The following is a 144,179-nucleotide window of genomic DNA, read 5'->3' as shown; positions in this document are numbered from 1 at the left end:
CATATTAAATAAGTGTTTACAACAATATTATGCTCTGATTGGTACATATCAAAAGCAATAATGGGAGTGTGACTTAGTCTGTATCACATTTCAGATATAAAGTATAATTAAAAGAACATACATTGGATCATGCACATGTTTGATCAATGTAGCTAACCACAGGGCAATGACTTAGAATTACAATAATAATTCAGAAACCTCACCTCTTGCTCAATCAGAAAGGCTCCAGCCCTCAGAGACCCTTTAAGAATAAATATGAATGGTTGACGATGTTAAAACAATAAATTTATGTGAATGTAACACTTGTGCCAAAGATTTCAATTTTTTTTTTATCCAAGGAGTAAAAGCCATTAATTTAAAAAAAGTGTCTGCAAGTTTTTTTCTTTAAGGGGTTAAAACTTTCATACTCATTATCTCAAAGCACGCTGAACCCAGCCGGAACCTTGTAATTGCAGAGCTATGGCATGTAGTTTTCTCTCCTCTTTTCCTCCCTCACTTCCTGCCATCGTTCCCTTTATTCACTAATATCTGGTGAGCCAGCACAGCACAAACAACAGGCAAGTAATTTCAACCCACATGAATGAGTGCATCAGCCCTGAAAGGGTTTGGAGGGAAAGTGAATGATTCAGCGATACGGTGGGACGTAGACACATAACGAGACACCCTTACATCACCATCCGGGACACGTTGTATCTGATATAGACTTATTAAAAGTCTGTCTTTCTGTTGTCTAAGGGGCTGAGCATGGGCCCAAAGCTGCTCAGAGCACTCATGCTTAACCATGGATCCACAATATGAAACCAGCATTACATTTGCATGTCCTTCTTTCTTGATTAATAACTAACAACCTGTAATATGAGTTAATATGTCAAGTATTTCTTAACTGTTGATGGCTACAAATTGCTTTTATTTAAATATATTAGAACAGACAGTTGTCACATCTTACCAACCCACCAAATTTCTTTCAGACTCCATAAATCATATCCCAAGCCACTGCTACACCTTCTTACCGCTGCCTTGTGGGTCTCGTCCCTGGGGCCGAGAAACCTGCTGTGGATTATCCCTCTGTCTTCGAGTCTTTCTGCTTCTCTGAGCAAAAGACATTTATCAGTGTCATGATCTTCTCTCCGGGGCAACATTTTAAAAGTTTTTCGACTTGCAAGGGACTTTCTCTTTCTCCTCTATCACCACCAAGAATTCATTTGTCCATGTAAGTTTCAGGTGGATTCACCAACTCACTTCTCAGGCACTCAAAGAACTACTTCCGGCAGACAAAATGCAGTCCTAAAATAAGTCACACTGTGTGGTAGGCTATATTTAAGGGAAAAGGCTTATATTTCCTGTTAATTCTATGATTTACCTGCACACTGCTGAGGGAGTTCTGGACATATTTCGATACATTACACAAATTAACACTATCCATAACTACTACCCAACCAAACCTAGCGCCAGAAAAGGGTTTCACTGTTAAAGTATCTCAAAACATGAACTCAAACACAACTGTTTGGCAAACTTAAGTGATGGTCTGGATGAAAATGTGGTGGGTCTAGATTTACATGAGAATGGGCTTTGTGAAACATACTGTATACCCTGACCTCAAATGACATTTTCTGCTATGTCATGGTTGCTTGTCAGTACCCGATCTATTCACAAATGGGAATAAAAACAAATCCTTTCAGTTTTTTTGCTTGTTTTTCAAGGGATATTATGAATAGGCACTGACAACATGTTTCTGAAAGCATTACAATGGACCTACTGCTGATCAGAGCAATAAATCAGTGCACTTGTTTCGGGTTTGTGTGTTTATGCACTTGAAGCATATTTGCTGTTAATGCATTTTTGTGGCTTTTTGAAGCACCTTTTTTCATGTGCACCACATATGTTTTAGATAATCATGAGTTTAGAAATCATTTGGCCCTTTGCTGTGCATTTGCCCTAAACAGCCAGTATTAAGGCCAGTGGGTCTACTTCAGATGTTAATAGCATTAGCATTGGCTAATGTTTACAAAGTATACTGAAGGTACTGCTCTACAATTATAGTGCATAATTGGATGAGTATAGACAGTCTAACTATCGTTGTAATAAATACTGCCGCGAGTTAGAGAAAAAGTCCATGCAAACTATTTTCAAAAGCAGAAAAAAAATAAAAAAAGGCAACTTGAACTCTACATACTGATAAAAGTAGTGTTTTTCATCATGGTTAAAAAAAACATCCAAAATAATGTCTGAAAGAGTTGTCAGTTTCAAAAAACTAATTCACCATCACAACCCACATAATCAGCCAATGAGGGCCAACTGTGGCCCAGTGTTTTCACACTCATCTGTGATTCAGCAGTAGAGGCCCTTCACATTTGTTATCAGTCCCACTCAGAGTGTTAAAAAAAAAGTGTGGACAAGCGCTTTTGTGCAGATCATACACAGATTGTATAGTTTCTGGTTTATGTTTTTTTCCCACGTGATTTATGAGATTGTTGGGGCCAGTGCATGGCTTTGGGGAACCTTTAACCTGAGGACTCGAGGGGATATTTCAACTTAAGGTGAGCCTCCAAGGCTAAGAATAAATCCTGCTCTGTTGAAGCCTTTAAAATCAAAACTTTAGCTTCTGACCCTGATCTAAGCTGTCTTCATCCTTGAGCCTTTGATCAAAAGAGTTTCGCTGAGGGGGTGGTAGACATCCCTGGAAGAATGCTCCGGGAGAAGATCAGTTTAGTCCAGCACCTTAGAGGCTTATTTTAAGGACAAAAAGAGGGGGAAAAGGAACAACATGGTACCTATTTAGCTGAGTAAAGAGTAAATTTAAACAGGACTTAATGACTTCAGACCCGTCGCCCTGACCTCTGTGGTGATGAAGTCTTTTGAGCGCCCTGTGCTCTCCCACCTCAAAGACATCACAGACCCTCTCCTGGACTCCCTGCAGTTCGCCTACAGAGCCAACAGGTCTGTGGATGATGCTGTCAACCTGGCCCTCCACCTCATCCTCAAGCATCTGGACTCAGCAGGAACCTACGCCAGGATCCTATTTGTGGATTTCAGCTCTGCTTTCAATACAATAATCCCGAAGAATGTCTCGAACAGCAGGGCCCTTTCCGAATACCCACAGTTCAGTATGCAGTGCGTACTTTTCAGTAGGGAGTTTCAGTATACTGAACTTTTGTGGTCATTCAGTATGCATTTTTTGGGTCCACCTCAGTATACTGAACATTTCAGTATGGATACTAACTTCCGGGTTTCATGCAGTATGGATTGGATGCGTGCTTTCAGGAAATTCGTTGTATTTTACCACCCACAATGATGTGCAAAATTAAACGTAAATCATCACTTCACATCCGCCTCCAAATCAAAACAAACGAGCGTGGATTAATTGAATACATTTTTAATCTAGAGTTAAAGTCCCGACTGAAATAACTTATTTTAATTAACAACAGAAAATATAACAAATATCTGCATTATAAAAGCTTTCCCCCTCTATTTAAATAATGTTTTAACTATTTAAATGTGTCTTTATTGGTTTATTTTACTTTATATTACAGTCTTTCATTTGTACTTTTCTTTATGTAGGCTACTGTATGTTATTTAGTTATTTAATCTGTCTTTTACTTGATTTACATTGTGATATTGTTTTTTGTTTACCTGAATGTATATGCGCATTACTCCTCTTGAATAAAGCTAAACAAAAAAAAACAGGTGGATGCGGCTGGTTCGGGTAACGTAAATGACGCCAATTCCTTACTGAATGAATCAGACGAAGTAGGAACAAATATCTGCCTACTGTGCGCGCATACTGAATAGTAGGTACTAAACAGTATACAGCAGGGATAGTAGGTACTGTCTACTGCCTACTGACAGATTGAGTAGGTACTTGGCAATTCGGATACAGCCCAGGACTATCAGCACTGGCTCCCCTCAAGGCTGCGTTCTTTCTCCTCTGCTCTTCTCCCTGTACACCAACAGCTGTACCTCCAGTCATCAGTCTGTCAAGCTCCTCAAGTTCGCAGACAACGCCACCCTCATTGGACTCATCTCTGGTGGGGATGAGTCTGCCTACAGGTGGGAGGCTGACCATCTGGTGACCTGGTGCGACGAAAACAATCTAGAGTTTAACGCTCTGAATACAGTGGAGATGGTTGTGGACTTCAGGAAAAATGAAGCCGCCCCCAGCCCCATCACCATTGATGAATCCACGGTGTCTACTGTGGAGTCTTTCCGCTTCCTGGGGACCATCATCACCCAGAACCTCAAGTGGGAGCTGAACATCACCTCCCTCATGAAGAAAGGACAGCAGAGGATGTACTTCCTGTTCAACCTGCCATCTCTCCACGACCTGTACACTTCCAGGACCCTGAGGCGTTCAGGTAAGATTGTGGCCGAACCCTCTCACCCCGCACATGGACTGTTTGAGACCCTCCCCTCTGTTAAGAGGCTGCGGTCCATCAAGACCAAAACCTCTCGCCACAAGAACAGTTTCTTCTCCTCTGTCAGGCTCATGAACAATGGCCCTGCCCTCCCCCCTCCTCCCACATAACCGAGACTCTCATCAGCCCCACAGTCAGTAAAACATCAAAGTAATGTGAATGCTGAACTGTTCTTCATGCGTTACAGTAACGCCTACTGGACTTTAAAAATGTATCTTCCTTACATGCACTCTGTGAATAGTTGCACACACTAAGATTTTTTTTTTCTCATAGTCCACTACACAGCTCCTACATTGCACCTTTTGTACATTTTGTGTTTTTATATTTTACGTTTTTAAATTCTATTTTAGATATTGTAATAGCTTCTTATACTGTACTATTTAAGTTGTTGCTGGTTCTGCTTTATTTCCCTGTTAATTGTTTAGCACCAATACACCAAGTCTAATTCCTTGTATGTGTAAATGTACTTGGCAATAAACCCCGATTCTGATTCTGAGTAAAGAGTTTAAAAAGGCCGGTCATATCTAGGGAGGACAACTACAGATAGGTCACTTACATGAGAAAGTGATTTAATGAAGGAGTTTTTATAGGCCTTTTACAAACTCATTTAAGGAAATGTAGACATTTCATGCAGACATCTGCTTGCCAGGAGGTGGCCTGGGGTAGCCACCTGAAATCTGATTGACCATTCCAACTTAATTTCACCGATAATTGGATATCTACCTAATGGGAGGCAGGGCTAACGTCAAACCAACCTTTCTGGGCTTTGAAGAAAAGCTAGCAGCTTTTGTGGCATCTCAAATAATGTATATTTATGATTGCTCACATACTTCATTGAACCTCAGTGCCCAAGTGTGGCCCCCAGAAAAAAAAAGTGGACACACCCCTGCTGATTGGCCTTTTGTAACCTAAGCCGGTAACTCACAGCATCTGAACTGATGCTTGAGTTAACAGCTTCTCCCTTGTTTATTGCTTCTTGGAAGATTGTGTATGGAGAATAAGTTCTCTAATTCATTTGGTATAACCCCTTGTAATGTTTTACCGTGACACTGTAAAACATTATAAGGGGTATAATTCATTCCTGGCTCTACAGTGAAACCTAACAGAACCTGTGAAATGAACAGAATTGGAGGTTTATGTGGATCACAGCAGCCAGATGGATCTTCTCCTTAACATTAAGACCCAAGGGGAAGTTTGAGTATGTGTGGGTTGAATGGAAATTAAGTTTGACTTGTCATCCCAATGGGGCTATCCCACTTTTATTCTTCAGTCTCCCATTTGAATTACAGCACAACCAGGACCTCAAATGTGCAATTGATATTACAAAGCATAGTCTGACTTGTGCTGGCCAGAAGGGTGGTAAGGCACTGTAGACGGTTTCATGCTGATGCAGAGATAAAGCTCTTGTGAAAGGTCTACAGTGGAAAAGAAATGTGATTTGACTTGAGTTTTAGTCCCCATGGATGTTTGCTCCCTCAGTGCCTCCTTCCGGGGAAGATAAGAGGGGAAAACGAGGGCAAAGACAGAGAGAGCAAAAAAGAAAACTAGCTGAAGAGATCCGACTTGACTCCAGTTTATTGAATTCACGCTCCGAGTCGTTCGCCAGGCAAGAGCGGAGCTGACGTTTGACCGCTAGGCCTCATATCTCAGACAAGAGAGAGTAGAAGAAAGCTGTTGAGCTCACTCGCCCTCCGCTATTGATTTCTGTTGAAAATAAATGAGCGCTGCAGCAGGGAGTTTCTTCCAACAGGCGGGAAGACTTATGGAGCCATTTTGGTGGCTTGTTGGCCGGAATATGGATGAAGGATCTCGACCTTGTGAACATTAGCTTCCTTCTGGCACTTGTGTTAAAACCTTTTTCAATGATGTAACACAGCTGAAAAGACATAAAATATGTTTGGAAAGGTGATTGTAGAGGGTGAAATGTGTACTAGAGATATATGATACTGTTAAACCGTTTGAAGCTGTGGAAACAGATTTTTCCTTGTCCTGTAAATGCACCTGTCAGAAAGCTCAGCAATTGCCCAACAGTGGTTTAGATCTCTTTCCACATGAACTTCCTGCACTTTCTGTATATTGCAGGTAATATGGATGTCTTAATATAACTTTAGGCCCCTGGGCTACAGACATTTTGGAGGCCCCCCACTTCCAACAAAATAAAAACTGGATAACTCATGCATGCATGACGCTTCAGATGAAAAAAAACCTATATCAAACCCCTTACTTACTTAGAAATGCATTACTTATTTTCTTTCATAGGCATTATCTTGGTTTTTGTTTTGCTTTTCACACAATAAGAATTAAGCTTTGCCACTTAAATAATGAGGCTCTTTCTCTCAGGTGTATTTTGACTAGCTTGCAACAACCTCCAAGTGCACTCCTCTCTTCACAACATGCCATGAGAACATGCATCTGTTTAAACAAACCTGAAAAGTTTTGGATAAAAGAAATCTGTGCAATATCTTCACTGTAGGATTTAAGAGAAGCAACATACTCTGTGCTATGAGAAGGTTAAATTCTTTTCAAATGTAATTCTTATATGTAAGCTTTTAAAAGGTCTGGCCCTGCATTCATTAAGTCAATTTGTTAACCTTCACTCAGAGGAGTCCATAAAATCCACAAGAATGTCTTGGACAAGAGATTGTTCTACCCTTCCAGACAAATGTTTGTAGTTTTCTTCTCCTCGTGAGTTTCTACGGTCCAAAAAGTCCTTAATCATGTTATCTCATCTTCCGTCAACTTGAAAGACAAGCCAACTACCCAGAAATCCAAGCACAATTGCTACAACTTAAGTCTGTAACACAGGCATGTAAAATATGAAGCCTTTTCAACATATTCAACCTAAAAGGACGATCCACTGGGGTCTCTAGGGGTCTGAAGAGACATACTGTTAGAAACAACCATCACTGCACAGTTTACTTTGATAAGTAATAAGTCAATGTTTTTGGAAGGTCATTAAGGTGAACTTGCCAAAAAATACATCGGTTTAACAAAGGGTAAATTCACTTGGGCAGTATGTATAAAATCATTTACAGAGGCTCATACAATTTACACAGGCAGTATTTAGTCTTTTTTGTCTTGTGTTCTCCAGGAACCATTAAAAAAAAAGGGGGATCATTAAAAAGTGAACCGAAAACAGCAATGCCATCTTAGGAAGTAGGATAACTGCCAAAGTCATGAAAAGGGTTTGAATGATTATCAAGATAGTGGTCAGTTTTGACTAAAAAGTGTACGGCTGGGTTGTCCAGGTACCAGGGTATGTAGAATCTGAGATAAGATTACATTAAACCCAATAGAATATGAAATAGTTAAATCACACACTTCTCTCTGCTCTTTTTTTTTTTGTCGTCTGTCAGACTGTGACTGCTGATGACACTTTTAAATATTTCCTATAATGTCCATAATACCTGTGAGGGTCAGTGAAATAAATTCATAAATGCACACTTAAAGTATTTCTTCTTGGTTAAATATCAAAATACTTCTCTCTCTAAAGGATGAACATCCCAAACTATACACTTCAATTTCAGCCTGTAAGTAAAAAGCACTTCCTTTATTTAGACAAGTAGTCTAAAAAAAATAAAAAAATAAAAATGCACTCAACGACCTGGAAATATCTTCAGTACTAAGCCAGCGTGTGCATCAAAACTTTGGCAGTTTGGCTTTTGTTTGCTAAGGAACAAAGGCAAATGATTAATTTGTACTAACATGATTAATTAGAAAGTCCATCCAGTAATCAATGAGATGCATACAGATGGAAAGCTTACCTTCATCGCCTCACAAACACGGACCACCTTTGCATTTTGCACGGGTGCTATCATTCTTTTATCATTAAACTTTATGACAACATTTCCGATATTTATTTTACTTTATAATTATTATTTGTATATTTATTATTTTATTTACATTTATTGACGTGTGTGTGTGGGTGTGATTGTATACTTGTGTCTGTAGCTGAGACTGCAGCTCCTAATACATTCATGCGGTTCACACGTGTTGATTAATGAGTCGATGGTTAGTTTAGAGATCTGAGGATTGGATAAACCGATTGTGAGCTTTGGAAAGGACTCATCCTTAAAGCGTGGGTTAGAGAGCAACACATTACATCTTGCAGGATCAGATGCAGCAGACTACAAAGAGGAAACGCAGTAATTACTCTGAGAAGGGAAATTGCCCCGGCATTTAAAATTGTTTTTATCTCGAGCCTATATCATTTCAATCAAAAGGTTAAATGCAGCTCTCTCATCATGAATTTGTTTGTGTCTTTTTATAGTTTAGAAATTTGGGCCCTCAATCACAGCCGCAAAGAACTACAAACATATAAGCTACAGTTTTTTTTTTTATAGTTGATTATTCATGATGTATATGTCTTTAAGTGAATAAATAGATGGGGGAGAGCTTGGTCTTCCCTCTGGATGTAGTAAAGGGATGATTTCCAAAAGGAGCCCTCCTTGTAAAAGCTGCACATGAACGCTGATCCCCTAAAAATGATACTTTTTTCCTGCATCTATTTCACAATAATACATTTTAATGTTTAATTTAAGGTGTGAGCTCAATTTGGCTTGAAACAGGTCAGCAGAGTCAATTGCTTTGTCTGATTAATTTGGTCTTTTATTTACTACAAACAACAGCCAACAGAAGCTCAGACACACTCTCATTTATTTTTCCCACTACAGACAACCAAATTAAATAAAACTGGATGGACTTCATTATTCTGCTGTTTTCTCCTAATAGGTTCTGGCATGATTTCAGGTGAATAAAGCAAAGTCGCTGAAAGTCAGGCTCAGCAGGAAAAACAAACAGAACACAATGCACATTGTTAAATTAAAGGACATTAGGTGACATGTTGTGTTATACCCTCATGATCATAAAAGGCTTGACTCACAGTTGATCTCTTCTAAAACATGTTGTTCTCTTCCCAATCCAGTCACAAGGTCCAGTTAAAGAACCTATTGTTCCGAGACATGCTGCGTCATTGATGAATGTAATCCATCACTGTAAGTGGGCTTTTAAACTTACCATACAGTACATGTTAGTAACTTTATAAAGTCACCGCAGCTGTATGGAAAGTAGTTACAATGGGCAATTTTTGCCTTCAAGGAGTGATGGATGACCACAGTGGAGAAACGGGGCACTGTGTTGAATTTAAACATTAAAACTGTGTCTTTAATGTGTCTATAATGCATTAATCCATGGCCTATGGCCTTAAATAGAACAATAGGAGCCTGTGATTCTTGCATTCCACACAGGATTAGTAAGAGCAAAATGTATAGCTTAAGTGTATAATTATGGGAAAATAATATTTAGATGTAATAAAGAAGTGGTTCTCAACTGGTAGGTCGGGACCCATAACGGGGTCATGTCGTTATTTTCGGTGGGTCTCGAATGTGCGTGGAAAAAAAGAAGTCAAAGTATTTGAAGCGCTTTCTAAACATGTTTGTTTTGTTCTGTTTCCTTGTTCTGTCCCATGTTTTGTACAGTCTGAGGTCCAAACTGTGACATTTTTGTTGAGATAATTCACATTGGTTAAAAAATATCTGAAACTTTGGTTGCGATTTCTCATAAAGGAATCGTTGTTAGGTCCTGACCCCCAATTCACACATACTCCGTGCGCGCCGCGGTCCGTCAGCGCCACGGTTTTGCTCCGTCAGACGGCTCACGCCCATTCACACTGGATCTGTTTCTGGGATGTCAGCGCACCCATGACACATCACAGGAGAACTTTAAGATCCCGCGGGAATAAAGAGAAAAACATGCAAACAACATGTTGCTTTGTCTTTCTGAGGATGCATTGTTGTTAATTCAGTTCCTGTTTTGACGTAATGTTCATAAAGTGAAGAACAATACGATCCAGAGTCCGTATATTGTGTTTCATTTTGAAATTGCCCGGATGCTCTGTGCATTTCCTTGTGTGACTTCCTGTCCGGGCTGTCATATTCTGTCCAGCTTGACGCGTGCCTGCAGCATACTCCGGCGAAAATAGACTCGCTGCGTATTTGAAACGGAGCAGAGCGCAGTGCCGTTGGTGACACGCGCCGGAGACGGACCGCAGCGCGCGCTGTGTGAACACAATGATTGACTAGAGTGGCAGCTAAGTACAACGTAGTGAGCGGCGCTGACGGACAGCGGCACGCACAGAGTTTGTGTGAATTGGGGGTAAGGCTGGACCAGTTGCGAACCAGTGTACTAAAGTACAGTATGTTCAACAACAAAACTGTACCCATGTGGGGGTTTGTATTTTGATATTTAGACTTTTAGAATTGTTAAACACTCACAGTCTGGTGAGATTCCAGCACATAGGGGGGGACATAGAAGTCATGTGTAAGGAAAAACAGATGCATGCAGAGTAAATTGCCAAACAGCATGCTGTGCTGCTTTGGATCTGGGACTTGTCAAGAGTTTTACATCCGCGAAAGACAATATTTTAAATATCCAAATACTTGAAGGCAGATGTGACATCAGTAGTACCCTCTGACTTCATGTCAATCAGTTGTTTTTCAGAAACACGGAGTGGTTTAATGGACCGTCTCTCAGATCTTATATCTGAAAATGAATGAAATCAGGCTTTTTTTCTTTTCACGATAAATAATTACCAAACCATCCCTAAAAACGTCTTTCTGACTCATACTAATCTATGTTTTCATGTTTTATTTCATATCCTCAGTTTTCACTATTTGGACGAGTTGAAACCGAACGCTGTTACAAACACTAAAACTTTCCCTTAGGAGCCTTTCCCTGACTGAAGTGCTACTTTATTTCACTGATTCATATTTTACTATGATTTAGCTGAAGGGGTTCATCGATTTAAAACCCTCTCTCTGCATTAACAGTCATATGTATGGCCCACTACATACAGAGTCCAAAATGGAATACAGAACATAAAGCTGGATGTATGGGAGCGCCTTACATCTTTTCATTGGAGTCAGCAGACTGGCTAAAATAGACTTCATTAATACAGGCAGCTGCTGCATGTAACATCGCAGCAAGCAGGTATCACATCTTTTAGCAGGCCAGAGGAAATATTGGCCGTTTTTTTTTTTGCCATGTTGGGTTATATCCCCATTTTTAAACAGTGATTGTATCATTGTGATGGTGGCAACAGAAGGCTGTGCAGGAAAGCTGGCAGGAGCCCCAACTATGTCCCTTTAATAAACGTCCCACAGTATCTGAAGTAGTATCTTGACTAAATGCCCTTCAGCCTTGGTTCCAATATTTCATGTGTTTCATGTATTATGATTCTTAGCACTGTTTGGAGACAGTTAGTTAGTTGTTGGCCAAGCTGTTGAAGAAGATGAAGAGGTGGACAAAGACAACAGAGAAGATAGATGAAGTAGACACTTCTTCAATGTGAAAGTGTGGGTTTCTTTCCACACGGTAGCAATTTTTTCAGAAATGTAGTACTTGTACACTGGTATTTATGTATGGAGAAAATTCAGAGTGAGGAACCTGGTCTTGCTCGAGGGCAATCAGGCGATCTGGTACCTCTCTAGGTTCCATGCCACTCTACTGACTTGTCGAAAGTGGACCTATTAGCCCCTCTAGTTTTCAAGCGTATTCCTGCTGACTGAGCAAATATTGCCGCAATAGACAATCTCTTAATAAACTTACCAATTAATAAACCTTGGGGTGCAGTTGGTCTTACTCCAAGCATTACTGATTGGATTCTGAATCTTTAAGAATTTAATTAAGCTCAGAATGTGTGTTCTGTCTGTGGAGTTTGCAGAGCATAAAAGGGAGGTGCTGTGTGTTGGGGTGGATCAATATGATATGGCCTGGAGTGCCCTATGTGCTAATCTAGCCATTTTGCATGCACTCAATTCTTTCAATTTTCTTTATAATGGCTGCTTGAAGAGAAGTGTTGCAGCAGCAAATTGGACCTCCGTTATGTATTATTCCAGAGCATGAAATAATAGAATCACTGCCCATGGTAAGAGAGAGGACAAAGACTCTGTATCCATAGCAGACAGATTCATTGTTTTCTTTTCTTGTCATTTTGGTAGACATTGAATCCACTGAGACCCATGGTGGTTGTAATTGTAGTTCTAGCGTCATCAGTGGCATAATAATGGAATGTCATGATAGCTTTTACCACCAGGGCTCTCAAAACATTTTGATAACAAAAACAATTACATATATTTTCAGCCTTTTAAAGTCTCATTTCAGCTCCTGGAAACTTCTGTATACACTGTGGGTTGGCATGTGAGGCTTTTTTATTCATTCAGAATTTATTTGGACTTGGACACAGGTCGCTAGGGAAAATGAGTTCCCTTTTTGTAATAGACAGGAAATCTACTTTTGCAGTGGATGTCATCATGTAGAATGTACGTGTAAAAATGATATGTTGTCCCACTCTTCCAGAAGCATGAGAGTGACTGTGACATCCCTGCTGAGGAAGCAACCTGCCCAGCAAACACCCCGAGGCCCAGACAAGACAAGTTGCCAGAAGTTTGGACAATGTGACGATGAATCCTGCAGCTCTGTGATTTCAACTCCAACTTTTTTTCCCCAAGAGAAATCAAACGGAGTAGATTTTAACTCAGCCACTGACAACCAGTGGCTGTGTATTAGGTCCACTTTTGTTTACCATTTATGTGAGTAATCTGGGTCAAACTGTGTCAAATGCTACCTAACATTTTTATGCTGATGACACTATTGTATACTGCTGTGCTGCATCTCTTGCACAAGCCGTTGAATATTTGCTAAATGCTTTTGTTGTTGTTCAGGATACACTGCATAAGCTGAAACTTGTTTTAAATGTAGATAAAACAAAGCTTATGTGGTTTCTACTGTTGATGGAAAGGAAATTGATGTTGTAAACTCTTAAAAATACTTGGGTATTTTCATTGATATGTCCCTTCATTTTTAACCACATGTGCTGTGCCTGGTGAAAAAGCCGAGGCTAAAACTGGGTTTTTATTTTAGAAACAATGTGTTTTTTTCTTCTAATGAAAAAAAGCATCTTGTGGCTGCAACTTTTTTACCTGTCTTAGGCCGTGTTCACACTTGACTTCTTTTTTCAACTGCCAGCGCCTTTTTTACATACAAGCCTATGGAAAAAGGAAAAAGGATGACGCCTTTTTAAAAAGCGCTGCACTCGGCGCCATTTTCAGATGAATTTTTTCAACTTTTCAGAAAAGCACTGGGTGACGTCAAGCACCTTTCTGACAGCTGACCAATCAGGACAAGTAGTAACCTACGTCCCTAGTTACCGGTGCCCAAAAAGATGTCATGCACCCAAAAACGGCGAACTTCCACCAGATATGTGTGCATTGCGTGTCCGCTCCGGTCCATTGCGGGTCAGTGCACCCTCATGCGTCAACACCCACCGGCTGCGTTCTCAGTCCACAGCAGGGAGAGCACAGCTGTAATTTAACAGATTCACTCGCGACAGCACGAGATAATACGATGTTCGTCGTATAAAACTCAATGAAAACCTTATAAACACATAAACAAACACACAAACGGTAGTTTTTCTGAACGTCAAAAACAGAGGGTTTTATTCTGAAAATAAATCAGATGTTTGAATGTTGTATCGGTGTCTGACTTCCCGTCCTGTTTATTCTTTTCTGTGCTAAATTGATGCGTCTTTCTCCGGCCGGCTTAAGGTTAAGGTTACAGAACACTTGCACATAAGCGCTCAAAAAGCTCTGAAGGCAGCGCTTTTTTCTGAAAAAAGAAGTCCAGTGTGAACACGGCCTTAGACTATGGTGATCTTTTGTACTTGCACGCCTCTGTTCAGTGTCTCCATGTGTTTGATACAGCACGCCATGCATTCTTGAGGTTCATTACAAACTGTAAAGCTCTGACTCACCATTGTGAGTTGTACTCTCGGGTTGGATGGCCTACTCTGGCGACCCATAGACTCTTGTGTGACAGGGTAAGTTTTAAGAAGGTATCCTGCATGTTTTAATTATAATGGTGCATGTTTTGTATTTTATTGATGGTTTTTAGAGTGTGTGTTTTATTATAACTTTTACTATTTGAGTGTTTTTATCAGTGTGTGTGTGTTTCCGAGATTGCTGTTGTTGTAATGTAAACTGTTTTTTCCTATGGACCCTGAAGCACTCAGCGACAATCCCCAGGCTGCAATGAAGAAGATAAGCTACAGGTGTGGGACGCGGCTGTAAGAGGATTTTTATCCAAGCAGGAGAAACAACGAAGGGGGCTCGACTGGGGATCAACGGTGAACTGACCGTAGAGACGACCGTAGAGACGACCGTAGAGACGATGATGAAGCCTTAAAGACAGTATTCAACTTTGGGGGTAAAACTGACCATTTCTAGAGAGACATTTTAGGACTTTTTTGTTTTTTATTGGTTATTTCATAACAAATATTTTGATTATTGTCTTTTTTTTTATAGCTCTGCCAACCCCTGATTTTAGAGCCTGTGTGACCTTACAAATCTGGAGTCCTAGGGCTCCTTTAACCCTAGGTTTCTTCAGGTTTAAAAATAAATAAACCAAGAGGATAACACCTGAATGAAGCTTGCATCCAAATTCTTCGATGTATTGAGAAGATTAACAAAGCATTGGAATTATGCTTTTTGTGCTTGATTATTAAGTATATAAGTGCAGAGCTGCTCCGTTTTTGCCATTACAACTAAGTTTGTTTTCGGGTAATTTTGCTAAATTGGTATTATGAAGAATTGGCACGGTCCGTTAAAGGTAATGTTTTTGTTTTGTCCTTTAACTTTAGTTTTATTGTCAATTCCCGTTTAATTTTGTACTTACCCTTGTCTCTGTCTTTCAGATCCTGCTTCACCTGTTTACTCGCCTTGTGCTCCCCTGCCTGATTGTGCTCTCCTGTGTTTCTTTGGCCACTGATTGTGTATTTAATCTCTTTGTGTCCTCCCTCATGTTGACAGTTTGTTACCTTCATTTTAGGGTCAATACATCTGTCTAGTTCTGTTAGGAATGAGTCAGTTATCATTACCAGAATGTGATATATAAAACATTTAGCGTTATATTTGAAATAGTTTGGCTTTAAACGTTTCTATGACATGATTGAGCAGAAAAAAAGCACATCTTTTCAGAATTATGGAAGATAACTGGGGTGTTTTTAGCATGATTTGGTCTTGTTTAGGTTTGTAGAGTTCATTGTCGGTTGTCAAATGTCTACCTAAAAGTGTTTGCTTCCTTGCGACTCCTTGTATCCTCTTTTGGATTTTTTATCGAAGTAAGTTTTTGTGTGCATTATGCCTGCAGTAGTGAGGACAGAGAGGCATCCATCTCCAGTGCTCAAAAATAAATCCCCTAGAAGCCATGGCTCAGAAATGTTCACCCTGAGTGGACAAAATACTTTTTTCGTTGCCTCGCTTCCAAGATTTATGCTTCTAAGCCTGGGGTGTCTGCAACAACCATGGCTCCCATCGTCATTTTCTGCCCTCGCTGCCCAGCGTGCCAGTTACTGTGCCCCGGTGCTGCTCTATTCATTGAAGCCTCAGACTCCATGTATCCCTGTTCTGGCAGTGCTCCGTCTGCCCCTAGCCCCGGCAGAGCGCCGTCTTCCCCCAGTGCCTGCTGAGCTCCTCCAGCCCCCTTTTGCAAAGTTTCTGTTTTTCCATAGTCAGTCCAGCCGACTCCTGGTTCTCCTGGTTCTCCCTCGGCGGTCTGGCCAACTCCTGGTTCTCCTGGTTCTCCCTCGGCGGTCTGGCCGACTCCTGGTTCTACTGATTTCCCCCCTGGCGGTCCTGCCCAATCCTGTGTCTCCATGGGAGGCCCTGCCAACTCCTGTGTCATATTCAGATGTCCTACCAACTCTGCCAATTCCTGTGTCCTCGTCGGAGGTCTGGGCTACACCTAACCTGGTTTTGCTAGTGATGGCCAGACTTAAACCCCCTGGCCTCCCACCTGAACAGATCTGCCTGTTTGGTCAACCCTGAACTTTCCTGGCTTTATGGCCTTCCTCTTTGGCGCCCTCGAACGGTTCTGATTGGATGCTTTGCCTCCAGGCAGACTACCTGAATTCTGGCTCTCCATATTTTTTTTTTTTTTTTTTTTTTACAGAGTTTGCTGTACTCAATCTTTTCCTTCAGTTCAGCCTTGTCTTGAATGTGATTCTCATTATAGCATCGTCCCTGCAGGCTTTACAAATCCTGCTCTCTGTGCCCACCCAATTCCCTGCTTCACCATTTTTAAAGCTCTTTCAAGGTTAGCTATGTTGTCCTGTGAATGTAAATTAACGTACAAATCTGCCATTAGGTTGTCACTTTGATCCCAGGAGCCTCCATCAGGTAACATGAATGCATTTTTTAGCATTCAGGCTATGTAAATCCAGCGGGGTTGGGGACTATGTAACTCTGAATGTCTCAGTGCAAAATTCAGAATATGATCCTGCAATTTCCAATCGCATGCGCTGAATGCAAAAAAAAAAAAAAAAAAAACTTCACTTGAAAATGAAGGCTTAAATTACTTGTTCGGTTTGCATTTCTTTGTCTATTGGCTGACCTTAAAAGACTGACAGTATCAGAAAACAGAACAAAAGGGTGAGTTTTTTTCTCCAAAAAGAAAGGCTTGTTGTCATTGTGACACATTCCTGCCGCATTATGTTTCCCAATAATTTTAAGCAGTAAATCCAGCAGCAGAAGCAGACGGAATCCTTCTTGCGTTTGACCTAAGATGTACTTTGTAGCTGTAATCTTCATATTTGATCTCACAGGGATTTGTTGTGTTGCATAAGGACACATTAAAAAGGGGATAATCCGGGTGTCATGAAAATTTCCAAACAGCAGCCTTTTCTACCACTAATTAATGTTTATTCAATTCTACCAGAAATAAAGAACGATTGGTAAAATTAAACTTAGTAATGAATGTTGAGTGCAGCTTTTCCTTCAAGGGCACAGACCAGAAGTGTGGATGATTTATACAAAGACAGCCAGATAAGGATGCACACACAGACACACACTCTGCTGTAAATCCTGAGGCCTCTGGGATTGACAAACTGAAGACCGCAGAAGGAGCTGGAGTGCGCTCAGAGCAGTTTGTTGGATTATACAAGATGAAGCGACTGGAAAATATCAATAGACTAGATTAGTTGTTGTCATCCCTGAGGGGAAGCTGAGCTATGGCAGCAGCAGGTAGTAATGGGATAAATCAAAGCCGATAAATAAGAGAAGGGCAAATAAGGGTTCTGTAAACATACAAAAGACAATTTTTGCACTCAAATAGCCGTCAAAATGTGCATGTGAGAGCAAACATGCGTGGGTAAGTAGTCATATCAGTGGGTGCAGAGCAGAACAGAGAGGGAATGAGAAATATTTGCATCATGAAACAGGGCTGTGCAGGAGGAACAAAGCCTCTAACGTGGTTTAGTTATTTTTGCAGAATGGGCTGTAAGAATGCAGCACCCACATATTACTCGCTTGCAAAAAATGCTGGGTAACAAAGGGAACTATGAACTTACCGCATCTTCTAAAAATAGTTGTAAAATATTATAAATATTTTAACGGTCAGGACTATAAACCAGGGTAATGTGTGAAAATTGCCTATAAACATCTTTTTTATTTCAATCAAAAGTTTTATTTTCTCCTTGAAAAGTGACAACTTTATGTTGTTAGACCGTCATGTTGCTACGATTTGAAAAATAAGTACGTCTTCAGTAGGAAGTACTGCTGTGATCTGCTGACAAAGCCTGGATCAAAAGTATTTGCCATGGTGTGATGGTGCCAAAAAGGAGAATATAATTCTTAAATCTTAATCCTAGTTCTAAATCCAGTGGTTAACTTTTGCATGAAGATAAAGGGGGTGTCCAGAAAATGTGCTTTTTAAATCTAAACATGGTTACATAACATACAGTGTCTGCAACATCCTGTTTGTAATTTAACTTGTGCGCCTGACCCTAACTTAAACCATCATTACTTACTACTATCACTACTTACTTTATCCTTAAATCAACCCCAACAGACATTTGCCGATGGACACTGTGATAAATTGACAAAGTGTTTTTGTAGTTTTCCAATAATTACCTGACACTCAAGGTTTGCAGCTGGAATGGACCTTTAAAAACATCCAATTTGGCATTGCTGTAAATACATCACTTTCACTTTCTACAGTAACTCTGAATTCTTACCAAATTAGAGAACTGGGTTGTGAATAACAATGGGAATAATAATCCAACAGAAAACTTTTTTTTGATGTCTTCCATGTTTAAATCTTTGTGGTTACAGCAGTTACACTTTAACAGTACAGCACATTGGCAGGTTGTCCTACATAATAGAGATATTTAAATGAACAGGCACAAATTCAGAGGAGTGATGATGGCTGCAGATGGAAATACCATGTATTTCTTTTACATGTTTAATGTGCATTATGGAGGACGTTATACAGTATAGACACTCATCATACAGTGTGGTGTCATAAATGGGTTGAGTTAAATAATCATTATCATTTGCAAATACATTTTGAGTCTATTGTTTCTGTCCTTGTCTCACTTTGCTGTGACTTTGGCTGAATGTGTTTGTCATTGCTGCGTCTCTGATTAAATATGCTACTAATGCTTTTTCTTCAATTCTCTATTGGAAAATAAATTTGCAGCTTCGTTGGAGCTAACCTGGATAAATGAAGTTTAAATTAAATGAATAATAAATGCACAACTTTTTGTGATCATGCTTTAGTGTTCAGCATTATGAGTAATTGTCATTGAGCTTCTCTCAAATCTAAGGAGGCACAAAGTCCTGCATAGGTCCTCTGCAAAACTTTATTGTACACTGATGCAGATGCTGAGAGTGTTTGTATTAGTTTTTTGGAATTTTGGGAGGTTTTTTTTATGTTGAAATAAACAAAGCACTTAAGATGATTGGGCTCTTTATTGGCATTAATCCATTCATTCAAAGTAGCACTTTGCTACACTCCACTTCAGAGAGCTTTCAATTACAACTTTGTGAATAAGATGTGACCAAGACATCTGCATAAAGTATAAAACAAAAACATAATTAAAACACTAAGACAAAGATAATGCCACAAAACAGAATATTTGAAATAAAACGTTTTTTCTTGTGTGAGATTCCAAAGCTATTCAAACAAGTTTGGGGTCGTGGGAAATGGCTGTGCACCAATGAGAGTCTGGTTCTGTTTGAGGTTTATTCCTGTTATGGAAGTTTTTTCAGTACAACTGTTAGCCCAGTGTTTTCTAATGCTGGATGAATGATGGGTCTCTGAAAGCAATATTACAAAGAGAAGTCTACCTCCTGGTCAGGATGCCTCCTGGTCACCTTCATCTGGAGGTCTTCTGGGTACATCCAACTTGGAGGAGACCCATGGGTAGACGCAGAGCTCACTGGAGGGATTATATATTCCGTCTAGCCTGGGAACGCCTTGGGATCCCCCTTGGGGGAACTGGGAAACATTACTGGGGAGAGGGAAGTCTGGGGCAACTTGCTTAGCCTGCTGCTAGGGAGAATGATCAATGGATTGATGGATGGATGGATGGATTGATGGATAGTCTACCTGCCCTATATGCAAAGTGTCAGAAGAGTTATTTGTTGTGATTTGGACTTTTAAAAAAATATTGACTGATTGACGCTAAAAAACATTAGAAACAGTGTCTGTACTCCAACAAACTACAGTCAGGAGAGAGCCATAGTCACGTTTGTCAAGCTGTAGGACTCTCTCTGCAGGACAATTTACAGCAGGAAATACAGCCTCTATGATTCAGCCTGATGTGTAGTGTGTAGCAGCATAAGAAACCATAAATCATCACTGGTGGTGCAGCGAACATTGTGGCATGAAGAGGTCAGTTTAAGAAACATGAAACACTATGTAAAAGCTCCTCTTCTCCGATCTGAGTTTGTGCTGTGTGAGCAAATATGTCAGTATCTTAATTTCATATTTACTGAGTTTTCACTTACTCCCCAAACAAATTTAATCATCTTTTCAGGCATTGGACAGGAACCGTTTTCAGGAAGATAGTTCATAAGGGAGCTGTCTAACAAATGTGCATGTTAACATCTTTTAATTTGCATCTCTCTGTCTCATCATGACTCTACTGAGTATTTTATCCTCTTTTATATTTACCACTGCCTTCACAGCCGTCATGATGATGTAGGGCCCACTATCCCCTTCAGTGTGTTACACCGCTGAACAGATGGCTGTGCTCAGCTATAAGCAAGAAATGATATAGATTTATTCCATACGGATGTGACACCTTTGTAGTGGGATACACTCTAAGTGGAAAAAGATGCTTTCTCACCCACTAATGCACTTGAACCTACACGTGACACCTTTAAATATACATGTGGGGCCTTGGCAGTTCTAGGTCAGATACAAGGTGGTAAAAAGTCAAGGTCAGATGGAGTAACAGTGACTGAGAGCAGTGAATTACATTAACATTTCTTTCTCTAAAAGTAGAGTTTTGTGTGTGTGTGTGTGTGTGTGTGTGTGTGTGTGTGTGTGTGTGTGTGTGTGTGTGTGTGTGTGTGTGTGTGTGTGTGTGTGTGTGTGTGTGTGTGTGTGTGTGTGTGTGTGTGTGTGTGTGTGTGTGTGTGTGTGTGTGTGTGTGTGTGTGTGTGTGTGTGTGTGAACCATACTTAGAGTTCAACAGCTGTTTTACTGAAGCTGAAGTCTATGTGATTTGTACATCATCCAGCTTGGCATGAAAACAGTCAACCTCTCTGGGAAATATATAAGAGCGGAAACCATGAAAGAGCTTGACCTGGTGTGTGAGGAAGTCACACCTCAAGATATTTTACACCTCATCAGGTTTTACAACACTTTGCAAAGTGAAGAGTTACAAAAATAAATGTCCATACATAGATGTAAAATTGACCTACTTGGTGACTGATGAAATCTGACCAGACAAGTGTGTTTTACTGGAACAGAAATGAAACACTGTGGTAATTCTTTTGGTGGAGCCTTTCCTGACAGTTATAATTAAAAAGTAAAAGGGACTTTTGTCACCCTTGTATGGTTACATTTTTTGATATCATGATGTTGCTTACCAATGAACAGACAATTTGTTTTATTTATTTAGGTTCTTAGTAGGTCCAACAACAATCCAATAGTTTTAATTTAAGGAGAAGATTGTTTTGTCAGTGATGGCCTAGTGCCTACCATACACTATAGACATTGAAAAAACGTTACAAAAAATAACATATGACACCCTCTCACATCTAAAGACAATGTGTAGGCAACTCCCAGATTTTTTCAGACTAAGATTTTGCAAAAACTGAGAACTGCATGACTACAGCTATTCCTTTTGAGATCCTTTCCCATCATGCATTGTTGTACATGAACACCATTAGGCATAAAATCACTCAGTCATATGAGAAAAACTATTAAAAATATACAGTTTTTATTTCAATCTGATGTTTATAAGATTATTTTTTTAACACTAAAAAAATCAATAATTAGATGCCTTAAAAAGTTTAGATTGGGTTTCAAGGCCACCGTACACCTCACAGTCTCAATCACAGGTGAGCATAACGCTGATTTAATTCCGACTTTGTTAACTTGTCCTTGACTTTGAAATCACTTGAAATGTTGTTTGGTGTAAGGCCAGCCTAATCTTGTAGCAGTAGCAACATTGAATTCTTTTGACACCAAAACATCCCCATTACATAAACTACTTGTTTTATCGTGTGAAGAAACTGCTGTACAGGAACAACAAGAAAGAGTTAAGATCTATATAGTTGATATGACTTAGTGATCAACAGGAAGTATACCTGGCTACTGAAGAGTGAGAACAAAACACACAGAAGAAAAACATTTTAAAATCCCATGAAAAAATTGATCTTTTGCTGGTAATTGTTCCATTTTGACGGAGTGAAATCTTTGGATGACTAACCTTCCTGTCTACCCAGGAACCTGCTGCACACTGTGGCTGTACATCTATTGCAGGAAAAGAGTCTAAGTGGCAAGTTACTAAATACTGGAGGAGAAAAGTAGTTTGACAAAGTGATTAAAACAACGTGCTGTGCTTCTCTACAAAACATCCACTCATGGACTGTTCATTTAGCAGTATTCAAGCAGTTCATGCCAATAGGTGTTCGAGGGAGCTGGCTTTGACATCACTTCAGTTGGAATATTTTTAAAGGTTAAGTAATTTTTGTGTCTCTAAAGGTTCCTATAGCGGCTGAGCATAAACCTAAATCCACTGTTGGGCTACATAGACGGGCTAGTTGCCCTCCCGAGCATCTTGTGAAATTAGACAGTCCAATATCTTCTTCACTTATGGAATATTTATTTAGTCTTTCAATAATGGTCGTCAATATTTTCATTTGCAAGATTCCAACATTGTCCATACATTGTCCAAACAAAGATTCACTGAAAACACACTGCATTACCTCGTATTCCGTAGCGTGGCCTAGTGGCAAAAAATAAAACACCTGACACCACAGTGAAGGTTCCTACCTATAAAATGCATGATCTGAACCTAAAGGTGAACCTACTGGAGAAATTTGTGTCTTACACTTTTGTAACTCCTAAATATGGCTGCTACAGTTCCCATTCTAGTTTTAAGGCTACAAAGACATTACCCTTCCATTAAGATGGATTCAATATTTCTGTCAATCAAAACATTGGATATTTTTAAGCATTTACAACAGGACCAAAAGGCTTCTGTGGACCTATGAGTTGAAGGAGTTTCTGTAAAAACACAAAAGTGAAGAAGATGATTATCAGCAGAAACAAGTCATAAAAGCATCAACAGAAGGCTGATTCTTCTGGTTTTTAAGTGTTTCATCATGTGTCTGGTCACAATCAGTTAAATCCTGTATAAGGTCAAACTGATGACATTTAAGAAATCACTGAGCCTTATTTTACAATTTTGCAAACAACATTAACCCTTTTGTGTGTGTTGTGTGTGCTCAGCATGTGTGTGTTTGTCTGCTCATTTCGTCGGTTCTGTTCTCTGCAGTGATGAATACTTTTTATGGATGTAATGTGATTGGAATGAAGGTCATGAGTAAAAAGACAGTAAGGCTGCCCTGAAGCATTGTGGTCATCAGCAGGTGAAGGTGCTGACATGCCAAACACTCATAGCAAGCAACCCAAGAGTGGCTTTTGGATCAAAACGGGAGCCATAAAAACCGGGACCAACTATAGGGAGCTTGTTTAAGTTTCCTTTTGTACCATTTCTCAGATTCCTTGTCTCTCATCTAGAGAGAAAAAAACATTGTTAAAGCTATGCTGTCATGCTGTTGGTGTTTTCAACAGTACAGACGAGTAAAAAGGTGTTGATGACATGTTTGACGAGAACCAAATACGTGCATGTTTTCCTGCAGCATTTTTGACTCCTGACAGCTCACTGTGGCCACTTCTGCTCGTGCAACCAACTTGTAACTTGCTGAAGTAAATGTAGAAACTTAAAAGGAGAGTCGTTATGAACATAAATCTGAATATGACTGCAGCAAACATAGGCAAGGGAAAGATTTTGGATGTCAGAAGTGTTCTGCTTTCAGTGTGTAGTCCAAGTACAATGCACCAATCAGGTTCCAGCTGGCTTGGGTTATATGGAGGCAAGCAGTTGGTTGAGGGAATAATTGGCAAAAAAAAAAAGCATTGGCCAAAATTCCGCCCTGGGCAAAACCCACAAAATTCTCTGTTAATTGTAACAACACAACAAAGAAAAGCAACAAAAAAATGTAGCCAAGCCAATTCCCAGTTTCTTGTGTTGCAAAATAATAAATGGATATCAGGCCCAGACTCGTCTGTTCTCTCGTCATTCTTTGAGTCTGAAACCACCAGCAGTGTACTACCTTCTGTTTACTCAAACAGTATGTACTGCATACTGTTTACAAAGTGTTACTCGCAGTTCAACTAGCAACTTGAAATGCACTCATGGAGTTGAAAACAAAACAGACTGTCTGTCACCAGATTGTTATGCTATACCTTGTGGTAGCCAGTTTTGTATTTTTGTATTGTTAAATTGTGTTTTTATGGGTGTGCAGATATTTGTAATAAAAAGCTGAAATCTGATGGTTGCGAGACATTAACAACATAAAAGGCTGGAGTAGCAACAAAATCATCCAGCACCCAAAGTTATACTCTGGGATACTGGCAATGGCAACCTAATACACAGAAAGTTATTTGTGGGTGTTTATATACACACACACACACACACACACACACACACACACACACGGAACACCTCTCACTACATCTGAAGGTGAGATAACGAGTCAGCACAAAGCACTGGAGAACACCTGGGCTTAATCAAAGCCAAGCAGTTACACACACACCTGAATGTGCAGTGTGTTGATTCTCTCACCACTCTCACTGAGCACAAAGAATGAGTGCCCTCACAGTTTCGGTGTACAGTGATCTGTAATGCCTAACCAGAGGGGAGGCGTTTGAACAGTTTGTAACTGTGATGCTTCCTGCCCGTACCCTGATCCTAGACTGGTATAACTCAATCAATCATGAGCAGGTATTTCTGACTGGTTGAAAAAATCAAAGTGGGGTTTAAACAAAAAGAATGAATGAGGACTTTGAAGTGAAACTGTTGTTGCTTTGAAGCACACATTAGGTTCACTGCAACTCAACATCATTCAAAGATAACTGGGGCTTACATCGGGGATGAGACTGAAGGTGATCTTGACAACACGGTTTTTTTCCCAAAGTTTCTCGGGGCATTTATCTTTCCAGTTTTTGATGTCACATTATGGTTTCCAGGCTTAAAAAGCCGAAATTGGAACTGACCGTCCATAATCAAGAGTTCCAGGCCTGCAAAGATGAATCTTCTCCATGGTAGCAAACAAAACAGAATCAAGCTCTCTTTAAAGATATAATCAAATAAATCATTTTCTTCAGGATAATCAAGTGTGCCTCTCACTGCCCATTTTTATTCTCTTCTGGAATTGTTTTTGTATCAGCAGCACACACAGATGTAACGCTTTGTGGCAGTCTGATCGTTAGTCCCACCTGTCTGAGCAACCCAGCAGCTCTCGCATGCACATGAAGATCTGCAGAGTTCTCGGATCAGTGCACACCACGGTGAAGTCACCTTGACAGAAATTAATTTGAGCTCTTTGATGGATTGGTTTACTCACTCAGGCAAGTTTCTAGAGTCTGCAGGTTGATTTTGTTGTCCCTACCAAGAATAAAAAACAAGTGATTACATGGGAGGAAGATTAACTTATTCCCATTTGTAAAGTAAATGGATTTAATTATGTTAATTTCCCCCAGCTGTTTATGTCTTTGTTTAGCATCTTTCAAAATAAAAGATTAAACCGTTTGAGTTCTGTTTTGTCTAAGTATAAAGTTACCAAAAATAAGAAAATGGTGGCTTTTATAAAATATGAAATATAACTATAGAGCACTATTATGTTGCACAAAATAACAATACAATACATCAGAATACAATACACTTTATTGACCTATTTGAGGCTTTTGTTTTGGGAATGTGCTGCAGCTAAATGTATAGCTGCTAATGAAAAGGTGGGTATATTTTATTTTGGACTAAAATATTATTACAGAACACTTTTAAGTTGTACTAAATATTAAGATACATTATGAAAAATGACCATATGAAACGATACGATTGAATACGATACAATACAAGACGTCACTGCAATACAAAATAAAACGTTACGATTCAATATGATACAATACATTACGTCACAATAAAATACGATATAAAATGTTATGATTCAATACCTTACGATACCATATGTCACGATAAAACATTATACGTCATGATATGATACAATAGCATACATCACGATACAATACAATACATTGAGGTACAAAACGATATGACACGACATGATCCATTTTTTGCCCATTTTGTTATGGCCCGCCATAAGGCGGCCCTATAAGGGGGCAGTGGTTTTGCCTATTTGCAGCGCGTTTTTGTCTTTGCATTTGTTGTGGTAGTTTGCATTTTTTTAAATGTATGTCTTTTCATCAGTTGCTGAGCGTTTGACCCCTACCGGCCACCGTAAAAAAAAAAAAAAAGCGCATACCACTGAAAAAATACACAAACAACATATTGCATTAATACAAACACATGAGTCCGGGTCACAAGCAGGGCAGCATTCACAAATACAGGATAAAACTGTAAGAGTGTTGTTTATATTCCCATCACTCTATTCAACTGATTTCCTCTATTTCACCTTAACATGGTGTTTGAATAAAGTTACTTTAAAAAACAATTACTAGAGTTCAATTATTTGTATTATTTCTGACTTTGGACATTAGAGGGTGCCTACCATCAAGTTTAAGCAATGAAAAAACACAATGTAGTGTACTCTTAAACAGATTTTTTTCTCATAAGTAGGACTTTAAGTGATTAAACATGGTTCTCACAATCCTGTCCTAGTGGTACATAGCTTAGCTACAGTGTAGGAACGCTGGCCAGTTTTCCAAACAGCGACCGTGCTGACTGTGATTTACTTACATAATACACTTACCCTCAGTTCACATACACTCGTGTGAATTGGGGGGTTAGTATTGATAAGTCGTACAATCCCACAAAAATCCCCCAAATGAACAGTATTTACAGTATTACATGGCTGTGTTAAATACTTGATTCTGATTTGTCTATTATGGCATGGTTCCATGAAGAACAAAGTGTTCTAGGGACACAGCTCTTAACTCACAGTCTCCAGGGCAAATTTTAATCATATCAAACCGCAGGAAGAGGTCGTTGATCTGTTAATGAAAGAATGAAAAGGAGGTAAAATCACAAAAAGCCTCAACAAAAACCAGAACCAAAATATGGATCACTTGTTATGATAGAGGAGACCCCTCAGGGTGAGCAGGGCCCTCACAACCCACTCACTATACATTATCCCTTACTTCTTTGTTCCCGTTTGATCCTTTTCTTTGTTGAATGAACTCAAAATGTGTCAGAAACAAATCACCTCACAGTTCAAGCAACCAAACAGTCGGCACCTTGTTTGTGGTTCTGACACATGAATAAGTTGTAAACATGAAATCCAACTTAAGATCTTGTTCTCAAACCTTTGAAGGAGCATGCTTGTTAGATTAAGAGGTGTCAGGAAATTCAGGCTGACAGATGATGTTAACACTTTAAAGGTATAATATGTTGAATTTGATGACAATGTTTACATTTAAATATCTAAATTAATAAAAAAAAATGACTAAGCTTAAATGTTACATATATTTTGTTGTTGAGTACTTACATTATCTCAAAGATTTCCCACAGTTATCAAAGCCAGAGAAATCCTTAATTTTTATAGTTGTAACGGGATGTGTCTTGTCGAGGCGGCCGCCATGATGAGCCGCCATGACGGACATGAAATGTTTATCGTTGGAAACACCGGATGGATGTTACTTCAAAGACCGCTGCATAAGGAAGTGGGAGCTGCTGAACTGGACTGTTGCTGTAGGGCTGATATGTGATATGTGATTGTATTTTGATATATTAGCTCGTTGGTAAACATATTCTCTTTCTCAGGTCGGATTCGCCCGTTCATCTTGACTACGGTAACACGGAGTTTGTTTTCACCGGGGGGGAGTAGCAGAGAGAACTCCTATGAGCAACCTGGCGGCGGATTTTACATACTGTGCAGACAGACCGGATTAGATCAGCCTTCCAAACATCCGATACATTGTCAGATAAATAAGCAATGAATGTTAATTTGAAATATTTTATTTTTTCACCTCTTCTGATATGCTTAGAGACAATGAAAGGGATATTACATTTATTTCAGTTATTCCTGTACTGAGTTCTTTATTAGATTTTAGGTAATTGAACACCTGAGTCATTACGGAAGTTTCAGGGGTTTTAAATCGTCTTTAATTTTGTCTACCTCATCCTGTTCATATTTTTTTTCATTTATCCAAAGACTCATTTATACCAATACATCACTTCCATTTCTGTAAGCTAGTATAAGCTGAGTGTCCTCTGCCTGTACAGTTACACCTCTAAAGAGTCCAGATACAAGTGACCTTTTTATGATTCCATTCCAACAGGGTGATAACAACAGCCTGACAAAGGTTTCACATCGACCCTGTTCACTTTTAATCCCTGCACCTTTACAGACTATACTGTGCAGTGTTACAACAATCTGCTGACTTTTTTACTGACGTTTTCATGACCTCCAGTGACCGTGTCTGATTTCAGAAGAGCTGCTAAAAGCTGCAGGAACAAGCTTGGAACGCACACTTAAAGTCAAGTGTCGCCCACGCACACACACACACACCTGCCCACTGACGTTGGAGCTCTTGCGGTGAATATTAGATGGAGTGATGGGGAGGCACTTTTGGGGGAAGAGCTCTGACAGACATAGAGAGAGAGAAATGGGTGAAGCCAGGGGGAAAATGGTAGGTGACGGAGGCTCCTATACGTTGTCCTCAAGTGCTACAGTCGATTCGACTCAGCTGAGTTTGACTACCTGAAGTTCAAATCAGGTTCAGACTGACAAACCTTCACATGGACTCAGAGTAGTCCAGAATAAGAAGTTTAACACAAATAGACAGAAGCTCACAGCAGACAGAACGGAGAGTAACAGTTGGTGCCAACTTTTTTTTAAGGCACGTCAGACATGCACATTTTATCAGCACATAAAATATCTGCACTGGGTTGAACTAGCTATTCTCTTGGTTCTAGTTTTTAACACCAGCCAAAATAGTTCCAATATAGGCAGAAAAATAGCTTAAATCTTGCACCAAGCCTTTTGAGTGTAAATTTTTTTTACTAATGTGTGAGGACTTTTTGACTTTATTTGATAGGACAGTGGAAAGAGTAAAGGAAATCAGGAGAGAGTGGGGAATGACATGCGGGAAAAGAAGCCATAGGTTGGACCCAAACATGGGCTGCTCGGCCCAGGGGTCCACAGCCTCCTTACATGGGGTACCACCTAACCACTAGGCCATCTCCACCCCCGCCTTTTAAAATAATTAAAAGGTATTTAGAAATATCAGTTGACGCAATGCATGATGTCTTGAAGGTGGGATTGAATAAAAACTGCACAAACAAATATCATGGTAGCTTAAGACTGTGCAACAAATGTAAAAATTAAGAACAGAAAACTTAATGAACAAGTCATTGTTCATTTTTGACCACTTGATGTCACTGTCTTAGGGGGATATTTTGGTTGGTGTGGAAAAATGATGTCAAACATAAGTCATCTGATAATAAAAGTCTTGTATGAGGTAGTATTTACGCTGGCTGTATATCGGGTTCACATTCTCCCTGTTCAGTTATCTTATAGCAGTGGTTCAAGTTGAAATTTAGATTTAAGGACTAATTATTTCAGTTTATAAATGTTTACAGTACATAGAACACATTATTAAACTGAACGATAACTAATGAGTGCAAACCCAAATCTATCACAATGCACAAACAGTTGGATAAATTAGGGAAACCAGTATGGGGACAACTGCCCTCAAGGCACCCTGGTTGCTTAATCCGGCCCTGCGTGGCAAGGTATTATTAAGATCTTTGTCTTCAGTTTTACACCGTTTTCTTCCTACCTCAGACCAAAAATAAAAGAGCCTGCTGTAATAATATATAAGAGCTTGCAGATGATTCAGGGGAGTAAATGAAGAAGGATCATCTGTGTATTGAAATAGGTAAGTCAGAAAGATATTGCTCATCCTGTAAATTACATGTGATCCCAAAGTGTGAATAGAGTTTAAGATATGATAAGTAAGTCCAGCAGCTCCTGCAAAGGTTTAGGCTTGATGTTTGGGTTTCATTATTTGGGTGTCAGCTTGGATTTGAGCTCCCTCAGTGTGGGAACAGTACAACCTTATACGACCCTGAATCGTGCCTGTGCAGAGTTCAGCTACATATAATCATGTTTGAACTTCTTCAACAGCCTCACTTTTTCAGCCACATCTGTCCGACCAGGATTAGCAAAACATGAAGTTGAGAATTAAGTGGACTTAAAGTTTAGACGGGCAGTTTATAATGATGAGAAGCTATGCTTTCACATTTTGGTATAGGAGCAGCCTGTTTAATGTTGCTGCTCCAAAAGACTTCTACTTGGATAATATGTCAGTGCATTTGCATTAGTGCCTCATTCTGAGTAGGCCTGATACATATACTCCTGAGATCCAGATTTTTTTTTTTTTTTGAGACTTTCAACAATTTAAAAACAAAAATGATCCAGAGGAAGTTACGAGAGTGGCACATCAACCATACAAGAGATCATAAGGATAAAAACTGCAGATGTATACACAGACACCATAAATAAGGTCTGTTTACTGCCAATGTCAACTTACAAGCACATACTGAAAATCAGAAACAGATTGAATGAAAATCAATGGATTTAAAAGCTAACACACATGCAAACCGTTTTATTTACACAATTCACACAATCTGACCCCATCTTTACCGAACACATTGTTTTTACTTCAGTCACTTTGAATGTGGAGCATCTCCTCAAACTGAATACAGATGTAGATCCTAAGATCAGCGTGACAACTAAATTTCCCGGATTTCCCTTTTTGATTGTGACACGCGCACATGTGCATGCACGCACGCACGCACGTACGCACACACACAGCCAGCCATTCATAGCAGCCAAAATCCAGGTCTGGATGGTGGATGAGAAACAACCATCTGGATTCAGCTTTGTCCTACATTCAGCTCTTTCCTCCAAATTTACCATCAGAGAGTTTGAATAATGCAGAACTTTAGAGCTTTGTTAGATGAATGGAAAAACTCCCTGTCAGAAATAAAGTGAAACTTTTTCTGACAAAAGAAGAAACCTATACGAAACAAAAGACAGTTCACTCATTGTAACTGTGAGTGCTTCAAGTTAAACATCTCCTGGTCCCCTTAGTCGGATCTGTTTTTCCAACAAAGTAGTAACACGGTCTTCTGTGTGACTGATAGCACAACCTGTTTTTTTAACAGATAGAAAAGATTCATCGTTTTGCAGACGAGTCCTTGAATGACAGCTGGTACCTCTCCAGCCAAGGAAAATGTTTGAGTCCAACCTCTGAAATTGTTTTTGAAAAATGTCAAAAATAATTGGATTCTAATGGGATTGTCAGGCACTTCTTCACCCATCTCTGCAGCCCATTACAGAGTGCAGAAACAGCTCTACTGGAGGAGGCTGTTCAGTCCCACTCAGGCCGCCCACAGAGACGGTACATTCAAACCAGGCATGCTTTCGCCTGTACTTTGCTTTTTTTTTTTTTTGGCCAAGAGAGTGATATCTTTGAGAAAATATACCAAAGAACAACACAGGGACATGTGAAATGGCATTACCTGTTCCAGTCTATGGGGGATCACTCTATCAGACCACATTTTTAAAGAGTTTTAATAACAAGATGGAAGGCCTAGAAAAATCTAAAAAAAAAACTAAAAAAAAAACTTTGCATCAGGGCAGGATCAAATATCAGGGCCACTTGATATCTGGAGCTGTATCAAGACCTTCCAGATGGTCACTGTGTTAGACTACATGAACACAGCATCTAATTTTCCTGCCATGATAAATGTGTGAGACATCATGTTGAACCCTGACCGACCACAGCTTGAGCTCTGTCATAACCTGCATTTTGTGCTAAAGTGATTTAGCAGCAGAGGCCAGTGACAGACTGCCAGGATCAGGACTGTCACAGAGTGTGTTCAAACATGTCTTTGGACTGTAACCTTGTGAAAGGTCCTAAATATTTAACATAGCTGTGCCTGTGGCTCAAGAAGGTCCTCCACTAATGGCAGGGCTGGGGAATCGGTTCCAGGCTCATTCTGTCCATATGTCAAAGGCATACTTAACAACTAGCTAAAATAAATGCCACAACTCCTGTCTAGAAAAGTGCAAACTGATGTTTGTAATCAAGGAAGCCCCTGACAGCCCTCTTTAATTGGGTCACATCAAGCATGCCAACCTTGGCTTGTGCAGTGCTCCACGAGTGCCTGGTATTTGTTGGCATAAGTGATAATATGCAATGTAGGTCTAGTGACAGGTGCAATTACATTTTTTTTTTTTTTTTTTACTGTCGATGTGATGGGCTGTGAGAACTAGCATACAGGGGGTGGCTCCGGATTAGAGTTCTGTCAAGCCTCCCTGAGGTATCGTGGGCTTACTTGACAAAACTTCTCAACAGGGGTGCCCACTTTATAACCCCGTTGATGTGTTGGCTCTCTCTCTGCTTATCTAGTTTAAAAGTTGGGTTGTAGGGTATTTTTAATGCGCCTGCAGGCAAATGAACACGCACTGTAGTCGTGTGCCGATGTAGAAGGCTTGCCAGCTGAAAAGTAAAGCGCGATTTCAATATAGTGTAGACTCACCCTGATGTTGATTGAGCTGATCGTCATCTCCGGTAGCTAATGTACTTACTGACAAGTACCTCATACAATCCCTCTTAAACAATCTTGAACTATCCCTTTAACAGAGCCTGGGTCTGTTGAAGGCGGCAATACTGTTTGGGTTGCGATGGTCACAGAGGGCCATGTAGCTAACAGAGGTAAAGGAGGTTTGGCTCAGTTATCATTTTTATTTGGGCACACGTCTCTTGTGTTTATTTCAAATCAAAACTGATAGGACATTTAAAGGAATCGAGGCTTTGTACTTTCTACTGCTTTAAATAAAAGAGATTGTAGATGTAAATTAGCTCAGCTAAGTGGCTGTACACTGTCCCTGTCAAAATAAAACCAATACAAATACACCTGAAAGTTGGCTTTTGTCAGTTAACAGAAATGCTTTAAAATCATCATGTTTCCTTATGTGTTTATTATAAATAATGCAGATGGGATGGACTTATTAGTCAGTACTGAATGTTAAAAAAATAAAAAAAATGTATAAACTGGATCTGTGTATAGCAGTTGAAACCCTGAGGCCCCTCCAAAGCTGTTTTCTTAGTCGTCTCTCTCCTAATATTTTGCTTTTGTCTTTCTATCCTGTGACTCACAGGGAGTTAATGTCTCTGTCAGAGTATAAGAGGTATTTTGCAGTACATCAAGGTTTTTGGGGTTATTTGTGGTCCAGATGGGCGCTTTGGCTGTTTGTCTGAATCTTTTAATACTTCCATGCTCGAGTGTCTGTTCAACCACCTGTGCATTGTGTGGGTGAGGTGTTTGTAAAAGCTGCTCATGCCTTTGTTTTCATCTAATTTGGTGCCAGATGGATATAGTTCAGGCAGTTGGATTTAAAGATGTACAAACATTTCCTCTGAGTCAGGGTAACTCTCTTCAGCCAGCTCATTCATTAAAACTACAGAGGATCCTTTCATTGTAATCTGATGTCTAAACAGAACATTTACATGAGTGTAGATTAACTTGGTAATGGATTATCTTTGTGCAGAATTGTTCAAATGAATTTACACAGAGATTATCTGAAACAAATGGCTGTCTGGAAGAGCGGAGAATGATCCAAAACTCTGACATGGTTGGAGATGTTCAGATGAATTAAAAAAACAACCAGAATATCGTAAACTAGTTTGTCAAACATAATTTTTGAAAAAAATCAAATTCATATAAAAGCCCACGAGGAAAGGCTCTATTCTTTAACATTTTATTTAGGGTAACCTCCATCAGTATGAATGAAACTGTGTGAATGCATCTTTCTGTGTTCACACAGACCACAGAGCTGGCTGTGAACACCATACCGCCATCATAGATCACCGTCACCCGTGCAGTCAACTGCCTTCCTCTCACTGATTTTGGGTCAATTTCCCTCCTTTCATGTCAGGTTCAGGTATCCCACACCATGCTTGTTGATGCAGCTGTACAGGGTCAGACATCCTGTCAGGATGGCATGAGATGGGACACTTGACTTTCTTATTGCACCTAAAAAAAACATCCTCATTAATGAGCTCCAAAGGACACTGGAGTTACACAGTGGCAAAAGAAGGAAGGAAATTGATGAAGAAACCTTACATGTAATCCTCAAATCACTTTTAGATAAGTGTTTCATACAACACTTATTACAATTTAGTTTGAATCTTTTACCTTTTTATGAATAGTTTCATCTCTGTGATGACGCATACTGAAGCTCCCCCCTCTCCACACTTGTGTTTTGGTGTGTGCATGGATTGTGATCAGGAAGCCGGGCTGTTCAGAAAGCACAAAGACCCAGCTGTGTGTCGGAAGTGATTGCTAAAATTGCATCATGGCAGCCTCTCCATCATTCGCAGAACACATGACTGCGTTTTCTTTTCTCTGTCTCCCCTGAAAGAGTTCTGAGCCGGAAGGGAGGGAAAGAAAAAAAAAAAAAAAAAAAAAAAGCCACTGTTTGGATAGATGTGTCCTTATTTGAATTCTCACCTTCGCTGCCTTCTTTGCTCACTCTCATCTTCTCGTTCCGTTTATTCTGTTAGGTAAGCTCTCTGTCATCCTTCTCACCCAGGTTTCTTTTTTTCTTTTTTCAACCCAGCATGTCTCGTATTTTCTCACTTTTTACCTATTGTGACTGTCATTTTTCCCCCTCTCTTGTTGTATGGTGCTTATGAGCCTTCCTCCTAATTGTGTCTCTGGATTTAAGTCTTTCTCCTGACGCATACAAAGCAGAAGCGTCTGCGATCTGCTGCATGAAGGGTTTCTGGCAGCATTAATATGACAAAAGAGGCAGAAATATGCAGACTGTAGTCATTTCTAAACCACATATCCATATCTTAATAATTGTCATTTTACTGTTAAGAAGACCACATGCAAGTAAGCTCCGGTTTTTCCCTGTCTGTTACAGTTCAGGCCATAAGTGATGTCATGAATCTGCGGTTTTAGAGTTTAAGCTGGCGTGTTTTGGGGTTTTCATCTTTCTTCCTCCTCCTGTCAGATAATTTAATTCTCAAGCTTTTGTCACTTTTCCTGATGAGCTGTGGAATGGAAATAAAGCTCTAAATATCATGAACAGTCATGTGGAGTGAGACATTTACATCGCACTTGATCTGATGAGACATGAAGCAACTTTCTTAAATTGTCTCCCCCCCCCCAGACTCTTTTAATGTATGACAGAGTATTAGAGTAAGAAGAAGTATTCGCTTAATCGTGAAACCTTTACTAAAGTATAACTTCACAAGATGCTCCAAATTCCAAATTGTCATACAGCCGTCTTCTGCTCTTCTCGTACACCTAGAAAAAAATAACATTAGTTGTAAAAATTTACAACTTTAATCTTTGTAAGTTTAACTATTTTTTCGTATGACTTTCTTCTCAAAGATTTTTCCAAGTTTATTCTCATAAATTTATGACTTTAATCTCCAAATCTGAGATTTCTTCCCCTTGATGTGGCCCTAATACTCCTTCATATGAATGGTGTATCGCAGCTTTAAATAAAAACAGGGGTGACCTAGTTTATTTTTTCACGGTCGCTTGTTTCTACAAACACTCAGCACATTTGGTGTTGAGGCCTTTAAAAAGATCTTTCTTAAGATAAACCTTCGTTTTGTTTACACAGAATCTTTTTTAAGTGGCTGAAAATGTGCTGAGTGTTGCCGTCATAAGAAACAGCAAACTGTGCACATTCGTTTCCATAAAAGAACAGTTCATTTTAAAATTACTACAACCATTTTCCTCCATATTCAATGGGACTGCAAACACCAGCCTCAGCAGCTCTGCCTGTGACTGTCAGAAAAAAAAAAATACTGACAGTGCAGAAGACCAAAAAAAAAAAAAAAAAAAAAAAAAAAAAAGAGTTAAAAAGAAAGAAAATTAGATTGCAAGGAATTAAATGAAATTGGACTCTCACCTGACTGTCAAAGCTTCCTTTGGGAGCTCCACTCTATCAGTAATAATACTCAGCTCTACAGAATAAAAGTCTCTGGGTGCAGAAACTTTCAAAACACACAAGAGCACACCAACAGATAATCTGCCCCCCCACCATCTCACTGCTGGGTGCAACAGTGTGAGTTATTGACACTGTCTGTGTTTGGACAAATGTCCCAAACGTCTCTGATGTCGTCAGCAGCAGCAGCAGATATGAAAAGGACACACACATTTAGACGTGTGTGCGTGTGTATAAGCAACACCTCCTATTGCAACCACATTCATGTCACAACTACCCCTCCCCTCTCCCCCACATTTAACACTGAATAAATAAATATGTAGATCATCTAGCTCACAGCTATCCAAAGCAAATTAAGAACATTCTTAATCCATTAGTGTGAGCTTCAAACCACCATACCCAGACTGTGAAAATATTCACTCACACGTGTTCCTTCAGCTGAGATTGCTGTAAGAGAAAAACAACTGCTGTCCAGATTGTCAGTAAAAGGTCAGGTCACCAGAGGATGGCCAGAAGACTTTAGCTGCTCTGTGACCTTTCTTCCAATCCAATCTTCTGGTAAAAATTTCTACCTGAGCTTTAACTTCAAATTACAATAGTGGAAGAGGCCCCGCTATGTGATTTTTTTTTTTTTCTTTTACCAGAGTTGCCTGAAGGTGTTTATACTGTATTTCCAAGAGGATGAAGATTGTTTTTATTTTTTAAATGTGCCTCCTTCGTGCTATGCTCTTAAAAACTAGGACACATTTAAGGCTATATTGTTATAATTAGATTCAGTAAATCACACAGTTGAAGATAACTTCATTAAAGGCAGGGTTGATAATTTTTCAAAAACTAGCACGATTTTGAAAGCAGCATACCCTCAGTGCTCCGTCTGCAATCACCCCCTCCCCTCTGTCCTCCTCAAAAGCCACGCCCCTCACTTACATGCACAAGCGCTGTTGGTCCAGAAGCGGACCTCAGCTCATGCTTTGAGTGTGGGCTAGTGCATGCATGGGGTAGAGCAGGGGTTCTCGAACTTTTTTTTTTTTTTTTCAGCCAAGTACCCCCTTATCCGGCCAAAGACATTTTTCAGGAAATAATTTGGGAAAAGAACATTACTAAACAAATGTATGTGGTCTTCATAAAGCTGTTGGTTTATGTCACCCCGCAAAAGACAAACCGTGCTTCATGAGGAACAGAATACGTGGAGGTAAATCCCATAAAAATATATTAGTGGTGGGCGATATGGAAAAAATATCACATCACAATCACAATTTTATCACGATTTTTTTCCATACTGATCTTAAAGAAGAAGTTTGCAAGTTACCAACCAGTTTAAACAAACTTATTTCCCTGTATAATGTTTTTAATTGCACAAATACTGTGCTTATTTTAGTCTAATTAAAATTGTCTTTGTTGCTGTACATCTCCCCAGAACATTTTTAACACCAGAAATGTCTTTCCCTGCATTCTGACAGATGCGTCTGTGTCGGAGCATAAACTGCAGCATGATAAAATGAACACATTAGCTCCGGTCTACAATCTCCCTGTTTTTGCAGATTGTCAACACGTTTCAATCCTTCACGATCTAAGATCGTTATTTCGCACACCACTAGTTTGCTGTGATGCAACTTTTTGTACCCCCATTTGAGAAACACTTTAGTAGAGAATGAGCAGGGAGACAGGGAGGCATGATTGGTTCATCAGATTGGTACCTCGTGGCAGACATTGGTCGAAGTTTCTACATGCTATTAACTGCTACAGATGACAGATTTTCTTTGTTCCTTTTTCAGAGCACGTGAATTATTCATTTCTGTCAGGACCATAAAGACAATTTCAACCAAAATCTGAAACAGTGCATCTGGAGAAAATGACCAACCCTGCCTTTAATATTATTTTAAACAAGCACATGACCAAAGCACTCATAAGGAAGAACTTTAGAGGTTTTAAACCTGAACATTTTTTTCATCAATCTAATTCATTTTAGCAGACAGGGGGACTGGCTTTCTTTATGCATCACACAATAACAGAGGGAAATCAATCATACAGGCCATCTTTGTAAATCTTTTTTTTTTTTAATACACTTCATTCATCTGAGGGAAATTAGACCTTTCATTATCTTTTTGTGCAAAATGCTTCATATTACTGCGAGTCGCTATCTGTAAATCTTAGTTACTAACCACATCTTTTCCTGGGAGCTGCTGAGCTCTCAGGTCTCATAGATTCCTCCTTTTGTCCAACATTTCTGCCTCTAAAATGAAGTTTTTCCTTGCCACTGTAACTTTGCTTTGACATACGGGCAGAAACAGGACCTAAAGAAGTGCATTAAGGGAGTGATGTCAGAGAGGGGGGTGCTGCAAAAGACTGGCACCTCTAGCAGATGGGGGTTAAGGGCCTTGCTAAATGTCACTCTTCTCAACAACCAGTCACATTTCTGTACTTGGTACGTACCAGGACTTGGATTGGTGACCCTCAGATTTCTAACTTAAGTCCCTACAGTCTGAGCTATATGCCACAGACCCCTAAGATGGACTTTATCCCATCTCTTTACCGTTATTGTACTAATCTAATATGCTTCTGAATGTTGAGTTATGTACTCGTCTGTGACTGTGCAGGAGATTCAGAACATGTTTTCATGTGATGGTCGAGCAGATATTTGATTCATATTGACAGCAGGACACTCTGTCTTAATGTAACACGTATTTCCTGCAGACTCTTTTCAGATATATGCTACTTACCAGTATGTATTTATAAAGAATAAAGAACATAATAATAGTAATCAATGACGAACTACATTCCCAGAGGTTGATGGATTTTGAGTGACACTCACAAATGTTAAAGAAAAAAAACAGTAGAAGTCTATTTTTGAATAACAAATGTTTGTATTTTTAACTGGTAAATGACTGACACAAAATATGAAGAGTTGGAAGAATGCAGGAGAATATCGGTGACAGATGTGATCACACTTTCAGAAAATAGACATTGAGCTCAGGCAGCTTTAACAGGATCACTATATGCATACAAAAACAGAACAATAACCTCTGCAGCCCCTCACCTAAAAAAAATAAAGTGACCTAAAGAGATCCCAACATCCAGCAGTGCTAAAGCCATAACTGTCAGCAAATGTAGAAAAACTAGGGGTTTGGGTAACATGCACACAGAGAACTGTTTCTCATATAATTCTGCATTATCTATCCTTTGAGTTGCTTTTTGTTCCTTCGCTTTAATTTGTTCGCAAGAGAAAGTGCAATAGGAGTTCAGAGAGTGACTCTGACTTGTTATCAAAGTAAGATATTTTCAAACGTCCGATTATCAGCTTTATATAACAGCCAGAAAATCGGAAAGGTAGTGGTTTCCTATAAGATAAATTAACTGTTGAAGCTTACTCACAAAGAAAAAAGATGCATAAATAAAATAAAAAATAACAATGAAACTCCAGCAGAGCCCAGAACATTCTAAAGAAAAAATAATTGCACATCAAGGTAAAGGAAATGACAGCATCTTTCTTCTGTTGTGTACTGTAGGATAAACTGATTCAGAGTGCTTACTATGAGTCTGTGTGGTGACGTTAAGAGTGATATTCAGAGTAAAAGCATAGTTTTAAGACAAAAAAAGTAAGAGTGAGAACTGATTATTTTACAGCCAAAATATTTCAGGCAGAAATTGATTGAATTCTTATCAGTGTTATGAATGATTAGGTCGACCTTTCAGAGAGGTAGATGACGAGACGATGGAGCCAGGGGGCGTCCAGTTTAGGTCAGCTTAAAAGAAACCGTTCGCTCATTGTGATGGATGAAATACTGATTCAGAGGAAACAGCTGCAGCATGTATAATACACAAAGTGCATTGTATATCTGTGTATGGATGAAATAAAGTACATGTTAGTGATCTTAACAGGTTGTGGAGTGTTTGTTTCCAACTTTAGATGAAGCTAACTACGTTGCATCTCCTCTGCTAGTCTTCATGTTATAATAAACTAAATCAGCTCCTTGGTCCAGCTCTGTACTGCACACAGACACGAGAAGAAAAAAAGGTCTTCTCATCAAACTTTAAACAGAAAAGAAAAGAAAAAGTAAACTCCTGAATACTGGAGAATTCCTTGAACCGCAACAAAACCAGCTTCATATCAGTGACATCTCCCTTTAACATAACTCTATTTGAATCGTTAAATATTGAATATAACAGATTATACTCGATTACTTAGAATATGTGTTTCTATGTTAAAAGACTTTAGAGCCATAGTGGCAGAGATATGGGTGTTTCCTTCATTTCTTTAATAAAGTGTTAAGCATAAAACATATTTATATATAGTACAGTACTATGTGAAGGCTAATTATTTAGCCATCCTGGAGCGTAGACGCCGCTTAATGATCTGATGGTCACTCTCTTTCTCCTCGGGCTCTCTGCTAATGATCTGAAATAAGAAGAAAAGGAACAAGTTGTGGAATATGTATACATTTGTGTAATTACAAGCAAAGACAACATCTTTTAACAACAAATCAAAATATTTATGACTGCATTTTGTTGGAAAAAAAACAACAAGATAAACTCCAAGGCAATCCCTTTTGCATTTATTTGCAGGATATGGTCACGTGTACCCTAAAAAACACCATCCAGCCTTCTTCAGGAAGTCAAACAGATGAGCAGGAACACTGAGAATTATAGAGTGGTATTCAATCAGACGGAATTCTACACTTGGAGCTCGAGGTGTGGCCTGTAGAGGGTGTGTACATCTAAAATACTACAGGAGATCTTTTTCAGACCTCTTTAACGCCATGTTACAATGAGACCTGACACTAGTTTTACCGTTGACTGCAACAGATGGAATGAAGTAGTATTGGTTGCCTTTAGGGCTGGCCCATATGGATAAAAAAAAAATCACATCAATATTTTTATGCTGTGTGACGATACGCGATATATATCTAAAAATGTTTTTCCTATGAATAAATTAAAAAACAAAAACTAAGTGAGTTCTAAGTCAAATCTACATGGATGGAATGTCACACAGACACTTTAACTAATAGCCAGCTGATCAGTGTCCACATGTACGTGATTGATTACATTAAATTAACTCTGTTTGTGAAATAATAAAATAATTATATTCAAAAGAAATGCTTCTTTGATAGAATAAAATGCATAAAAAAATGTTCCTTTCCTAACAAAACACACACACACAGCTGTGTAGTGTGTGATGCAGGTGGTAGAGAGGGAGAGAGGTGCAGCAAATGAAGAGGGACAAACAGTGAGAGGAGAAATACGGCAAACTGGAAGAAACATATAACATTATTTGAACTCAACATAAACAATATTGTCTTACCCTAAATCTCATTTAAAAATACATCGATGCATCTTAAAAACTCGGTATGTAGCCCAGCTCTGGCTGCTTTACTGTCTCTTTAAGGGACATTTTATAGGGGATGACAGGCCTTAAGATATGAAGGTCACATCTGACATCGGTACAGGTTGTGCTCCTTAGATCATAGGCTGAGACTCAGTATCAGTAAGCGCTGTCATGTATGAACCAGAAATCTATTTGCTGCACTATTTACTTTTTAACTATTTACTATACTCTGGCAATAAAGAGTTTATCTTAGCAAAACTACAGCACTATTGAGAAGGAGGCCCTAGCTTTGCTATTGGTTCTACAGCATTTAGAGGTATATGTTGGATCCTCCTTGTTGTTGTTGTTGTGTACAGCAACCACAACACCTAGGTTTACTTTGGGGCTTTTTATGCCTTTATTTAGAGAGAGGACAGTGGATAGAGTCATAAATCGAGGAGAGGGAGAGTGGGGAATGACACGCGGGAAAGGAGCCAAAGGTCAGATTAGAACCTGGGCAGCCCGCTTAGAGGTCTCCAGCCTCTTTGGGGGCACACACTAACCACTGGGTGCTCTGCTTACCACATTTTGTCTGCACCTGAAAAGTTTTGAGTTTGCTGCCAAGCTGAAAGTTTGTCATCTTTCCAAGTCCTCTAACCAGCTCATGTACGTTGTAATGTAGCTCGTTTGTGTGAGACTTACAGGGTGTGAGGGCATGTCCATAGGAGAGGAGATTTCAGGCCGGTAGAGCTTCCTTTTGTTCTTCTTGGCTCTCAGACTGAGCGACGAAGAGGAGGAAGAGGAGGCTGCTGAGTCTGCATCAACCCGGCCGCTCACCAGGCTCATCATCTTCTTGGCTGCAGTGTGGGAGACAGTTTTTAGAGGAAGAGGAACATGCTGAATAGAAACTTCAGATTGATGGATATCTTTTAATTGGTTGCTTTTACTTTATGGTGGGGAGCAGTTTTCTAAAATGTGCTGAGTAAACTTGTTAATATGAATAAATCATTTTAAAAGAGGTATATTATTGCATTAATATGAATACTGTAAACACTTAACATCACTTATTAGATAACAAGAATGTGCTCTACTGACTTAAGTGTGTGTGTGTGTGTGTGTAAAAACCTCAGAAAGAAACTCTAAATGTGAGGTGACGGTGGCAAAAAGACAACAAATCAAACTTTAAGATTGAGAAATCTTGTTGTTTTGGGAGATTAATACGCCTTTTCTTTCATTTGATGCTGACAACACGCTTCAAAGAAGTTTGGACAGGCTCATATTCACTTAGAGTTTCATCACAACACCACATTTTTTCTTATCACAGCATTTTAAGAACTGAGGAGACCAATATTTATTTAGTTTTGAAAGTGGTTGTTTTACCATTCCTGCTTGATGTAGGGTTGCAGCTCTTCAACAATTCAGTGCCTCCTTTATCTTATGTCACACTTCTTAACGCTAACGCCAAACTCTGAAATATTCCATCGCAGTTTTTTTTTTTTAAAAGCATTTGATACCTCTCCAGTCTTTGTTGCAGCTCTCCTGACTTTCTGAAACATGTTGTCATAGCATTAACCAAGAAGTTATATCTTTTAGTTCTTCAAGGATGTGCTTAATCTTTGATGAATCATGGACTTTTTTAAGGGGGGCCTTTATGAAAAGAACAACAGAGAAAGAAAAGTGCAGGGAGAGAAGAAATAAGTGTTGCAGAAGAGGGAAACTTTTACAGAGAAAGACAGAGAGGTACAGGAGGAAGTTAAATAACTCAAAAATAAAAAAGACAAGTGAAGGTGAGGGATGAAGGAGACAGCAGGGTGGAGCAGGGAGGGGCAGGAAGAGAGGAAAAAGGGGAGACGGAGGGAGGATCAGATGGTGGCAGACGGCAGCACCCTCGCACTGGAAACCTCCCGAAGCGACAATTAATCGGCCGAGCGAAACTGCTGGCTCCCCGAGGATAAAAAAACCACAGATGACTCCAGTGGATTCTAATATGTTCCCTGTCTTAACTCTCTCCTCGAAGCCATCATTAGTGTCCCCAAAACTCGCTGCCCTTGTCCGGCTACTTTGTCAAACCAGTGTTCTCTTTCCCCAGATGACTCCAGCAGGGTTTGTCCTTGTGTATCATACAATGTGTTTCAGCACTTTTTTTAATGGCTAACTTCAATGGGGGGTCACTGGTTTAGCTCCGTTGATAGAGCAGGCGCCCCATATTCGGAGGCTACAGTCCATGTTGCACTGATTCCCTGGTCCTGATGCTGTTTGGTGCATGTCGTCCCCCCCTCTCTCTCCTCACATTCCCCATCTATCTATAGCTGTCTTATCTAATAAAAGGCAAACAAGCACAAAAATAAAACTTTCTGTGTCACGAGATAGCCTCCTGGACTCTCTTAGTAGATGATTGAAGGAGCATCAGTTCCTAGTGTGCAAGATATACTGGTACTATACACATCAGGCACGCCTTGGTGTGTTTGTGGATTTGGTGCGTGTACAGTAAGTGTGTGTATGTGTAGACTAAAAGCCCAAAGCTTGTGACCTTGGGTTGCCTTTTTGATCACAGCTGGAATATCGGAGCTCATTTCAAATATAACCCAAACTGATTTTTAGGTTTCGCAGGGAAAATTGCATCAGTAAAGCAATTTCTATAAAGAGCAGCTTCTGATAGACTGACGCAGACTTTCATCATTAACAGAGGTGATTACTGCACTGCTCACTATTTAGGGAGGTTTTTTTTCTCTCCCAAAGATCCTTTGGTTGATTGGTCTTTAGAGTAAAAACATTTTAAGATGCAGCAGCTCATGTGCTCATGAAGATGAGAGGGGCAGCATGCCCTTGTGAAATAAATGTTTGATGTTCTTAACCTGCTGCCTCACTTTTACTCAATCAGTGGGACTTGATCAACCAGCCAGAGAGTGACGTCTGGTCTTTAACACAAACAAGAGGAAAGAGTGATTTTGTCTGGGACTGATGATTTATATGTTAATATTATATGATGTATGAATGGACTCTTATTTGGTAAAGCACTTTGGTCAACCTTGTTTTTAAATGTGCTGTGGTTGACTTGATTTCAGATTCATTCAGATGAGATTGAAAGCAGCAGTTAATTATGGAGATAGAATTATCTCAAAAAGATTTATACATATCGAAATGATATTTATAAATATGAATACATTTATAAATATACAAATAACAAACAAATACCCCCAAATTTGAATGTGAATACACCCTCCCCTGAACAACCAGTAGATGGCAGTGTTCTGTCTGTACACTGACTAAGTGGACTCATGTATACTGTCTAGTAGATTAAGAAAAAGGCACTACAACCCACAAGAAACAGTTATCACTAGTTATTACTTACCCATCCAGTTAGTCACTAACCCGCTTACATGTTGTTGATCCTGCAGCAGTCTGCCAAATACCTAACATAACCATAACCAGCTGTGGCTGCACAACACTGCCTTCTACTGGTTGTTCAGGGGAGGGTGTATTCTCATTCGAATTCGGGGGTATTTATTTGTGGATGGCAGTGTGCGGTAAGAATGTCTCAAAATTACATCATCGAAAGAAAAGCACAAAAGTCAAGCATATTTATTTTCAAATCTCGAAAATATATTTACAAATGCACGTTTATTTATACAAATTAGTTTATTTATTTGTATGTCACATTTTTTATATTTGTATATTCATAAATGTATGTATATTTATACATATCATTTCGATATGTATAAATCTTTGAGACAATTCTATCTTCATAGTTAATCAGTACGTTTCAGACATTTAAAATCACCATATCAAATAGTCTGTATCTATGCTAATTGTCTCGTTAGCTTTTGAGGCAACCTGACATTCATCGAAGGTGCACATGGGTATTATAACTAAAAATAAGCCTGATATTGATATTTCACTCTTCTCTGATTTTAAGTTGAATTGATCCTTTAGCCTCTGACAAACAGCTCCAACATTCCTGCCAGAACAAACTAATTTTTTGAACCAGGCTGTAAACACTTTCATTTCTGTTGTAGAATTTGGCATTTTAGAATCCGGATGAACATGACTACCGGAGATTTTTCCGCTTAGACTCTTTGTTTATTTTCTTTTGTAAAATATTCTAGCATGTGTTTTTTTTTGTTTTTACTATATAGTGTTTTCATATTTTAATAGTTTGTAAGACCAGTTTTTATCATTCCTGTTCTTGATTTCATTTTCACTAAATAAAAAGTTGTGATATTGCAGATGCTGCAGTTATAAAAATGCTTTCTGTAGCTCAGATATGTCATCAGTTAGAAAAGTATCTGTTCTGCTGTAATGGAGGAAAAGCTGCATCAGCCCTCCTCTTGAGCATCATTTTGTAAACTCATCATACCTTAACTTCTTTTCATGCCTGTTTAATTAGTTATATTTACAACTTCTACTCATCCCTCTGGTAGTTTTCTTCTCCAGTGAAACATAATTACATATATATCTCACAAAGTACACAGCCACACTGACACACCAACCTTTAGTGCCGAGCAGCGTTGGGGAGCTCTGCAGGAAGTCTCCGATCTTCTGCAGCGTTCCCTCTTTCTTGCTACGGATGCTGCTCTGGGAGTCATGGTGACGCGCTGAGGAAGAGACCTGATAATAGATGGCAGGGAACAATAGAGTCTGTCAGCATGTGCAGTGTATAATTAATTACAAAATAAAACCCCTATGAAGTTTATAATACATGAGCACTGTAGGGATCGTGAATGGAAAACACTTAATGACAACACGGGGTCTTAACAGTGACTTGATAAACTAAATATACCAAAGTACAGACACCTTTTATCATCTCATTCAAATAAAGACAGAGAGTGAGGAGGGCTCCAATATTTTCTGTTGATATGTCACTGTTTGCTTTTTTTCGCCAATGAAACATTTGTGAGCGTCTCGCCACACATCTGAACAGGTACAACAATGATAATGAACCCAGGCAGAATCTCCATGACGGCCCCTATAAGTAGCTACAACATTATTTTTTGCGGTAGTTCAATCAATTTTTCTAAACCACTCATCATGACAAAGAATCTTAAGATGCATGTTTTTTTCTTGCAAACATTTATCCTTCTCTGGAAGTACCTTGTACATATAGTTAGGCATGCATGCACATTTTTAAGCAGAGGGCATTTGTTATATTTTCAACATCATAAAACATTACATGTTTAAATACTAATAATACCTGAGGGAAATTCTAGTTTACACTCTGTTATTTTCTCACACACATGCACAAACATCTGCCAGCTGGTATTATCTGACTCACATGGGCCTATCACTCGTACATCGGTATTTTATGTATGTTTTCCAATATGTGCTGCCCTGAAAACTTTTGTTGTTAACAGAAACAAATTGCACGGGGTTACAAGTAACTGAGCTACTGTTGCCTTACAACACCAGCAGGTCCCTGAGGTCCTCTGACCAGACTGAATTTCGAACTAAATTTTGTAACTGTCTTCCCCTGGAACTTAGAGCAGTGAACTCTGTGGACACTTTTAAAAAGCTTTTTAAGACTCATCTGTTCCGTCTTGTTTTTGTCTGATTTTATGTAACCCTGTCTGTTTGTAATGTCTCTGCTCAATCCTTTACTGTGAAGCACATTGTGACGTCTGTTCTTGAAAGGTGCTTTATAAATAAACCTGACTTACTTCCTAGTGCACATTGACTCAGCAGTTGACAAACCCTCAGCACCGTCTGCAGCACATGTAGCAGAGCAGCACAAACTAGAAGTGTCTGCTTTTCTAAACACTAGAATTAGTACACAATTGGTACAAATATGTAATAGAGTCTTTCAAAAGGTTTATTCATTTGGATTAGTCTGAACTTTGAGAACCTGTTCATGGTATTTTGGTGGAAATGGATGCATGACTCGTGGAATAGCACAAATTTTAAAATAGTCATAGCTGTCTCACAAACCCTAAATCCACTACGCTAATTTAAAACAAATATGGCTTCTTATGTAAGAATGTATATGATGACTTTGCTTATGCAGTGACCTACTATGGAATGATTTAGCATCCTCCCATCATCATTTTGCCACCTTGATGTGTTAAATATGATTTATTTTTCCGTTCACACATGTATAGGATGGATCAGAGCACATGGTCATGATTATGCATGTATGTATGTATGTATCTGCATGTCTGCATCTGTTAGCGTGTTTTGTGAGTGCATTTCTGTCTGCTTGTCACCTCCTCTTGGTGTGGGGTCAGCTTTGGCGTCAGTCTGGTCCGCGTGTTCCTTCTGTTCTCTGCCTCCACCTCTTCCTATCAGCAGACACAGGAGGAGAACACACAAACACATACTTGATTGAGACACAAGCAAACAGTGACACATAAAAGACACAGTGTTAAAACGCAGAGTGAGTGCTGAGTCATCTGTACCAAGAGGCAGCTAAGCAGAAATTATTGAAAAAAGGCAAGGAGCTAAAAAAAAACAAAACCCAAAAACACAAAATGTTTTATAATGACAGAACGGTTTGGAGGAGACAGGGGTTTGGTCATTAATACAAGGTAGACATGAGGAGAAAAACATTCGGACATTTTGTGCACCCGCCTCAGTGGGCGGTCAATTCCACTTTTACCATTTTACCAGCTGAAATAATTTTCAAGGCGAGAACAGAAGCTCCAATTTAGGGTTATTTACCTGCCAGAGGGGCCCTGGAGGCTTGACAATCTCAGCTTCTATCAGTGAAAAGAGATCGTCTTGACGTCTCAGAAACACCCAATTAATTGTCCGTTTTTCTTTAGAACAAGGTTCCAATGTAAGTAACTGTCGACTAAGTGTAGAAAACCTTTTATTAAGACTCTGGTGGAGTGTCTCTCAAGTTTTTCACCACTTTATGGTTGATTTTTTGAAAGGAAAACTTCAAAACAAATAAGAGAGGTCAATAAAATCTGGTTTTAAAAAAAAGTTTGTCTCTTCTTTAATATCATTTTATACACATGACAAAGAAATGTAGTTTCATCAATTGATGTGTACTATGAGATGATGACAATGGCTGATGAGTAGATGGATTATGATTGTTCCTCTTTAAAGGTCACATAATGTACAAAATACATTTCATGGTTTTCTAACACTAATACGTGTCCTTAGCCTGTCTACTAATTCCCCAATTATGAGAAAAGTCCAGCCTCTCCATCTTTCCCTGCTCCACTTTTCAGAAAGTGTGCGCTAAAACAGGCCATTTGGAGATTTTCTTCATGACATCACAAAGGGCCGTAACCCCTCCCCAGGTGGAAAACATTCCCATAGCTGGGCGTTTGTTCTGTCCTCCGAGTCACCCTTTCCACCGTTAACAATAGATCCCATTCCAAAGATTATCATTATCTAGATTACCAATTATCATTGGTCAGAGGTCATTTGCATTTAAAGCGACAGACCCAGAAACAGCCTGTTCTGAGCAGGACTGAAAAAGAGAGATTTGTAGGCATGCTAAAATACAAGATCAGAGTGGATTCAATAAACTTCACAGACATGTGGGGAGCTCTGAGCTTATTCAAACTGTCTTTGAGTTAATATGTTTAATGGCATGTCACAGGACTGGTCGCCAACCAAATTGTAGCGCCAACTTTACAGCCTGTCTTAACAGCATGCCAACAGATTAGGAATCAGTTGTGATCCACGTCACCACTACTTCAATACAATGTACCTGTAAAGGACACTGTGTCATTAATATTTAAACCTTTCCAGGGCCATCACTGTCCTTTTGCTAACACTCTACTGAGGTTAGTTTTAATGTCATGAACATTCAAAGATAAATCACATAACTCTATCCCCAAGTTTTCTTGTGGTGTGTGGTTGTAATGAAGCCTTAAATGAAAGTGGATACATTTATATTCCTTTCTAAAGAAGATGCGCAAAATACCTGTCCTCCAGGCTTTGATTGTTCGAAAAAACATGCAGGTTGGTAAGTCAGTTAAGGATCATGTCCATGTTTTCACACTGACAACAAGGAAACATTTTCCTTCATGTACCCACATGGGTCTTTTCTTCTATCCAACCCCAAGCGACAACATGCAGTGATCAGGACCACATGGGGAACCAGCCATTTCAATTGGGAAAATAATCAGCAGTCAGTCTCAGTAAAACTTCTGGACATTTCTTTTTTTTTGCATTTCTGGCAAATAAAATGACTCTGAGTCACAAGTAGCTTTTAGGTCTGACCTGAGAATGTTCCCACAAGCTAGGTTGACAAGTGGATGTTGGTGATGCGTTAAACATGCTCCACTTCAGGAAAGGGAAGAAGGTTGAAAACATGCCGAGTCATCAGTGACTCAGAGGACATTTTTAGAAATAATCTGAGGAAGAAAGAAGGGAACGGCGAGTGAGAAGTGCTGGTGTAGAAATTGTAAAGGGGGGGAGAAAAAAAAGGATGGAACGTGGAACAAAATATAATGGACTTGCAGAGTTTTGTGGTGGAGCAAGACCGAAGTAGAGAGACACAGAAGAGTAGTGATATGTAAAAGTGATGAATTGTAATCCGAGTGTTTGGTGAAAGTAAGCAAGATGAATCGTTTGTGTATGTGAGAGAGGCATAGGAAGAGATGAAATGATAAAAGGGAGTGTGTGGAGAAAGTAAATGAGACATGAGATCATGTGAATCACCAGGGACAAATAAAGATGTAGTGGAGATAAGGAGAGCAGAAATGTGCTTAAAGTAAACTCTTTTAATGCCATCCCAGTTTCTAAAGAGTTGCCCTGTGGTAATCCCTATGGTTTGTACTGTCAAGTGTTGGCATCAGCCTTGTGTTAATTGGTCAAGTTCAGCTAAAATAAAGCTAAAGAAAATCAATTCCTTTCTTGACCGTAACAAAGTCTGTTTTGTCCACCTCAGCCACCCAGTGTTGCCAAGGCTGGTTCTACAGTTGGAGAATTTTGTGCATGGTTGGTAGAATGCACAAATAATCATTAGCAAAAAGAATTGTTGAAAACAGTCCCTCCACTTTCAGTCCCATCTCTGTTGGGCAGTATTATGTACTGAGCTGTTTTTGCATTCATGCATCCAAAAATGATTAAAGTGAATCCTCATACAGCATACACATGTTTATGAATAAATCAAATTGCAGAACATTTCAGGGTTTCTTGTCTCTCACTGATTAATATAAATTAATTGTTAATGTCGACCACAACTAACAATAAGGGAAAAAGGGACTCAAAATAATGGGGTAGGACCACAACAGAGTTATACGCCCTGCTCATCAGTTTGTATGAAGGATTGTCTCCACCGTGCACAGCACTTCTGTTGGCAAGGCCACAAACCTTATAATAAAAATCACAAAAGCTGAAAGTTCAGATAAAGATTTTCTGGGACAGTGACGATGTCTCCCTTTCGTCAATAAATCGTTAAAGAACTCATCTGCTGAGCATTCAGAGGGACGCGGGAGCTGGGTGAAGAGGGCCTGTCTGAAAAATGTTAGTGGACAAAGAGACCAGAGATGGGAAAATGAGAGAGTGGAATGAAGGAAGACAGGGGAGGGAATGATTGTGTGCCGGAGTTAAAGGTTGAAGGAGTTTATTTGCCTGTGTGTGTTCATATCGTGCCAGCTTACATGTTCGAGCCTGCCAACACTCTATTATCTCTGAGAAAAATGGAATGGTGCAGGGGTCTGGATGGCTGATGAAATCAGCTGTTTTTCACTGCCTGGGTCACTGCCTTCGGATGTCAAACCCATCAGATAAGAATCCACTTTACCATTCAAACCCCCCCACCCCCGGGTGTCACATGGATGAAATACGAGCACTCCACTTAAGAGGTAGCAATTACATTTAAATTATTTCAATGATTTTGACAATGTAATTACTTCAAACTAGACAACTTCAAGGAGATTAAAAGCATCTAGTTTGTATTGAACAAATAAGAAAGCTGGAAGAAGATCATTTGTTCTCATGTAATGTACAGCAGTATTCAGCAAAGTAGTCCTTCTGTGGGATCATTACAACCAATCAGAAATATTTAAGAAATAATGTATGATTATATGAGTTTAAGCAGGTTGTGTTGACACACCATGACTTCATGCTCAACATGATTGGCAACTAACAGGGTCCAATCTTTAGGAATAAAAAGACTTCAGCTCACCTCCATCTTTTTAAGAGAGCACTGCAATTGTAATAATGCAAAGAAAAATATTGTTCTGTCGTAGAAGCTTAGAAAGCGACCATACATAATTTGAGCATGAAAGCTGCCAGTCCCAGCCTTTCTAAGAGCTTTCATGGAGAATCCTCTAAAAGCAGTGAGAGGGAGATAGTATCTTGAAGGAAAACTTTTACCCAAATGTATAAACATAATGTGTAGGGAAGAGATTGCAGACTGTTATCAACATGTAAAAAAAAAAAAAAAAGCTCCGGGAATAAAATCTTTACAAAGAAAAAGCCAAAAGCTTAAATACCCAGAACTGTGGATCCGAGAGTTCAGCTGGGTGAGTAGCCTCGTCTTTATCACATTTTACGAAGCTAAAACTAAAGTGGAGTAGTACAGGAAGAACTCATTCCTGTAGTGACTCCATATTCAGATGGGAGCAGCGTAAGCCCGTGGTCAAGCTGCCCTTTAATAATAACTTTACACCTCAACTCACAGTTACCGCTCAAGTGTCCTTGAACAAGGAACTGAATTCGGAATATTTTCAGGAGCACTGCCCTGTGGCTCAGCATCCACTCTGACCTCTCTTCAAGAGGGAGGAAAGAGCTGCAGCTTGATTGTACTCCAAAAGAGTCAAGAGTGTGAGGCGATAACAAAAATTAGAGCAGACCAGAGGGAGTTCAAATCTAGTTTCCAAACACTCTCTGGTCAACGGGGTACGAACTGCAAAGGAAAAGCTTTTACAGACAAACTTTGAATCTTTTATGCTGTGGTTTGGATGTGTACACACTACATTGCGTATATCTCACATGTCTTATATTTTGCGTAGTCCCATGGTAACCCGCCCATGTTGTAGTTCTAAACTGTGCTGTAGAGAAAATGTGTTCATGAGGTTTAATACTGGGGGTAATCTAGGACAAGGGGGAGACTTCTGCAACTAGTCATGGTTTTCTCTTTTGAACATGAAAATGGTTCAATAAGTTGAACCGTCCAGCTAAGAAAACCTTCATGGAGCAATGTCCCCAATTACTCCAGTTATCCTACAGTAAAGCACAGAAAAAGAGTGCAAGACAATAACATCTGTTTTCAGATCTTTACTGCATTCTGTATGAACACATGCAGTTTTCTACATCATATCCCTACTGCCAATGAGAAATAAAAGAGAACTTTTAAAGGACTAAGACGTCACTTTGGCCAAATTCTAATTTGGATTAGGATTTGGGTATCCAACAGTTAAGAATAAAAATATAAACAAGACAAACTGATTATTTTGCAGTATCTGGTTTTGCAATGACGCTCTCATTGTATCATGTGTTCAAAAGTTACAGCAGTGGACTGTCAACCCGTCCAACAAAGCCCCCAAATCCTGCTGCTTTAAATGAACATGGACTCAGGAAGACATTAAAATGAGATTAAAAGAGATGGAAATCATGGAGAGAGAGAGTGGGGATTGACACGGGGGCAAAGGAACCACAGGTGAGATTTGAACCTGGGTAGCCCGCTTTAAGGACTGTGGCATCTGAAGATGGAGCGTGCAGACCAAGCACTAGGCCCCCAGCACCCCTAGGTTACCATTATTCGGAACCTCCCTGGTTTCATCAGTCACAATGGTCTCCTGATATTAGTTTCAGTTTGCTGTCATCCATCTGCCTGAATACATATAAATACAGCCTTTCTCTCAGCAAGTCTTTAGTTAATCTCAGCTGAGATTGCGGTTTATATACATTTAACATAAATAATTGTGTGTATTCTGGGCATCAGACTCGTTTCAGAAGCCCGCTCTGTTAATGTTTTCACTTCTGCTGCCACCACACTGAAGTTTGTGGACGTTTAACTCTTTACCAAGAGGTGTACGATGTTCATGATGAGTAAGTCATTTGGTAGCACTGCATTTGAAAAGGAACTGTAATTAATTGGTGAATGATGATGGAGGCTTCGATGAGGTATGGTTGTGTGCTTGTGAATTTGGAGGAATGAAAACATGATGGTGGCTAGTACGAGAAAAACAAAGTACCTCTTGTGTTGTTCTTCGTTTACTCCTCCTGAAAATATAAGACTTCAGAAAAGAAAGAACTTGGTTAAAAACAAACCTATGATGCAGTCAAGACTACTCTACAGTACAGTTAACCAATAACTCTAAAGCAGAACACAGTCAAAGATAACGCACTACTAAAAAAAAACCTTTAAATCAAAATGGGCTAGGGCAAAAAAGCCAAAGCTCTAAGGATTAAATATTGTAACCCAGTCAAAGCCAAACCCACCCACTGAGATTCAAAGACTCAGAAGGTGCCCAATGTCAGAACTTGGAAAAGGTGACTTCTTCATGTAAATGTCTTCTGATGTGCAATAAGATCAATCTCTGGCAATGTACAGTAAAAGACCTTCAAAACCAAATAGAACAAAACTTCTTTGTCACAGTCAACAGCATAACAATTCTTTTTTTTTTGTATAGGCTTACTTCAAAGAGCTAACCAAGCTTGAATAAGAAAAACAATGCATGGAAACACACCGCTCTGAAAATGAACTGTGTCCAGCACCAGTAAATATCAAATAATTCATTAGAAATTAAACTGCTGTTCAATGTCTTGCTCAATGCTACACACCTGAAAGCTAAAGGCCAATTAGAGGCAGGGTACTATGTGTCCATCTGTGTTTTTATGTTTAGTAATGTACATTTTTACATACACCAAAATGAAATAATCACTAAAAGCTGCAGAAGAGGTCTTGCCCAATGCAGTTGCCATGCAATCAGTGCAACCAGGAAGTAAGGGCTTGTAGCCAATGTAAAGTATTGCAAGCACACCCTGAAGAAGCAGCATTAGCTCAACAATCTTAAAATGACCTTTGGACAGGGTACCTGTTTCCCCCAATATTAAGTTTTAACACTATAGCTAGGCTTACTGGCAGACTGCTGACTTTAGTAACAAAGGTGAACAAGCGTATTTCCCCAAAATACAAGCTATTACTTTAAGATGTTTCTTGTAGAGTCCTTTTCATAGTGAATGGGGGTAATCAAAGCCCAAGGTGTTCATGAATTCTGGCTGCTTGCTTTAAATATTTGTCATTCAATTGTTTAGTGCATTCTTCTCTTTAGCAGTAAGAACTCATCTATCTTCAGTCAGATTTTGAGTTTGTCATTGTCTATTATAGTAGTGTCACAATGAAAGGCCTAACTTTAATGTTTCATAGAGTTCTACAAGAAAGCATTAAAAGTTAATACAGTCCAGGTCCTGATGGGAATGGATAAAAAATTGCCATAAATGCAAACATGGCATGCAGAATTTAATCATCAAGCACTTTTAGATCCCACATGTCTCACTACTACATGCAGCATTCATGTTAAATGTTTAAAGCAGTAATTCCTCTGTTTTCAGGTGGATAATATTCGTAAATGTTTTGTGTTTTTCACAGAAGGTCTATTTTTTTAGTCAGAGGGGGAGGATAGTAACATGCACCCGACTGCAGAAGTGTTTACATCACTTTATGCCATTCTGATTGTTTGCATGCACAAGCACCCTCCTTCTGCCTGACACAAAACACAGCTCTTAGAGCATCAAAAGGAACACGTAGAAGAGAAGAGGGGAAACACATCTATAATCAAAATCAAAATGGAAGCAGTTGAACCATTGTTAAGGATTGAAGTGGTTGATTCTTCTGGGAGTATTAGGTCTGAGGCCATGATTATTTTTCTGTTTTGAAAAAAAGTTTCTATTGTCTCCTTGATGTTGACACAATAGATGCATTGATTGTGACAATGTTTACGACGAAAAAAACAAACAAATCGGTCGATTGTGATGTTTTTTCATTATTTTTTTTGCTGTAAGTCTCTAACAATGACAACATTTTCTCTCATGTTTGACCATGACAACAGAACAGAAACAACAGCTGGCTTCTTCTGCCCAATAACAAACCTCCACCAGGGGTTTACTATGTGTTACATTTTTTTCAAAGCTCAGTGGTCGAACATTATAACCATTGGCCCAGGATCATTACTTTTGATTCAGAAATAATAGTCAACAATTTACTCATCAACCAATCTGATGCAAAATTAACTTTTTCTAATAAATTGAGCTCTTCTCATTTAACATGTTCTATTTTCCTTATATTTATTTGCTCATGTTTATTCACCATGCTCGTAACTGTAGGAGGCTGTGATGTATGTGATCACCTATCTCTTCTTCTTTCCTCTGTGTGAGAAACTCTTCATCCTCAGATTTACACTTTAGGAGGTCTCTTAAGAGCTAAGATGCTTAGTGAATAACTTTAATCTTTACCAGGATCTAGTCTTGAATCTATGGGGAAATTGAGCTGCAGCGTGTTCGTATGCCACTGTGGCTGAAACTTGTCTCCCTTCCGTTTACGTTTAAATTTATGAGAACATTTATCTTCACCAGGTTTTACTCACTTATTGTCCTTAACCAGTCAGTAGGGCAACTACAAGCAAAGCTGAAAAGATCCCATTTTGGCCCTGTAACAACAAAACGTAATGAGGTATATTTTAATTAATCACTTCTTCCTTTTTGTGTTGATGCATCACAAACACTGTAAAAAAAGAAGCTCATGTGCCTTACTACTCATCCACTCTATCCAATTAGTAATGAGCTGAAGACAGTAACTGGGAGGGATGGATAGGTTGTTCTTCTTTTCTGTTGACTGACCTGAATAAATGCAAAACTGCAATTTAGAAATAGAGCTCTGAAGACCTTACTCTGTCCATCTGTACTTTGACTCTTATTCTCTCCCTGACCTCTGTGTGCTTCTCTTAAGTGTTTTTAATCAGTGGTGAACTCTGCCTGTGCCCGTGCTGACTCTCAGCTGGATCAAGGATAGGCCAAGAGCCTGTCTGCAGACACTCCAGCAGGGAAAGAGAGAGAGATAGATTGAGTTAAATGGATGCAGCAGACCTCTAAAACACACTCTGGCAACCGTATAGTACTGTCTACCTCTGGAGCAACATTGGCGTTGAGTACTTCAATGCAACAGAAATACAAACCTCACTGAAAGGAGGTTGAGCAACAATTGATAAAAACAACAACAACATAGTTTCGAGCTACAGTTTGGGCCATTGTCAATGCCATCATCGATCACCAATGTCTGCCAGTTATTGACCACAGAGCTCTATACCACTGTGAGATTGTGATTTAAAAGCCCCTGAACTAAAGAAGTACACCTCAACTAAACTGATGGATGCCCCATGTCAAAAAACAGGATAGCTTGGCAAACTCTGACACCAGCATCTTAACCAAAACCCTAAAAGTTAGAAACAAATATTCTGAAAAAAAACCTGATCCCATTTCTCCAAATCCTCCTCTCTTGGGATAGCAATATGTTTATCTTCCACAGACTGTCTATGCAGAACCGAAGTTGCTAGGAAGGAGATGATGGAGGCACAGTCAAATGGCTGAAAGACACACCGACTCTTAGAGGAGAAACCGTGATACTGGTAACAGATGCACAAAATCTATAGACCTCAGCCTTACAGGACAAATGTCACATATCATGCAAGTCTGTGATGAAAGGAATAGATCTAAAAGGTTTGTTAGACAAGTGGCCGAACTTGTTATTCTTTCACCAGTCCAGACCAAGGACAAAAGTTGTGATTATTTAATTGATTCAAATTTATCATTTAAAGGGGCTACTTTTAAATCAGAAAAACAAAATCACAAAAAGTTTAAATATCAAATGAACTTAAAAATATGTATACATTTTTAAGAGGAGAACCATGTAAACTAGATATAGTTTAAATCCATAGCATTTACGTTTTTATTTCGGTTTCCAAATTCTGGGGGCATTTGGAAGGTCACACAAAATGGTTTTGTGGAAACACAACATTGGCTGTACTATGAAACTTCAGTCACATTTAGAATTTTACAGCTGCATTAAACTACAAAGAAGGGTCTAGAACAAATGAAGGTCCACAGACCTGATGTACCCTTCCTCTTTCAAGTTGTATGAGTTTATCTGCCAAGAACTGGCTTTATACACTTTTCATGACATTTAGACTGGTTTTATCCATATGATTGAAAAAAATAATTGTATTTACATTTCTTTAAATCCTGGTTGGATTTAATTCAACTTCCAATAAAATGTTTTTTTCAACAGTTAAAACCGAACTAGGTAAGAGACATACACTTGACTTTAAACTAGGCTTTCTGCAGGACAAATTACCCATTTAAATAATTCTGAATCCCATTCCTGTGTGTAAATCCAAAAATCAATTGATTGGGTATCAAGAATAGCTAATTTGGGTTTTCTGAGACAGTATGCAAATGCCACACATGTTCTTTTCTTAAAACAGAGTCACAGTTAAAGGTTGATTTTTGGAGTGATTTGAATGCTCTTTAGAAAGTGAACACTTAAGTACCCAGAGTAATTATGCCAAGGGCTCAGGGGATTCTTTTTTTTGTCAAAAAAAAAAAGATCAACTACAATTAGTGACACAAGTAAAATTCATTTTAGTGTTGTTTGTGGATTTACAGCTATTTCCGTGCTGCAATTATATCATTATTCCTCTAATGTTGATGAGGACTGAAACAGTTGGTGGGAGGTTTTTGATGGGACTAGAAAGCCTCTATTAGAGGTTGTGTAACTAGAGTGGGAGATAGCAAGTAAGAGCAAGCTGTGATCAATGATATGCTGTGTGAAGGGGGACAGTAGGTTTCAGTAAGTATAGGTTGTGTTGTATCTGTATACATGGAGTGACGCAGAGAGGAAAAAAGTCAGTAGACTTGTTTTTTTTTTTAGCAATAACTCAAGGCGATGTTGATTTAAAGAGTGTATGAATATGTTGCTTTACAACAACTTCAGACAATATTATTAATATGATTTGCCCTCCAGTACATACTCTCTTTTTCTAAACGCAAGGTTTCCAAAGTATACCACACCATGTGGAAACTGTGGATTTGTATAAAAATGCTGCTCAATTCACACTTATGGGCCTTCATACTTTTGTCGTAGTGACTTTGTCTGCAGAGCCTCTGCAAAAATATGGATTATGTTTTGATTCACGCTTTTTGCTCTCTCCGTCCAGCGAACCCCCTCCCCACTCCTCTACAGTTTCATTTGAATTCCTATCACTTCATCATTCCCCGCCATCGTTAACGCTTCATGTGTTTGCAGCCACCCTTCTGTTAAGTATTTGAAAGCATTGTACTGTTGAACCCTCGACCCTCCAGTTGATCAACTCTAAAACTGAGCCACTGCCACCTTATTGTGATGCAAAGATCGTGATTATATATTGTCTTAAGATGGATGGGTTTCCTAAGCTACAGTAAGAATACACATTTAGTTTTTTTTTTTTTTTTTTTAAATGTGACTGTGTGATAGTGATAACGAGGGACATGTTTTAATGATTGAGTACATTATGTATATGCTGTGCAGTTAGATTCTTCTCAGATCTAAACTCTCAGCAGCAACGTTCAGATTCTGCTGCTCCGTTTTTATGCTCCTCCATTGCTTTTTATTCTCTGCTCCAATTCAACCACTCTGCCCACAATCACCCCTCTTTCATCTTTCCAACTAACTCCACTCCACCAACCTAAGAATCTTTTCTTCAACTCTGCTTGCCTGCCACTTTTATCTTCCCCTTCTCCTATTTCCACCGTGTTTTCTCCTCTTTTCTTCCAAAACCCTCCTCCCCCTCCGCTGCTGTATTCCCTCTCTGTCTCTCTTGCCGTCTATCCTTACTCCCTGTCTTGTTTCATTTGACTTTCTTCCTCTGGCTTTCCCCCTTCCCCACCACCCACCCCAGCCCACAACCCTACACCAGTCTCTCTCAATTTATTTATTCTGTGCTGCATCCACCCTTCTCTGTACTCTGTTCCTCAATTCATCTTGTACCATTTCTCAGAACTCACCTTTCCCACTTTGTTTCTCAGAACCACATCCTCTCCCCTTTTCTGTTTATGAGTAAAAGAGTTACTTCCACCTCATTTTTTTGGCTCTCTTCAATATGAAAACGGACAGGTGTTGATGTGTTGTCACACTGACCCTCAGGCCCTTAACATCCCAAAACTCCCATAAAATCTCACAAATGTTATACGAGGTTTAGGAAAATGTTTTTTCGAATGGAAACTGGGTCATTACGGCAACAGCATGAAGTTATTTCTTAGAGTCCAAAGTGTTCAACAAACGACAATCGAAATAAAGCTAATTCTTTTTCATGATTAAAAATAACAACACGAGTCAAACCGATGTTTGTCATTTTAGTCCACTGTTAGCAAACTTTTAAAACTATTTAGTGTTAACATGCAAAAATTATCCTTATACCCACAGAGAATTTGTCTGGCTCTCTCATCTTGCCGTCACAGTATTTTTTTAATTGCCTTCAAAATGAGATGTTTTCATGTTCATGACTGTTGACTGGAGTGCCACCGATCCAAAGAATAAATTGTGATGCGACGTCCCATCACTTCGAATGTGTTACACGCACTACACCCCACACGACCCCCGAAAAAGAAAAAAGAAAAAAAAGAAAACTCTGAGCTTTTCATTGCACATCCCTTGCTTTTGTTTCTGTTCCAGTTCTCTCTCTTGAAACTAACCTCAGTCAGCAGAACGGCAGTCATTAGTGGAATTACTTCGGGGTTTCATCGCAAAGCTTTCACTCCCTTATAAGTACTCCCACTGCTGGTATCAAACGGGGAAATGTCATCATACCAACGAAGTTCACGGAGAAAGAATCAAAGGAGTGTAGATATGGGAATACTTTTACCATGAATGTAGCCTAATATGTCCCAGCTAATGAGCTTTAGTCAGTGCATGTAGGCACAGTGCTAACACGTCTTTACACGCTTCCCACTACTGAAGGTTTTTAAATATTGAAGAGGGAAGATGTGTAGTGTAGGGGGCCCTTCTTGTCACACCACTTACGTCTCTTGAGGAGCTGTGAAATTCTTGAAAACAATATAACTAACTACAACTTTGGCATCTCAGACATTGTTTTAAATAATGAACTTGTTTTGTTATTTTCCTATGATCCAGTAAAAGTGATCACAAATTTGTTTTGGGATGGCACTCAAATTAAATATCTATTCCTATATGCAAGAAAGCGGTCATGAAAACTTCCCTACATGCAAGTTTTCTTTTGGGATTGGGCACAAAGGTTTATTTGATACCGATAACAATATTTTTTGTGACAGCTGATACACGAGTAGCCCCAATTTCCAAAAACTGTTCATATTGAAAATCAGCATTTGTCTTTTTTTAGACTTTATCATAGACAAAGTTCTCTATGTCTGTACTAGTGACTGAGCTAACACAACATTAAGGATTTGTACATGTGCTATTCATTGAAGTGCAGATGATCTGGAAACTTGAACATCTTAGCACTTCTGTTGAAAAAGTTCTAATTTATATGAAACCCATCTTCAAAGCATTACTTCTTTTTATAACTGTTCAGATGAGCAGCGTGTTTTAAGTTACCACACCACAAAGTTGTTTCATTCACTTTATAAATATATTTTTTTCTTGATGCCATCTCAGGACGGTATTCATCTTTTATTCAGGGGGGTTCACTTTCCATGGATTGAAGATGACTGCAGTGTCAAGATGCATTTGGTGAAAAAGTGAGTTTCAGCAACAATTACATGAAGACAGTATTTTTACAATTTGGTTGTTTTCAGATACAAAATTTCAAGTGCAATTTGCTGACTGCTGCAATCAAGATGCACCTTTTTCATTAGCTATTTACTTTCAATTTCACCTTAAAGAGTTGTGTTTATTTCTTTTCAAATTTTGTATTATTTCCCCCTAAATTGGCACCTTTTATTAGATAATAAACACTGTTTTAAAGGGAAAAGCTGATAGCATTACGCATTATTTTGATGGAAGTTTTGAGAGACTTCTTTTTTAACCAATGACCAGTAGAGGAGAGGTTTTGATGGACTAGGTTCTAGACATTCCCGTTGCTCATGACGCATTTGATCTGCTGTCTTCCATCAAAGCTTGTCTTGCCATTCGTCTAATAAATCACAGAAAAAAAACAACAGATAATATAAGCATACTTTTAACAAAAGTTTTGAAAATGGTAAAATTCAACATTTATTTTGATGATCTGCAAAGCATTCTTACTCTTGCCTTTGGCAACAGAAAGTTACTCACTCACTAAAAGTTAGTTGTTGTCACTGCAGGTGTGAAAACTGAAGCCAGAAAAAAATACTGACAGTAAGTCCCCTGACTAAAAAGGTGTCAAAAGGATTTGTCTGCCATCCTGCACCAAGATGGAATGACACCACATCACAAGATCTCCTGCCCAAATGGATGTGCTAAACACTGTAGACAAAGAAGAAGTCCAACTTGTGTGTGTTTGACATTCAGTGTGATAACAGGGATATGCTTATATACCAGTGGTAGTCATGCATCAACTGGGGGCTATTAAACAAACAATTGAAATAAAAAAGTCTTGGAGTTCAGGAAAGGGCTTCCTAAGAATGTGAAGTCATTGTTGGATGAGATATATTGATGAATGTAAACACATCATTTAACTCAGTCTATCTACACTACATCAAACACACTTCCATGGACTGTAGATTACAGGATTGGTCAAGTTACATTTCGAGACAAGTTCAACTCATCAAATCACTTCTCTGCCAAGACTATCAAACAGAACAGAGTCCTTTATTTGTGAGTTTGACATTATCCTAATCATAGTTTAATTTGTAAGGTGTCAGACCAAAAAAAGTGTCTTTTTTATTTTTAACTCCTATAGCTATTAACGTAACTTTATCAGTAGTTATCCTTTAAACAGTCCTTGCAAGGCTGAATAACCAGCATACGGTATTGTCATGCCTTAGTACTCAAAATATATTGGCACCTCTCAAGCTCACTGCCTCTTGGGAAATTTACAAGATGAAAAACGTGCAGCCAACACCAACAAATATCGATGATGATGTTAAAATAATGACGTGTGCTTTAATGTAGCTATATTTGGGACGATGGTGTGGAAAAGGTCAATGATCATATACTTTATCTATGGTACAAAAAACAGGGGCAACAGGAGCACACAGACTGGCCTGTTCTGCCGCTACGACAGGAATTTCTTTTCAGAATTTTAGGACTAAGCATCCTGAATAATTAAAGCCAGTGATAAGACCTAGTAGACAGGACTCCTTTTTTCATATTTTACTTATGACCTGTACAAGCGAGAAAGAAAGCAGGAGGAAAATAAGAGAATCGTTTGTGAAACAGAGGAGCTGTAGAGGCTGTGACAAACATTAACCTGATGTTATCTGTGAGTGAACTGTACCTGCCCTATTGTTCCTCTTAGCAGAAGGCCTGTTCAATGTGTTCTCTGAGGGGAGCATATGGGGCTGTGTGTGTGGGTGTTTTTGTTCAATCACAAATGTGGCACTGAGTGTGTTTCTCCTTGTAAGGGGTATCTATGATTTATGAGATTGTTTTCTCTGACCCATCTGTGAACGCATGCATGTGGCTGTATCATTTATATCCACTACAATGACTTGGCGCTATGTTTACACCACATACCTTTTTTCAAGTTTCAACAATATTTTTTGATAATATGAGTCACAATCCAAATTGAGGACGCATATGAACAATACACAAAAATATTGTCCCTACAGGTAAGTCTACTCTTTTTTATTGTTAAGGTCAAATATGTTTTAAGTTATATAAAAGGTATATGGTGTTATACGTCAAACATTCAAAATATTTTATAGGGAAACAGATTGGGTTGATGAATATGGTTAGGGTTATAGTGTTTGTATTTCTCACAGTACAAATGTCACTGTTCGCTGCATTCAGTCATAATACAAATACGTCTGACGGGAGGAAAAATAAGACAGTCACACATGGTAGTATCCACATCCCACTCTAGGCAGCAGTCGTGCTTGTAACCTTTGCTACTGAACAACAAACGAAGAAGATAAAGCAAAAACTAAAAAGCACAAAGAAGAGTGACTTAACTGAAGTATTATGACAAGCCAGAGCTAGAAGACCCTTCTGCGTCTTTAAATCAGTTGTGTTGGGAAACTTCTAGTTCTCAGGTTGTCATTCGAAACACGTAAAACATGACGGTATCAACCAGAGGTGTCAATCACCAGAGATAGGTTAAAAAAAAAAACAGTTGTGCAACGACTTATCCACTGCTGATTTTAAAAATGTATAACTTCATGCAATAATTTAACAAACTACTGAGATACTCTGGTGTATTCATATTACACAATTTGACCCTTATTACTAATACCTGATGTACCTGTCTCAACCAAGACATGATTATTCATATTCTTAACAAAATGAATCTGTAGACATTAATGTTCGGAAAATAAATCGAACAATGAATCAAAATAACATTCGTCAGAAAATGTATGTGCAGCAGCATGATATAAAAGTCATATGCAAAGTCTTATGAACAGATTCAATCTGGGTATGCATGATATTATTATCTGCTGTAAATGTGCTTAAAAAAAAGAAGCTAAATATGCAGTAAAATGTCTCTATGCAAAACTAATGCAGTGTGTGTGTGTGTGTGTGTGTACTCCTCACAATCCAACATATTTGTGCATATGCATGTGTACATTATATCAGCCGTCTATGGTACAAAGCATGTATCTGTCTGAGCTGTGTGTACGTTTATGCTTGCTTGTTTTAGCATTTGTATGTGTTACATGCATTTGGGAGCCAATTGTAACAGAGGCATTAGCCTACTTGCCTTGCATTAATCAAAACAAACAAATCAACATAAGTGCAATTCCTCCATTGCATTTAATCAAATTCCAGCGAGACGGTTTCCTGAAAAATACCTTTACCCCGCTTGCCATCCGATGCAGCCTCACTTAGCAAGTCTTAATGCCCGTTTTCGTTTCCATGGAGCCCCTTTGCTCTGTTTCTGGGATTACTTTTTAAAACACAATGTGGGACATGCAAGTGTTTTCACGGAACAGCCGTGGCATCCAGCTGATCACAGGATGAGGCCTGTGTTATCCATTTCCAAATAGCACAGATGGGATTGGCTTGTTGACCTTGTTACTTGCACTTGTCACACATCGCCTACACAGTATGCAAATGGCATTCATTGAGTTCCAGTCAATTGCACAATGCTATTGGTAGTATTAGTGAGGCCAATGGTGACATAAAAAAAGAAGAAATGTGACTATGTCTCTATTCATATTCCGGTAATAGCTTTTCTTTTGCATTTTCATCTCTGTGATCTTATTTTTGCCTTGTTTCTTGTAGCAAGGAGATCTATGGCATCAAAGTGCATGCAACTGAATTATCTCAAAGCAGGAAATGACAAGTGTTTGTCAATCAATGCTGCAAGAAAGACAAAGGCAGCAGGACTGCGAGGTAAATAAATATCATGTACAGTATGACAGTTAACATGCGCAGTTAATTTCCAGTTGAGTGACCATCTTGTCTTCATGATCATTTCCACAAGAGCATGATCACTGAATTTGAGGGATTAATGCAATAAATGTGTCTATATCTACATCTATTTCTAAAGATTAAAATAGATCTTGGATATATGAAGATATCGGCTCATATAACAGTATCAGGCCCAAGTCGCATGTTAAACTTCCGCAGCAAGAGTGACACCAACATTTAGAACAACCAGGAAATGAGCACTAATTCTCCAGCACAATTTAACTCAAGCATTAAAACTAAAATGATTCCATATTCACGGACAATAAGATTACGCATCCTGATTGCTTGAGTTTGCCATGTGGTGGTATAGGAGTGCCAAATGTAAAACTGCTAGCAAACTACAGTTCCCTCATTCCCAGAAGTAACAGTGGAGGCAATCATACACTACTTCTGCTGGATTGATGGTCGCTCAGGGAAAGGTTCCACACTGACATTTCCTCCCGAGAACATATGTGAAAAATGAACTTTCATCTCTGGAAATGACTGAAAGGGCCAATTTTGGGGGCTTATGTTGTACTGCAGTTGTTTTTAGTTCTCTAGGGAGTTTTTATTTTTGGACAACCTAGGGGTGAACATTGTTTTTTTTTCCCACTTCCATTCATTTTTTGTAGTTTGACGAATATGGTAGGAAATGTGCCCAAAAGGGTAAAATACATCTGAATGTTTAGTCAATCCCAAACTAAAAACACCAAACACTATCTCTTATTTATGGATATAAAAAAATTGTGCTTGTTCTGTAGAAAGTTGCTCTCAAGCTGTTTTTATGTGACTAGTTCTTACCCTTTCCATCTCTCCACTCTTCCTCTTGCGTGCCGAGCGGGTGATTTTGACAGTGACGGCGTTCTCCTCTCCTTGGCGTCGCAGGGCCATGCGGTTTGGCTGCAGAGGGCTGAAGGAGATCTCCAGCTCTGGCCGGGGGAAGCGTCTCGTCTTGCCATTCTCTGTGGAAATCTCAGAGGAGTCCAAGACTGAAGGAAAGCCAGCTGAACCCTGTGGTACCAAAAATGTGTTTACAGTCACATTTTGGGTCATTGAAGAGACAATGGAGGCTGCTTTGTGTGTTTGTGCAGATGGTTTGACAGCAGACACAACAGGCAGAGGATCCACACCGGGGAAAGTGTTGCCGAGCAAGATGATACAAAAAAAAGGTTTAGGTGGTAAATGTTGACTGCCCACTCATTACAGATAACCTCTTGAATAGTTTGGTTCCTTTGAGTCTTCTATATTGTAGCTTTTTGGGTGGAAACCAGTAATGACGACAGAATGACAGACAAGACACGGACAATATGTAAGCAGCGACATGCACTACAAGATGATAAGTAGTTAAAATATTTAAAAATGGAATGGCATTGTTTTGTATTTTGTGACTTGAAACTGAACAGAAGGCAGTATTTCCATTCTTTTATCATCAAAGTTTTCTTGTCCGATGTGTCCTTGGGCAAGACACTTAACCCTGCATTGCTCCCGCTGCTTCGGTGTCGGTATGAATGAATGAATTAGTGTTGTACTTACTCTGATGTACGTCGCTTTGGATAAAAGCATCTGCTAAGTGAATTGTAGAGTTGTAGAGTCTTAAGAATAGTGTAAAGACCATCTCGTCTTTGAACCTACGGTAATATCTTGTATAGTCTGGTCACTAAGCTGAGTGTATCGTGACACTGCTGGTGTGTTTAATACGCATCTTAAACCCCAAAAGAAAATGTCTCGACAAACGTCTGTACAAACTTTACTACGGACCAATCTATGTTCATCTCATGAGCTTACCTGACTGCTGACTGACGCCCTCGTATCCCTCCGTCCTCCAGACTTCCTGTTGATTGTTTCACTCTCTGGTTTCTTGACCAATGTAGCAGGGCACTCATTACTCTGTCAGAGGCAGAAGTTAAAAAATATATTGTAAATCATGACAAAAATATATAATCCAAAAACAAGTTAACAATAATATAATATGTTTAATCTTATCTCCCTGCATATATTTGAAAGGTTTTACCACAGCCTATGTGAAGGATTCCAGAGTGAAGCTATTCCAATACAAAGAACACTTTCATATGCATATTAAAAATGCCTACTTTGTTCTTGCAGCGGACAGTTTCTGACATGCAGCTGTAAAATCCATTACAGTGTGGCATAAAAAAAAAAGAGTAAAGATTTGGCTTGGGTTTAGATGTACAACACTAAGACAATCTCTAAGAAGCTACCTTTTGGTGGCGTAGCGTTGGTTTCATGATACTACAGAGGGGATGAATGTTTCTTTAGGACTGACCTGTGTGACTGTGTCGGTCTGCTTGGTTCTCAAGTCCTTGAGCTCTTCCTGCATTTGTACGATCTCAGCCTCCCTCTCCGAGAGAGCAGCCTGCAGCTTCGTCAGGTCGTTGCCACCATCATCGCCATGCTGTAAGAAGAAGTTCAAGACACTCAGGATGTTAAAAAAAGATGTTGTGCAGAGCTATGAACCATAACTGCAATAGAAATAAGATGTAAAAACCTATATTCTTTAAAATCTCTTTCAAAATCATTAGGACGCTCAAACTATTTTTATAATTAAAAATACAACTAGCAGGTTCTTCTCAAAGTTAAAGAAAAGCTAGTGCTCATTACAAAACACTTTGTATTGACTGCTTTAAAAAAATGTATATTCCTCTCCTATAAAGAGTCGTGGTTTCCATTTCTGATGAAAGGAGAACAGTTCATAATCAGGGAGAAACCAAAGTAAAACCACAGAGCCCTGGAACCTGTATTAGCACAAACCATGTCCAGAAAGGCAAACTCACAAGACAACATGATCAGTACAAAAATATGGAATTGCCCTAACCCATGACTGTATTGCATTTACTTTGTGCCTGAACAAAAAGTTGTGAGTAAAAAAGGTTGTTAATTAAATGTACACATGAAGATCAAGAATCTGACCCAGCATTCAATCACAACTTCTCGTACTTGATATTTTACCCAAAGCAGTTCCTATGAAGACGAAAAAACACAGTTGGTTGCTGTTAAACGTATTAAAGTTAAACACCAAGCCCTCAAGAGTCTCTGATGCTTCTGTACTTGCTTTGTTACATCAGCATCCATCCATAAGTCCCACACTAACTTGAAGGAGTCAGAGAGTAAAGGGTCTTTCAGATAGGACGTGGTGTAGTGCTGCGCTTGCAGCAAAGTACGGCGCAGAGCAGAAGGGGAGTGCACACGAGCAAAAAGCAACGTTGGACGTTGGTGACCGACTATTCAGTAGAAAGCACTTACCTTTCCTCAGAGCACGACAGGTCTTGAGGAAGTTTAGGCTCGCACAGGAGCTGCAGCTCTATAACGACCACTTCAGAAGCACGACACATACTCGTGCTGCTGTTTTAAACATACCGGGTACGCCCAAACTATTGGACATTTTGTTTTTACAAAACTAGATACTTTTCTTCGATGTCCCGGTAGGTCTGTAAACTACAGCTCAGGAAAGTGAGACACCGTTTGTTGGGATCTAATTGGATGCGCTGAGGTGACGTCACAGAGCGGTGCGCCCAAGTTGAACATATTTTAACTTCAGAGCAGTGCTCAAGAAAGGCCAGTGCGACCTTGCATTGCGCTCAGCTGGGTGCAAATACACTTTTGCGCAGAGCAACACATAAACAATGACTGGGTTTGACAGCGACACACAGCACACATGTCCAATCTGAAAGGCCCTGAAGAGAGACCACTTTCATTGCTATAGTATTAAAAAAAGATACACTTTCAGTGGCTAATAATTTAACACAGCTTAACCAAGCTCTATCTGAAAAAGTAAAAACACTCAGCATGACATGGCCCTTAATAACCAATAGTAGCAAAAAATTAATCTTAGTGTCTGAGATTTTTAACTTGATTCAATCAATCACAGCATCATATGTAGATGTTCTCTGTGGATAACAAAAAGAGAACCAATGCCCTAATGATTTGTAGTGCAGTTGAACAATGAGTCTCTGCTAAAGCAGGTTGTTTCTCTCCGTCACATTGTCGAGTATTTTTCATATCCTTTGTGGCTTTTGCCAATACAGAGACACCAGTATACAATTGAATGCTACTCTCTTCTAATGATGCCAGCCACATTTTTTATTAAAATCACTGCAGTCATATGAGACTCTGAAGCTGGTGTTGGAATGATTTGGTGAATTATTAAAGCGTGCCCTTCACACTGACTGTGGTGTATAATCCTGGGAAACCTGTATGGTTGTTATAAAAAAAATAAAAATAAACTGTTTCTTTGAAACCACACAAAAGCTCAGCGAGAATAAAATTGGAAGGGGAAACTATTGTAACACATTTGAAACAGAAATCTGGCTCCATGGTGAAAATGCTACTTCACTCCTGCTATTTTCCAGAGAGGAAAAGGAAAGCAGGGTTGTCTAACAGATCCCCCGAAACTTAATAAGCACATGATGACCATCTCCTCGATCAGGAGGAATCCTCGGCTGTGTAACTTTTATTCACACCATCAGGATAGAAAACTCTGATTAACTTGCACTGAGTCAATGTAATCTCTACTCTCTCTCTCTTTTTTAGCTGCTTCATTGTGCACAGAGCACTGCAGGAGCAACAGCTTGGCAGGCTGTAAAATTAACAAACCAAGCCTCAAAATGACCCCCCATAGTGTACATCAGTCACAGGGATTTTACTGAAAAGCCAAATTATTCTCAGGGGTCTCCTCCTCGCTAAACCAAAAAGGAAAAAGTGATTAAAACAGTATATATAAAAAAAAAAAAATGAATGAAGCAGTTTTATGTCACAAATCTGTGTGTCTCCCAACGCTTCGCTCTGGTGGACACAGATATTTAGGAGGTGCTACAACTGAGCTGCAGCTTCCTTCTTATACGACACAATACTTTCATTACTCGTTGTTGTGTTTCTTTCTCACTCCTCTCCAAAACATACTGAAGTTATCGCTCAAGCCAGAAAGAACTGTGCATGAAGCAGCAAGTTGAGCTGACAGTAACTGGTCGGATAGAATTATTTATCCAGTTTAATGATCTAGATAAAAGTAGCATTAATTGAAACACTAAGATAGTGTTGTGTCAGAAATGAAGTAATGAGAATTTGGAATGATCAGTAGGTGCAACAGTAGTGTACGATATTCAACATTTAAACATGTTAAAGCCTAACAGCTGTGAAAAAAAATCAAACAGTGACATCTCATTTCGCTGCATCCTCTCTCTCTCTCTCTCTCTCTCTCTCTCTCTCTCTCTCTCTCTCTCTCTCTCTCTCTCTCTCTCTCTCTCTCTCTCTCTCTCTCTCTCTCTCTCTCTCTCTCTCTCTCTCTCTCTCTCTCTCTCTCTCTCTCTCTCTCTCTCTCTCTCTCTCTCTCTCTCTCTCTCTCATCATGAGAGTCAAGAATTGAGAAATTCAGCGGGTCATTGAACAGACTCATTCGTCCTCAAGTAAAGTAATGACTAAGAGATGTTTCTCAACCTCTTTCCCTGCAGAACACTGAGGTTGGATTCAGCCAATAACGTTACCTAAAGGCTAAATTTTTGAATCAAGTGGCCAGAAAACTGTTGATGCAGTGCACTCGACAGGTTCAAACTCTCAGCATAGTTTCCCCTCTGGCTAAACCCTGATCAATAACGTCACTGCAGGCGGTTCGCCCTGACCGATGATTGGGGACCAGTGGCTCGGATATTTCTGTTTGTACAAACTCCAAAGGTGAAACTTACAAGGATGTTTCAAACAGGAGGAAGAATCTAGGTCTGAATGTTGATCATTTTCAGACATATTTACTTTAAATGTGAGTGATGGGAGATTTGAAGAAAATGCAGAAATCAATATTTATGTCAGATTAATTTAAAATAATAGCAATATTGAATAGCAACATCTGATGTCTTACATTCCAAAATGTACCACCCAATTTCTGAAGGCCAGACTCTGATGTAAAAAGCAGCACATTCTGACAGATACAGGGAGCACACATTAAAGAGAAACATTTGTATTTTCATTGTGTTATACTGACCTCTTGTGGTGGCTGTGTGTTATTGTGGCTCAACTGTTCGATGAGTTTGTCTTTCTCTGTTTGGCTGGAGAGAAGTTTCTGAAGCTGGACCCCCAGAGCCGCTACCAGAGTGTCTCTCTCCTTCCTCCACTTATCCATGGACTCCTCCTTCTCAGCCAGCTGAGAAGTCAAGGACTCCTGACATAATGAGAAACACACCACATGATCATTAGGAACCCTGGTTATGCACTGGATGCAAAAGAGTGAGAAAAAAAATAAATAAATAAAAAAAAATAAAAAAAAACTTTCTTACCAACTGGCTCTGCTGGCGAGTGTAGCGTTCTCTGTCTTCTGCAAACTTTCTCATTTCCTGGTTCCTCTTGTCCTCTGCTTCTTTGGCTTGACCAATCAGGGACAGCTTCTCCTCCAGCCACTTTCTGCGTTCGGACTGATGTTTCTCTGTACACAGCTGTACAAGAGTATGTCAGTTTAAATATCTGATACCTGATTTGAGGGTTGGGGCTAAGTCAAGTACAAACATGAGACAAGCTACCCAGACTTTAGAACAGGTATCAGTCCTTAAAGAACCTCTTTAAAAAAAACCTTAGCACATCGAAATGCTCTGGAAGATGATTCTGTCACTCAAGTTGCATTTTATGCTCCAACAGTTTCATACATTTTCAGATTCCTTCCATCCATTACCTTTAAGCTCTCGTTAGCCTGAGCACTTTCTTGTTTGGCCAGTCTGACTTCATCTGGTGCGCTGTCTGACTGATGCTGTGAGTTGTTTCTGCTGTCATGCTTCAACAACATCCCCTTCAATTTCTGCACCTCTGAAATGGTTAGAAGAAAAACAACAACGTAACATTCAGATTGAAAGAATTGCTTAAAAGTATAAATTCCTCTTCAAGTCCCAGGTTTCCTTATAGAATAAACAAGTGTATTAAGAATGGCCAAATATAGTCCTTGTTCAACTGACATGCCATTCCTTTTTATTTCTGGTTTAATTTAGAAGAAAATATTCAACTGATTCAACTTATATCCATGAGATTCTAGGGATGGTATTGGTATGAAGAAGGAATTATAGTAGCCCAAACTGTATGGAGCCTACAACTTCAATTGGTGTTCATTAACTATTTTTACTGCTTCAGTAATTCATCTCTCAGAAGGATAGCAGTTTAAAACAAAGTTAATTTACTGAATCTGCTTGTGGTGCACCTTATTTCACCCTCCTTTTGTTTTTTTTCCTGTTCCACACGTAACGCTTGATTTACTGATCTGACTGCTGATCTAGTGCAACTAAATTGGTTTGGAGGCAGAAATGACATTTTCTGCTAATATGTTTAAAACAAATGTTTCTTCCTCTTCAGTTTATAAGTAAGAAAGGAGTTTGTTAAGATTTCCACAGACCAAATCCTCTTATTCGTTTGCTTTGTTTCCATGTCCTTATTCATCTGTTCTCTTACCACTGGAGAGCTCCTGCATGAGGTTAAGTTTCTCCTCCAACATCTGCTCCATCTGCTCCTGTGTCTCCTCCTGCTCTGTCAGTGCCAAACGCATGTCTTCCATCACTCGCTCTTTGGCTTCAAGGTCTTCAAAGTAGTAATTAGAACAACAAGGTTAATGAAAAAGGATGCCATCGAGGCCCACACACACACACACACACACACAGTAAGCTCTTTATAAAATATGTTGATCCCAGAGGGAGGAATTGCTCTTCTCACAGACCTTTAATAAAAAAGTCAAACGTCAGCCTCAGAGTTCAAATACGAGTTCTCAGTAAGACCCTCAAGATTTTCACCTAAGAAAAAGAACATACTGTATATTCAAAGAACTGAACCTGGCCAGAGGGCACAATCTGACAATAAGTTTCTGTTTGCCAGTCAATCTCTGAGAGTAAAGATTTAAGTATATCCTGCAAATGTTTGGTCTGAAAAAAGGAATAAACACTGACAAATCTGCAGATGTCATCTTGGGCTCTGGGATATTTGGATGTGTGAAACAGTTATTGATGAAACGATATCTGTTCATGTCTCTTCCATTGCCTGATGGCGTTTAATTTTTTCTATTCTAAACACATGATGAATTAGTCTTAAACTGTATGTGGAGTTAACCAGTACTTTCCAACAGACTCTGCTGGTGCTATTTTGCCACAGATGATATGGTTTCATTCCAATATATTTGTTTTATGTTTTTTTTAATAGTTTGTGGTGTGTTGGTAATGTTTATTTCTTGATTGTATTGTTTTAATGGCATAAATTAAAAAATACAAACATTTGAAAAAAGAATGCCCTCGAGGCCCACACACACAGTAAGCTCTTTGTAAAATATGTTGATCCCAGAGGGAGGAATTTTCCTTCACACAGACCTTCAATACAAATGTCAAAGGTCAGCCACAGAGATCTCAGTAAGACACTCAGGATATTTACTTAAGACAAAGGACAGATAAACTCAAAGAAACTCAACTTGTCCAGAGGGTTAAGTGTTACAGGGTGTTCTGTTTTCAAGTCAGTTTAGAAAAGTGAAGATTTAAGATTATCCTGCGGATTAGAAGGAAACTCTTGCGCTTCAGCCTCTCCACAGATGGAGGTCGGTGCTCTCAGAGAAGTACCTAATATGTCAATAATAATTTGAAGGACTACTTCACACGGGCAGAATCCAAAGGAAGTACTGGAGCACACGATTCACTTATGGCAAATTAATTGAGATGCAAAAGACTAAAGTTTCAATGCACTGCATCTTGGTGTTTAACTGAGGAAACGTTAGTTTTCTATAAGTGATTTTTGTGCGGGCTGCACGGTGGAGTAGTGGTTAGCGCTTTTGCCTCATAACGAGAAGATTCCTGTTTCCTTTCACCGTCAGGCAGGGCCTTTTTTTATGAATTTGCATGTACTCTCTGTGCATGTGTGGGTTCTCTTCCTCCCACAGTCCAAAGACAAGCTCATTTTAAACGGTGACTCTAAATTGGCTGTAGATGTGAATGTGAGTGTTGCTGGTTGTCTTTATATGTTAGTCCTGTGATTGACTGGCAAACAGACCAGGGTGTACCTCTGCCTCTCGGCCAATGACAACTGGGATTGGCTCAAGCCCTCGTGACCCCAAATAGGAAAAGAGGTATAGATAATGGAGGGATGGATGACTCGTGTGCTCCAGTACTTTTTTTAAAATTCTGCCTGAGTGAAGGAGTCCTTTGAACTATTTTTAATATCCTGCCGATGTGTGGAATGACAAACTGCTGATGTCATCTTGGGCTCTGGGAGTTTTTGATGTGTGAAACAATGATTGATAAAAGAATGAAAACTTGAATAAATAGCAAATCAAAAGAATCCTTATCATCGTCACTTATAGTCCTTCAGAATACGTTGATTTAAAAGGCCAAACTCTTCCCACAAACAGGAAAAACTGTTTTCCTCTAGTGTAGCACAAACACTTTTTACCTTTACAGGCGTTCTGGTAGAGTAGGAGCGTTTTGTCAGACTTGTCCTCTGATGACTGTTCCTTCAGGAGGGAATGAGGAGGAGATAAGGAGATCATGACAAAAATGCAAATCCAAGTAAAGATTTAAGTGATTTGGTGTGCTAAAGACTTCAGAGTATTTTACCAGTTTGAGCTGCTGGATGGTTCTGTCTCTGATGGCGAGGTCGGCCTGAAGCTGCTTTTTAGCTTTCTCCATGTCGGTCAGCTTCTGCTTCAAAGCCTTCTCCTCTTCTCTCATGGCCGATATCTTCAGAGAAAAAAAGTTGTTTACAAATTGACGTTTTGAATTATTGGAATCATCATGTTTATTACAAATTCTGTGTTCAAAACTTAAACTATACTTGAAACTAAAAACTGAACAGTGCTCCTTTTATGAACCATAAAATAATTTTAGCAAGCATGGACATTTTAAGGACCAATATGTGAGATATCTACTGAATGAAATCATAAAAGGACCTAACTATATCATCAGACATTAAGGAAATATGCTATGTTAAAGTGCTAGCTTCTCTGACAACAACACATCAGCCAGTATGTCCTCCTTCTACAGTTTATATTCCAGTGCTGAATGATTAAGTTTTTTTGTTTTGACCATAGGAGTCTGCTGTTTTAAGGCACCCTTCAAATGGCCGTTCAGCCCGGCAAACAGCAAGCAAACAGGTGTTGCAGTGATGGAAGCAGTCACCTTAATCCAACTGTGTCAGTTATAACTGATTCTGATTCTAGACTCTGTTCACGAGCTTCACGACGAGAAACGTGGAGAAACTAGGATAAATATTTGAGATGCTTGGGAAAAATTGAGAGGTTTCAACACAGAAAGGTTTCTAGATCGATGCAGAGCTGGGTAAACACTGAAGCTGCAGTGTCTGCAACATTGCAACCTGCATGCACATCGACTACAGGGAGGAGGGGGCGTGGGGAGAAAAATCTCTTTTGTTTTGAATTTGGACTGCAGTAGCCATTTTAAACTCTACATGTCAGAGTTACATATTGCTACTTGGAAACATGTTTTTAATAACTGAAAATGTTGACAATGTACTTCTATGATAAAGACAGATCATTATATTTGCTGCTTAATGACACCAAAACAATACACACAAACTTCTTATCAAAAATCTTTTGTAAAGAGGATTTTAATAATAAAGTTTTGAAAAAAAAATTGTGTACCTCCTTCTGGACCTGCTGAATCTGCTTCTTGTAGTCTGCTAGTTTCTCTCGGAGGTCTGAAGTGTCGTCCTCTTTCCTCTGGAGGTCGAGGCTGAGGGTCTTGACTTTCTCTGCGTCCTGCTGGGCATTTTCCTTTAGTCTGAAAGAAAACAACACTACATTCATATTCTCCTTCATACTCCAGGGATTAATACAACTGTACAGGGATATCCAGATACTTGTGTTTTGAGTTGAAGGGCAAGATACAGAGATGATATATTTCACTATGACAGAATAATGAAGTGTAGTACAGAAGCACAACAGGGGGGTAATACGGGGTGACAGCTTCTCTCTGTTTATTAGTTTTCTCTCAAGCACAGGGGGAACTCCCTGAAGAGGGAAGATAATAAACAACTCAAGTATATCAGGGGCTCATACTCAAATTTAGTGAGGCTGTTTGATTAGTTTCTCCTTGAGCTTCTTCTTGGTGATAATGGTTCAAATAAAGGTCATGTTTTTAACAAGATTTTTTTTGTACTCAAGTCGACTATGACTCGGTTTGTATGCTTTCTACTTGTATGAAAAGGAAAATAAATAAAGAAAGAAAGAAAAAGCGTCACCCTTCGAGCCATTATAATGATGTTCAAGTTTTTACTTAAGGTTGTGAATATGGGAAAAGATGGAACTGATTTCCTGAAGATTAGGGGATAATTCAGTATGTCAGAGGAAAACCTCATTCTGAGGATGGTTGAAGGAAGCTGGTATCCTACAGTCAATGCTGCCAGTGTCAGCTGTAAGACCAGGATGACAGAGCTGGGCTAAGTGAAGCGTGACAGGCTCTACTGTGTTTATAGTACAAAGAAAGTCGAGCACCTCTCTTTTTCTAAGTGAAATAATAAGAAATCTACTTGTACATGCTCAAACCTTGACATGAATTTTGGTTTCACGATCTGTAAAATCGGTTACCTTTTGATTTCCTCGGCTTTCTTCTCAAGCTCCGTGTCCTTCTGTGCGATGGCCTCGTGCGCCACAGCCAGCAGCTCCCTGCGCCTCTCCACCTCTCTGCGCCGGGCCTCCTGGACCGCCTGGCTCTCTTCCTCTTCCCGCCGCTCTTGTGCCTCCATGAGGCTCTTTTTGAGCGATTTGACCTGTTCCTCCTTTTCCAGAAGCTGCTTCTGCAGCTGTGCCTCCCTCTCTGCTGATGCTTTTCTGTACTCTGCTAGCTTCTCACCCACCTCCCCGTCCTTTTGTTTCAGGAGACTGTCCATCTCTGAAGACGCTAAATGAGCTTCAGCTTTGCAAACGGACTCTTTTGCTTCTTCCATGTTAGAAACTTTTGCTCTGAGGGATGCCACCTCAGTCTGGAGATCAGAGTTTAATCTACTCAGATTTTCATCAGCAGGAGAATGAGAGGAAGAGTTTGAACCTGTAATCCTAGCTTCTTCTAATTCAGCCCTGATCTGCTCAGTAGCTTGTCTCTCCTCACTCAGCTTTTGCTTGAGATCATCTAAAAGTTTTGCTGAGCTTGCTTTTTGATCACTCAGTTTGTGTTTGATCTCCTCCATCTGCTGTTGTGATGTCACTTCTTGTGTTCGCAGCTTCTCATTGAGCTCCTCAATCTGCTTAATCGAGGCCTGCGATTGTTCCTCAAGTTTTGCTCTCAGCTGTAAAACTTCTTCTTTGGAAGCTTGTTCTTGGCATTTGAGCTTGGATCCGAGGTCATCCACCTGTAGCTGTGACATCTCCTCTTTCTCCTGAAGCCTCTTCTTCAATTCGTCAAGTTCCACTTTTGAAGCTGCTTCTTGCTGGTCCTGCTTCTCTGTGAACTGTTCGACCTGCTGGTTGGAAATCAGACGTTTGTGTTCCAACTGTTCCTTTGTCTGCGCTAGCTCACGCTCCAGCTCCAGCATTTGTCCGTGACAGCTGTCATTTTTCTCCTTTTCCTCTGAGAGATTCTTCCTCAGCTTGGACAATTCTTCTCTCAGCTGATCATCGTTTCCACCAGCTGATACTGCTGATGTTTGTAGTTCCTGTTTCAGGCTTTGGACTTCCTGCAGCAGGGAGTTTATCTGGGAAGTTTTTTCTTGGATCTCCTTTGAGTGTTCTTTCAGTTGTTTCTGAGCGATTTGTATTAGGACTAATTCTTGTTCAGCCCTCTCAGTCTCACTAGACACCTGTGGTCATTAAAACAAATGTCACTTCCTGTTACTGTTTTTGCATAAAGACCATTTAGTAACACATAAATAACAGATCAAACTTAAAAGCTTACGTCAGGTATAATTTGCAAGACACGCTGAACATTTAAGGCTTCATTCTTCAACATAAAATTTTATTTATTTAACAAAAAAATGTTGTTGCCCACCTGACACTCTGTGGTTTCCAGTTTGGCAGTCAGCTCTTTGACTTCTCGTCGGAGAGCATCAGCCTCCTGTTCCTTCTTTTCTGTCTCCTCCACCAGCCTCCTGATCTCTCTTCTCTCAGTGTCCAGAGTAGACTGAGCCTCCTCTCTGCCCCTCGACTTTTCTCTAAGAGCTGCAAGTAAGTCCTCCCTGCGTTTCTTCTCTTCTTCAAGGGATGCAATTGCATCCTCCTTGGCTCTCCTCTCAGCGTCGAGATCTGCCATTGCTTTCCCGTTGATTTCTCTCTCTTCTTTGAGAGATGCTAGAACGTCCTCTTTGCTTTGCTTCAGCTCCCCGATAGTGACAAAGGCCTCCTCCCTGGCTTTTCTTTCCTCCTCTAAGGATACAAGGGCCTCCTCTTTTCCCAGAGTCTGGTACTCTAAAGCAGCCATGGCGTCTTCTCGGCCTCTCTTCTCCTTCTCTAGGACAGCCAACGCCTCCTGTGTTATAGGACTAATGATTAATTCTTCATCTTGAATGTACCAGTAGGAATGAAGTGCAGTGGACTGAACACTGATATCCAAAAGCGGCTAACAAAAAAAAGGGTTCTACACGTTTAACTCAATAACTGTGTGTAATAGATTAAGATATATACACTATAACTGTATGTCAGTGTTACGACTTGCCATGTTTGGGTAGAAAGTGCTGCCCTTTATCAAAGCTACAGCTAGAAAAATACACAAGGACAGTCTCACTTCCAAGAATGGATGTCCACATGACAAGAATCAATACATTTTTCAATTATCTTTATCTTTTTTTTTTTTAAGTTATGGGCAGTCTGACCTTGCTTAGGCATAACCACCTGTTAAAAACAACATTTTAAAGATGACACTTTATCTGCACTTAAAAACTTAAAATTATATACTATCAAATGATATACTATCAAACTAACTCTTACCTGCAGCTGCTCTCTCTCACGTGAATGCCGCTCTTCGACCAGCAAGGAGTGACTCTGTGAGCCCAGCTCTGGCACCCTCTTCGGGTCTTCAACCTGTTTCTTCAGCCGAGAAATCTCTAATGACTCCTCCTGGAGCTCCGAGATGAGCCTCCTTTTCTCCTCACTCTCTTCTGAACTGGGTTTAGCTGGAAAATAACACAGAATATGAAGAAAAAACAAAAGGATGTGAAAAGTAGGTCAGAATTGACACACTTGAATATTCATAACAAATCCCAAAAAGACTTGTTGCCAATGAGCCATATAAAAATACAGTTTGCATTTAGATAGAAATTGTTTTCATAGCTTGCTGACGTTTACTTTCCAGACAGATACACTGCAAGATTCAAGATTCAAAAAACTTTGTCCTCTCTCAATTAGTGACAGAAAAAAAACCTTTGGTTAGAGGCTCCAACAACATAAAACATACTCACACCCATTAGACTCATAACAAAAATCATAGCAAAAGTTACAGAAATCAGTAAAAACAAACGTGTTTATCCAGCCTTGTTTAAAATGCCTATTGCAGTGGGAATAAAAACGTTCTTGTAAATTGTCTTTTTGGAAGAGTACTCTGAAACCACTGCCTGAGGGATGCGACGGGTCCTGTGATGCAGCCTGCTATCCTTTCTGCTGCTCGTCTGTAAAGTTCTTTAACAAAAATTTGTATTTGTATTGTAAGTAAAAGGCGAGAAGTGTTAAAGGACTTCCAGTTAATTTTCTTATAGAAATGTCATGTACAGCCTTTAATGTTTCAAGGTAACCCATCATGTTTGATGAGGTAGGTTTAACCTGATATCAACAGTATACATTTCCACTCAACTATCACTGGAGTAAGAGTTGTGCTTATAGTTATGTTTTAACTGATAAGTTGTGAAATGTATGGGGTGAATCTAATTTTCCCTGCAGTAAAGGATATTTGACTCTGAATTTTGATTTGACAGAAAACCACCTATGGAAGCCATCAGGTCATTCTGCTGGGTGTTTGGAAAATGTACATGTATCTGTTCACTGTTCAGCTACAACTGAAATAAGCAAAGCCCAGTTTGTAATATCAGCCTAACACTTCCTTTCTGAGACCAGCTCACTGATGGATTAAGGATTTTTTTGTTACCATTGCTTCTGTAAGCGACCTGCTTCTGGAGTTTATTCAGTTCCAACACTTTCTTCTCCATCTCCTTCACAGCGTCTTCTCTGTCGCCCTGAGTCCCATCTCTGACTGAAGCAAGACATATATGAACAGCATCAGCGGCCTTCTTGACATCTGCCAATTCAGAGGAGTAGTTGTCCAGAGATTTGTCCTTCAAGAGGAGGGAAACATCAGAGAAATCAGTCAGGGACAATTAGTGAGCTGAACATCCAGGTTTTGTGACCCGAGGCAGCTCTATCAGAGCACCCTGGAACAAAAATACTTAATCTCCACCTGCTTGACAAGCTAATTTTATAGTTCCCCTTGGGCTATTCATGTAGGCAGACGTGCAAGGGCACAAGAGTTATGTGAATCTTTTTTAACAAGTTAGAAACGTTGCAATTCACTTTGCTCTCACCGCAAGAAAAAGTCCAGTTTTATTTCAATGGACAGGAATGACTCAATAATCACAGAAACTCTGCCATGACGAGCTGGATGTGTGAAGTGTGAGTGTAGCACAATAACCATGTGATCAAAACACACTATGACAGGTAGAACAGCCTCCAAATATTGACTCGTTCACTTGTGTTTTAATCATCAAATGTTATTCATCAAGACTTTACCTTAGCTTTGACGACATTAACCAGCCAACCGTTAAACTAAACACACAATGCATGACATTTCTCACCATGGCTTGTGCATCCTGACTCGGTCCAGCGATGGCCATTTTGTCAATGAGGTTCTTAAAGATCTCCAGTCTTCTTTCCGCTCGCTCCTCCAAGATCTCTCTCTCCCTCGCCAGACGGTCACTGAATTCACAAACACACAGATCCCGCCACCAGAGGGATATCAATCAAAACAACACCAAAAGATGACGTTGCGTCTGCAGGGGAGTCATGGGAGTGATTCTCTCTGTTAGGGTAAAAGTCTGACATGTCGTATTGTTTAAATATGAGACCCACAATTTTTGCAGAAATTTTCACAAGAAAAAGAGAGAAAACGAAAAGTCTCACTTGTAGTCATTCTGCATCTCAGAGAAGAGCTCTGAGAACTCTCTGCTGATTTCCTCTCTGACTCTGGCCTCCATGAGCAGACTGTCGGCTCGCTCCTTCTTCAGCTGGACCTGCAGCTGTTTCAACAGTGCCACCTGCCTCTAAAGAACGACACACACAACAACAATAAAGACTTTTAACAATGAAATATAATATTTCTTTGAGTAATGCAACTGAAAATATTATTATTATAAAATCTTTCTACATGAGAACAGTCAATGAAAAATGTAGTCCTGACAGAGAATGAATCGACTAAAAATACAATAAAACAATGCTTCTACACGGTTTTACTAGCATTTTTGAGACAATTAGTCCTCGTGATTAAACAAAAATGTAATAAAATAAAACACAGCTTTAGGAAATAGAAAATTAAGAGGTTAAAGATAAGAATTAAAAAAAAAGTTTGGTAAGCAGTACAGTTTCAAAGGCCTCTTCAACATTCTACCACAACCCTCTCAAGGTCCACTGTTTATATCTACGGTAGTTTACACTCACTGTAATTTCCCTGAGATTATTCTTACTGACTAGATATTTCACCATTTATCCTGCCCTCCTGGCTGTGTTTGTCTACATCATGTATTTGTTTATCTGTTGTTTTTTTATGTCAGGCTGTAAGCGTTATCTTTTTCAATGAAACACTTCATGGAGTGAAGTTAAATTCATTAGCGACTTACCTTAGCTTGGCCAATGACATGTTGGTCATTTTCTTTCCCCTCATCTTCAGTGCCATCCTGATCCACTGAGAACTCCATCAGGCTCCCATCTTCCTCAGACTCATTATCCGCATCCTCCTACACCAAAGATTTTAAGATTGACGCAGATATTATCATTCCAAATAATACGAAGCAAACTGCAGCACTGAGATAGTGATTAAACAGGAATGCAAAAGCATAAGCAGATATTGTCTCCAGCTCACCTGTACATCCTCCAGGCTACTATCCCAGCCAATCAGGGAGCTCCTCCTGCTGCCACGAACAGCCTTCCTCTCTTTGCTGATGATAAAGGAACCCTCCCCATTGGACCTTTGGGGTATGATGGGAAGAGGCCTGGTGGCCAGAACAACAACCTGGAAAAAAACAAGAGCAGAAACTCAGCACTGCAGACTTCATGATTTTATTTCTGTTTTTATAAGAACATTAGAGTCATTTTAGTTTTTAAATTGTATTTGAATATGATGGTTTGGTTATTCACATGGTGTTTAATATAAATAATTAACAGATTTACTGCCTTTGATCCAATTACAAAAAGATTGTAAATTGATGCAATTTTCCATCTGTGAGTGTTTTATCAAAAGGTCTGCAGCCAGATAATATAGGAGGAACACTTGATGACTGACAGCAAAGCAATACAGGAAGAAAAGGGGAAATCGTGTAGGTACCTTCTGTGCCACAGCAGAGAATTTGAGGACGGTGACAGTCTCATCGTACATGGAGGCACACTGGTTGACATTGACGATCATACAGGCTTTACCTAGACCACAAAAAAAGCCCTGCAGGTAGTGGGTCAACTTGCTTTCCCTGAAGGGAACATGTTGAAGCAGCCTGAGGGAGTAAACACACAAACATACAGCGTAGTCAGCTTTAGTATGAGTGCATTCTGAACTGCTACATTTGATTTAGATAAAAGGTACTAGTGGTATAGAACTTATTAGTTGAACAATCTAAAGCTTTATTACTCAATTTTTGTCCACTGGAAAAAACAATTGCAAGACGTTTCTGTATTTATATATACAATACGGAACTTTCTAATCCTATCAGGGTTGTGTTATTGTCCAAGCTATAAAGGTAAGACAAATATATGCTCTCCTTTTAGCTGTGGCCTGGTTACTATCAATTACACAGGAAATAACTGGATCATTAGCTGCTGAAAAAAGTTGGCTATGGAGTTTAAAGATCCCACATTGAACACATTTTAACTTTCAGGTCATCAGTCTGTGAAACCTATAGAGTAGCTTTGATGCCGTCGGTCAATGCCCTAATTTCAGCCTCTGCCTGAAACGATGCCCATGCGCCCAGTTTACTCTGATTGGTCAGCTATCTGGCCTTCCAGAGGGGCCAAATGCTGCAGGGTTGCTAGGGTAGGACTGCTTGTGTACTGGCAGCTGAACAGCTAATAAAAACAGCTCCACCTGCCTATTTAGATGCTTGAAGCCGAACTCGCAGAACTCTTGTTTGTTTAGCAGAACTAGCCGTTTAGTGAACTCTGCAGACTTATCCTGGGATTACTCCAACCTACGTTTACCTCATGAGCTGATACTTTGCCCATGTAACATGTAACACTATAGGTGAGTTTTTATATGGAGATCAACATAATAAGTCAACTTTAACGAGGTTTACTCCACCATAACCAAAACAGAGGGTTTCAGAGTCCAGAGTAATACTTTCTATCTGAGCTCTATGACTGGCACATTCATATTAAAAGTCTTTAGATTTGTAATGATTTGGAGAGGTAGAGAGAAAGTCGTAATCTCACTTGGCCTGCTGATTGTGTCGTAGTGCGTTGATGCATTTTCCCAGGATGAGCAGCGAGGTGTTGATGTTTCCAGCTTCCTTCAGACGCTCTCCTATATTCTGGGTCTTAGCGCATCGCTCAGAGCCGGCCAGATCACACAGACACAACCTGATAATGAACACAATTAACTAAATCAGGGTGGCCAGCATTAACTAGTTCATCATGATTAATTAAGGTCTCAAATTAATGTAATACAATTTTTTTATCTCGATTAATCGCATGCTATTTTGTCTGTTAAAGCGCACTGTGGATAAGCCTCAGATCTACCAGAAGATACTGACTTTATTTCAAAATAAAAGCAAAGCAGGGATGAATTCAAACATCAAGTTAAGTACTCTCCGCTTAAAACAGTACAAAAATAAAAGCCAAACTATTTTTATTTCTAAATGTGAAATAATAGCATTTCAAACATGTGATTAAAAATTTGATTAACTAATCAAATCAATGAATTGCTTGACAGCTCTATTATTTATCTGAATAAATAACATGATACTTACTACAGAGCAAATTCAACACATGCTTAAATTAAGATTTTATTATGCATACAAAAACACTGTTTAAATCCTGTCTTGTGCCATAAATACGCTGTTCCACATAATACAAGATATGACCATCTAGAGAGAATTAAGTTTCACTCACTCGCTGACAATGTGGACCCTTGGAGTCCCAACATCCTCAATCCTCATTATGCGTATGGAGAAAATACTATGACTGCAGAAAAAGAAAGGAAATCAGGCATACATTTCAATAACTTTATAATAAGACGGAATAAACACTCTTAAAAGAGATATGAGTACAAAAAACATGTCAGTTAAAACTTTTAAAAGTGGAGATTATTATGCTCATGAGACTCAGGTTAGTTAATGTTTATGTCAGTATGTCTTGAACCATAACAACATGATCATTCAGCGTTAAGCTTCTGTATCTGTAGAAAAGTACAAGCTGAACATCTGTACCTCCTGCTGGAGAGCTGGTTTAGCCGGGTGGAAGAGAAACTCTGGTTCTTCTTTCCTATTTTCATCACCCTGTAAGCCTCTTCTGCGCTATTTACCTGAACCCAACGCAGATCTGGAAGAACATGGATAAAACATGGGATGCACTTTTGTGTTTCTTTACACATTTAAGAGGACACAAACACTTAATATTTCTGTCAGTCATGTTGGATGATCACTCTGAAATGTAGAGTTACATGTGCATGTACCAACTCTTTCTTTTTTTGAGTAAAGAGTGAGTGATCACTCCGCTTAAAAAGCTAGCTAACAAAAAATACACCCACTCTACTAATTTGAATTCTATATTTTCCAGGTCAATTTTTTTTGCTTATTTATATGAAAAGAACTTCAAACCTTTGACGAAGGCGTTGCCCTTAACGTCCTGTGACAACCGCAGTGCAGTCCGCCTCAAGGCCCCAGAGGGAATAACCTCCAGGAGGTCATGAATGTTTTCATTGTAGATTTCACAGAAAGAAACCCACACAGAGAACTTGGTATTAGTTTCCACTTCCAGGCTTATGTCCTCTGATGCAACTGCTGCATCCAGCATGGAGGAGCCTGCAAAAGAAACAAACAGTAAAACAATCTTGAAAGTAATAGCATACACTATATCACATTCAGTAACAGCAGTAGATTAATTGTTCATTGATTTCCTGTTTCCCAGAATTTTAAAAATTCATTCCTATTCCTAACAGTTTTATCAATCACATTTCGTATGTGGTGCAGAGGTGATGTCACTGTCAGATCTGCAGCTGGACAGAAAAAAAACAAATGAAAAGATTCTTGGAAAAATGGAAATCTTGCCTTCATGTAGAGTCTTGTTAGTCGAGTTTAACAAGCTTGCATTGCTCCTATCACTCTGAAAGTCAGACAAAATAAATATTTAAGTGATAAAATCCCTTCAAAGACATAAATTATTTTACAAATGATTATATACAAGTTTAACAACACAGCACTTTTAGGACATTGTCAGATTACAATTTTTTTAATTACTAGAAACTGACAAAACACAACAAATTCATTTTCAAAGCATGTTACCACCTTTACTTCACAAGCCTTGAGCACACAATCTTCCCTTTCCTTCTGAGACCTTTCCTACATTGCAATTAAGAGAGCTGCCTTTGCCGACCTTACACACCACTGGGTTAACTTCTTGAGAGCATAAACCAAGGGAAGCATTTGAACTTTCTTTCTCAAACCGTTAAATGTCATGGGACATTACATCATCTTCTTTCACACATATCACATTATTCACCAAATCAGGTCTAAATCTAATACAGAGACAATGTTAAGTTTTGTAATACTCGCTGTTTATGTTTAACTTTTAATACTTTCATTGGTTACACTTATCTGTCAGTATCATTCGCCCTGGTTCTCTTTCAGACGGAGAAGTTATTGCCTACAAGAAAGGACTTGTAGCTACATTTTTTTTTGTTCCTCCTCCTCCACTTTTCTGTCTCACTTGTGTGTGAAACCCTTTTAAAGATTACCTCTTTAAGTTGTCTGAAGAGGTTTCTCTTGAACAGCGCCTCCTCCGCCTCCTGCTCCCTGGTGAGCCTGGTGAACTCTCGGCACCGCTGAGGTTTTATACTCATCCCAGTAAAAACTTTGTCATTGATACTGCTGAAAATGACATCAAGAGATCTGGGCAGGATGCCAGCATCAGCATCTGGACCTGGAGTGAGAAAAGCAGCATGCACTAAGAGCTCAAGAATTCATGTTTCTGGAAAGCCACATGGTCTCTCTCCCTTCATACACAGGTTCATTTTTGAGGGGTGGAGAGGAGCTACAGTTGAAAGAGAACCACATTAGAAAAAGAACGCTTGCAAGACTTCAACTTTTGTAGACTTTTAAATAGACTTTAAAAGAATAGGTAAAGGCATAGGTAGAAAAAAAGTCTCCCACCAGCAATTTGAAACAGGCAATCTTAGCAAGACTTTAATGTGATCTTTAGATAACTCATGGCGATATTGCAGCTGACATATATATATATATATATTTTTTTTTTTTTAAGATTTATTTTAGGGCTTTTTTGTACCTTTAATGGAGAGATAGGACAGTGGATAGAGGCGGAAATCAGGGAGTGAGAGGGTGGGGAATTATTATTTTTTTATTATTATTATTATTTTAATTATTTAACCAGGCAGGTCATTAAGAACAGATTCTTATTTACAACGAAAGCCTGGCAAAAGACAGAAGCCTTTTGAAAGGAGGGGGGGTAGGGGCTGAAAGGAAATGTCAATGTTAAAAGGACAACAGCACAGTCAGAAGATAGCAGCGTACAACATTTCCAACAGCCAACTGCATACCCAACAGTCACAGCACAATAAAAAGTAAAAAGAACATATCCAAACACACCAGCCATAAGGAAGGCAAAACACAGTCATCACATGTACAACAATGACATGCGGGAAAGGAGCCACAGGTGGGATCGAACCCAGGCCGCCCGCCTGGAGGACCAAAGCCTCCATACATGGGGTGCGCATACTAACCCCTGCGCCAGCAGCGCCCCAGCTGACATATTTTTCTTTATCTTGAATGAAAAGACACCTTTTCTCCTTGATCATGCACTGATTTTGAAACCATTTTAATTTCAAGGTACGGTACTAAAAATGATGTTTTCCTCAACAATTAACTATTTGAAATTGTACTGAACATTAATAATCATCAAACAATCAAAGGCTGTGTTCTGTAAACAAAGTTATATCTCCATTCAAAACAGATAACTTAACGCTAGCTAATAAATCAGTAGCTCTTAACGCATTGCAATTCTTTGTACTTAAATATTGCAGCCACAGCTTCATACAACTGGTGTCCCAGTCTGTGGTTCCATAATCCTTTAAGGCGACTCTCAAGAGGCACAACACACGCACGCACGCACGCACGCACGCACGCACGCACGCACGCACGCACGCACGCACGCACGCACGCACGCACGCACGCACGCACGCACGCACGCACGCACGCACGCACGGTCCTCATTATACATCTGAGTCTGCTGGCAGATCAGGGACGAAATGACTTAACATCTTTGTGAGTCACACATTGCAGACAACACGTAAAGCCTCAAACTGGCATGTGTAAGAGACATACAATGAAAATAGTGAAACTCCATGTGGCTACACTGATCTGATCCGATACTATATGATAACTCCACCAGGGTATGGTAACAACACGCTGCAGAAAACAGCTTAATAAGGGGTTTCTTGCATTTGATCTATAAAGCCCTTTCTCATGAAAACAACACTGCAACATTTAATATGTAGTACATTGTATTCAACTTAACCATCTCAGAAGCCCTTTTAAATGTATAAGACTGAAACCAACCAAAGAATGTGAAGGTCTTTCCAGCGTTGGTGACTCCATAAGTGAACACCAGAGAGTTGCCCCCTCCAAGAACATCTTTCACCAAGTCCTTGACGGTGCCTTGAAAGAGCTCTCTCTGGGTTGTCTCAGGTCCGTACACCTAAAGAGGGGAGTGAAATAAAATCATCAGTACTGACTTTAAATTTAATATTTCACACATAATAATCTGATTATCAGGATGTCTCAACCATTCCTGTCCTGTGACCTTCATTGTATAGAAGAAGTGGACATAGAGCCTGGTTTCATAAGTGAACCGAATATGGAAGTGCCTTGCATTATCACTAAAAAAGTAACCTGAGCAGGTGTACAAGTCTGAACTGTCAATGCTGCACTTAGCCCAATGTGTAAAAGGGAAATTCTAAATGTTCCTAATAAAGAAAAAAGTGTTGCATCAGGTACCTTTACTGTACCGAACCGAAGATTCAAAACTGAGAACTGTACTGAACCGAAGTTTCTGTGTACCGTTACACCCCTAATTCCAAGTATTTTCCAAATAAATAATAATAATTCAAAAGGCAAAAGGGATGAAGCTATCTGAGGTTCCTTATTTATCAGGAAACACCAACCTGAGAGAACTGGAAGCGCTGTCCAGTCTGTGGGAAGGCTCTATCAGTGCTCAGCCTGGCCGAGAGGGACAAACTGGGAGGTTTCAGGAGAACCGTGTTCGGAGGCTCGATGGTAATGCAGTCCTGTTAAAAACAAAAAATGATGACACGGCTTGGAAATGATGTATCTCTCTTTCAGATTGTGTCTGTTCTGTTCTTAAATTATCATCAGTAATCTCATATAAATTATAGGCAGCTCAATTCAATCATGTTGACTTTGGATAGCAAAAAACTTGAATTGCAAAAATGTAACATTGTTTAGGAGGGTCTTCAAATTTCAATAGGTCAGCATTTATTAAGTTATATCATAAAAGACATTTTTCACAACAAGACAAAAAGCACAGATATTAATTCTGAACACTTCCTTTTGTATGACAGATTTGATTTCATTATGTTACCTGTGACTCTCCATTAACACTCTCTATTGAGGTGAAGGGTCTGATGCGGAGGTAAACCCGAAGGTGTTCTTTCTCCTCGATGATGGACTGCTGCACGAAAAGAAAGATTACATTTTAGTAGAGACGCATAGATTGTAAAAATCAGGACTGATACCAATGTCTAAAATAACAATTCAGCCAATTACTGCTACCAATGTTTTTTTTCCATTCTTTGTGTAAGACTAACACAATGTCAACATTTTTCTCTCATGTTTGACCACAAAGATAGATCAGAGTTTGTCCAACAGGTGACTCTCTCTGCAAAATAAAAAAAACCTCCTCTTTGAATGAGTAGTTAGGTATACGAGATGCCAACATTAATCAAAGAACACATCTGCTACTGACATCTGCTCATGCCACATTATTTGCTGATGGGCCGATGCCTGTATACAGGGCCGATATCAACCGATACCGATGTTACATCGATGCATCCTAACATTTTGAGAAGGTTGAAGCTCACAGCTAGATTGCAAAATAGTATGATGCAAGTAAACATCACTTAAAATGTAAAACAGACAGAAAAAGATGAATGGCCTTCATTGTAAGTCAGGTGAAAAGCTGCAAGTAGAGTGTAAAAGTAGGTAAAATGCTAGTAGAAACGTTCACACCAAAATATGTTATCTCAACATAATAACAAACATGGTGCGCTTTTGTAATAGTGGTGGTAGACAGATTTTATTTTGAGTGGAGCTTGCTGGAGTAAAGGTTAAAGCCTCTCTATTGCTGCATCACACAGACTTGATGAAACTTGTTTACATGTTCCACTAGGGCTGCACGATATAAATAAACTCACATTGCGATATCTTTTCTTTATGCAATATATATTGCTCTATGCATAATAAAGAAATTTAAACCAGATAAATGCAGTCTGCTTTTAAAGAACATCGTATGCCTGCATGACATCACAAAATTTAATGAAGTGTGATAACTTTGTTCAATATGTTCAATAACAAAGTGAAGTGCGGTATATATGTAAATATCATAGAGTGCATATTACCTATAACTAAGTTCATATTTCGACGTGCTGCTCTTTGTTTTTGACACACATGTCTGCAACATGTCACTCCTGAACTCCAAAAAAGCAATTATTTAACCACTAAAGTGACAACAAATCATCTGAGGGCAACTGATATTTAGCTGGAGCTTCATCTGACTGTTGTTGAAGCACGGCCATAAAACCTGGGCCTCCATCAAACAGGTAAAAATGTGCACATAATGACTGAGACATAATTTATTCATTAGATACAGTTTTTAAATCACAATAGATTCAGACGATTGCGATGTGTTTATTGCGAGTGTATTGCTATGCAACACCATATTCATCTGAATGGTAACTATTATAACTGTGGACAAAGGTATTCATTCCTCTGTCATTAGTTTACCTGCAAGTCAGGGGAGGTGTTGAACTGTGATGAGAGAGCTCTCTTCAAATCGTTGTCCTCTACCTGTTCCATCTTTCTGCAGAAAAAAGCAGGAAACAGTGTAGTTTACATACTGCGGTAGGTTAAAGTTAGTATGAGTCCATTAGGATTCATAAAGAAGTCACACTGAAGGTAACTGAATACATGTTTAATCCTGGGGGCGGATCAAAAATGTTTGGTGTTGTAAACTTCATGTGCACCTGTAAATACATGTAGCCGCTTTCACGTCTATAAACAATCCTGAATTAAACACTGACTGCCCCCTCTTTTGATCGAGCTAGCCTGTTAGCCTGTTAGCAGCACAGCTGACTAGCGGCTCCTGTCAGCTGGTATTTGAATCATGACAAAGTTTAACAAAGGTCTGTTTACTTTTATGAAAACAACTTAACTATGTCACTTCAAAATGGTTACTTCTAAAAATAAAAACGTACCTGACAGGAGTTATTTTTGAGACATAAGGAACTGACACCGAGTACGTTTTCTCTTCGTGAGTTAGCGCTAACTTCAGTTGAGCTAACAAAACAACACAGCAGCCGCCTTCTGTTTGAAACAGACCAATCGGATTCAAGTTGGAACAGCACATGCGCAGTTTGCTTCTTCTTCTTCTTCTTCTCTGGGATAGCCTAAAGTTGCATAGCGCCACCTAATGTACGAGAGTGTATTTCATCATGTCACTTACCTTCCCTAGAATTTAAATTCTGCCTGCCAACCTTGTGTATGGAGGACGAGATCTGACAGAAGTATTTAGTCCCCTAAATAAATAAATGTATAAATAAATGTATAAATAAATACTGGAATAAATAAATAAAAGAATGAATAAATAAATGCATGAATAAATAAATAAAAACTGGTAAATAAATGGAACATAAATAATTGAATTACTTCTACATTTATTTATTTCCACATTTATTTATTTCTACATGTATTTATTTCCACATTTATTCATTTCTACATTTATTTATTTTCATATTTATTTATTTCTACTTTTATTTATTTCCACATTTACTCATTTATACATTTATTTATTTATTTATTTATATATACTTCTGTCAGATCTCGTCCTCCATACTTGTGTAATACAAGAACGACAAAAGAGCCCTCCTCCTGACAGCTCTTATCCCCTCTCCTTCTCCCTCTGTGCCCAGTATTCCTCTCATATTCCATTCACGCCCTGTAGCTCTTATTTTCTCTTTCAATCTCTCTCTCCCAGTTGCATATTTATTACAATGTAAAACTATATATTAGCCTATACATTTTCGCAGTTTACTCAATAAATACAAAACAATGTTAATCGAACAAGAAAGTGTAAGTGTAAAGTTAGGCTACCCATTTAATAGACAGAGTAGAGTAGACAGACCCTGTCAGAGAGCTTTGTGTTCTTGAAAAATTAAAGGTTTGCTTTCTAGAACTAAAGCTTCCTCAGGCCTTAGATAGCCCACCCAGACCAAAGTATCTTTTCCTCGCTATCATGGCATTCCTGTTTGCTCCTGTAAAATAGTCTTATGGAGTCTTATATTTACCTGGTCTTTGATACCTGAAAAAAGCTCTTTTGTTCTTTTAATGATTTAAAGATTTGAACCACAAATGCAGGTCAACTATCAGGGCTTTCATTTCTTGTGTAAAAACTGAGGGTATGGCACATGCTTCTCACATGTTATGTGCCATGCAAACATTTTAAAATCCAGGTTAAAAGGATTCCTGTTTTCGTGTGTCACTGAATTACCCTTACAACCAATCACTTTATTTTTTATTGTATGAAAATGAATATAACATTCATTCATTGTTTCTTCTACTTTTGCCGTCATTGTTTTTGTAGTGCTATTTTCTGTTGAGGCTGCATCATGAAGATAACAAACGGCATTCCTTGTAATTTTCTGTGAAAAGCAACTTATCTTGCCATGACTGTTAAATAATGCTTAATGCAAAGTAAGAAACAAAGTAACCAACGACGTGACTGCTTTTTTTGGCCAATAGAACCAGTTACATGTGAAAACACAGCCTGGTTTCGCAAGTTTACTGGTTTCAGGTTCTTCTTATGCAGGCATGCAGGTAGAGTAGGAGGAGGGAACTGAGGAAGTTTCAGTTTGAGCTCCTTTATGTTAATAATGCATATAGGTACAAACCCCCCTACAAAAGGTTCCCTTTGCCCAATTCTGGATAACTTCAACAATTTAGTTTAAAATTCACATTTAGCTGCATGCGCAAAATATTTTCTTAAAGTCAACTCAAGTAAACTCAAGTAAACAGTCAACATCAAAAATGTATCTGTGGTTTCCACATAAGAATCAGCTGTTGTCCCCACAATTTAGAACAAGTCTTTAAAATCTTGATGTATAGACTGTCAAGTTACAATGAGATTAAAAATGTAAGTGAGCAAAACTGAAATATTCAGATCTGACAAGTTACTAGCAGGTTGTGATCTAAGTTCAATAAAAGTTGCATCTTACATCCTCTTTATACACCAGAATCAGAACCATAAGAATCAGAATCTGCTTTATGGGCCAGGAATGCTTACACACACGAGGGATTTTACTTCAGTGAACTGTGCTCTCTATGTACAAAAGTACAACATTAAATATCAACAATAAACACAAAATAAACACAAATAAGCAAAGACTAATATGTACAAGACTAAATAATATAATAGTGCAGTGGTGAGGTGCAAATGTAGTAAACATGATAATAAAAATGTACTTATGTGTATGGTTGTTAGAATTGGTAATTGTGCATGTTTAATGTCATTTCCACTGTGATAGAGAATGTGAAATCAGTTAATGATTCTTCAACCATGAGTGTGAGAGCTGTTGCAGGTGTTAGATCTTATGATCGGATGCTTCAATTTCCCTCGGGATGAATTACATTTTTAAAGAATTAAATGAAGTATCTTGTATTAAGTCAAATGCGCATGAACCTGAAACATGCATAACTTGCACATTTAGTCTGTCTGTATTTTTCTACCATGCCATCTCCCTAGCTCATAATTATGTGCAGTTTTACCTCCTTATTTTTCACACAGTTCAATCAGCAGCGTTGGTTCAGCTGTTAAAAAAAGCGGCGCTCTAACTCTCCCTTCTGCAGGACTCATTTGATAGTCTTTTTATTCATTTGGACTATGCAAGCCTGGCTTGAGTCAGTCCTGAATAATTAAGGCTGGATTGCATTCATGGAACGACTTGAGACTTAATTAAGAAATGGTGTTAGTTTCTGTTTGACTTTTTCAAGTGAGCTTGGATTTCTTTAGCTACGTTGATGGAATACCCCTCAGGGCCCGTTCCTCGTCCGTAACTATCTCAGATAGCTGGATCATTTCAGGATAACCTGACGTCAGTCAAATTCTCATTTACAATTTTTTCCTTTTGTCATCTCAAAACCATTAGTGGCTGTGCACTCAGGAGTGTTTGCATGAAGCGTTTGTGCGCTGAGAAGAAAAGTGCTGCATGTCCGTCCTGTCTCCATGACAACAGTCTGTTGACAACGGCCGCTGTATGACAGACACGGCTCTGTTACTTTTTACTACATGTTTGATATTTGAGAACGTTTTTTGCCCCAGCAGACAAAGAGCAAAGAGGATGTGAGTACAAGATACGATCCGTACAGCGCCTTTCTGAAAAATTGAAAGATTTTCAACTTGAGCGCTCGGAGCGGTGCAGTACTGCCGTAAAGGAATGGATTGATTTAGTCTAAATACCACTCACAAGGATCAAGATATGAGGATTACACTTTCCTTCCCTTACCCCCCCTGCATCAAGCACACTGACACTGTGTCCTCCCGTTAGTGAATTAGGAATTATGAGGGACATTCATCTTCTGATAACACACAATGAACATACACAGAATCAGTACACTGATGCAGCTATATATAAATATATAAAACACAGCGTAGTCAATTTAGTAGGCCTAGTAACCATAGACACTAATGAACCATAATAATCATGATAGAAAATCATTAATCAGTAAATTACTTTTTTTTTATTAAATATGAGGTTACGGCAAACACTCACAAGTAAATATATAGCCTAATACAGCAAACATTATTATTCATATTCTTTACACTAATGCATGTGACCCACTCACAAAAATATATTTTAAATGACATGAAATGTATACCCTTTTTTTTTTTCTTTTTTTTTTAAATCTGTATAATTGATCATTGTGAAAGGAGGCAAGGGTGAAGCTTAGGTAGCTTAATGTTGGGTCTTTGTTCAAAAATAGACCAAAGAGAACAGTGTAGACATTTCTCTATTTGAAAAGTGTCTTGAGATATGTTTTGTTATGAACTGGCGCTATGAAAATGTATTGATTGAATGATTGATTTGTATCACCTTATCTTACACAAAGCACTTGGTACCTACCCCAGAAGGTTTTGAGAATCTAAAGCTTTAAATCCTGAATTCTGGTTGTATCTTCATGCACCACTTTGTCATAACATTGTCTCTAATTTCTAAAGGGTAAAACTAAATCACTCACTGTTTTTATCAAAATAAAAAATGTCTTGCTTTATCTTGCGTGAATTTTCATATTCCACTTCTAGCCAGATTTGGATTGCCATTATTCACTTGGTAGTCTAATAAATGTTATCCATAAAAGAAAGAAGGCTTTATTACTCAATCAGCCATGAGACTCTTCCATCTTTTGACCACAATTTTGACGCACTTCATGCTGGTTCCAATTTCATTCGGGCCAAGGTTTGGATAATGTTGCTTATCTGCACTTGTTAAATTATACAGTAGATGGTTTAAGAAACTTGGCATTCAAGTTGTAAAATAGTTCTACAATGAAACCCAGCCATTTTAAGAGCAAAGCATTCTTACAAAGGGGAGGGGCTGCTTGTCTGACTCAGTGACTACTTTAGTGAAACAGCAGACGCAAACATCAGCTTGTGGTTGAAGCAAGTCAACCGTTTGATCATGGCTGTGAACGTCCCAGGAGTGATAGCAATAGTGTTCTTTTACCTGCTGGTTCTGGGAACCGGCATCTGGGCTTCTTTCAAGTCCAAAAGGGAGGCGAAGAAAAGTGCAGCTACTGGAATGGATATGGCTCTGCTGGGAAATAGGAGAATTAGCTTGGTAGTGGGAATCTTCACAATGACAGGTGAGGATAGCACAACTTACAAAAACTACAATGACAACTGCAGGTGAATGAAACCATTGTAGATATTTATGCAAATTATGTTACACTAAACAGAACACTGATAGCACTGAGCATAATTCTAATGCAAGTAGAGCATAATATCTTAATGAAAGATAGGTTACTAAATATGAGATGACCCTTTAATAAGTGATTCAAAGTTGTGCACAGTGGAGAATAAATTAAAAGAACAACTATATAAACCTCTTCTTGTCATGATTTGGCCTTATTTAGTTTTGTATTTCAATATTTAGGTTTTAATTTCTCCTGTTTATCCAAGTGTTGCTTCCCTTGTGTGTTTTTGCCCTAATATTTCATAGTTTAGTCTTCAGTGTTTCGTGTGTTATTTTGTAACTTTGTACCCTAGTGTTTCTTTATTTTCTAGTGTGTTTTTGATACTTTCTTGAGTTCTCTGTGTATCTTAGTGTTTCTTGATTTATGTTGTAGTTCTAGTCTCCAGTGTTTCTTGTCTTCCTGTTTCCTGCCTGTGTGTGTTTTCCCTCCAGTGTTGATTGCCCTCATTGTCTTCACTTGTGTCATTAGTCTCACCTGTGTCTGATTACCCCTGTGTCTATTTAGTCTCAGTGTTTCTTCCCCTCTGTGTCAGTTCATTGAAGTGTCCCAAAGCCAAGGAAGTGTACCGTGCCTGAGCATGATACGGAGGGGTCACACTGGACAAACTGGATTTGAAGCGTTGAAGCGTTGAAGCGTTGAAGCGTTGAAGCGTTGAAGCGTTGAAGCGTTGAAGCGTGCTTGGGCACGGCACGGTACGGCTGGCCAGTGAGACCGCGCCCTTAGTTGTCAGTCTGTTTCGGTCGTCAGTTTACTAGTGTCTCCTTGTGCTTCCTCGTGGCTAAGTAGCTTACCTCAAGCAACTTAATAAATAAAGACACATGATTTGATAATACCACAAACATAAGGGATACTGAGATAGACAATTGTTGAGTTATTTAATGTCCTTTTTATTTTTTTGTTGACATGATGCATTTAATTGTTTTATCTATGGCTGATGTGACTATTTTTAGCTTAGCCTTTGGTGCCCTACTATTTTTTTGAACAGTTAACATTACTCTTACAACTTACTATACGGTGACTATACAGATGTTAAGATCTCTGCGATGTTAACAGTATAATACTAAAGAGATTACAGTGGAATAAACTAGAGTCACAATGCCATTTTTTCACCTACATTAAGTATGAATAAAGTTCTCATTCATGCTCGACCTGCTCCGACCTCCACCTCAGCTGCAACGAAGTTTGGACAGAAGGAACGCAGAGAATTCAAAGGAGAAATCCTGCATCTTATCCAATATGCTCTTTTGTAAAGCGTCTCTAGATACCACTTGTTATGAATTGGTGCTATACAAATAATGACTGATCAATTGATTGATGATATCTTGGCTTAATGCTTCTTGCAAATGATGAAGCTAATATTTGTCATTGAAAATATTTGAAATAAAATGCTAAACCCGGTTTAGAGTTGGTTAGTTCTTATACCACTTTGTTAAACTTACTTTATTACATTGTTAAATTCCTCCCGAAAAAATATCTGCTCTCCTGATCCAGTTCACTGTCCTCCCACACACCTAGAGTATATTACATGGGAGATTTCATTTAACAGGTCTAACAGAGATAAAACAAGTTCCTTGTGGCTCATGTTACTTATCTTGTTCCACTGCTTTTCCACACAGAACACAAAGGCCTTTCTTGATTGCAGACAACAGTTCTATCCACAGAGGCATTCCTACAATATCAGACATGAACTGTGCAGGTGTGCTCATTGTAAAGGGTTCAAAAATGTGTATAGAAGTCATTAAAATGTGTTTTGTTTAGGCTAAAAACAAAGGTTATTAAAACGGTTAAAATGGATTACAAGATTTGAATTGCCTAAATATATGTTAAAAGTAATTGGAACAGTAGAAAAGTTCATTATAGTGAAAATACAGTTCATGGCTAAAAGAACAAGTTGATTGAGTTAAAAAGTGACCCCAATATAATTTTGTATGTTTTATGTGTCTAAAATAGCTTTCTAAAGCCATATTTCAGTGCACTGAACTTGTTACAATATTATAGTGATACTCAATCAGGTCGCTAGAGGGCGCATAGCGCTGGTGAGGAGCCTAATACCCCAAAGAGGCAAAACCTGCAGAATAAATCCTGCAGCCGAGCTGAACACAGCTAAACTTTGTTTCCTCTTTGTATTTACATGCAGAAACACTCCTCCCTGGCACCGCTAGGCCAGGCCGAGGGAGCAACATCATCTTATCCAAATCAACACCCATTAGCCCAAGAATCCAAGAATGTTGCCGTAAATTTGCTTGTAATTTACCCAACCTAGACTCTTGGCATTGGCAACTGGGTGTGGTGGAGAACAACAACATCTTTGCTATGAGCCAAGATTCTTTGTGCCAGATGTAAAATATGGTCCTTAAACAATGTCAAAATCTGTGACGTCCTAAGGGCCCAAGGTTAACTGTGCTACAATTATGTTAATTTCATCAAATGCAAAATCGGAATGTGCCTTATTTAAACCGTATGCAAACTGATATAAGGTCATGAGGGAAGTTGTTACCTGCATAACAATTATTTTCCCATCTTGGTTGGATCCTAACACAACAAACAAGGTGCAGTAAGACTTCAATCTGAATAGATACTTCATATACAAACATCCATGATGCAATGACTGGGGTGAAAGCATCTCCAAGTATGGTGCAAGTGTTTTTCTTTTCTTTTTTTAAACATTTAACATAGTATGAAAATGTCATAATTCAATATTAACCAATCCATTTTCCTCTGTGCTTGTTGCTGCTGCTTGTACATTTGGTCTCTTTCTGTGTGTTAATCTTGTAGCAACATGGATCGGAGGAGGCTTCATCACTGGCACATCTGAGATGATGTGCACACCCTCTTTGGGACTAACCTGGACATTAGTGATGATGATGGCATTATGCTCCTCCTTTATAATCGGTAAGTGCTTCAAAAAAATGACATCTTACAAGACATGAAATGTCTCCATGACAAAAAAAAGCTAACGTGACAATTGGGATTTTTCCTCGTTTTATTTTAGAGTGTTTATTTTCAGTTTGAAATCGTGCCCTCTTGATTTGATTTGCAGATCGGTCGTGGCATTTCTCAAATTCCCACTTTTGAAATAGTCCCACTTGTATTTGGATTTTCTATTCTCTGCAGAAATATTGTTTCTTGTACTGATTTTCTGTGCTCCAGATTTCCTCTCTGCACTAGGGATGCCGCCGTAGACTTCTGAAATGGCTGTTTGATCTCCAATTTGCGATCCAAAAATAAGAATTAATGTCTACTGGACAGGATCAACAATAACCAAGGATAACGAAAGAAATCAACCCAAATTCAATTTAGGTTTTCCAAGCAAACGGCAAACCAACAGGTGTTGCAGTGATGAAAGAAGGCAAGCGAACTGGTTCAGATATAACTGATTCTACCCAACCTAAAAAAGCCTCAACATTCTTTATAAGCTCCACAAGCAGAAACATGGTGAAACTATAAGATAAATATTGGAGATGCTTTTGAAAAATGGAGAGAGGTTAGAACATAGTGGTCTTAAGACCAATGCAGAGCTGGCTGAACACTAAAGCTTCAGTGTCTGCAACATGGCAACCTGTTTGCACATTAGCTATAGGTAGGAGAGGACAGGGGGGTGAGACAGCTCTCTTCATTAAATTGATTTGGACTGCAGTACCCAATTTAAACGCTAAAAATAATCTTTACATCTCCAGCACTGCTTTACTTTCTAATAAATATGTCTCTGTCATTTTAACATTAAGGTGGTTTGATGTTTGCTCAGCCAATGAGAGAAAGAAACTTTGTGACAATGCTGGACCCGTTTCGTACCAAATATGGTAAAGGACTGACAACTGGACTGTGCCTGGCTTCCCTCGTCATGGATGTGGTCTGGATACCTACAACACTTATTGGTCTAGGTACATTTATTTAAAGGAAGTGTCTTTTTCTGTTTCAGTGTAATTATAATTCTTTTAAAGTTAAAGTTGCACTATGGAGTTTTGGTAGAGAAATGTAAAAGTTGGAGAAATGTACAGATTATGTGCCATATGTTCATAACTACAGTACATACACAATCTGTCCTCAGAGGAAAATGTGGCCCCTAGATCACTGTTTGAAGATAAAATGCAATGCAAGAAGTTATGATGGGGGCCCGCAAGTGTGAAACCGTAACTCCCCTGATAGCTTTTTAGCCCAGTGTTCCAGGGACCCATTTTTCCTTTGAATGAAGTTTGTGTATTTATTTCAGAAAATATAGCAAAGTCTTGTTTCACTTCTCCAGCTTTCAAATTTCACTACCAAATCTACAAAGTGCACCTTTAACTTAGCTGAAGTGAAAATGTTAATATACTATCCATGAATGTAAAATCATACTTTCATTTTGCAGATATCACTTGAATACAAAAAACATGAAATGGAGATATTCAAAGAAATACTATAAGATGTAACTGATGCAATGGGTCTGACAGGCGGAACCATGACTGTGGTCCTGGATATACCATACTCTGTGTGCATCTGGATCTCTGCTGCAATCGCCATTATCTACACACTTCTGGGAGGTCTCTACTCTGTGGCCTACACAGATATTATACAGCTTGTCCTCATATTCTTTGGCTTGGTGAGTTTCCTATAATTATTGCTTTAAGAAAGCACTTTTTACACACTTTTTACATAAGTCATCAAACAACCCATTTTTCCCCACAATTGTATGTTAATTTAATGTATGTTACATTTTCTTTGTCTCTTCAGTCTATCTGTATTCCTTTTGTATTCATGAATCCTTACACATTGGACATAAGCCAGGCACTCATGAACAACACCCAACATGATCGTTGGATTGGTAGACAAGGGCTGGAGAAGATCTGGATAATGATTGATAATTTCTTATTCCTGGTAGGGTAGCAACAGCTCAGTTAAAATTGAATGAAATTGTAACTGTCCAACTAAATAAATGCTTAAGTGTTTATATTGTGCAGCATTTACCCTATTGATATTCTACACTATAGTGATGGATATAAACAAAATATTTAAAGATATTTTTTCCTTTTCAAGACACTTGGAAATCAGGGATATCAGTGCTTCCATCAGAGGACCTTGTCAGCTTCTTCCCCGTTCACAGCCAAGCTGACATGCTTTGCTGCTGCGTTTGTGGTAATTCTATTTGTGATACCTTCAGCACTGCTTGGGTTGGCTGCTGCATCTACAGGTAAAAACCGTTACATACTTTGCTAAATTTCAACAAAATTGTGTTTATTTTTCAATCATGTCAACAAAAACTTAATGATGTAATGCTGTAAAGTCTGCATTCAACTCTTACAGTAACTACCATTCCCTCTGACTGACCGCCTGTCCTAACAGCATGCAACACAAGCGAGCGTCAGCGGTAGAGCCAGAGCTCAATTCAATTGTTTCCTATTTGAGTGCCAATTTTACACTGAAGCCCTGTTTCTATTAGCTTGTTTTACAAAGAGGAGATAGTGGTGCATTAATAATATCCATATCTGTGGTTCAGTGTTTTTCTTTGTCTCGTGTCAACACCAGAGAAAAACTTTATTCAGCTCACCGCAAGCTGTTTAATGACAGGCCTTTAAGTGTTGTGATTTGAGTCAACAGCTCATTAATACAAAGCACCATACTTTCATTTGACCAACTTAATACAAAATCACTAGTTGTCACACTGTTTGCAGGGGGAAACTGAAATTCACAGTGCAATGAATTCAATATTTAACAGATGCAGTGTTGACAGCGAGTGCGCGCTTTTTGTTAGGACACGGTGTAAGTGTCTTTTTGCCAGGTTTTATATAAAAAAATGTGATGTCACTTTGGCTTTTTGTAGATGAACAATAATTTCATCAGCAAGCCAGTCATCTTTACATCCATAAATCAGTCAATTTAACCCAACAACAAGAATCCAAACCATGTTGATAATACAAAGAAAAAATACAACTTTTGAGTCCTTCCTTCTTCTGTTCACTTGTCGCAGATTGGAACCGGACTTCCTATGGTTCTCCATCTCCATATGAACGTGGGGAAGCAGCTTTAGCTTTGCCCATCACCCTGCAGCATCTTACCCCGCCTTTCATCTCCATTATTGCTATCGGATGTGTGGCTGCTGCAGTGATGTCATCTGCCGACTCTGCTTTGCTCTCAGCAGCTTCTGTATTCAGCTCCAACATATACAAAAACATCCTAAGGCCTCAGGTGAGAAAATGCATTCAGCTCTAAAGTTTACTGCATCACACAAACAAAACGTGTGAACTGCACAAAGTGAAATGATTGCGTAAAACAATGGCTAATTAGCGGTTATTTTTCTCTTCCTTCTTCTTAAGGCATCAGACAGAGAGATTCATTGGGTGATTCAAGTGGCTGTTGTAGTTGTTGGCTTGGTTGGTACATCACTTACCAGCCTGAAAAGCAGCGCCATATTGTTTTGGTTCCTTGGTAATGAAGTAGCTTACGTGATCATCTTCCCTCAACTCTTCTGCATCCTCTTCTTCAACATCTCCAATGGTTATGGGGCAATCATGGGCTTTCTGGTGGGATTGGTGTTAAGACTTCTGTGTGGAGATCCATCACTTGGATTAACACCAGTCCTACACTTCCCAGGATGCACTCTTGAGGATGGTGTTTATGTCCAGTATGCTCCAGTTAAGACCATCTCCATGCTGTCTGCCGTTGCTGCCATATTGATTTTCTCCTACCTGGCTTCTGTGCTCTTCAACAAAGGCCTGCTCCCTGAAAAATGGGATGTGTACAAAGTGAAAGCCCAGCACTCACTACAACCACTGTCACCAATAGATGTCACCAGTTCATTACCTAATGAAAATGAGAAAAATAATGAAAGCAACTCACATACCGAGGCATTAGAACCAATGATAAGCACAACAATGTAGTAGTGTATTCAGGACCACACATTTACTATGAACTAGTTGATTATAAGCATATCCTGTTAATAGCATACTGGGTATGGGTATGTGTATTGTAAACTACTGTGGAATGAAGTCAAAGATTTCCCAGATAAACATCTTGATATTACTAATTGAAGGTAAGTTAAGAAAAAGTTGGTACAAATGCTTTTCTCGTTTCCTGTCAAGTTCTACTGTTACAAAAACAACATTTCCCTTATTCTTTCTAAATGTGATATTCCTTATCTTTCATTCTGACAAGTTTTCTGTTTACATTGCATGTTGCTGCTAAAAATATATATATCATTTTTAAAACAAGTAACCCCAAGCAATATTATCTTAGATTTTCAATTGGATTAATTGATGTATTTATTTTAAGTACAAGTTAAAGGATAAAAAAGTCTATCTGCAAATACATTGCTGTTTAAACACTCGACAACTCAAAACCTTTTAATGAAGAAATTATTTGCCCAGAATGAGGCAGAAGAAATATGTTTAAGTTTAGTTGATTGAATTAGTTAACTCTTAAAGTTGACCTGAAAGATTTGTGTCTCTTTCCTATGTTAAGTGTGTGTTGGATTGTACCCACATGAGGCGTATAAAAATGTGAGTGTATGTGTTTTGGCAACAGTACATAACTGCAAAATCTGTAAAATGTGGCGCAGGGTGTCCTAGCAGACGTGCAACAGCATGCTACAAGAAGGCAAGGCAAGAGAAGTTCTTCACACAAGACATCAAAAGCATCATGACAGAGGAAAGAAAAGAAACATTAAAATAGAACATTAAAAAAAAAATTAATGGAATTATTCAATCTGAACACATGTTCAAATAAAAATTATTCAAATGAAATTAATTGAAATAAATAAAGTAAAAATATAAAAAGAGTTCAAAGTTACAGTGCAGAGTTAAAATTTAAAATTATGTTTAAATTGTTTAATGAAAGGCAGCTGTGAACAGGTGTGTCTTCAAACTCAATTTAAAAGAGCTGAGAGTTTCAGCAGACCTGCAGTTTTCTGGGAGTTTGTTCCAGATATAAGGAGCATAGAAACTGAACGCCGCTTCTCCGTGTTTGGTTCTGACTCTGGGGACAGAGAGCAGACCTGTGTAAAGACCTCAGAACTGGACTGATGTGATCCATTTTCTTGGTTTTGGTGAGGACTCTAGCAGCAGCGTTCTGGATCAGCTGCGGTTGTCTGACTGATTTTTTTAGGCAGACCTGTAAAGACACTGTTACAGTAATCAAGATGACTGAAGATAAAAGCATGGACAAGTTTTTCCAGGTCCTGCTGGGACATCAGTCCTCTAATTCTTCATATGTTCTTCAGGTGATAGTAGGCTGACTTTGTAATTGAAGGCAACATACCTGCAACATCAGGACCAACAAAAACCAAACAACAGTATCACAGTACTTCGTACCTCAAGCATTTCTTAATACAATAAGAAAATTGTTCAATACAATATTGATAGTATCATTTATGATTTCATGAGAAAAAAAAAAAAAAAAAGACAGACAGAAGGACAGAATAAATTAATCAAATTCTTACTGTTTATCTAATTAAAATTGATATAATTGTACACGGTCCAGCACGCAGACACATACCCAATCCAAAGATTCTGCATGATTAAAAAATTGGTAATCAATTGTGCATACATACCTGTATCAGCCTTTACACTGAAGTTTTACATTTGCAGATTATTTCTGAAAACAGTGTTCAAGCACTTCAAACTTTAAGTATGATTCTTAATAATTTATTAAAACAATGTTTTAATCAAAAGGATGTTTTACCAGTTGTGAGTGAGAGTGTAGTGAGTCTGTTGTTACTCCTTCTGTAGCTTTGACATTGGAGCAGCAAAAGGCGCTGTTGTTGTTGCAAATGGAGAGAAATAAATTGGGCATTGAAAGGGGAAGGCTTTAGGCAGTCATTAGAAAAGGAAAAGTTAGATTTGTAGCATTACTGGTCAGATCTTATCAAGGCTGGTAGATTGTCAGGTAATGCTGTTAATGAGTTTTCAGGTAAGCCTGTAGCATCGGTTGAACAAGGTTCAAAGATGTTAACTTGCATCTTGCACCAAAGTTTGATGAGAGAGCCTTTCTTCTCTCTTTTATCAGCGTGTTGCCAACGGGAGTGGATGGCCTGAATCTGACCAGGTAGTTATGTTGCAGTCAGTTTTATCAGGAAAGGCCCAGGAAGCTTATTCAGCACTCAGAACAGTATACTGTCAAATATATATGTTAAAGAAGCAGTTTTGAAGGCTTATGAGTTGGTAGCAGAGGGTTTTCTGCAACATTTTAGGTCCTTGAGAAAGTCTGATAAGCAGTCACAAGTTGACAATCTAACTAAACATTTCAACAGGTGGTCCTCTGTTTAAAAGGTTAACACACTGTTGGAACAGTTTACAGATTGCATTCCACCCGAGGGTGCGTCTCATATCGCTGAGCGAGTTGTAAAAACTGCTTATGAAGCTGCCACTCTGTCAGACGAGTGTGCTGGCCCATTCAGGTACATTTATAAAAAAAAATATATATATATATATCTTTTAGATAATGTTAATGCTAAAGTTAATGGTCATCTGGCAAAAATGTCTTGGTCTGAGTATTCTCAGATGAACCACGTGGCCAACGTTCAGTTGTTTTGGGTCTAGTTTGTAATTAATGCCATGAAAAGGGGCATTGGAAGGCTGATTGTCCTAACCTGAAAAGCAGAAGGCACACCCACTGTAAATATGTTAAACCTGCTGCTCTCTGTGTTCCTGTTAGAGATGTTCCAGTTCAGCCAGGACGACTTTGTCAAGAAAATTACTTTATTGCAATTATATATATTTGGCGGTATGGCTCTGTCTGGGATCTCCCTGCCCTTCCTTACGTGGAAAGCATTAGGCAGGAACAGCAAACATTCCTGCCCTTCCCGTGCATACAAGGAAAGCTATAAGGCATGGAGATAAGCAGCAAACCCAAACAGAGCAAGCATCAATGACAAGCACGACATTGATTAAGTCAGAATAGCAGAAAAGGAGGAGCTGGGGAGGAGGAGGGATGCAAAACTAGGCATGCTAGAGCAGTTTAAATAAGGCGGCATATGTACTATTTGGCCAATAGGACGCTTTGAAGCAAATCAGCTGGACATCAGCTGATGCGGCTTGCGTGAGATCAGCTGTTACCAGAACTCTGGCATGATAGTTGAGCGTGACTCTGTGACCTGCCTGAACTAACCCTACGCTTCATTTGTCTCAGAAAATTCAGTTGATTCAGTTAAAAATGAAACCGAGAGGTATTCTGGTTATGAAGCTTTTTCTGTCAGATGGGTTTGTAGCATTCTGGGTGGTGATAGTAAGGTGCCTGTTAAAATCCTGTGAGATACAGGAACAAAATATGAATTATCTTGCTTCTTGTCATGATTTGTTCTTAAGTTTTATATTTTGTTAATTCCAGTGTTTAGTATTCATTTCCTGTTTTATTTTTTTTCATCCCAAGGTGTTGCTTTAATCCCTGTGTAAAGTTTCTTGTGCTTCCAGATTTATTTTCTTATTTGAACTTTATTTGAATCCTCATGACTATGACTATAGCAAACAGGTATACCATGCTTCTCTTGCAATGGCCATGTGTTGAGAGGTAAAATTCCCAAGGGGAGGAATTAGGGTCAGAATATCCTCAAAAAGATACCAGTGAAGATCATCCCTCAACGGCCAGAAAAAAAAAAGTCAACCCCCACTCTGTGCATACATTTCCCTTGGCAGTGGGTTTCATTCATCGCTTGGATAATCCCTCAGTTGATAGTGTGGTCACTGCTGTGCTGTCTCTCATTCGTAGGGCTGAAGGAAAGCACTTGGTTAGGAGTATTTTTCCACCTGGTGGAGCCTCGTAGTGATTGGTTACGTAAAAGCTCATTATCCATCTTCTTAAGCGATGGTCTTTGTACCCAATACAGGGAGAAGGGTGATTTCTTCCTGTTTAACACTGAATTGAGAAAGAGAGGATTTGAGAGTGGCACCTGGAATTTTTTCTAAGCGAGCCTCTGCAACAGAGTTCCTGATGGTGTTGGAGGGATGTTAAACAAGTCAGCTTGTAAATACAGAGAATGACGTCCCTAATGCTGCCACACCCTACAGAGCACTACTGACAACTGGCACCACAGTGAAGCTTTTTTTTGTTTTTTTTTAAGATTTATTTTTGGACTTTTTGTGCCTTTAATGGAGATATAGGACAAGCTGGATTCAAACCAGGGCCGCCCGCTTGGAAGAGTATGGCCTCCATACATGGGACACGCTCACTAACCATAACCACTGCACCACCGGCGCCCCAAACCACAATGAAGCTTTTATGTCGAAACTGATAACATTTTGGATGCATACCATATCATGCCAGCAACTGTCTCATTGTGTCCCCAGTGTGATTACACCAGGTGGTCACCAACAGAAAAGGCCATGTGATCTCCAGGGATGTAAGCCGTCTGTGTGCCACATTGAACAACCTGTCCTATGGTCTGTCAGCGCCACACACTACGCTGTAGTTCACTGCCAGTCTTGTCAATCATCACAGCGAGCGCAGTGGTCCACTCTGGAGCGTGCCACCAGCGCCACTACGTCTCTGCTCTGTTTCAAATGCGCTGCCAGTCTATTTTCAACGGAGTACGCCGCAGGCACTCGTCAAGCTGGACAGAATATGACAACCCGGACAGGAAGTCAGACAAGGAAATGCGCTTATCGTCCAGTCATTTTCCAAATAAAACACAATATACAGACTTGTGATCATATTTTTCATCACTTTATCAACATTATGTCAAAACAGGCACCAAACGGACAACAACTCATCCTCAGAAAGACAAAGCAACACGTTTGCACGTCTTTCTCTTCTCATAAATGTATTGTCATGATGGTTCACAAGGTTCAACAGAGAATTATATTCTAAGTTAAATATAAAGAAAAAACACAGTAGAAAGTTATGTAGACCAAGAACTCTTTCTATGTATGATTTTGTGATTGTTGCTGTGAACATGTTTACTCATTTTGTGACTACACTAAACAAAGATAAATGTCTTTGAATACATATATCAATACTAGACAAGTTAAATATAACGTGTACCAAAAATCTGTTTATTATCTTAATGTTATCATACTTTTTAAATGTTTTTTGTCTGAGCTTTGATTCAGCCATTCTCCTCCAATGGTACAACGAGAACGTAAACAGCTCTGGTCATGTGAAAATTGCACACTAAACGTACAACTGCACAAACGTCATTGAGAGGTTTTGTTTCGTCAGTTTTTCCTTGAAATGCATTGATACGTCATTTAATAAAGTTTTTAGGACCCTTTAACTGAAAAGATTTTTTTCTGTCACTATTTTGTCCGATGGGATCATTACAATCAATGTTCTCAGAGTGCGTGATGGAGTATGCTTGACATTTCAGTTATGAAATAATTCTGCAATGAAACCCAACCATTTCAACCAGAGGGAAAACAATGTGTATAAGAGGGAGGAGCTTTTAATTTATATATTGGCTTCCAAATCAGAGTGTGACGGAGCGGCTCCGTCACTGACTGCAGTCAGCACACACACCAACACACACGCTTACACACGCTGACACACACACATCCGCCAAACTTTTCACTCTGCCAGTGCGCCTATAATCATTCAGTAAATCACACCATCTTCCTCCTTTCCCTCTCCGTTTCATAGCGCGATTAAGGGTGCACACTTGAAAGCTCTATTTTTGGTATCACACATATATATATACAGATGCAGAGTGGTATTACCATTGGTGCGTTGCATATGCGCTCCGTGGTGTCCCGTTTGTTCCAAACAGAAGCGGCCCATTTCCGCATCCTAAATAGGCGGATGGGGCGCGCATGGGTGATCACGTGATTGATTAATTAAATGTTTGTTTTGAAAGTATCGCCACCGATACATTACAGTGGTGGTACTAGAATATGGATGAGAATGGGTAATTTAGGGGTGAGTAAACCATGTTAATTTAGCAGAGTATAAATTGCTCATTCATGAAATAATGTGTTTCTTTAAAATGTTAGGCAATTTATAACGGCCAGTGGGAGGGGCTTCTTGTCTTTAAAAGAGAGCTGCTTGCTGCTTTCAAGCAGTCTAGGATGGTTACAGCGAAGGTAACATGTTACAGCAGAGACTTTATTTTTTTGAAGTACAGTTTGTTTGCTGAGTTATGTGGATTTTGTTTTTGGACGACTTTTTGTTTTTCTAAATAGTTTAAATAGTCTAAACACCATTTTTTCCTGTTTTTGCATTTTTGCATTTTTGTAAATATCGATCACTGCACTTTGGGAGGCCGGCAAAAATAAAAACACTTCACTTACAGTCTGCGACTACGCCTGTTTTTAAGTTTCTGGGTGGATTGAAAGAGGACCCCGTCACACAGAGAAACAAACTGCCATTTTGTAACAAGAATGTTGGTCTAATTTGTTAATAAATTTGATCTTTGTACTACAAGGGTCGCTGGAGCTTTTTGACCTCTTCTAAAGCCTTTCACTCTTCATGCAACTTGGTACTGTAGTTGGTGAAGTTGTGCCAGGAATTCATCTGCTTCTTCAGTAACAAGAAGTTTACAATAATTGACACATCCTTGAATACCGTTATATATTAACAAATTCTGGTACACTAAACAGAAAATTGATAGCACTGAGCTAAATTCTCCTTTGAATAGCCCATAATAGCTTAATGAAAGATAGGTTACTAAATATGAGACTTTAATAACTACATGTGATTTATCAGCAGAAATGAGAAATGTGAAAACAAAGTTGTGCTTAAATGTCTTAAGTGTAACTGTAAGTACACTTGGTAAGTCTTTTTAACTAGTTAGGAAACCAGGAAAGGCAGAAACATCATTATTTTTTGGACAATTGTTATCATTGTCCATTGAAAAGAAGATGTTCATGTCTCAAAAACGTTGCCTCTAATATAGTTTCATTACAAATTATCAACTAAAAGTCTGATACATTTCAGTCAACAAAGTGGATGAAGGATGGAGGATGAATAATTTGATGACTATATAAACCTAATATGAGTGAAATATTTTTAATTCTGCATTAAACATTTTTCCGCTTTGACAATCGATGTGATTGTTTATTATACTACTGAAAAAATTGAGTCTTAGGTATTTTACTTGGCATTTACTGCTATGATGTTTTGGATTTATTGGCTGCCTCACTGTATCTGACACCTTCAGTGTATTGGCTGTTATCAGTACAAAATTCAAAAGGATCTGTGATGGTATGGGGATGCATTAGTACACATGGCAGGGGTAACCTGCACATTTGTGAAAACACCATTAATGTTGAATTTATATACATGTTTTTGATCAACGTATGCTGCCAAAAAGGCAACTTCTTTTTCAGGGAAGGCCTTTAAAACATTATTACGATTATTATTAATGTACGCAGAGAGCGCACCAGAGCAGTTGGGGGTTCAGTGCCTTGCTCAAGGGCACCTCGGCAGTGCTCGGGAAGTGCCCTGGCACCTCTCCAGCTACCAGACCAACTTCCAGATTTGGTCCGCACCGGGACTTGAACCGGTGACCCTCCGGAGCTACTGCCGCCCACAAGAATACAAGAATAGTAAAACATTACACATTCAAAGTTAAATTGGAAGATCCTGTTTGGTCAAATGAGCTGTAATTTAAAAGTGCACAGAGAACAAAAAAGTACAAGGATAACATTTGAACACTGGCAGAAATTGTTCAGCACTCCGTCAACCTTTAAGGATGTAATGTGTTTGATTAAATCTTTTACTGGATTTGGATTGTGGAGATCCTTGCCTATGCAGATGGACCAAATGTGTTGGAATATTACAACCAGAAGAGAACAGTAGACCTTCAAATGGTAAGAAAAAAAGACGTCTGGTTGTAGGTGGTCTTACAGATGGGGATGTGTACATTGTTGCTGCTGTGGTGGTTGGATCTTGCAATGGTTAACAAGGTCGGAATCAGAAGAAATACGATTTTTAGCATGAGTGATGAACACAAAAATACTGTTATTGACAGTGAAAATGAGAAAACACACTTACAGCCCGCTATACAGTGGGTCGCCAGAGGAGTTGATATCAAAAAAGTTTCTTTAGTTTGTAGATTTTCAAAACGGACATTTCTGTAATTTAGGTTTTTCGAAGTCATCAAGGCCTCTTTTGAAAATAAAAACAACAAACTTGAATTGTAACTTCAGTTTAATATTAACTGATTAACTGATGTTAAATTAAATTGATTAATAGGTAAGGGAATTACATTTCTGATTAACTGTGCCCACCTTTGCTTGTTTTTTTTTTCACATCCAACTTTTCAGGGAGCAGGCTTTTGTTGAAGAGCTCAGAAGCCAGGTAGGAGAAAATCAAGTTGGCACTAAAGGCCGCCATCATGAAGATGGTCTTAATTGGAGAGTATTGGACATAAACACCATCCTCGAGAGTGCATCCTGGGAAGTGTAGGACTGTAGTGTATGACTGTAATGTCTGTAGTTAACCAGCTACTATTTATCTGCACTTTCCGGCTGTTTGTAGTGGTTTTTTTCTCTCGGTGTAGCAGGTGTAAATAAAATTTTGTATGAATAAAGATTATTGTTATGGCCCAGTGTTATTCATTGTCATTTTGTGATTGGTATAAAGACTACAGCTATCAATGTCATGCACCTTTTGCTGTATGTAGACTAATAAATAAATGACCTTGTAGCTTGAAAATCGATACATATAATATTGGGTAAAGTTCAACAATTGGCCGTTTAGCTGCCCCCAGCGGTTAAAGACCCTTACAGAGGCATCTTCTGAAATTCTAGACCCAAATAGTTTTTTCCCCCCAACTGAATGTAAGGACAACACCAAGAATCTGTTAACTTTTTGCGGCACTTTTACCCTGAATCTCTCAAAACTGCTCGCCTGCCTTATTTTAACTGCCTTTATTTAATAAACTGTATCTGCTATCAGACTGTAAAAAGAGTCTTGTCTTGACTCGTTCCCTTAGTGTTGAGGAAGCTATACATGTCAAATATAATGAGTTAAGCTTCTAGATACATTAAATGAAGATTCACCACACTGACTATACCCCTCAGAAATATGTTGTAAGCTAACACTACAAGCGTGTATTTTTCTTCACACTGAACAAGTTTAAAAAAGACAAAGTCATGTTATTTTTATATTTATATTTGGTCTGCTCTGTATTAAAACTATAACCTTTATCTACAATTTAAGAACATATAACTTCTGCCAACTACAGAAATTCAACATTGCATTATGATCGTGTAAGCTGAACAACTAGTTTATTTGACCTGAAGGTCAGTTTTATAAATTTGGTAACTATTAATTTAAGTCATGTAAATTGTACCAAGTGCTTCCATTAGTTTTGCTCTGTCACAGTTGAATAGAAATAATTTGTGCTCACTTAAAATATGGTGAATTGCCAAAAAAATAAGAACAGTTGCTTAGAAACAGGAGGTGGAGAACCTGACAACTCCCAATCTTTCATAATCTATATTCCAGCTTAGATGCAAACTGAATTTTGAGGACATAGTATTCCAGGACACTGTTCTGAAACAGACTTGATTGTCACGTTGCTTGGTGATGCGTTGTCTCTTGTCAACATGTAGAGATGTGTAAATACAGCCAACTGTTAACTTTTCACAGTTTTACAAGTAATACACTTTTCAACAAGACTGCAAACTTTTACGATCGGCATCCGGTCCACCTTTTGAAGCCACGCCTCAATAACAGTCTGAAACTAAAACTCACCTTCCAAGCAGCTCTCTGATCAATCATGTTCGTTGTCTGATTAAAGAAGTGGTTGTAAGTCTGCCTGAACAAGGAGAATGAGGCCTATTGTTATTACAAAAGATTTGATACCATGGTTTGTTTTATTTCTTTTACTTTAAATATATGGGGTTTAAATCAATTTGTGGGACATCAAATGTACACCAGTTACCTGGATGGCATGAAGATAGACAGGATTAAAGGGACCAAAAGTTCCAATATCTCTCCTTACCCTCCTCTTGATGATAACGTTGTGTAACATGAGTATATGTTTGCCTGTTGTAATTTTCCATCGTAAAGTCACTGCAATTCTGACTTTGTTCCAAGGCAAAACATCTTGACTCCTGAACATGTAGCATGTTAGAGCAGCAGATGACTCACAGGGATCATTTGTAGATTAGGTAGAAGGGCTGGGAATCTTTGGGTGTCTCATGATTATATTCAATTACGATTCTTGGGGGTCAAGATTCGATTGAAAATTCTATACTTTAGATTCAAAACGATTCTGGATTCATGATTCAGAGTCTATTTTTGAATTAATACATACTTGAGGATCTACTCCAGTCATCTGTGAGACTGGCTGAATTTGTTTCTACTCCATTTGGCATTTGACTGAGTTAAAGAGCTAGCCTTAGCACTTAGCAGGGCGTCACTGATTAACCAAAAAAAAAACGTTTTTTTAGAAGTTTTTTCTTATCATTATTTTCTTTCTCTTTGACATCTCACAGACTATAGCTTCATTATACTTTAAATATTTATTGCACTAAGTACAGTTTCATTCTGTTGTTACCCATATGTGTGTCATGGTGTTAGCTTTTGATACATTTGGTGTCACTTGTCACTGTTTTCTGTTTTGCAGTGTGTGTGCAGTGGAGGGTGTGGCTGGCTGAGCTGGAACGAGGAGCACCTGAATCTCATCAGGTCATCACTCAGGCCTTAAAGACAGATCGAGACTCAATGCCTGTGCCAGATTATTCCTTTTGCAGTCAGTAACTGTGTTACACTACTAGCCTTACCTGGAAGAACATTGAATGTGATTTTTTGTTCTTGTGTCATGGACTGACCTGTTTTCTCTTTTTGTGTGGATTTCTGTTTGGCCTTGCTGTTTTTGAGTTCTCCTGCGCCAGCCCGTCCTCTATTGCCACCAACTGCCTTAAGCCTTTTATTTTGCTACATTAAAACATCTTAAGACTGACTTTTGTTTCCGTGTTCTGCATTCTGGGGTCCAAACCCTAAAACTCAAACGTAACAATGTGTCTACGTTTAACTCTCAACACAAGAAAACTCAAATTCAAATTCAGTTTTATTGAGCCAATCCATAAATACAAAGCAAAATGTACAATCATCTTAAACATTAAGAAATATCCTTTATCACAATCAATACTTCACAACCTTTTTAATGAACACTTATCAAACATCCTCTGAACCAACTGTGACTTTTCAGCTTCTTCTCTCTCTCTCTTACACTTTTATGATTTCAAACACAAGGTTTGATGTTTTCATTTAGCAGACGCTTTTGTCCAAAGTGAAGATAAGGACATGTGTTTAAAATGAAGTCTGGAGAGATTATATCCCCACGATATCCTCACTGGTACATAATCAGATGTCATGATAGTGGTGTGGTACTGCAGGGGCCAACTGAAGCTCTTTGTTTTCTTAGTGGAACCTTTGATTCATATCTATGACTTGGGAAGTTCAAATTGAGCTCCAGTTTATAAAAAATGGAAATTGATGCCTTATAAACAAATAAAAAATTATGGTTTATAGGGTTGTGGACATTTTTGAGTTTGCACTTTAGAGAATAAATAGAATGGTTTAATGAGTACAAATCTGCAGATAATCAACAAACCAACAAGTGGAGAGATCTTTCTCAACCTGATCCAAAGACTTACTACATCCTGCCCCTTGAAATGCACACTTCATCTCCCAGTAACGGGAGGATTAGTCCCTCCTTCCTTACTTTTCAGCTGAAGAAAAATATAAAGTAAGAATGAATATAAACAATAATAAAATGACAGTTTCACAGTGAAATTGGTTGACATGCTGTTGATCCAATGCAACTGTGAAAAAAAGTTGATCCTGAAGATGTATATCTGGAAAACCTAAAACAATACAGCCCCAGTCATCATCCATCAGTTACTAATAAGTCTAAGTTATTGCTTGAAATATAAAAAACACATTCTTAAACCAACTAACGGTTAACACTACACTGTCACTCAAATATTAAGTATACGGTGTCAAGTGAAATCAATCAAAACCAAGAAACTGAAAGCGAACATTTCTCATGAATCAATAAATATGTCATCTTCTAGATGGAGCACAGCTGACTTCAACTCAGCTTCAATAAAAAAGTTAAGAAAAAGAACAAAACAATCTTCATGCCGTCAGCGGAGACATTGTCCAGCAATATTTTGCGCTCCATCAATCTATCAGTGCTAATCATCACATTACTAGAAACATCCTTGAGTATTCATTGTGTTTATCAAGGACAACAACATTGTTGATCCTCCCATTTCACTCTCAACAAGAGCTTACCTGCATTTAATTATCATTGCAGATGAGAAAACAACACCCTGCCAAATGGCTCCAGGTGAAAGTGTGAAAGGTAAGAAGCTCAAATCCCTGAACAAGAAGAAGGTGAGTTAATCACTGATGCCATCTAGTCATGACACATCTCAGCTCTCAAATGATTCCATCTGGGCCAAGCTTAGATTTATTAGCAGTTACTTCTTGAGAGCATCGAGTGCTGTCAGTCAACATGTGAGCCAGCAGTTCATAATCTGAACTAAATGCAAATTACTCAAAGGAAGTGGAAAAATATATGTTTTTGTCATATGTGGTTGAATCTCATGTTGTATTCCTGATTTTTACTGGAATGTGTTGGTTTTACTGGTTGGGTTTCTCCTGGCTGAAGTTGCACATGAGGCTCTTGGCTCCGTTCTGCCATGAATACAGCGTCTCCATTGGAGTTTTTCCATCCTGCACAGGAGACAAAATACACAAGCATGCAGCCTTTAAACAATGTGCCATTGATACTTTTACTACAGAAGAAGATTTGAATCATTATTGCAACTACTCGTGTCACTGCACGTCAGGTGTGCAGGCTTTTTGAAAACACAGGCTCGGCTCCAGGATTTTTTCTCTACCGGTGCTAAAGTGGGGCTTGACCAATACGTGGAGGTGCTGAGAAAACACTTGTTTGTCTTGACATCAGAGCAACTTTCTAAGATTTAAATTCTGCAAAATAACTAGTTTGGTCCCTAGCCGTCGCCTTGACAATGATGTTGGCTGGATTTATGTAAGCTGCAAGAAGATGGGCTCTATGTCGTGCCTTTCAAATCCAACTGTGCAAAAACACAACTTCAAGCTAACGCTGTCAAATTATGTTTACACAGAGAGGCACGGAAGACCCCTGATTTTCTGCATATGCACTAAATGAGCACTTAAAGCCCTGCTCTTTCTTCAGTTTATTTCCAATCAATAATCAAAACTACACTCCTGTGATGCAGAGGAGCTTAATGGAAGCGCTGTAGTTTTGTGAGTGGGCTTTAGCTACCCATAGCCCCGGTGTAGCGCCATGCTTGGAAAAACACCAGCACACTATATTGTTTTTGCTTTTCTTTCGCATCCAGTGATTGATAAAATAACTTTGGGTATCGTGCAGATTGGATTCTAAGCTGTATCATAAACAGGTGTGAGATTTAATCACGTGTAATAGCCTAAGTCTTTTGAAATGCTACCTATGTGTTACAGAAAATGTGTTTGTTTAAAGGAAATTAAAAGAAAAAAATGGAAACAACATATATTTACAGAGCATCTTTCAGGTGTTTTCTGTGTACTTACACAGTTCTTGGTGTTGAGGCTGGCTCCGTACATCATCAACAGCCTAATCATCTTGAACCTGTTTATTCTCACAGCATCGTGCATGGGCGTGTCTCCGTCCTTCAGCACAGAAACAAAAAAACAGATTCACAGTAATTAGGTTATTGTTTTCTTGGCTGTAGAGATCAACTGGCATAATCAAAGGCATCCCCCAGAGTGTGAAATTAACCAGAGAAAATGTTTTTATGATGCTTGTAATTCATGATGACAAGAACCAGACAAACAAAAAAAAGAAATGCTGGAAGGCTGCAGCTGACACTGGCAGCTCCTCAACACAGCTCTGCTACAGTAACTTGGCACTAGAGAGCTTAATTATAGTGTTTTTATTTTAAAATTATATTTGCAGATATTGCACAACTTTATGAGTGAGTGAATTTCTGTTTCATGTCTTACTCTGTCTTTGGCGTTGACATCTGCTCCACAGTGAATGAGATGTTCGGCACACTCGCAGTGTCCCGTCCTCACAGCGACGTGGAGAGGAGTGCTGTGCAGCTGAGGAGAGGAGAGCAGTTCAGATTGATGATTAATGCAAAAAAAGTAAAGAAAACAGCAAAAGGCCTCATCTTTATTCATTGAACATTAATCATCATAGACTGAGGGAGCTGTGTTCCATGCTATAGATGACATCATAGATGACCTATAGTAACCCCTCTCCCTCACTCAGTGTGCGAGCTCACCTTGTCTCTGTAGGTAAACTTGGCTCCCTGGTCGAGGAGGAGCTGCAGGGCAGGCAGGCTGCCTCCTCTGCAGGCCCAGTGCACCGCTGTGGCCTCCAGCTGAAACACACACACACACACACACACACACACACACACACACCTGTTAGACAGATGTTGTCTCTGTGCTGGGTGTGTCACTATAACTTTATTATGGTGTATTATAAATATACGTTAAAAAAACAGAACAATCATCAGTCACCTTGTCTTTTTTATCGATGGCAGCTCCAGCCTCCAGAAGTCTTTTCATGACGTCCACGTGTCCTTTAAACGAGGCTTTGTGCAGAGCTGTTCTCTGAAACTACAAGAGAAAGTATTATGAGACAAACAGCTGCTTTATAAATTTTGCTTTATCCATCAATTACTCTACTTGAACAATTCTCAGTATAACATTAAATCAATATCAAAGCCTCTGCTCTTATTTTCATGGATTTTCCATGAACATATACTTTGTTGTGCACATTTGTTTAACATGTCCCTTGCGACTTTGAAAAGTTTCCAGACGCAGATGTTTCAGTGTCAAACTTACGTGGTCTGCTGCGTTTGGGTTTCCTCCATCAGTCAGGTACTTTTCCACCACAGGCACTTTGTTCTCCATGGCTGCGGTCAGAAAAAGCTGCTCATCCACATACTCTGGCTGGAAAGTATATGCAAAACAAAAAAGATAAGATACAAAGTACATTCGTGAGCTAGGCCTACAGGTTAAAAGCCGAGGTGTTGGTCCTGTTTGATAATCAACAAGGCAGCCCACAAGGGGGGGATAAAGGGGAATGCTGCCTGGGGCCCAGTCGCATGCGGAGGGCCCGAGGAGGTAAGAAAACATGGTCAATCCTGTTGTGCCAGTTATGTTGCAATCAGTAGTGACTCAAGCACCTGCACAGAGTGAGGATGCTAGAAAAAAAAGAAGAAAAGGAAAGAGCTGGCTAGAGCATTTGACCCCAACAAGAAATTGTTAAACTTATTTTAGCAGGCTCCAAAGGCTGTTGGGAGCCAGGCAGAGGGAGCTAATGTCAGCTAGGAGGCTAGCATTAACACTACTGATGGAATGTGCATAAGTTGATATAATGACATCATATCCTGGTAGGGCCCTTTCACTGGGGCTTTTAGGAGCCCAGCCATTTCTGTGGGCAGGCCTGATAATCATTGATCAACATGTACAACTCTTTAAATAAAAACAAATGTGTGCAGTTAATTTGCAGAAACAGATATCTGTGTCATTTATTTATCTTCATCAGTTTTTGTGGGTGGGAAAAACGAAGGAATTTCGTTCAAACGGGGTTTCGGTTTTCTTTGTTTAGAATGTTGTATTTACTTTAGCAAATCAATTTATCAAATGCACTACAAAGCCAAAAGGAATATAATATACATTCCACAACTATGCTCTTAAATCTGGTACGGCCAGTATCACTCTTCTCAACTCTCTTCAACCTCTAATAGAGGTGGCCACATGAGGGCTTAGCCTAGCTTTCAAAAGTCATTCCTCTGGCAGAATTAAAATAAAAAAAAACTGTAGCATTTGTTTTTCAAAAAGTTTAGAAAATATTTTTTTTCTATATTAAAAAAACAAGGCCAGAGTTTGTGAATAAGACATGACATCAAAAAGATGAAAGAATAAAAGCTCACCACAGTCTCAGGCTCTGGCTGTTGTATCTTCTTGTGCACAGGGACCTTCCTCTCTCTCCTCCTCTTCTTCAGCTGCAGGATGTTGAACAGGTCGTCCACCGTCTCCAACTTCAGCCTGCCGCTTTTATCCGTCTGACAGGACAGTGACAAACAAGAAGGATTCAGCACAAAGCAGCAACAGTTAATGAAGAAACCTGATGTGATGAGCAACTTCTATTTTTTAAGTTTATTAAAAAAAAGACCTAAAGTGTCGTCACTCTGTGTGTCCTGTCCTTAAGTGCAAAAAAAGATGGCAATGAAATGTGCTTGCAAACCATTTTTAGTGTAACATACTGTAGACATCACAATAAATGCCAAGATTTCAGTTAACATGTACCATAAATATGATAATTAAAAAATGATGGTACAAAGTCAGTTCCCTTAATGTAAATTAATAACATTTAATCTTTTCTTCTCTATAATTCCATTATGATCCATTCATTCATAAATTCTCAAACTTATTTGGCTTGACCTGTAAAGACTAAAAATCAGTCAAATGTGGTTAGCGTCATCTACACATGAGTATTGTTTTATGACAAATGAATTATAAGTCATTTGTCACATTGGAGTCCAGTTAAACCCTGAATAGAGTAATCTGAGATTCTCACAAAGGCCACCAAGTGGTAGCATTGAACTAAAAACACGTTCATAAGAGGCAGCTGAATACGCTCACCAACGTCAGGCCTGTCCTGGTGTGAGATGTGAGTACCATGTTTGACTGATTTTAGAGGTAGAATTAATTGATTTGATTAAATGACCTCTGATGTAACCAGATGTTAAGGCAAAGGCTCTTATTGACATTGAACTACAGCCGGAGCTCTATAAGTTACAACTGTGAAAGGTGGGGAATGAATGCTGAGTTATTATACCTTCCTGAAGGTATTCTTCTTCTGATACTTCTACAGTTCTTTATTTTACTTGCATTAATATAGGACTAACACCTACACTATTACCTATTTTAAATTACCTTACCTAGAAGAGAGTTTAAGCTTCTATGTCTTTATTTCTCAGGACTAAGTGTTGGTTATCATTACTTATACTTTGACTACTGAAACCACGACAGCATGCAGCCTTATGTGAGGCAGATTGTATCCATAGGCTGAAAGATCACTTAGCCTTTGTTCGTGATTTATTGAGACTAATGATGACAAATCATTTTTGAAAATAAAAATGAAATAAAAGTGAATAAAATCTTCACCTGAATCAGAGACTAATGACCTCAAAGCACCACTTGAATGCTCTTGCATCAACACAAATGATATGTCCAAAGAGCCCTGTCATGGTCTACTATACCAGCTGACACTTCTCTTATCAATTCAAAGCTTTTAACTGTATAGCTTGAGTTTGACTTTGTTTTAAATTTGAATAAGCGGTAGTTCAGTGACTTCTCTATGTACACTGATAACAACTATCACTGCACTGTTGTTTATTTGTTGTTGGTGTTGTTCTCACATTGAGCGCTGCCACGCTGACTTCCTCATGCTCGCTGCCACTGTCGCTCTCCTCGGACAGACCCCCGTCCACCAGCTCTCTATGGGACTTGCGGTCATCCTGCTTCTCTTGATTGACAGCTGCCTCATACACGCCCCCTTGGAAGTCGACCGCCTCTTTGCCCTCTGACCTCTTGCTGGACACCTGAAGGAAATGTTAATACAATTAAACTTAATAAAAACGCAAAAGCTCCCTCCCTGTACTTAATTCATAGTCAATAATATATCTTTATTTTTGGTATGTAAGGCAGCTTCTTGGTAGATAAGTTGCGTAGATCGTATAGTAACGGAAAGATCGAACTTTAAGTTTAGCTTACGTGAGAGCCAAAAAAAAGGGGTCTAAACTGGTCAGAGATCCACACATTTTGATTTCTCGTTGTTTTAGTTGGTGCAGGTTATGAGCAGCCGCTGTAACTAACAGAGCAAAGTATCCAACACACTGTATTAACACACAGCTAAACTCCTTACTGACTGTTTGCATTTTATTGAGCGACTCATTTTGACATCCAACTGATTAATTTTATTAAACGTATCACTGTGGAATAGAAACCATAAATATAATACATGTTCAAAAAGTAACAATGAGTATTAATAGAGAAATGGCTGTGATTACATACTTACATTTACGTCAACTAAGTTGTAATTGAGCTTTCTGCCTTCAAAGCACTTAGGGCTTAAAGGATAATGAAGCATTGAAGTGAAAGAAACCAAAGGAAGCTTAAAGTTAGTTGTAGAGGTTGTAAATGATTTGAATGATTGTCTGTATTTTGTTCGCAATTATCTAATTCTCTATCAGTTGTGAAGTTTCCTATTTGTAGGTAAGAAGCGTGAGGTCGTCCTCATCTTGAATTAACCTCCCTTTGAGGGTATATTTACATTTGTTGTGAATGATAGCGAGCATGGCAAATCCAGAATGTATGCTGGAAAAGGATATACTAGCATCATCAGTCCCCAGCAGACAGTCACCACCACACATCATTTCCTCTTTCTTTTGTATGTATGTAAAGAATAGAAGTACTGAACAAAGACTTCTTGGTTCATCAAATTTTGAGAACTTAAAAAAAAAAAAAAAACTATTGTTCCTTTATTGTTTTGTTTAGCTCTTTAATTAGTTCCATTTAAAGTATTTCTTTAGCTCCAAAAAGATTGCTCCCCACTGTGCCATATTAGCTCATGTAAGCAGATCTTACCAGTTCCTCAACACTGTGCAGTCCCATTCTTCTTCTGTAAGTATCTGGAGGTAGAGTAAAGTCCACTGGTCCTCTGCTGTGATGTTCAGCGTCTCTCTGTCTGTCTCTTCTGTCTGCAGTCGGAAATTCGGCCTCTTATACTCATGTCAAACCTCTGCAGAAAAAATAGGGGGCCTGTCACTCAAGTCAGATCACATTACTGCCCTCATGTGCTCATTTGGCACGCTCTCTGCTAGCAACATCACCCCCCCTTCACCTTCACACCCAGCCCCCCCCACTATCATCACTGCCCAGTTTGGGCTGCTGTAGGCTTCACTATGTCATCGTGCAAAGATGGATTAAAAGTAAGAGGTGTCACCCTGACTAACAAACAGATGGTTAACATTCAGTCATCATGGGATTAAATATCAAGGACAGACAGGAACTAGAGGATACCTGATAGTTTTAAAGTCTGGACCGTCATTACTGTTATGGACTTTTTACACAAGAACACAAGAACTTAATCATTTAAATATTCTGATACAAAGTTCCGATGGATATCATGAGCAATCAAACATATCTCTCACACAAAGTTCAGAAACTCAAAATTAGGTCAACCGTCAAGTTACCCATAATGTTTTATGTTGTAGCTTCTGCAACAGTGTAATTTTCCACAAAGGATCAATAAAGTATAGCCTATACATTCATCCATCCAATGTTACAAAATATTTGACATTTCTTAAGATTGCTAAATCTGCTCTATGAATGTTGTACTGCTCAACACAAATTAACATGTAGAATTTTTAGTAGAAGATTAATTTACTTTTATGATGCCATCTCTAATTTAACAATTAAATAATCTGTGGGTAGACAGTTTCCAACTCCAAGGAGTTTCTCCAACAGTTATAGTTAAAATGTAAATATTGATTTATTTCCACCAGAAAAGTGCAGAGCAGCATAAATTCTGACATAAACAACAGAATAATTTGTTATTTTTAATCAAAACTTTTGAAACATGCTTAATCAGTTTCAGAAGAATAGTATGTTAAATAATGCAATGCCTTTTCAGTAACCAACTTTTCATTTACTGTCAACTACAGAGTGAGTCATCTTCTTAAAAATAGACCATCGTCGGTAGTGTCCTGTCACACTGGGCATGTGGCCACAGATAGGCAGTGATATCACTGTTAGGAGACAAGTTCATGGTGGTAAAGAAATAAATAGTCAAAATTCCAACCACTGACCGCACCTTTTGCTGCACTGCAGCCAATCACGGATCGAGGTCAAAGGTCAGCATGGTTCCGCACTGTCTGACACGGTCTGACAGCGAGCCGTCTGTGACGTCATATCAGGTGCTTCTTTTCATGCTGGTAAACATTGTCAAACAGCATATTACACATCCCAGAATGATGTAAAGTTCATGCTCTGACAATCACTTATATGGATCAGACGTTCACACGCTGCCTGTGCTGACCAATCAGAGGCCATAGAGTAACAGCATAAGGTGTAATGCACAAAAATAGCTTAATTTACAAATGTGTATGTAGAGATGCTGTGTCATGATAGTCTAAAGTTAGATTACATTTTTGTTTCTTACCTGACAACACCACTTCTTTACTTGTACAGCTAAAAAAATAATCATTCTGCTGTAAATAATTCCATTGTAATTCCCCAACAGTCATCAAGAAATTTACTGAAAACAGTGCATAAATTGAAGTTGATCTAATCCTTTTCTTCGGATACAGTCGATAAAGTTCAGGCTGTCTGTGAAATCATTATCTGGTACAACAAAATGTGTTTTCAACTTTTTAGATTTTTTTTTAATAAACTAATTCTAGTCTAGATGAAGATATTGTTAACAACATAACATTTGTTAATGCATTTGTATGCATTTTTATTGAAAATAGTTCTGAAACTCCCTTTGGGTACAACAACTATCCAAATCACAGAATGAATATCTATCAGGATAGTAAGACAAAACCCAATTGCTCATCAATATGATCAAAGAGTCAAATTGAAATCTGAAAAGTAACATTGGTCTACTTTATTGACTCTTCCTTGGTCCTTTCACATTAAAACTGAGCAGTCTCCAACAGCAGCCTTGTTGTACAAGTCCGACCCTTTCCTTCCTCTCAAAGTGAATTTATAGTGAGCTATTTTTAAGGCTGACCTTGTGACTGAAATAGAAGGTAAAAAGGAGAAACTGTTTGAGATGGAGACCTTCAAAGTTACTGCACACCATTTTTAACATCAGCTGAAGAAGACTTTGCTGTGCAAGAATAACGTCGTTAAGTGTCTTGCTCAAGTGCACAACTGCAAGGGCAGTGTGTGTTTAGCTGAACCTGCTGTTCTGACACAATCCAAAAAGATAACGAGCAGCGACATTGTGGTGCCCTTATGAAATAGCATGTGTGTAACAGTTTAAAAATGTTGACAGTGAGAGACATAATGAAGCTCTCGCGTAAGTTCTGTTAGGAAGACTATATAACTGTCTTCCGCGATCGGGTCTTCTCATTCATTTTTTTTGCACTCTTACTCTCATTTCCGCTGTCATTTTCTGGGGCTGTCATTGGTTAATCAGCTGTCTCGTCAGCGGTACTCACCTAACCAATGGCATGGTGTAAACGCATCATCGTTCTGCTCCCCTTTTAAATATGATTCTTTCTCTCCCTTAGTCCCTTCATGCTGATGTTTCGTGAGCCCCTCCACCTCCCCAACACCGCCATCTCGCAGAATCATCTTCCATCATTTCTCATCCCATCCGGTCTCATCAAGTCATCAGCTTCACCACCACCAGTGTCTGGACTCCATGGGGGGGATTTATTCTGCCGTTGCTAAGAATTGTCATTCTACACATCGCCCACCCCATAGAGTCCAAGCGCCAAAATATTAAGAAACATTTCCATATTTCATTGTAATAAATAATTGTCTTTATTCAATTGTCTCTCCTGATTGAAGTTAATTTAATTTAATTTAATTTACCCTATAATCATGTTCAATAACGCTGGTTAATGAGAATTATTTTCACACAAATTTAGCCAAACAGTTTAAACCTTCTGTACCCTGAGAGATTATTTTTAGTACCACTTTTCCATGTTTTGAGAGACAATGACAGTAAAAACAAAAAAACGTTAAAAAAAACAAAAAAACAAAAAAACACAAACTATTATCATGATTGTATCATTACGAATCAAATTCTGTAGGTGTTGGGGAGTTCTAATGAACATAAAAAAAAAAGTTTAATTAAAGCTGTTGACTCCAGGATGCTAGGTGAGAATCATTGACTGTATGGACACAGTCTCTGTGACATCACTCATTGGTTTCTGCTCCTCCACCTGTCACTCATATCAGCCATGCCAATTATTATACAAATAAATGAATACGGCTCGGCCAAATTATAAAATAAAAACAGACAGACAGCTGTCGCACAGGTCTTACCAATAAATAAATGTTTTTTTCTGTTGTTATATTGAGCAGCTTCATATGGGACTAAAGGGTGATGGCTTTGCTTTTGCAGCCAACCTCAAGTTATTGCTCGAGGAATTTTAGATTTTTGCAATTCCACATTGGCTTCATTTTTCAACACCAGAGTTTGCCACTTGGTGAGAACCAACACATCTCCTAGTGATGTCACATGAGTCAGCCGCCGCTGGGGTTACAGGCCTACAACATTTGCTGCTGTGTTTATTGACATTAATCCATAAATCAACAAGGTATGCACGCTTATTTTCCATGACCTGTATTCCATGAATATTTTTTTTTTTTTTTTCTCAAATATTCCTAAAACAGGAAGCTTAAAAATACCCATAAACCCCTTTCACACATACGGAAATCTCCTGAAAAACTCCGGAGATTAGGCTACCCGGAGGGGCTTTAGGCTATATGTGAACGCAAACATCCGAATTTTTCACGCAGACTTTACCCGGAATTTCTTTGGCCAGACCACTAGTATTTTTTTCCCCAGAAAGTCAGAGTGAGCTGATATGTGAACACCGCAGCATATTCTCCGGAGAATTCACCTCGAGCCAATAGAAAGAGTTTATATACAGTGACCACCTAAAGTGTCTGCACACGACCACTACGACCTCCGTGCACGTAATTACACGGTTGCATTATGTTTTCTGTTCCTCAGTATGTTGTTCTCCACTCTTCTGTGGATGTTGTCATTCCATTGGATTACACATAGCATTGATATAAAGGCAAATATTCTCATCGTCGTGTAGCGGACTGTTGCTTCGGCCGCTACTTCTGCGTTGTTCTTTTACGTTACGTCTTACCTCAGGAAATCCCTCGACCCGCCCTCCCCTACACGGCTCCATCAGGTGCAGCAATATCATGTTTTTGGCTTTTTGCATGCATATTCACTTGGCTCATAGAGTGAAACGAAATAAAAATAGTGCAGGTCACTAAAATACTGTCCCTTGTGCCTATTTAAGTGGCCGCTCCCTCCTCTCAAACACACGCCTTATATTCTTCTCTCATATTTGTCAGCAACCTAAAGGGGAGTGTGAAGATGACACTATCTTTATACGGTGTGTGTGTGTGTGTGTGTGTGTGTGTGTGTGTGTGTGTGTGTGTGTGTGTGTTGAGTGTCTGCGCAGCCTGGTCAGCAGCATGGTGTTAGTCTTAGACTGGTTTAGCGTTAAACCCTGAGGGATACATCATGGGATTCTGTAATTATAAATAGGACGCGTGCCGAATTCCTTCTCTGGAAATATATCTAGTTTATTCTATTATTAGGCGTGTAAATTCTCCCCTCACCCAGTATCCTCATTCGGGGGTTGGAGGGGGCACTGTATTCAAGAGATCGATTGCAGCACCTCAGCGCTGTTTACGAGTGTGTCATCATATGAAGACAATCCTTCACTCACAGAGACAAAACGTCCGGCCGTAATTCAAAACACTGTTTGCTTTCTGACAAGAGCCTGCGGGCTCCGCAGCCCCCTGACCGTCCTCTAGTCATCCGTCTGAGAGAGCTGTAACTGTGACAGCGATGAAATTTAAAGCTAATTTGTCACACTGCTGCCCCGTTTGTCAGATTAGACAGGAAGGGGAATGACCACAGAGATGGGATGATATGAAAAGTGACATGAAACATGTTGGTAGAAAAGTAGCGCTCAGTCATATTTGTATAAGGGCTTTTGGACACACAGTGCAACCAAATGTGAAATTAAATGGACCAGTATCCCAAGGAGTGTGTTTTTTTATAGGGTGATTTGATTCCATGATTTATTATTTCCTGCCACCCTTCAGTTCCAAAGCCGGGAGCAATGTGTCTTTTTTCTCAGGTACGGACCTGACTAAAGAGAACCAAAATAAAACTGGAACTTCCGGTTTCAGTAAAGTCATTATAAAGAACTATCAAAACAGCTTTTATAAAGAACACTGTCAGTCAAATAGAAAAGGATGATATTAATTTATATACAGCAGAGTAGAATTATGGTACAGAGATAAAGTTGAATTAACAAGAATCACTTAAAAAGTAATTTGTTAAATATTTAAATTAATAAAAACTCTGACAATGGACAGGGAGCCAAAGACGAGAAACCATGTAATGTAATTTAAAACTTTTGTTAAAGGATGACCAACTCTTTTTTTGAAGAAGTTAGAGGCAGTGATTTTTGGATTTTGGCATAAAGTAAGGTATTAACCACTGTCTCATATCACCCACCTGACGCCCAGCCACCCCACCGGACTGTGTCGTCCCCACAACCACCACCGTCCTCATTCATGCACAGCGTGCTGCAACCTCCAACTCAGCAGCAAGGAAGTGTGGACAACAGGAATGCGAGGAATACAAAGGAGAAATCCTTCCTGCATATTATCCCATATGCTCTTCTCGAGATAACGCTTGTTATGAATTGGCTCTATACAAATAATGATTGATTGATTAATGTTTAGTAAAAAAAAAAGTGATTATCTTTATTAGGTGTGAGTGTGAAAGCATTGCATGATTTCTTTAGCTGCTCCATTGTTTTAATTAATTCTAATTGAGACATTGTGATGCTGGATCAATCCCTTAAGACAAACTGGGGATAGAAAGTACAGTTAGAATTAAAAGGTATCCTTGATATTTGGAATAGTGCAGATACTGTAATTCCACAGCTAGCGTTTGAACATAAACTACTCCTGATGTGTGAACATGGACTAAATATCAATGCTTGTTCAGTGTTTCCATTTCTTTCTCTTGTCTTATTACCCTCTATAAGTCTGTTTGATTGCCTTTGAGACCTAAACTGACACAATCAAAATGCTTACACCACCTGCTCCAGCATAATTTATGTTAGAGTTATATTCTGTCTGACATATATAAGTCTGGAGAGGACAAAAGAACGGAGGAAGTAATGAAGCTGGTTAGTTTAAAATTCAACAGTGCTCAATAACTCTTGGTCAATACAACCTCAGCGTTCTCCTACAAGAGCAGGACTCAGCATTTGTCTTTCCACTGCAACACTGATGTACAAAGATGCTTTAGGACCTGGTGGGTTCAGGTGATCCCTCTGGAAAATATCTTAAAGTTTGTTGCTTAGCAGCGCTGGCCAAAAATACGATTTACTGGGAAATAACTTATTTGTTGCCAAGCAACATTATCTTATTGGCTGTGTAAGGATCACATGGGAAATACTGAGGTCTTCAGTCTCTAACACTGACTCATTGCACTGGCTTATTTACATGTTCATCAGTGGGTTGATTGTGACACAGAAGGTCCTGAGTGTCAAAGTAAAAATTACACATTTTACCAAGCAGAGGTAGAAGGAGCAGAATGAAAAAAGACAAAGGAAATAGATTCATTATGAATATTGATTTCAACCCTATCTCCACTAAAAACTGCACCACCAGCCCCGTTATTCATTTCTAATGCCAAGTGTAAGGGAAGGAAGTTTTCATTTTCTCCCCTTTTATTGTAACAAACCGTACAGTTATGCCTAGTAAAGGGAATTTTTTTCATTGACCGACACTGGGGTCCCGCTAGATGTGTTACGACCAGTGAATTTAGGACCCAGATGCAGGACACAAACAGAGGGGTTGATTGGTAATGAGGTTTATTGTAGCAAATGAAGATGAAGATGGGTTGAAGATACCGGAGGTTGGCAGAGTGAAGGGGATGATGGCTGACCAGAGCAGAGTAGCGGTGTGAGCGTGGCTGAGTGGTTTTGAGTCCAGAGAGCAGGTTGAGACCATAGACTGTAAATATTACTGGACGAACCCTGACCCGTCTGTGACATGGGCAGAAAATGAGTCCAATCGACGGCCGCATCCATATTGGATTTGCAGTCTCAACCTAACTTTGGATCAACCTAGCAACAGCAGTAAGGCGGGACCGGCGGGACTTAACTCCGCCCATTCAGCTCGACGTTAGCAGTCCACTTGACAGCATAGCTAACAGCTAGGCTGCTATCATCCCCTATTCCTGCTCGTCCTGAGAAAACTCTATAAACAGTAAGTTAACATTTAACTTTTCTACAACACAGTTAAAACTAATTATATTCAACCCAAATATTTAATTAAAGTCTTAAAACTACACTTTTTTTAAATATACAACTATGTTTATTAGTTATTTGTCAGAGCAGTTAGACTTTGTCAGTGTTAGCAGAGAAATACATTAACAAAGTTTTATCCATAGACTGTAAATAAATGAGACATCCAGAAGAAATCAATATTACAAAGCATACAGTTCATGTTACTGTTCTGACAAAAAGAGGAATGTCTGTGTTTTATATTGGTGAACATGACAATTGAAAAATAATTATTTAGTATTTATTATAAGACATTTGTTTTCTATTGAACCCCGTGAAGTCATGGAGTCTGTGGACAGTGTCAGCTTCACACCAAAAACTTTAAGTATTAGAAAAAATAGTGTTTAAGACTGGCATCTATTATGATGAGTTGCAGCTACCTTGTTCAATATTATTCCTGCAGATGTGGCTCATAACAAAAAAACAGCCTGAGCTGTCACATGTAGTTAACTGTACATTTTGTCTGAGGCATTAATTGAACACCTTTGTATTTCTCCTGTAGACACAGTGTGGATTATTGGTGACTGGTCCATCGAGGTGCCCAGAGAGCTGCAGAGACAGAGGAAGAAACCTGAGCCTCAACAACATCTGCATTTGTTGGTTCTTCTGGGGTGGACTTCAGTTGCTTCTCTTCAACAGCTCACTGTGTGGGAGGTCTCTCCCGGATGGCCTGAGTGATGTCACCCACAGGCTGAGAGCTGAGACAGGTTTTAAACCTCTTGACAAACCGTTACACCGTGCCCACCTGTCAAGCTGGTCAGCTACACGCCTTATTGTGAATAACTCTTATCCTTCATCAAATCAAAACTGATGAGTCATCAAAACATTCACCCCCCGTACAGTGTGTGTCCATCGAGACATGAGCTAATCACACCTATTTGTTTGTTTTGTACCAAGCTGTAAACATGTTCATCTCTGCTGTAAAAACAGGCTTTTTTTACTGTTGTTTTTCAGATTAAATAAATATTTCTATATAAATGCACTCCTTTATGTCTACTTACGAGTATACATTTCAGATTTGAAATGACAAGACTAAAATGTGCATTAATGCTCAACTCAATAGCTTAGGGAAGGAAGTCTACTTTTACACAACTTTTTATTCTTTTGATAAATACTAATGTAGTTCATTTCTGAAAATGGGATGGAACAAAGTCATTGCAAAAATATGCCCTTAAACACAGCCCCATTCTTAAATCAAGATACATGGAGAGTAAATAAGATCAATAACTTGTGAATAAAAACACAGTTAAAAATGATTTAGAAATGTAGTCTTCCCAGATCAATATCACATAATATCAACTTCTCTCATCTAAACTGGACAAAGGGTTTTAAAATGGAAAGAAAATAGTTTGATTGCAAGTTGTTTGGAGGAAATCTAGTTTTATTTGAACAGCATGAATACAGTCTTCCAAGGTGCAAACCCTCCTTCTTCTGAAGCCTGTGGAGCTCCTTGATGTACTGCTGTCCTATCTGCTGGCCATCTTCTCTCAGCAAAACTTCGACTATTGAAATGTCATTCAGAAGAAGCTCGAGCATGTGACATGGATCCAGGAGAACATGGACTTTTAGTGAGGGGTCTTCAGGATGGCAAAGAAAGAGAGAAAATATCAGTTATTCATTAAATCGTTTTTTTGTTCTCATCTATTTTTCTGTATTCATCTGTGTGTAAGAGCACATTTATAAATTCAACAGTGTACTACCCAGACAACAAAGGTACAGTATTCCGATAATCAACATCTATTCAAAGTTAAGAAGATAAACATTATTGTAATTATGCTATTTTCAGCTCTCTCTCTCACTTGCACAATGATATTCCACATCAAATCGTCTCAGATTCTGTGTGAGGAAAAATTAAGCAGTTTATTGTGGATAGTACTTCATCTTAACATGAAACAAATATAACCTGAATTATTTAAATCATTAACAGGTCCCAACTCTGTGCTTTAGTACAGAACATACAGTAACTCATTTATTATTAACATGAGCTCAGTACATGGCTGTATTCTTCAAACTATTTCTTATACTTTATATCTGTGTGCTTTATATCTTATTTTCATTCCATATGTTATTTATATTTTATATTTCTACTGCTATATTCTGTGTATGATTTCAGTGAAAATTAATATGGTTATTAATATAGTTCTTACTGGTTACAGATGCTCTTACAAAGTGCATTTTTTTAAAATTTGTTAACAGTTTGTACAAATCTAAAGACACTACATCAACCATGTCACATTAATGTCATCCTCTATAACCTACACAGCAGATTAGGTTCAGTTCAGTTTATGTTACTGACGGATAATTACTACACAAAGTTTGTTTTTTAATGTCCACATTTACGTGGAGTAAAACATTCATCATAACGTCAGATAACCACCGAGGTGAACCTTTAGCTTCTAACATCACACAAACTCATTATTTTCAACAACAACATCTTAACAACAAACATTTCTAAACCATTGACCGTAAATAATGAGCTACACTGTTAGCCGACTGGTTTACAAGCTAACGCTGAACAAGCAAGGTCCGTAAATATAAATACCGACACACAAGTATACAGTAAACATAACACTACTGTATCACTTACCGAAAAAAACTGAAGCATCAACTTGTTGTATGGTCTGTTAACCGCACAGCAAGCCATGTATGTTGTCAGATATGTGTTAAACAAACTCTCCAAACGAAGTAAAAAAGAGGAGAAATCAGACGGATCAAGCTGTTAGCCTCCTGACCTGCTGACCTGACAAACAGATGCAGCGCGCAGAGCTGTCAATCAAATCTGACACAACCAAATATGGGCATAGTCGTTTTCCTTAATAGAATAAAATCCGATGAGTTATAAAAAAATTCACCCCCCCCCACAGTGTGAGGAGAAGGGGCCGTCAACTTCTCAGATATATCTCGTTTTTTGAACCAGGCTGTAAACATGTTGATTCCTGTGGTAAAAACAGGCTTTTTTGGCTGTGGGCTTATGGCACTTCCGGCGCTTCTGCAGCCAGCCTCAAGCGGAACCTCGAGGAACTGCAGTTTTTTGTACTTCCGCATAGGCTTCATTTTTCGAGACCGGAGGTTGCCCCTTGGTTGAGACAGATGGCTGAGCAGGAAGGCAGGTGGGTGAATGTTGATCCTGAAGCACAGGAAAAACAGGACGAGACTCAAAAACAAAACAAGCACAAGAGATTATTTTCAAAAATCGTTCAAAATCTTAATTAGCCTGAGCCGTAGTCTACCACAGTAGTTGAAACAACGATCTGGTGATGAGTGGATGGAGAGCCGGGGTATATATACTGCTGAGTTGGTGAGGAGATGGAGAACTGGTGTGCAGGTTGGAGCAGGTGAAAGGAATGAACCTCAATCAGGAGGGAGCCACAGAGTGAGAGAGCCATGACCGTAACCCCCCGCCCCCCTCAACGAGAGCCTCCAGGCAATCCTCCAGGCTTGACTGGATGATCTTGATCGACATCACGGACAAGGGAGGGGTCCAGAATCAACTTTGGGGATATCCAGCAACGTTCCTCCGGGCCATAGCCCTCCCAGTCGATTAGATACTGGTAGCCTCGACCCCGGCGGCGTATGTCCAGTAACTGCCGGACAGTATAAGCAGGATGGTCATCGATGATGCGGGGCTGAGGTGGGGGGGGGGGGGGGTATCCGGGGAGCGAGTGAGCTTGTGAAAACAGGCTTTAGCTGCGACTCATGGAAAGTGGGGTGAATCCTCATATGTGGAGGTAATCTGAGTTTAACAACAGTAGGATTGATGACAGCGGCTATTTCATAAGGTCCCACAAAACGAGGAGAGAGTTTCCTCGAGTCAGAGCCAACCTTTCTGACCTGGTTGGTAGTTCGGTGCTGGGGTCCGGTGACGGTCAGCAATTCGACTGTTGCGATCAGCTGAGCGAAGCAGGGCAGCCTGAGCATCTCTCCAAACTTTACGGCAATGGCGAAGGTGGGCCTGGGCCGGCGGCACCGTGACCTCATCCTCCTGTGCAGGGAACAGGGGTAGCTGGTAGCCCATAGCACACAAATGGGTGCTCCAGGAGGACGGGTTTCTGGCGGCAACCCAACAGAGAGCCACTTCAAGGTCCTGGTTAGCCCGTTCACTCTGCCCATTAGTCTGACGGTGGAAACTAGAGGAGAGACTCACAGTGGCCCCTAGGGCCTGACAAAAGGCTTTCCAAACCTGGGAAATAAACTGTGGACCCCTGTCTGAGACAATGTCACTGGGGATGCCTCATTATTTTGGTGTCATGAAGTTTTTTCCATGCATTCTTCGCCAATATATAGTCACGGTTGATGAAGAAAATGATATGTGTTTTAACATTGTTCTCAAAGTAGTAGTTGTTGTATTTCTTGAAGTCCTCCGTAATGAATCCGTACGCGCTCACAAAGTCACGTGTGCAGAGCCAAGAAGAGAGTAAATTCCCCCGTTGGTCGGTCTGACAATTGGCCAGAATTTAGCGTTCACTTTTTTAGACTTTAAGGACCTGTTTCGTATGTATCTGAGGAAATCCGGGTGCAGAACATAAAAGCGACTCTCCTCAAACGGATCGCTGTAGAATGTCCATGGCCGATGGTTGCGAAATAAGCCGGATGCAACCCTCTGTCTTTTGAGAAGACCTGTGAGCCAATAATAGTCCCTCAATCCCTCAGGAATCATCACGTATTTTATTCCCTCATCAGAAGGGGCACCTGCGTAGCCGTACTTCCTGAACAGATACTTTGATGCAGTGGGCTGTGTGGACATATACATCAGTTCTGTTTCCTACATCTTCCTCATGACCTTTAATGGCCGCACCATTCATCCGGATAACATAATCGTGACCATTGATCTCTTTCCCAATCTTAGAGCCATTGAGGATCCCTGCTGTGCCCACCACAGCACAGCTCACACACCCATTGCTCCCTGGCTTGGGAGGTAATAGTGGCTCATTTGGCTTTGGCATCAACTTCACTGCCTCCATTACATCTTTGTACTTGTAACCCATGAAACCGAAAGGGTTGCTAAAATGTGACAGCCTGTTCCACTCGCTCATGTTGACATTGTCCTTATGCATATACAGACGTATGTTAGGAAGGAAAGCCGCCTTGAAGCCTTCAGCCTCGGAGTTTCGCAGAGACTGGGCACAAGTTTGCGGTCTGGGTGGGTCATCCTGGTTATAAACATCTTCAAAACCCCATAATGGAAGCTTCTTGTAGGAATTTATGTTCAGGGGAGGCATGGGAGTCTCACCCTTTGTAGAACTACCAAGTGTTGCCCCACGTGTTGTTTTAACCACATCAGGTGGTAAAGTCGAGTTTGCTTTTGTATCCCAGAACTCAAAGTCACTGTCAACAACAAAGCTTCTGTATATCACCAAAGCAGACGGGTTGATGCTTTCTGAGAAAAATCCAAAAGAAACAGTAAAAGCACAAGTACGGTTACACACACTAACGGAAAAATCCTGGGAGTATGGTGCGCCATCCCTGACAGCCAAAGGAAAGACGTCGAATTAGCTTAGGTGCGAAGTTTACAGTTTTGTTTGACTCCCGGATGTTATGGGGACAAAGCCGCACCTGACGTGCACTAGTAGCTACCTGTCGCCCAGAGTGATTGTTGGGAGGGGCTTCTGCTCAGTCTACTGATGCAGAGAGATTGAATGAACCGGGAGCTGCACACGCAGAAACACACACGCACACTTTCACCCATTGACCGGCGAATTGTTTGCACCCGTTTTCAAAATGAGGAAAGCACCACACGTACTTAGGTCTCCTGCATAGCGCTCTGGTGCTGGGACATGTGGCTCTCTGGGAAGATGAGTGAGTTGAGTTACCGGAGGCACAGGAGCAACGGGGCTAGGCTGGTCTGCCAGAGTTGAAGGAGAGAGTTATGTGAAGACATGAGCTCCAATTCGGGCTACATCAACTGAGAGGTTCCTTAATGTTTCCATAATGTCGCCAAGAGTCTGGTCATGCTGACCTACGAGGGTCAGCATGACCAGACTTTAATTGGCAATTGCATGGCGGAGGCTGTCCTTGTCTGCTGGGTCCATGTTGGCCAGATCGTTCTGTTACGATCAGTGAATTTAGGACCCAGATGCAGGACACATAAACAGAGGGGTTGATTGGTAATGAGGTTTATTGTAGCAAATGGAGATGAAGATGGGTTGAAGATACCGGAGGTTGGCAGAGTGAAGGGGATGATGGCTGACCAGAGCAGAGTAGCGGTGTGAGCGTGGCTGAGTGGGTTTGAGTCCAGAGAGCAGGTTGAGGCAGATGGCTGAGCAGGAAGGCAGGTGGGTGAATGTTGATCCTGAAGCACAGGAAAAACAGGATGAGACTCAAAAACAAAACAAGCACGAGAGATTATTTTCAAAAATCATTCAAAATCTTAATTAGCCTGAGCCGTAGCCTACCACAGTAGTTGGAACAACGATCTGGTGATGAGTGGATGGAGAGCCGGGGTATATATACTGCTGAGTTGGTGAGGAGATGGAGAACTGGTGTGCAGGTTGGAGCAGGTGAAAGGAATGAACCTCAATCAGGAGGGAGCCACAGAGTGAGAGAGCCATGACAAGATGTCTGCTAAGTGTCTGCTTCACTATTTTTGGTCACTGAACTTGACCTCTTGAGCAAACCTCTCCTGCAAATATTGTCACAACAGCCACATTTCTGAACTTGGTGTTTGAGTGTTTTTAATGTTTTCAAAGTAGTGCCTGTCCTCGTCTTTTAGCTGAGCAGAGAGGGTTATTGATCAAGATTATTTAAAATGATTTAACAAACCAAGTGCAAAACCACAAATGTCTTAGAGAAGACACTTTCCATTTAACTTTCCATTTAACTTTCCAAAGTGTGGGTAGCAGGCTACCATACCGTCTTGCCTGGCCTACAGATATGCCAAAGGACACTTGGACATTTGAACAGGAGCATGGGGATCAAACTGTCAACGCCCCTGAGCCTCTGATCCCCTTCATGGTTTGGTTTACTTCAACACCCTGGACAGAGCTTCTAGTCTTCTACTTGTAATGCAACATATTGCACCTTGATGTAGAAATAACAGAATAATGTCACTGGGGTCATCGCTCCAAGTTTTCCTTGTCTCTATGCTTATTGCACATGAGCTTGTTTTTTAAAAGGACAGGCTGTTTTGCTGCTTCAGTTTATGACTGTGTAAGAATGAGGTCACTTTGGATGCTGTGGCGTGAGATTGAAGAGATACAAGCTGTTGCCCAGTCCATCTGACCCTGCTCCCTACCCCCTCCCACACACACACACACACACACAGACACACACACACACACACACACACACACACTGTACAACACTTCCTGTGTGAGTGTTAATTGAGCTTAAGAGTGAAGCATCTCACTGTGTATTAATAGTCACAGAGAGCCTGATGGAAGTAATGAGGGTATTTAAGAGAGTGGAAATGTGATGGGATTAAGCAAAGGAATCATCAGCATATATGGACAGCCATAAAAGTTTCTCATCAGGAAGATTCATCGTTCAAGGTCACTGGGTGACTGCGTGTGTGGTGTGAACATGTGATCGTCCTAATAAAAGTCAGGTCAGAGGTCAAGTGCAGGAACCGAGCACCTGCTGTAACGAGACACACACGCACACACACACACACACACACACACATACACACACATATTCCCAGCTTCACCCTTTACAAGTTATTTCTAACTGTCACCTCTGAGAATAAACAATCTCTAATCCTTCTGTAGTCTCCTTCACGCCTCTAACTTAGATCCTCTCTAAAAACACAGAGTGGGTTAATAAGGAGAGACCAGCCCGAGACAAAAATACAGGACAGTTTATTAACTGCTGGCCACAACTCAACCCTGAGTGAACAAAATGGCAACATCGTGTCTTTGCTGACCTTGTGAAGGAGGTCTTTTTTTTTTTTTCTTTTTTTTTTTTCAATAAATCATATCCTGATTTCATTTCCAGTCAAGTTCATCCCCTGTTGTGAATATTTTCTGTGGAAAATGTAAAAAAGAAAAAAGGTCAGTCTGCAACGTGCTTCAAATTGTCTTGTCTTACACCTCGTCAATCTTGTCACTAAAGGCCGTCTTTGCTTATGTAGGTCACAAAATACAATCACTTCTATTTGTTATATCAGTTTTAAAACTGGGCTTCTGAATAAGTCTCACATGCAGATTGTAATATATATATATAATTAATATAGTAGAGTATATATCATTTATTTGTAATTGGTGGCAATGTTTAGTATGAAAACTTTATACACAGTTTTTCAGAAAATTTGGAAATTATATCTACATTAAAACATTCACAGATATAAACATTAAAATGTTCATAAAATGTTTTATTTTTTAAATATAGCAGAAGTTGTCATCAAAGCAAAAACATTTGTTCGACTTTTTTTTCTTCCTTTAAGTCATCCAGTGCAGTGGATTCTATATTTTAAGGCACTAAGACATATAGCTATACATGCAATTTGTATAGAGGTTAAGGCTAAATTGTGTTGCATTCATCTAGTCTTTGAAAATAATTATTAAATTCTGACTGATTGCTGGTTGGCTTGTCTGCCTTTGATTATCTTAATTCAAATAATAAATGGTGATCTATCTTCGTACTTTTGCTCCTTCAACTTTTTTCAAAAACTGAACCTCATTACATATTATTTTTAAGGTGTGCATTTTCTGTTATTGGAAAGATTAACTTTTTTGAACGCTGCATTTAAACAATAGGAACACATCTCAAAGTATAGTTTTATGGGGTTATTCGGGGGAAATTCAGGATAAGGAAGAAGATATCCCTGCACACTTGCTCAAATGCAACAAAAGCTTTTTATTTCGTCCAAATCACAACAGTTGGGCCTCAAAAATGATCACATGGAGAAGACCTCTGCTTGTGGGCGGCAGTAGCTCAGTCTGTAGGGACTTGGGTTTGGGAACCGGAGGGTTGCCGGTTCAAGTCCTGGTGCGGACCAAGTATGGAAGTTGGTCTGGTAACTGGAGAGGTGCCAGATCACCTCCTGAGCACTGCCGAGGTGCCCTTGAGCAAGGCACCAAACCCCCTCCCCACCACCAGCTCCGTCACTCTGACATCTCTCTCCCTTAGTGCATGTCCTGTTTGTGTGCATGTGTGTGTTGCATGAGTGTAAAAACTGAAATTTCACCTTGCGGGGATCAATAAAAGTAAATCTTGAAACATTGTGATTTGGAAGCGATAAAAACTTTCTGTGGCATTTGAGCAAGTGTGCAGGGCAGGCATTTATTTTTCTTCAGTCTGTCACGTTCAGGGGAAAAACAAGGAACTGGACCCTTGTGCAGAATTAACTAAATATATTTAATAAACAAAAAGGCCAAAGGCAAACAAAAACTTACTTCAAAAAACACAGGAAAAATACTTGAAACAGGTAAGCAGAGGTCTGGCATAGGACATGGGCGACATGGGCAACAACATGCAACAACATGCAACAACATGCAACAACATGCAACAACATGCAACAACATGCAACAACATGCAACAACATGCAACAACATGCAACAACATGCAACAACATGCAACACCGACATACAACTGACCCAGAGGGGAAGAAACACAGAGACTAAATAGACATAGGGTAATCAGACACAGGTGAGGACAATCAGGGCAATCACACAGAGGCAGAAATAAAATACAAAACACTGAGGAGAACTACAAACTAAGTCATGAAACACTAAAGACACAGAACTCTAGAAAGTAACAAAAACACACTAGAACATAAAGAAACACTAGGGTACGACATTACAAAATGACACACTAAACACTAAAGACTAAACTATGAAACATTAGGACAAAAACACACAAGGGAAGCAACACTTGGATAAACAGGAGAAATCAAAACATGGAAACCCAAATGCCGAAACCCAAAACCAAACAAGACCAAATCATGACACAGTCTGCTGTTTTTGAACTGCCCTGTGTCTACATGATGTGTGTATATAACTACCTCCTTTTTCTAGGAAATCTATGAGTAATAATCAGTAATGAAACTGGCTTTCATATTTGAAAAGTTGCTGCCCCTAAAAACAGACAGAGGGGCAACATACATTGTGTTAGTGCGTGTGTGTGTGTCTGAGAGTGTGTTTTCACGGGTATATGTCCACAAGAATTCCAACTGCTCGCCATAAACAGGTGGAGTGGGCGCAGTAACGGGGTGTTAGAGGCGGTGTGGTGAGGAAAGGCTCGCAGACACCAAACAGCAGCTTCAGAGGGATTACTGTTGATCCTCGGTTCAAGGTTAAAGATGGAGAGGGGGAGGAGGTGAAGGCTAATAATGATCAGTATTACAGAGTGCTGTATACACTACTAAAGAGAAATGCCTGTCCGTCATGTGAAACTCCTCTGCAGTGAGGTCAGTGCCATACCAGATTAATTCATCAGCTTTGAAGGAGCTGCAGTCATATCCTATTATAGCAATAGGATGTGCTGGATTTAGGATTAGGAGTTATGATTCTGGTTGAGGTATGACTTGCACCGTATAAGTAAAAAAAATAAAATAAAAAAAAGTTTAAATACATGTTAGGACTTATGGCAGGACTTTTATGAATGTGCAACAGTACAATCATACCGTGATGAGACACACATTGTGCCGAAAAAATTCCAAGAAAACAGACAAACAACAACAATAAACTATCAGCTAACAAATGTGGAAGTGACTTTTATTTTTGTTTTAAGTAACGTTTTGCGCCTTTCTGCCTTTCTTAGGATAGGTCAGCTGAAGAGAGACAGGAGAGAGTGGGGGATGACATGCAGCAAAGGGTTGAGGTTGGATTTGAACCCACAGCTACTGTGATGAGGACTATAGCCTCTGTACATGGGGCGTGTAACATAACCACTAGGCTATCAACATCCCCAGATGTAACTTTTCAAAACTTTGGTGAAAGAAATGAATTCTAAGGGATTTAAGCTGAGGAAAGGCAACTTTGGGGGCCCCACCCCTTTGCTTTACACACGTAAACACACACACACACACACACGCACAAGTCAGATTCTTTAGTCACAAACACACAAGTGAACAATGACAAATGTACTTTAACCACTTTAGACTTATTTATCACTATATGTTTAACAAATATATGAATTCTTACTATTTTTATTTATGAAAACAACTATTTAATATTTTTACTGGGTTAATGCTGCAGTAAATAAATAAGATGGTTGATTGATTCAAGTTTTTTATTTTATTTTTTATTTTTTATGTGTTACGTGCTATAGATTCCTACTTGACATTTGAGAGACGTGTGCTTTAACCTCTGTATTTCTGAGCATGTCTGTGATGGCTTATATACAGGGTTGTGACCGTGACTTTGTAGTAGCTTCAACCTGTTTTTCAAACAGTAGCTTTAACCTGTCATTACCAAGCTTTTCTGAGGCTTTTGCCTGGTTACATCAATGTAATATATTTCATGAAAAAAAAGTTACATTTTTAATGGTTTAAAGTAATGGTTTTCTGCAGATCAGTGCAGATTTGTCATGGGCAATTGTCTTTGCCAAAGATAGCCTCTTATAGTTATAATAACTGTCAGACAATACAGACTTCCAGGTTTTTTGGTGTCTGTATCAGGCTCAATAAACGTGTTGTTTTCAAAGTGAGGCTCTTTGCCAAAGAGGGGAGTTTGAAAAAAAGCTATAATTGAAATTATTTTCTGTATTTCATCTCTGTTATCCTTTTTTCAATTCTCCCCAATTTTTGCTGCTCCACCACTTCACCTTTCTTATCCATTTTCTGCTACGAGGAAAATTAAGCTACAATTCAGTTTCCATGGTCACCTGGCTCACTGTCATCATAATCATACAGGGACAACAACAAAGCAATCATAAAACCTTTCTTACTTTTAAGTAATGTAACTTTGAAATAATTAATTCATTTTGCAGCACACACACAGACAGTTTTTTGTGTATAATATTTAAAAGAAGAGAAAAAGCAAAGGCTGGATGCAACAGTTGGAGGGGTCTTGCACCGTGGTTAATCTGTGCTTGCCTCAAGGATACCAAAAATAGATCTAGGAGAGAAACAGTAACGGTGAACATTATATATATGTTGATATAAAATAGGGTCCTGCAGGGCATTTTGAATCGTCCCTTATTCTATTACGTGAGGCCCATTTTGCCTTTATTGGATAGGACAGCCAAAGAGAGACAGGAAATAGGGGAAGGAGAGGGTGTGGGATGACATGCAGCTTAGACAAGATGCATTGGCCGCTGCAAAGAGGGTATTTGACCTCTGTACATGGGGGGCTATCTTAACCCGTTTAAGTGTGTTCTTTGGACTATAATCGCAAAACCTTTAAGTAAACAAGTGTGTTTGAAAAAATATGAATTCACTCCTTGTTGGTGAGTCACTATCCTCCTTAGAAAGTTAGGCAACAGCTTTAAGAAGTTTCATGTCTTGCTTAAAAGCCATTTGTCAGTGTGGATGTCTAATTCCTCCTCTGTTATCTGTCTACCCCGCCCTACTACCCAGGAGCATATCTGTGGTTAAAGCTGCCATGTTGAGGGAACCCAATGCGTTGGTACCCATTACACCCTGAAAATAATCCCCATTTGCTCAACTGCGGCTCAGCTGCTGTTCAGATGCCGCACGTTTCCTTCAGAGGGTGGGGCAATCATCAGAAACATTTGGCAATATTGGATTCAAAACAAGGTTAAATTTAAAGAGGTGTGGCACAGATTGTACCCAATAGATCTGCAGGTGATATTATGGCCAAGGGATGGCTTCCAAGAATATTAGATACTGAGTAGATACTGAGCAATCTGTTGCTGCGAATGTTTCTCAGATAGAAGTCATTTCTACACAGTCTCAAAGATGATGCAGTGGATGAAAGCAGTTGGTAATTTCTGTCAGTGGTCTTGGAGACTGGTATTTTTGTTGTCACAACTTTGTGCAGTATTGATGGATTTCTACAGTTTGTGTCTCCAAGTTGGTGTATTAATGCCAGAACAAAATATGAGTGTTAGAGAAAGCAACCGTGACTGTTATTAAACATGAGGCAACTCCAAAGAACAAATCTTACTGTAAGGGCAGGAAACATCTAAAGTTATTGCATGATTTTTACAACTATTATTTACCCCAATTAACAGATTCAGCCTGAAAGCCAAAAGTAAGACATTGGACTCAGGTCAATTTTGGAACCAACGAGTCTTCCACTCACAATAGGAGCGAAAAACAACTTTTTTTTTTTAACTTTTTTTTAACCAGAAATGAAACTGAAAAGTAACTAGTTATATTAAGTAGATACTACTATTAAAAAATAACTGAGTTCCTAACCGAGTACTGCATTATAACAGTACCTAGTTACTTTGGAAAGTGTCACAAGTGTAGCTGAATTCAAATGCAGACCAACAGGTAAGGTGTCAAAAGGACCTTTATTTAGAATCTTGCAGGGGAGAGGTGTTCAGTGGGGTGTGAGTCAGTGGGCTGGAGGTGGCTAGGTGGCAGGCTTTGTTGGCAGTGAGATACAATGGACTGAAGAATGGCACAACGATCCGGCAGAGACTGAGTGCTGGTGCAGGGTTCTTGTAGGTGTTTGCAGACAGGCGTGTTGATTGCAGATCCAATGCATGTGAGCAGAGTAAACAGGACGGAGTGGAAGGAGGGAGGGGAAAAAAAACACGCCAAGTGCTCAGCACTCACACAAAAATACTCTGAAATTGAAACCTCCATGCAAACCCATATCATTGAGCATGTATTGTGACAGAAAGTAACCCTGGCGTAACTTTTTTGCTTCAATATTCATTCTGTACCCATTATTTAGTGTTGCTGTGGCATAGTGAGAGGAAACAACTTGCACATTTAATTTAACATAGTAGCCATTTTCCATATGTAGGTATTTAGGTAATCTCTGAAGTCCTAAAAAGAATTTACAATTGACATGGTACGCATGTCGTCAACAGTCTGCTTAGTTCTTCCGATCTCACAGATTGTGGAACTGGCAGCGATTTAAATTCAAACAGGATGTTTTGGAAGCGCTTCTTGTCAACAGGAAAGGTAGGCAACTGCTTGGGGCCCCAGACCAGTAGGGGGCCCCTGAAGGCTCACAGTCTTAAACCAAAGCAGTGGCCAAAAATGTACAAAGACAGTAGGAATCTGACAGCACTCACTCTCGTTGCCCTGCTAATTAATCCTCGCATGCATTATTGCAGTGAAAACCAAAGTTTGTCAATGAAAGTCAACACAGAAAAATGAAGTGGAATTAGCCGTCTATAGGAGAGAAAAAAGAAACAGGAAAAAAGCAGAAGAGTAAGCGTTGGTTATAGTAGACATAATAGTGATGAACTCTGGTTGGATGGCCCCCCCAATTTATTTTTGCCCTGGGCCCCGACAGACTCTAGAAGCGCCACTGTTTGGATGAGGGGCTAATCCTGGGTCTACCAAGCTAACATGGGCTGCACATGGGTCTGTTTTCTGCAGCCAATGGCTCTCTGACAGCTAGTTTAATAGAAGCGTGTCATTTAGCTTGGTGCTTCATGGGATTAGAATAACTATTCATCCAATACTGATGAATAATACTGTGGAATATGAAACCTGCATCAGACACTAACTTTTCTAAGAGCTAATCTGCAAGAACCTGAAGATAGAAGTGTCACAAAGAAACATGTTGACTGATTCCAAAACCCTACCTAGGCGTAACTTTTAAACTCTTTGATGTGAAATATGCTTATGTTTAATGCTCCTCTGTACTCATGCAACTACTTATCCATGGAATGTCTTGCAAGTATGAAAGTGTTTATCTGAATGTTACTGGTGTAAATCATGCAGAGAGAATAATGAGTCATTCAAAGTGAAATGATGACTGGGATGAGTCAGTCAGGAACCTACTGAAGGAGCCTTTGAGAACAAAAAAATAAATAAAAACGAGAGGAGGGGAGGATGGATGAAAAAGAAGAGGTGTTAGAAATGGAAAGTAGCAACAGAGAAGATTTCAATTTAAGATTCAGAGAAGTAGAGAAATTTAAAACAAGCTAAAGAATGGAGGAATAAGAGAAACTGAAAGGAAAAAAGGTTTATGGTCTTCAAAGGCTTTAAGAAAATGGGGAAAACAGAGCCCATTGGAAAGGGGGAAATGAAAGCAAGGAGAGGAGAATTTATGAGGCAGTGGTTAGTAATTGGTGGGTTCAGAGGATGATCTGCATTCCTGCAGAGTGAGGATACGGAGTGATGGCTGCTATTAGTGTATGTAGGGCACAGAAACATCCTGAGATCCTGTTCAAGATTTGAGATAAACGGAGGATCGAAGCTTCTCTCGTGATTCTCAAAAGTAGCCTTTCTTCTTTTTTAAAATAGATTTGTTTAATATTCATATTTGGGTCTGTAGCCTCACAAATTGAAAAACCTAATTTTGTAGCCTTAACATTAGTATTGTTTTGTTGTCGTTGGCCAAGCTCTTGAACTTTGACAGAAATACTAATAAAAAAAAAAAAACCTATATTATAAATCCTTATATCTACTAAATATTTCCGTTTTACATTTCCCCTAAAATATATTTTCCTTCCCTTTCAGTTATTTTTTCAATTTGGGAATAAAATCACAGGAGCTACATCACAGTTGTTGCACTCGCCCAATGAATAAAAGCAGGTTGTGGATTGGGAATAGTCCCACAAGGAATATGTATGCGTTCTTGCAAACGGTTAACCTGCAAGAATAGATATTATGGAAAATCTGAAAGTACGTGAATACAACCTCTGGAGATGTGGGAGTGTCAGAGACCTTAAATATGTATTTTCAAAGTCTGATAGAGTGGCCATCATGTATTTTCTGCTTTT

The 144,179-nt window shown here is 39.2% G+C and overlaps 3 protein-coding genes and 1 pseudogene across 5 annotated transcripts; 1 reads left to right on the top strand and 3 right to left on the bottom strand.

Moving 5' to 3' along the window:
• Nucleotides 1–38,828: 38,828 nt before the first annotated feature.
• kif20ba (kinesin family member 20Ba) lies at nt 38,829–90,731 on the bottom strand. Of its 3 annotated transcripts, XM_029275699.2 has the most exons (35): nt 90,600–90,731; nt 90,130–90,205; nt 88,709–88,798; nt 88,272–88,394; nt 87,667–87,805; nt 85,830–86,014; nt 85,144–85,198; nt 84,694–84,897; nt 84,304–84,415; nt 83,987–84,058; nt 83,309–83,455; nt 82,215–82,377; nt 81,753–81,902; nt 81,511–81,627; nt 80,798–80,937; nt 80,473–80,593; nt 79,770–79,956; nt 78,620–78,804; nt 77,685–78,161; nt 76,289–77,496; nt 75,344–75,482; nt 74,301–74,423; nt 74,137–74,197; nt 72,166–72,291; nt 71,402–71,532; nt 71,013–71,168; nt 70,721–70,897; nt 67,016–67,144; nt 66,517–66,618; nt 65,533–65,742; nt 53,387–53,428; nt 47,486–47,560; nt 45,779–45,896; nt 41,991–42,145; nt 38,829–40,382 (listed from the first exon to the last, which is right to left on the bottom strand). In XM_029275699.2, the coding sequence occupies exons 2-35, from the start codon at nt 90,199–90,201 to the stop codon at nt 40,302–40,304; spliced, it is 5,772 nt and encodes a 1,923-aa protein (XP_029131532.1). In that variant the 5' UTR covers nt 90,202–90,205; nt 90,600–90,731; the 3' UTR covers nt 38,829–40,301. The 3 variants fall into 3 exon arrangements, with proteins under 3 accessions (XP_029131532.1, XP_029131518.1, XP_029131526.1); XM_029275685.2 differs by lacking the exons at nt 85,144–85,198; nt 85,830–86,014; nt 87,667–87,805; ... (2 more) ...; nt 90,130–90,205; nt 90,600–90,731 and having other exon boundaries at nt 74,137–74,191; nt 84,694–84,893; XM_029275693.2 differs by lacking the exons at nt 53,387–53,428; nt 85,144–85,198; nt 85,830–86,014; ... (3 more) ...; nt 90,130–90,205; nt 90,600–90,731 and having other exon boundaries at nt 84,694–84,893.
• Nucleotides 90,732–95,053: 4,322 nt separating this feature from the next.
• Nucleotides 95,054–103,760, top strand: LOC109976192 (high-affinity choline transporter 1-like). The gene is made up of 8 exons (XM_020626359.3): nt 95,054–95,259; nt 98,146–98,262; nt 99,096–99,251; nt 99,801–99,949; nt 100,081–100,224; nt 100,384–100,537; nt 101,315–101,532; nt 101,661–103,760. Exons 1-8 carry the CDS (start codon nt 95,076–95,078, stop codon nt 102,222–102,224), a joined length of 1,686 nt encoding a protein of 561 aa, XP_020482015.2. The 5' UTR covers nt 95,054–95,075; the 3' UTR covers nt 102,225–103,760.
• A 9,512-nt stretch (nt 103,761–113,272) lies between these two features.
• On the bottom strand, nt 113,273–121,085 carry LOC109975920 (ankyrin repeat domain-containing protein 1). Its single transcript, XM_020626154.3, has 9 exons — nt 120,928–121,085; nt 119,700–119,882; nt 118,209–118,340; nt 117,115–117,222; nt 116,788–116,886; nt 116,547–116,645; nt 116,263–116,361; nt 115,831–115,929; nt 113,273–114,966 (listed from the first exon to the last, which is right to left on the bottom strand). Exons 1-9 carry the CDS (start codon nt 120,952–120,954, stop codon nt 114,874–114,876), a joined length of 939 nt encoding a protein of 312 aa, XP_020481810.1. The 5' UTR covers nt 120,955–121,085; the 3' UTR covers nt 113,273–114,873.
• Nucleotides 121,086–132,234: 11,149 nt separating this feature from the next.
• On the bottom strand, nt 132,235–134,971 carry LOC109976182 (alpha-N-acetylgalactosaminide alpha-2,6-sialyltransferase 1-like; annotated as a pseudogene).
• Nucleotides 134,972–144,179: the final 9,208 nt, after the last annotated feature.

This window comes from Labrus bergylta, chromosome 10, assembly GCF_963930695.1.
Source record: "Labrus bergylta chromosome 10, fLabBer1.1, whole genome shotgun sequence".
NCBI classification, from domain to species: Eukaryota; Metazoa; Chordata; class Actinopteri; order Labriformes; family Labridae; genus Labrus; species Labrus bergylta.
This window is presented reverse-complemented; position numbering and strand designations above follow the sequence as displayed.

Bases quoted from the DNA above. Each gene is read 5' to 3' on its own strand.
- LOC109976192 (XM_020626359.3), top strand. From the start codon at position 95,076: ATGGCTGTGAACGTCCCAGGAGTGATAGCAATAGTGTTCTTTTACCTG. The intron at 95,260-98,145 runs GTGAGGATAGCA...TTAATCTTGTAG, and splicing joins GGGAATCTTCACAATGACAG to CAACATGGATCGGAGGAGGC. The intron at 100,538-101,314 runs GTAAAAACCGTT...CACTTGTCGCAG, and splicing joins GTTGGCTGCTGCATCTACAG to ATTGGAACCGGACTTCCTAT.
- kif20ba (XM_029275699.2), bottom strand. From the start codon at position 90,201: ATGGAACAGGTAGAGGACAACGATTTGAAGAGAGCTCTCTCATCACAG. The intron at 83,456-83,986 runs GTGAGTGAAACT...GTTCATTATCAG, and splicing joins AGGGTCCACATTGTCAGCGA to GTTGTGTCTGTGTGATCTGG. The intron at 79,957-80,472 runs GTGAGAAATGTC...CTCCTCTTGAAG, and splicing joins GTCAGGATGCACAAGCCATG to GACAAATCTCTGGACAACTA.
- LOC109975920 (XM_020626154.3), bottom strand. From the start codon at position 120,954: ATGGGACTGCACAGTGTTGAGGAACTG. The intron at 117,223-118,208 runs GTGAGCTTTTAT...TATACTTTCCAG, and splicing joins AGCCAGAGCCTGAGACTGTG to CCAGAGTATGTGGATGAGCA. The intron at 114,967-115,830 runs GTAAGTACACAG...TCTCCTGTGCAG, and splicing joins GCCTCAACACCAAGAACTGT to GATGGAAAAACTCCAATGGA.